Source organism: Rhyacophila brunnea, unplaced genomic scaffold (assembly GCF_057557595.1).
Source record: "Rhyacophila brunnea isolate RB1 unplaced genomic scaffold, BYU_Rbru_1.0 scaffold_5, whole genome shotgun sequence".
Taxonomy (NCBI): Eukaryota; Metazoa; Arthropoda; class Insecta; order Trichoptera; family Rhyacophilidae; genus Rhyacophila; species Rhyacophila brunnea.
In genome coordinates, this window is record NW_028233170.1 from 20,293,862 (window position 1) to 20,438,040 (window position 144,179).

Genomic DNA, 144,179 nt, shown 5'->3' on the forward strand with positions numbered 1-144,179 from the left:
CCTCACACCATCCACGGACATTCATGGCTTTGATTCTAGCGATGTATACCTGGCACGCAGGTATAATTATTGGTGGGATGCTCAATTATGAGTCATTGTGACTTGTCACTCCCACGAGTGGTTGTCGTGTGGCGTTTGATGTTAGTGTAATTTTATTTTTATGACATTAACAATAATTGTCATTTTTAGGTGTTAAATTATCGCCCTCCCCCCTCACCCTTAATATCACAGCCGTCGTCACCATGCGATAGCCGGTCTGGCTCGCCCAATATCCGAGTGTTGCCTCAGGCGCAGTCGCACAATCATCCTCTGCAGGCGGGAATGAGGTCTGTCCGGAGACCCTCACAGGACTCCACGCCCCCGTTGCCTCTGCCGCTCTCTCTGGCCCATGATCACCACCACCACCATATTATCTCGTCGTTTAATAATCTGGCCATAAATGAGGTGTGTATTGTTATTGCATTGTTAAATATTATTTCACACTCATATGGATTCCTGAGACTCCCATGATTTGTCGAAGATTTTCAATATCACGAAATCAGCCACATTTTAGATCAACTTTTAAAATTGCTTTATTATGATCTATATAAAATGATATTATTTTAGTCATGTATCATCGTAAGAAAGAAAACTCGGTGCACATCTCTTATATTAAATTATATGATTTCAGAGGAACAATTCAGAAGATGACAAGAAGCCTAATGATATTGATCTTCAAATGAAACATTTCATCCAGCTGCATCCGGTGGAAAAGCAGAACGGAATGCGACGGGCCCCGCGGAGCGGCAGGGGCGGGGCCTCATATAACTCTGTCTCAGCACACCGACGACATGCCCACTCCCATTCCGCCCACTCTTCTGGGAGTGACTCGGGAAGCAGTACGGAGAGCCGCTCCCCTGCAGACACTCCCGCACCCTCCGCCCCGCCCGCTTCTGGTCCCCCGCGCCCCCGACATCCCCCGTCTCCGTCCCCGCTGCCCTCTCCCTCGCCGCTCTACGCGTACATGGTGCCCTACCCTCGGTCCGCCTTCCCAGCAGCCTTCTCCCCTTACCGACCCGGTTACTCTCCTTTCCCGTCCAACGGGGAGGCGGCTTACGGAGCGCAGTATGCCGCCTCTGTGCCGGCGCCCACGTACGCCCCCCCTAAATCGTGCTTCAATTGTGGGACGTCAGGTCACTCGGGCCACGAGTGTGTGGAGCCTTCTATCGAGGACATAACGGGCGCCGGATCTTACCAGTTGGACTTCAGCACTGCGCCCCCGGACGCCGACGACAAATAGTGCCCTTGGCGTTGGCGTCTGTTTCGCTAGTGTCCGACCTCTGACCCGTCCGGTCGGAGAGTCGGGCGTCGGCCGGGTCACAGATTATGATAATTTTTGCTTATTTATGTGACGCCCGCGGCGGTTGATACTTTGTAAGTTATGTTTTTATTATAAATTTACTTCTAGGGTAGGCGATGGCGCCGGACGTTTTCCGAATCTTAAATACTATTCCGATTTTATAGCGACGTGATGGATCAAAAGATATATTAAAATGTAGCCGCGGCCTTTGCCCGTGGGCGCTGTATTTAACCGTTTTTTAAGCGATAGACGTGTGCGGATGTAAAAAGTGCATTTTGTGCCTGTTTATTAAGATTTTAGCCCTCCCCGTGTCGGGGTCGTTTTTGTCTCGTCGGAGCCTCGCGCTCGTAGTCAATGTAAATAATACAAATTTAAGTTTTAAAGAGATGAAATGTTACTTGTGATTGTACGTACATGTATATACAGGAATATATACTGGTTGACTCATGAGAATTGATATATTTGTAAATTATCTTGTAATGAGTGTGTTCGAAATAATATTATACTTTTACTTTCACATTATTTAAAAAAGAAAAAAATAATAAACGCTACATGAAACATCTACTTCTCATTGTTTTATTCTCCCTTTTTACAGTTTTAATGTATTGAATGTGTGCATTCTCAATAGAAATATTAATGTTGTCTATAATATAAAAAGATAAGCTGAAATTTACAACATTTTTCCAGGTTTTGATTCATGTTTTTATGCTCGATTTCTGCCTACTTCCCATACACAGGCACTAATGCGATGACAATACATTCTATTAAAATTTAGGGATAGTCTACTACACCAAACATCTATAATAATATTAAATTATTACAAAATATGGGTAGCAAAATGTTATAATTTCTTAAAAAATACGAGTTAATTACAAACTGCAATATAAAGTTTTAATATTTCTTGACTACATAATGTGAAACGAAAATTATATATTGTGTGTGTGTGTGTGCATTTCACAAAAGAATAATTGAGGAGCAAACATTCAAAAAGTGATTTGTCACACAGATGTTGAGCTGAGATAATCAAGAAAAACATATTGTACTCAAAATGGTTTTTTTTATTATAAAACTGTTTAAGGAAAGAATTTTAAACCTGGTATTTTGTATAATCCAAAATTCGCGGAAGTGGTTTATTTTTTGATTTGAAATTTGGACAAAACACGATTTGCATGAAACTTGTGGGCAAAACACTATTTGAATGAAAATCAAGGCATTATATTTTTTTATAGGATAAAAGGTTCTTTGAACACTGATTCTGGTTTCCTTTCATAGATTTAAATATGGACTATCAGAATTGACAATAAACGGCAGTTTTCAAAATGTGTGATGAATCACTTTTTGAATGTTTGCTCCTCAATTTGAAAAAGTACAATAACAACAGAAATGTTCTGAAATGAAATGTGGTTTTATCCTAAATTTTATAATAAAAATGTTTGAAATGGTAGATACTATTTCATGTTGTAAAACTAATTTATATTTTGATCATTCTACGTTATTAAGTTACTCATATAGGACATTATAATGATTAAAATATCTTTCCTACAAAGTTTACAGATTTTTCTCTACCAATTTAGAGCACTTGTCCAATAAAGCTAGGGTTTCCTAAGAAAACAGTGCCGTTTTGTAGCGGCCGTAACATGACGTGATGCGGCGGACGTAAGAAAACGGCTGTAAGAACGGTAACTAGAGATGTAAACTTAAAAAAAGACAGACAATGGTCAGTGAGCGTATTGCGGTGAAGAATGGACGATCTAAACATAGCATTATTTATATTTGGAAGATGAAGAATCATCGGAAGATGAAAACTCATTTGGAGGAGTGAGATATTTAGAAATCGTGCTACAGAGGGTGCATTTCAAATTTTAGTACATCGCAGTCTACTGCAATGAGGAAAAATTCAGGCAATACTTTTGCGTTTGATTATGTACTGAATAACATAAGAGATGACCTTCCGATATTATTTTGCAGATTTTGTTTTAACAGGGCATTTCTATAGTCTTTGCTCTTCACATTATATAAAACTTATTATTTCCTACAAAATCTATCAATAATTCCTCATTTTCGCTTGTCCAAATTACGTTTGCAATGTTTGCACGCATTTTTTATTTTAAAATGGTCACCGCTACACGATTGTTTCTTCCATTATGACAGCCGTCATGCAAATAGTGGCACCGCTATTTGACGTTACGCTCGCAATCAACACTCTAGGAAACCAACGCCATCTGGTTTGGATAGACAACGTTTTACTGACGTCAACCACCGCTATATAATGGCACCGCTTTCTTACGGGGCGTTTTACATGGGCGAAGTCGCGCAAAGCGTTGAGCCGCACGCGTAACTCAAACGAATAACCGTGTGTGAAAATGTTCGTAAACAGTCTTTTTTGATTGTACGGTTATACGTTTGAGTTGCGCGCGCCGCTCATCGCTTCGCCAATGTCGCTTACATAAGATGACCCGTTAGGAAACCCTAGTTTTAACAAAGGAATGCATGTTTATGAGGTTACTATGCAATTATTTTAATATTCATAGTTGCCATAGCAACATTTTCATTATTATTTTGTATACTTCCTGTCAGGCAATATTGATCAGAAGTGGAGAGGTGAAAATATTACATTTTGCTCATAAATATTGAAAATGGATTATGAAAGTTTAGATCTAAAGAAGCTTGCTGATTTGCTGCAGCCGCCAGAAGTGTGCACAATGCCAACTGATGCCTGTACAGGTATAAATCGAACCTTTTAACTATAGGTTGGTACAAATTTCGTGCAAACAAAATGACTAAATATCTCTGTTGTGCAGAATAAGTGGCATTAAATGAATTTAAAAAAATGGAAACAAAGATATTTTTTTTTTGAGACAGAAAATTCGATTATCCTCCACCATTTTAGAATTTTGTACTGCTGTGTAAAAATTGAGGCGGTACAATGTCTTAAAAATAACTATTAGGATAAATATGCCAAAGATCATGCTTTTATTCGAAAGAGCAAAATTTTTAAGCTATTCCACTGTACTATTCACAGAAATATATCTATCTTCCAAAAGTATCATAATATTTTGTATCGATGTTTCCTCTTGTGGTGAATGTGCTGCCTACCAGAGGCATCTAGAGAAAAATACAAAGCTTGCAATTTGAGATAATTAAAAGTTTTTTAGTTAATGAATTTGTATCTAAAACCATTAAAAAGAAAATATATTTATATAAAGTTAACACATTCGAGGACACATGTTTGTGATATGACACATCGTCGCTAATACCTCCTATGTGGTGATTTTGACGAAAATGTGTTATTGATAACCACGTGATGCGCATTTTTTTTCTCTACCAACTGTATAATCGTTACTGTATATTAAATACCTCCTATGTGGTGATTCCAAATAAAGTCGATATTAAATTAATACTATGTGAGAGCATCCAAAATCATGCACCGTAATTAATCCTATGTTGGCGTCCGCCGCAATAGATCTGTATTAAAATAATCTTATATGAACACGGCATGGTTACACATTATTCAACACGGTGCATATAGAATTATTAATCCTATGTGATAAAAACATGGAAAAGCTATGGATTATTCTATTAAATAATACCTAGATATAAAATATCAAAAAAATATGATTATCCAATTTTTATTTATGATTAGGATCTACAAAAAATGTTAAACATATTAAGTATATAATAATATCATTTTCGATTATCTCAGAATAGGAGATAATAATTAATATACAACGACGACATAATTAAAAATTTTATTTTTTAAATTGTCGATTTAGATATATAGAAATGAGTTCAGTCTTAAGATACGACACTATCTAATGGAAATATGTTCGGACCGTGACACAAGTAGCAGGGAACATATTGTTTTAATCCAAAATTCGATTTCTATAAACGTCGTGTCGTATTCCGTTCCACAATGCAGGACGTCATTGGACGTCCTGTCATATCTCATCTCACAAAATATAATATTCGTAGACGTCATGTCCGCGAATGTGTTAAAGATAAACTCACAATTAAAAACAACATAAGGTCCCATCTATTTATTACATATTATTTTACGGTTATGTTATCATTACAATAGTGTATTAAGTTTCCGCTACTACAGCGGAAATATTTTTGTATGTGTATAAAATATGAATTGAAATGTGTATAACTTGAAATCGAATCTAATTTTCTTATGGTCACTATATTGAAGCTCGACATCTTAATGTATGATAGTGATGAGTGTAATAATTTTTCATTCACACAAAGAAATACTGAAAATAATTTGATCACAAATACAGTATAACCCCTATTTTACGTTTTTTAAGGGACTGGAAAATAAACCTAATTGGAGGGAAAATGTAAAAGGGGGGTATTGAAAAAAAGAACATTAAAATTTTATGTTTCTAAAAAAATAACGTTTTATTAAAAAACAGCATTCAATTCAAATTTTTATTGAAAAAATTATGTACATGTATATTAGTTTGTTGCATTTTTGTTTTTTTGTTATGTAATTCTCCTTCAAGACTATATAAACATTTAAAAGTGTCATCTTAGATATCAGCAAAGTTTGTAAAGTAGGTTTTTAAACCCTCGGTGAACCTTATTGCTTCTTCTTTTGTTGGAATATCAACCTCGTCTTCATCAGACAGTTCTTCAGAAGCGCGTAACTCGCATATTTTGAATATTTCCGACGTAAATCGCGGGAAAGAAAAACGTAAATGCGGGTATTAAATGTACTGAAATACATCGGGACCGAAAAAATTACACGCAATTACCGGGAAAACGTGAATACCGGGCACGTAAAAACGAGGTTATACTGTATTGCTGTTTTACAATATTTGTATAATATAATAAAAATTCGATGAAGGTTCAGTAGGTTTTAAAATATAGTAGTTACATACTGTTTTATATTCAGGGTACCATTTTTTTATTATTTAATTCAAGGTCAAGGTACCATAATTATTATATAGATCCTGTTATTAGTTTGGCATCTATGTTCACTATATTCCATAACATTATGTGTTTTAGCAATAAGTTCAGCAACAGTTAAGATTAATGACCCTAGACGAAAAATAGAAACAAGTCAAAAAATATTAAACAATCCAAAAACTATAGAGGAATTTGAAGAACAAGAAAATGAATTATGTCAAATTACTCATGATAACAGATTACAGCCAACATTCGACTTGAAGTATCGACAAGCTGTGGGCACTGAAGATGTTTTCTTACAAATTGGTGGTAAAACTCCGGGAACTGCTAGTTGTGAAGACATTGTCCTGACAATCAAGCTACCGGGTGAAGCGTTTAGCAATATGGAGTTAACTGTATCGAAGACTGATGTTAAGTTGACGGGCTTTATTCATAAGCTCGAGTTACCTCTTCCACATCCAGTAAACCCTGATGTATCAAAGGCTCAGTGGAATAAAGAGGAAGAGACTCTAGTTCTCACTCTCCGCATGGTTAGAGAGTTTGATTTTGTAAATTTTTGATTACATATTTGGGATAGTAGGTACTACCTATCCTCAGGACAATTAATTAATATCCCATGACCATGGTGTCACAATAAATGTGTTTGACATAAAACTCTTGTTTTTATTTTCATTACACTGCCTACATTAATTGACCACTACCTACCACTAACTTTTGGTTTTTTTTAAATAGGTAAGAACTTCGTCAATGGTCAGATTTATGACCTACATCGTCAGCTGAATGAAGAACTATTCTAACTCACATTTGAATTATTTTAAGATTTTGGAACAGCCTACTTCGGTTATTTATTATTTATATAGTTATAGACAAATGAATTCGCCATTTTTTTCGCTAACAATCCTAAATTAATATGATGCCTACATTTAAGTATCCATAAAGATAATAAATAATTTAATTAAATGTAAGTTAGAATAATTCTACAGTCAGCTGACGACTTGTCATAGTGTTACTTCTCTCTATTTACACTTACTGGTGAGAATTGAACACACTCCGTTTTTTCAATGAATGTTAATATAAACTTCACCTAGTGAAGGCCTATATCGTCAGTAATTTTCTACAAACATATATTTAAAAAACACAACTTTTCAGGAGAGGCAAATAACAACTTTATTCTCTCAGTTTTTAATTCAGAAATAAATTTTCTTCTACGAAATATCCATTTAGTATAGTTACACATATTATCATGAAAAACATGTTATGTTTCTTCAATCTATCGCACTATACTTTCGACCGATCAGTCATTGTCGAAGATATGAGAATGCGTTGCAACTTTACTGTAAATCATTCCACAATATTACTGCAGCAAACACGTATCTTGACTTGTGAGAAAGTGGATCAGTATAATCATCTGTCAAGAGTTCAGTATTCTGTGTACTTACAAAAATGTAAGGGCTCATACGCACTAGCGGCAGGCCGCCTTGCGGCTAACTGCGAGTCACGGTTGTATTTGCGGTTATCCGCAATGCTGCTGACCGCGGGGACAGCGGTTACGTTAGCGGCTAGCCGCAGTCAGTTTCAAAATGAACGTGACTTATCTTGGAGTTCTGTTAGCTAGCTCAGGATGTTTGAGGACCCAGATAGATCAAATTATAAATAATTGACAACAGTTTTGGAACTAGGACACTTAAAGGAGGGGCGAATCAACTGAGAATAATTAAACGTATCGGAGATTTAAATGTTTTATTCCCCTCCTTGTTTGTTAGTACACTCATTTAATATTAATTTCAGAAATAAAATATTTGGGCGTTCATTCCAAAGGATTCCAGGATCCACTGCTTTACTATAATTCTTCTCGTTTATTCGTGAGTACCTACTATTTTAATAATTTTTTTTTAAATTAATTAAATTAAATATTCGGCACATTTCATGTTCCATAATATACAAGGTCGTTTTTCTACATCGTGTATAAATTTTTCCGTGTCGAAATCTATATCGGAATAAGTTTTTAACAAAAACGGTCAGCCGTCGTCTAACCGCATAGTGCGTAGCGCTCCGCGGTGCGGTAGACCGCATGCGGGCCGTGTTGTGCATGACAACCGCCGCGGTAGCCAAACCGCTGAGATGTAGTGCGTATGGTGTAGGCACTTTGCATACAAAAAACGATAGGCGGCTAGCCGCGATGCGGCCTGCCGCAAGTGCGTATGGGCTCTAACTCAAGATACATGTTTATAATAGTTATAAAAGTCTTTTATTGTGACACAAGTTTTTTGTCATTGCTTAAATCTATTATGTTATAAAGTATGTTTTGAGATGCGTGTTAGTGGAATATATGCGTATTCAAATTCTGAATTCATTACATCAAACAACTCAAAACTGACAAAAATTGAGATACGTGTTTGTAGAAAATTAACGACGATATGTTCCGCTTGGTAGGGAAAATGGTAGTTTACCTTTTTATGTTTAAAGATCTGAAAAGACATGCATAATCATTATAATAATATGCTCTGTTCTACAACGAATTTCCTGACAGTCAAAACTTATTTGTTTTGATTGTGGTAGGTGCCCATTTCACAATTTATATTCAAAATAGGAGGGAATATGGCTTGTGAATTTACAAACTTAAAATCCTAGATTGGTAGTAAACCATTCACTGAATGCCTATTTAGGGGGTGTGAAGAGGGGAGAAAAATTACAATCACCCGTGTCCTGAATTCTCCATAAAAATGTTTTAAAAATGGTACATATTGTGCATCATATTATCTAACTCTTGTCTCATTAGCATAATATGCATCCTCTTTATTAATAAGAGTGGCTAATACCTATTTTCAGACATTAGTATAACATTCGCCATTTAGAGATTTAACTTTAGTTATAGTTAGAATGTTCTGAGATGGGTTTATAGCCTGAAATAGCTATCAACATCATACCTCAAAAACTGTAGAATAAAAAAAAACTTGTTTCATTGAAGAAAGAAGAAGGTGAGAGAATAACCGAGAAGAAGAAAGAAATTAACCGTTATACTCGTAAATAAGTTCTGCCCAAGTTCTACCACACAATTTCTATTAATCCACATTTACAGTTAAATGAAATAACAAAACTAATTAGTAATTACATACCGTTGTTTTTGTTTGTTAAATATTTTTATTTAAAGTAAGTTTTCCACATTATCGGATGTAAAAGTAAATTTCATACTGTTTTTGCTCCTGAACAGAGCATATGGACCTCCACAGGGTGGAGGTTTTATTAACCGGTTATATGCCTTCAGTGAGTTTTCTCGCTCTATGAGGCCATGATTGACAGACCGTACATACAGTTATCTCGTCCGACTTTAAACTCAAATTAATAGCTACTGTCGATTGATTTGCATAATCTAAAAAATTAAACACACAGTGACATCTGTTTGAATAATTATGAAATACTAAGCCACAAATTATCAATATTACAGCGATTTTAGTAAGAGCTTTGCTCTATATTCAACATATTGTGTTGTTAAAAATCTGCATCGTGTCGGATACTGCCAAGGTGTTTTTAACAAATCAACTTTTACAAGGTATGATCAGTCATTCACCCAAACCCAGTGGAGCCTTGTAGTAGGTCAAACACACATTGAAAAACAACATGAATTTGCTATTTGTCCAGCAATGGGCAAATAAAAAAATGGTTGGGAGTATCACTGGCTTTCCATTCAGTTAAGTTCAGAGAGTTATTCATTTATTCACTCATATGGCAGCAGCTTGTAAACGTTAGAAATAGAGAGATAGAAACATCAACACAAAATCAAAAACACTCTGGTCACTGGCAGGACTCTGATTCAGCCTGATGGATGGCAGGTATTCATTCAGGAAAGGTATACATATTTCAACATTATTTTTGGTTGGATTTTACCTCAAGGAAAACTAATTATACATATTGATGAGATTCACTATGTATATATGCGGTAGTATCAATAAAATAATGACTTATCTACGATGTGGTCCTGCGGTGGTGTGGTGGTGTCTGCGTTTTGCAATTTCACGATTCTTATTATCTCTTTTACTGCTATCCAGCAATGAGGACTTCACTGAGGAATAACACTTATAAAATGATGCGTAGGTACATCAAAGCCTTGTATTGATCTATATCAGGGGTAGTCAACCTTTTTATACTTACCGCCCACTTTTGTATCTCTGTAATTTATAATAAGTTTATAGTAGTTTATAGTAAATTTATAATAATTTACTGCAAGTAGGGAAGTAAATTAAATTATTAATGAGATCCCAGAGACTGATGCTGCGAAACTAAATACTGGATATCTGGCTCAGTTTTTGTGAGGAACAAACGAAGGTCTCGTCTTTAGGAAATATTCAGGCGGTTTATTTCTTTGGTCATAATATGATTAACAGCACTAAAGCCTGATTCCACAAGATATGAGGTAGCTACCGCCCACCATGAAAGCTGGAACGCCCACTAGTGGGCGGTAGGAAACAGGTTGTATACCCCTGATCTATATAAACTATGCCACAAACAAATTATCAATGGTTTGTGAACCTTTGCCAGTACATACACAAAAGTCCTGCAATTATTGCAATCATATTAAATGTAGTTTGGACAGTCAAAAAGTAAAACTTTGCACGCTTTAATCTAAACAACACTCCACGAGACTACACTTTGCTACTTCCGGCGAAAGAGTAAAAATATCGCAAACGTGTCCTCACTTGCTTGTTTGTCAGTATATCTGCACTTGTTTTCAATAATCAGAAAAAGATTGTTGTCTATTGATATCATATTGAATTTATATACTAATATTTATTATCTAACTAAATACTTATTTAGGGGGGACATGATCAGCGCACGTCAAAATGGAGCTTTTATGCTATTTTCAAAGCATGATCCTGGACATTCCTTAAACGTTATAGATAATCTATTTACATAATTTTGAAGCCTTATTATCCTTTATAGTTATTTTAAACATTTGATGACTGCATAAAGTATTTTTATTAAATAAAATAGTATTCTTTTAAACCTCTCGCTCTAATGTTTTAGAATATAGTCATATTTCAGTACGTCCATGTGAAGTGGTGTTAAGATTTTTTATATTCATTAATTTTTAAAAGAATTTATAAAACTATGAGTAAAATTTATGTCGACATTATTATAGTGAAATATTTACAATAAAAAATTATATTGATAATCTCTGTGATCCCAAATTTTACAAGAATTAGGCATTTTATTATTCAAAAAATGGTCAAGATTTACACATTTAAAGATACTTTTAAAGATACTGATTATAAGCTATGTCGGAATAATAAATTGCCTAATTCTTGTCAAATTTGGGATCACAGAGATTATCAATATAATTTTTTATTGTAAATATTTCACTATAATAATGTCGACATAAATTTAACTAATGGTTTTATAAATGCTTTTAAAAATTAATAAATATAAAAAATCTTAACACCACTTCACATGGACGTACTGAAATATGACCATACTCTAAAACATTAGAGCGAGAGGTTTAAAAGAATACTATTTTATGTAATAAAAATACTTTATGCAGTCATCAAATGTTTAAAATAAATAGAAAGGATAATAAGGGTTCAAAATTATGTAAATAGATTATCTACAACGTTTAAGGAATGTCCAGGATCATGCTTTGAAAATAGCATAAAAGCTCCATTTTTACGTACGCTGAGTATGTGGGCCGTTAAAAAAATCGACATTTACATTAATAAATTTATTTTAATATTCAGAAAATCTGTCCAGATTTCTGTGAATTACTTGGGAGCTAGAGCAGGCATGCCTCCATAGCTCAGGGGTTAGAGCACTGGTCTTGTAAACCAGGGGTCGAGAGTTCAAATCTCTCTGGGGGCAATCCGCTTTTTAATTACGTGTGTGTGTTGATAATGACAAGAGTCAATTCAATAATGGTTTTCTTTTTCATCGAAAAAATATTACATCCCTATGGATGTGTTTTCTAAAAATAAAGAAAGCGACAATTTTATGAAATCATTTTTTTTAAATTTTATCGAAATTGTAGGTAGGTACCTACCTAGTTATCGGCTTATTATTTGAAATTTAAAAAAATATTTTACATTTTTAAACAAATATAAGTACCTACCTATCTATTTAATAATAATTTTGCATCTAACCGAACCCACCTGAGGAAAGTAATATTGAGATGGTAGCTCTATTTTTTAAAATCAATTAATTAATAATAATAGCCAAGTGACTGGTGCATTGGAATCAATGGGTATTTATTTGAATTAATTATATATAATATGTATTAAGAAAGAACCTATAATGACATCTAACTAAAAAAATCAAAAGAAAAACGTTCATATTTTCTGGATTCTGAAACCATTCACTGAAAGAAATAAAATTGTGAAATGTACCCCCACCGTAATGGGACACTAAAATCATTGTGTCGACAGAAGGTTTCAGATAGGTACCTACCATTTTATATTAAATAAATTATTTTTAACAGATCCATTCGTAATAAAACGAATAGGTAATAAATTTAATGTTTGCACGGTCGAAGAAAATTTTCAAGTATGCCTATCGCTAGTTCTGACAAGTAAGTTCAGTACTGCCACCTTTTATTCACATAATAAATTATAACACGTCATATTATTACAAAAGGTGGGAGAAATAAAATTTTACTTTTCTGGAAAAAAAACTATAGTACCTACACGGCTATTTTCCGTATCGATTCCTTTTAAATTATAGTTTTTACCTATATAATTTTGGCATAAAATTATGGTAAAACTTTCCAAATTCCAAGGTGGTCGCAATTTTCAGCCATGAGGGAACGACGAAGAAGAAGAAGGTTCTGCCTATAGCAAATATAATTATTAAATTATAAATAGTTTTGTAGATACTTAATTAAATATCATTATTAGATTTTTAAACATAGTTACGAATATTGCAATTCCACACCCCCCTTAAAAAAAATCGTTGATACGAAACTACTTCTACCCAGGAGCGTAGTAAGGTATTTTTAGACACAGAAACTGATTTTTCACAGATTTAAATAACTAATATATAGGCAAGGTTTTAAAAATGTACCACACCCCCCCCCCCCCCTCTAAATTTCATGGATCTCTATTTTTTGATAATACGTCATACTCTTCATTATACTTAGGTAGGTACTGATAAATGAAAAACATTGAACTTTCAACATAAAGTATAGCTACTATCACTTCCCTCCATTTCGGTATGTGTGGATTTTTCTCAACTGTCACTTTTATTTTTAGTTTTCTTTTTTATCGTCTGTATTTGGGATGAAGGTGGATAATTGACACACTGGAATGGTTTCGGAAACGACGAGGTTTATTTGGTGTTAATGTATACTATATGGTTACATTTTTTATCATTTAATTCTACGGAGCGCAAAATGTACGCGTTCGCGATTTTGCTGCTTGTCGCGATCTGAGCGCCAAAAAAAAAACCGTTGGACTCGCGAGCTGTGCACAATGCGACGTTGCCATACGTGTTTTTTTCTTTGGACAATGTTGCCGGTCAGATATTATTTATTAGTGGTATTATACATTATTTAATTATTTTCGCAATCAGCCGTTATTATTTGTTGGCTTTGATACCGATTCGGGCGTCTCCAGGTACACAAAGACACACCCAAATGGGGACCATACGGGGGTGTCACAAGCGCACCTCTCTGGAAAGGCCCGAATGGGGTCGGGCCAACTAAGGGCTGATTACGATAGCGTGTGTAACTGGACAGTGCGGTGGCTTGATAAGGGGTGGTTGCGTCTCTAGACGTTGAAGGATCGAAGCCCCACCGGTACGTCGGCGGCCGGAGAGACTCGGATGCAGCACTGTAGCATAGTGGTTCGCGGTTCCCGGGCCCACCGTAAAGCTGCTGAGAGAGGAGGGCGTCGCGCCCAGCCCTCTCAACACCCTCGGACCGTCGGCAAACGGAGAGTTTCGGATGCAGCACTACGCCGCTTTGTGGGCGTAGTGGTTCGCGGCTCCCAGGCCTACCGTACGGGCGGATGCTGAGAGAGGACGTCGCACCCAGCCTTCCCAACAGCGACCGTCCGAAAATCAGTCGATCCCTCACGAAAGTGCATACCGGCACATTACTCGACCCCCTTTTTTGCTCGCTTGCCATGCCGCGGCTATAGAATTACACGCACTGCACTGATATTATACTAATATAATATGCGAAAACTTAATTTTATACTTAAAATGGCTTTAGAGTTTATAAAAATAATTTTAAAAATATATCAGGGCCCGAAATGGACCGGAATGCCATTCTGCCTCATACAACCGCTCCGGGTTGTAAAATTTTCCACTTCGAGTACTGAAATAACTTATTATACATCGCTTCCAAACACAAAACACTTAAAACTAACTAATCTATGATGCTAATGGATGAGGATGCTGCTTGGCTGCTTTCCACTGATGGAGGCTGCTTTGCTCAGCTGAAGAAGGCCGCTTTGTAGCTCTTTTCATCATGGTGCATCTGGGCCAGGGCTGCTTGCAAGGCTCACAGACACGCTGCTGTTGACGAAGAGGGCTCAAGCGGCTGATGATGCAGGGCATTTGACGCCGTTTTCCCTCGTTGGAGCCAGGGTCTTGCCCGATACACTCGTCCGTGGGCCAAGTTCGCTGGCGGATGCAGTTGGTCGGGAGTACATCGGGAGCCATGACTTCGCAATCCGGGTGTTTCTGCTCTTTTCTTCACTGGCTTGGCTTTAGCAGCATCCTCTTTCTACTGCTTATTATTATACTTTGTTGAGCGCCACCAGAGGCAAGCCTCTGGACGTTTTTTCCTCGCCGTTTCCTATTCCGGTGTTTGAATCTCAGGGTGTGTCCGGGTGAAAGAAATTTCACCTGCTTCTTGATTCCAGACGATCAAAATCAAGAAGCGTAGTCCCACGTTGACTGGGGCCACTTATCACTTCCCTCCATTTCGGTATGTGTGGATTTTTCTCAACTGTCACTTTTATTTTTAGTTATCTTTTTTATCGTCTGTATTTGGGATGAAGGTGGATAATTGACACACTGGAATGGTTTCGGAAACGACGAGGTTTATTTGGTATTAATGTATACTATATGGTTACATTTTTTATCATTTAATTCTACGGAGCGCAAAATGTACGCGTTCGCGATTTTGCTGCTTGTCGCGATCTGAGCGCCAAAAAAAAAAACCGTTGGACTCGCGAGCTGTGCACAATGCGACGTTGCCATACGTGTTTTTTTCTTTGGACAATGTTGCCGGTCAGATATTATTTATTAGTGGTATTATACATTATTTAATTATTTTCGCAATCAGCCGTTATTATGTGTTGGCTTTGATACCGATTCGGGCGTCTCCAGGTACACAAAGACACACCCAAATGGGGACCATACGGGGGTGTCACACTACCTACCTACTCTACTCGTGCTTATAATGATCAGACAAATAAACACTTTTTGATAGATAGGTAGTTAACATTGATTAGTGCAGCGCTCGGAATGGACAGGAACGCACCGGAGCGCCGTTGTGGTTCGTGGAATTCCAAAATATACCGTTCCGGCTCGTGGATTCATTTAAAATTGCGTTGCGGTTCGTTAGATTGAGATAATTATATATGAATGTATCTTTTAAAGTTTTCAAAATTAAAAATTAATGAAGTTATGTTATGCCGGGTGTGCAAGGGTTAAAAATAAAAATAATGACATCCCTAAATTTCTTTCAACCTTCTTATTTTGTGTCGATATGTCCATGCCTAAATGCATTGTCTAAATAACAAGAAACAACCAGCTGCAAGCGTAAATTACTTTATTACCCAAAAAAATGTGCCTTGCTGACACTATTTGAAAACTCTTAAAAAATAAAGTATACATTGTTTAATAATTTCTAAAGGATGAAACATTTCAAATCTCAATACAATCTTGCCTTTGACTATTACGCATTGTTAATTTACTTGCCTACTAAGTTATTATATTATTTTATTCGGAGTGACAAAAAATATTACTTCGCCATTTATTTTCGGGCGAATGAATTGTGTTTTCGGTGGATAAATTAATACAAAAAAGTTTGATAATTTGACTCGTGCAATTACGCTATAATATTCCTATTAGTTGCCTTTTAAAATATTTTGTATTATTTAAGATATAAATACGTTTCTAAACAAAATTGTTTATATTATTAGTTTTGTATTTTTTTTGCTGCATTCTAGTAAGTTTTGTGTTTTAATTTTAACTGTGTGTTTAACTTGATTTTTTAATAAAAAAATGTTCTAAAAGTTGGTCAAAAATGTCATCAGGCGAAACGTGTTAACCGAAACTATTGAAAAATATTTTGTCGCAGGTAACGTAACGCTGGCCACATACCTGCACAATTTGATCATTTAAAAAATGATATTGAGTGGTTATTTATAAAAATAATGAAGGTATAATAAAGTAGTAGGTAATTCGTGTAAATCTGCTAAAACCACATTACATTAGGAATTCAATCCAATAACCATTGACGTGGCAAATGGTATTCATCTCAACAATTGACTTTTGTTAAAAAAAGTTTATGACGTGTCGTAAACCCCTATTTTTACGATCTTTAAAACATTTGTTTTGTAATTTACATTATTGTTGAATTGCGACTATAGTACAATAAATCTTGTGATATAACTACTACATTCATTCATTTATTTGCCATAGGTCATGATGAGTATACTTTTTTGTTGCTTCTGGTAAGTTTTGTGTTTTATTTTAACTTTGTGTTGAACATATTTTTTAACAACAATTTGTTCTCTTAGATTTGATAGTGGATACTATCCATGGTTTTATCCGATTGATTTCTCAAGACGTATGCTTACATACTGTATTCTGAAAGTTAAAAGAGAACTAGGTATTTAGGCTACGTACTTTTTCCAACTTATATCTACCCAGTACAAATGAGAACTCTGCCATTATTGGTACTTAGTATTGATTTTATTATATATTATTTTATAACTTTCTTGATAATCTAAGTTGTTTGTTCTGTCAAGGTGCAATAATTGCTAATGATAATTGGGCAGGAAATAACCATGTTCAACCAAATCGCTTCGGATAATCGTATATTCCACCTGCGTGAGAACGAGTTTATGTGAACGTTGTTTTATAAATTCTTGGTATAGGTAGGCACTTACTGTATTTTCTAATACTATTTCTTTATTTTTTAAACACTAAATACTATTTCTTGATGTTTGATATTCTGTGCTCGTATTTAAATGGAATTTGTAAAATTTTCTATAAGTACGTAAATAAATTTTTAATTTGAATCTATAAGGTACTTATGTGGATATGTTGTTTGTTATGACTAATTAATTACAAACTTATCTATCCCAAATGAGACAGTAATATAAGTTATAATCAGTGACGAGTGGTGGTAAAGGTGTCATGCACTGGTTATAGTGGTAGATAAAGTAAGAATAATACAATTTTTGACGGTATACTTTGTTAAAACAAGATTATTTCGCCTGCGGCGCTGACAATCCTTACCAACCTGCCCAATATAGATCTACGTAAGAAGTTTAAAGTTTATTGTTGCATTTTTATATCAAAAGTACGTACGTACGTAAAGAAAGGATTAGCATAAGTACTTAGTTTCGGAAAATTATACAGCGTTCCTGTTCGTGAAATTTTCCATTTCGAGCACTGGATTAGTGATCATATACCTACATATGTGTGGCATGTACTTTTTTAAGAAACATTTTTTTAAATCACAATCATGAGAAGGATCGTTCTCCTCGTTATTTGGTCATTATTATTTAGGGTGAAACAATATGCATTTCACTATTTTCGCTTTCTACTCTTCAAATTTCCCGCAATCTGGGAACACTGTACCATTTACACTGTACTGATGTTTGGTAAACAATTTAGGATTGATAACCATATGGAGATGGCAGAATTCCAGAAATAAAAGGAGCTTGCCAAAAATAGCGATACTTACATAAATTAGCAGTGACGTCCCGTGGGGGTAGGCAGATTGAGCGTCGCTTGAGAGCGGCAGTTACTCGAAGGGCGGCAAATCGAGGATAATCATTTGGTATATATAGAAATAGCTACCTACTTAAACTTGGTAAAAACGAAAATATCTTTCCATTCAAAATTTAGCTCACTTGTTGGAAACAAAATGTATTAATTAACATAAAAGGTTTAACAGGGCTGTATTTTTTTTGTCGTGTTCGCGATGTCTAGTTTACTTCCGTTGTCCTTCAACGTCCTTGGTGACCAGAAACGACACGTTCGCGGATGATGAAAAATGTTGTATACAAAAATGTGGTGGCATTTTGGCGCTGTCCAGGGGCGGCATTTTGTCTAGGGACGTCACTGTAAATTAGTGCTTCTTAACCGGTGCACTGGTGCACCATTAACTTGTTGCATGTGCACCGCGAAAAAATGATAAAAGCAGAAAATTCTGCGAAATAGTGAAAACCAAAAAGTCCTTCGCAAAATTATGAAAGCCGATGAAATGTAATTGTGACTTTTCGTACCAAGAAGAAGAATAATAAATTATTAGTCACCTTGTTAACGGATCGTACTCAAAAAATTAAATTTTCTGAAATAACTATGGAGAAATTTTTGATTTCTGTCCAAGACGAATATTCAGTTCTCTACGTGAGGGCACTTTTTATCTTGTAACAGTTTTCAACGTCATATTTTTGTGAGCTTGGTTTCTCAACAATAACTAATATAAAAAATAAAATTGAGAAAAACTCACGAATTTAGGCGAATTGACGGTAGCTATAGGTAACAAATATTTCTGAAATCTGCAAAATCCGACAATCTCAGGTTTTACGTTAATTTGATTTTCACATCAAATACATTTCATTTTGTTAAGGATATATTTTAGTTACAGTTTTTCCATATATTTATATACCTAGGTATCTTTTCTTTAATATTTTTTCTTTGACTGTTATGTAATCTGTCTAATTTGTAATAAAAGTTAAGTTATATTTTTCCTTGTTTCCTGACCGTTTGATTTTGGTGCACCGCAATTTTTTCTTATGATCAAAAGTGCACCGTGACTTCGAAAAGGTTGAGAACCACTGACATAAATAATACAGTACCTCTGTGGGTTTCGATGATGTGCAATAGTTCAAATGATTTAAATAACTATTTTTGTAACGTAACAAACTAAATTGTTATTATAAAAAGTATTTCGCGACCCACTCAATATGCCAATCGACCCAATTATTGCTCGCTAGGTTAAGAACCTAAATCATATGCACACATAACTCTGATGTATATATTATATTTTGATTGTAGTATTATCATAACCTTTTCACTTTTTCTGGATCCTGTTTTCGCATAATATTTCAGTGCAAAGACATTTTTATTTCGCCAAAATTGATGCAAAATATCAACGTCTGGGAATATGTTTCTCAGTAGCAAAACGGGTGTCGCCCCACGCCTGAGTCGACGTAAAGCCGAACCGAGAGACGGCATGGAGAGCTGATAAAGCCGCCAAACTTGAAACATCGAAAAAATGAGGTTGCTTAAAATAATTTACAACTAATATATTTAATAATCGTAGTGAAATATAATATAATATATAAGTGAATACATTTTCGTGGTGAAATAGTGTACTTACAGCTAGCTTTAATGTGACACCTGATGAAGCCGATTTGAAGATTATCATATTTAAATACCGGTAAGTTTACGTTTGAATTTTTACAGAAGATGTTAATTTATATTACTCATTAGTTAACAGTTATTCGCGCGTATTATAATACCAATATTATTTTATTTGTAAAAGTACCCGTATATCGAAAGGTTAGCATACATTTTATGAAGTGTTTAACTAACTTAGTTTACCTACATTTTAATAAGTACCTACATACATTTTTTTTTCAATTTAAAATTTACAATTAATTAATAATAAATGCAATTATAACACAAATTCTAATCTACGAGTATTATGAGTATTAATAATTAACATAAGCGCTGGACCTTTCGATATTACTATGGGTTTAATAAGTCCACCCTTTCAGTATCTGACTGAAAAGATCAAAGAGACGGCGACGAAATAATTATCATAAATATACTGAAATACCTACTTACTATTAAACATAATTTAACAACGATCAGGACAGGTTTCTGTCCGCTTTTACATGACATTCTTAACCGAATTAATAATAAATTATGTGGAATGAGTGTTATATAATATTATTGTCAGTGGCGAGTTTAGGGATGTGTAAGTCCTAACGAACCGACTGATTTTGACCCCCCCCACTATAAAAAATAAATGAAAACCATAAATTACACCATTTAATTAAAAATCATAATTATTGCGGGTGACAGTGGTGACACGTCATAATAATATTAGTGTCTTTTTTTTTAATGTGTAAGTATGTTATGTTGGTACGCGTATATTTGAGTGGATTTGTGATGGACCTCTTTAATGTTATCTCCATGGGTTTTGTTATGCTTTGAGTAATATTTTATACATAATTTGAAAAAAATACGCATTTTTAAAGAGTTCGCTATAATTATTTACTATATGACAGGTTTGGACCGTTTCGAGGCCCCTTTAAAATATTCTGACGAATCGATTGCGTCATTTGTATTTTAAAAATCGCCGTTGATTACATACTCTGTTTTATTTTAATTAATAACATATGTTTCTGATAAGATTTGTCAGATTACACCTTTATTAACGAACTGAGACGATATATTATTAATATTCAATATTTTATTAGTATTCAATAACACATTATTTTTTTAAAATAAGTATATAAAATAATTTAATCACAAAATAGCTAAGTACCTATATATTATTATACCATGTAGATAGTAAATATAGAAATATAGAAGTGCCTACCCAAATATTATAATAGTATCATTATAATATTATTAGTATCAACACTATCATCATTTTTACACGTTTTGTCTTGTATGAGTATAAGGCTTATTGGAATTTGTTGTTGCTGTATATCTTCCATCCATATAACCAATATTTCCATTTCTTCCATTAATATTCCTCTTTTCTTGGTAATTATCGTAGATTGCATTACTACTATTTTTTTACATGATCATTAGGTCTATTCTACACTTATCGACCGCTAAAGTGATAGATATTATCAAACTTAGGATAGGTTTGTATAAAAGTATTAGTACTTATTGCAACAATTACAACCAACGTATTGTAATTGTTGCAATAAGTGCTATATTTTAACAGGAGCAAGAGAGGTTCTGTTAAAATGTAGCGCTTATTGCAACAATTACAATCAACGTATTGTAATTATTGTTACAATAAGTGCTAATTCTATGATACAAACCTACCCTAAGTTTGATAACATTTATCACTTTAGCGGTCGATAAATACAGAATAGACCCAGATGTTATGTTATAACATAATATTATAATATGTAAATACAAGCGCAGAGACACAAACTGCAGCAATAAAAGCATATTTAAAAAAATCGCGTAAGTACAAATTGATGTAAGTCGAATTCGCGTAAGTCGAGGACTTACTGTATATTTAAATTAAAAATAATCATTACATTGTGGTCATAAAATGTAATTACAACACGTCTTATGAATGCGTGCAATACATAGTTTTATGCGACATTTAGATAATTATGTCGACATACACTGGTACGTAAGTAATGTATCTAGTTTTACGTATTTAAAAAAATCTATTAAATAGACTGAGTGTTTAGATACTATTTTTAATGTGGTCTACGTGATAAATTATTTAAAGCTCTTATTATTAGTAATTATAAAATAGGCATACCATAAAATTTGTATTCATTCAGTTAACAACATAATAATATGTATTATGTTATAAAATTTAAAGCTATTAATTGCCACTAGTTGCTTTAACTTATAGTTGAAATCTGTGACTGACTAACTAGACCAGTAGGCCACATTTGTATAGATATGTAAATATTATGAGCAACGAACCAATTTTATGTGTGGTTGATTGAAAATATTTTAATTTCAAACAGTTTGCATAATTAAATTAAGATACCAACACGCAAAAATGTCAAGTAAACATTATGTCACTTTATATTAAACCCGCATTTGAATTATTTTCATTTGATATAACACGCGTTTCATGTAAACTTTAAGTACAATAAATATAGATTTATTGAGTTTATTTACTCAGTTTATATTATAATACTATTAATGACATCGTCAACTCAGTGGGGTTTTAGCCCCCCGACGATAAAAAATAAATAAAAACCACTAATCGCCACTTTTAACTAAAAATAATCATTATTTTCGATGACTATGGTGGCACATATTAATATTAATGTTTTTTTTAGTGTTTATGTTATGGGCTCCTTTGATGTTATTGGCAGAAAATTTGTTGTACTTTGCGTAATATTTTATATTCAATTTTCGTGAGAAACACACGTCATATTATTTTTAATGGTTTTGTTATAATTTATTAATTTATTGTACGGCAGGGTTGAACTGCTAAGAGGCTCCATTTTAAATCTTCCGGCGAATCGATTGCGTTACATGCGTTAAATGAAATCGCCTCTGGTTATTATTACTATCAAGTAAACCTGGGGTGCGGTGGGTTGACAAAATTTAATTTCTTTTGACATTATATTGTATTAATTATATTGTATCAGTACCTACCTAGCGACGATTTTTCTCATACAAAATTTGTAAATACCTCAGAAACATACATATTTGCAAACATCTTGAAAAAATGAACTAATAATCATGACGTAACAGAAACCGTTATTGAAATATCATAACCATCAATGACTCAACTAAATACAATATCAACAGAAACCTTGTTTTATATCCAGTGGATAAATATAGCAATCAAATACTATGGTATATGAAAAGTAAGGTTACCACAGAATAATATCATTATAGGAGGCTCATTAGCGACCCGTAACTATGATCGTTGTAGATACAGTAACCAATATGGACGCCTAATAATTATTTCACATTTAGAGATGATATTTACAGTATCATGAACGGTTAACGGCTCGCTAATGAGTAGCCAGCTTTAGGTTTATTGAAAATTCACAGTAGATACACAAAAAAACTTTTGTTTTCAATATGGAGCAGACTAACTTTTCCAAGATGATGAATATCATTCGATGGGTGCTAAAGATCAACGAATGGCGATTCGTTTTGGGACGAATTACTCTAGAAAGATGGGTTTTCAATAAATACCAAATAGGTATCTCACAAAACTCAACATGGAACGGAAATCAGGGTAGCTTTGCCTAGTTTTATTCAATGATTTGATAAACTGTGTCGTGTACAGCAGCTCACCCTAATTAATATTTTTAGGGAGCCATCAATAAAAATATGCATTAAGAGCGCCGTGAAATAAACAAATTTCAAAACCATTGTCGAAATGAGTAAGTAGGTGGGTAATAATTTATTCAATACGCTTGTGCATCTGTCTGCTCGTGACAAAGCCAAACGGTCAACAGTCCAGGTACTATGTTAGAATGACTAACATATTTAAAATAAATAAATATCAAACAATGCAATTTAATATAAAATATGACATCGTAATTGGAGAACATTTCACTGAGTGCAAAATATTGCCAATCAGTATTACTAAGTTACATTAAAATAATATTGCTCGTGCAAAAATGTTAAATGCATATCAAATTTCCCCAAAAAATACTGCATAAGTACAGATTGGGTCGTAAATATAGGGTGCCTGCTGTATAATCAATTTCGAAGGGTCGATGACACCAAGTCACTTCTTCATCAGTGGCATGTTATTTTAATTTTTATTTTGACCTGTTACATTTTTTGACGAAATTAACTGTAAACACACGTTGCACTGATGATTGAAATTTCTCAGAACAAGTTTGTCAGTTAGGCGCTCACTTAAAATTAATGATTTAAGTTTTACGTTTTATGCGAATCATGCATGGATTTTTAAATTCGTCATTACTAGCTCCATTTAAAAAAAATGTACTTATTGATTTATACATATTGACTATAATGATTAAAACAACAATGCATACAGTAGGGAGACTGGATAAGCTTGTGTGCGGAAGCCAGTGACACCCAGGCAGTAAGGATACGACAATAATGACGATGATGGTTAACATACAATATGTGTAAAACTTTAACGTTTATATTATTGATGTGCCATGGTCAATTCCAGCATTTAAGCTTCACGCATTATTGTCGATAGCGTTGCTAACTGTCCTGGATCCAGGATCCCGATATCAGCATCTGGTACACAAAATGCGCCGGAATTTTAAAGAAAGCCATCTACCAATATCATTATACATACTCATTAAAATTATTTTCTAGAATAGATAAGACAAGTCTATAACGAATATATATTTTTATACTGTTGTTTTGTTATGTACTTATACTTGAATACAAATTATTTTTTGAATAAGTCATCATTGTAATGTTACGTGTTAAAACTGTAATAATTTGTTACCTATTTTCTTTCATGGTGTTAACTGTAAATTTATGATGGAAATGGATTGTATTATTAATTTAAATAAAACGCAATTTTACAGTACCTACCTACTAATTCCATTTTTATTCAATATTAAACTGGACCAATTTTATTGTATAAGTATTATAAATAAATTTAGTAAAAAAATAAGTTTTATCGGATACACGGGTAGGTCCATTTGTTTTTGAGTGAAGAATGTTATAGAATTATAATTATATAGGTAGATAAATACGTATTTAAATTATTTTTTCGAACCACATGTTATAATATGTCCCGTATTTATTTCAAACATAGTTGGAAATCCTAATTTTATTGTAGCGGGTAACTTGTTAACTACTTAGTGCTTTTCATTATTGGGTGGCTTTATATTGTGATATAATATATACATGAATAATAGGTTTATTATTATTATTATATTCCTTTTATTAAAATTAAACTTTTAAGGTTAATCACATCCAATGAAGATGTTTAACATTTATGTTTGTTAATTATATATCCAGGGCATTGAAGCTGTTCACCGACACTGCAATACAAACTACAATAGAATTGCCATTGAATTAATTAAAATGACAACCTTTTATAGTAATAAATAACAATCAGAGCCGCTTTTAGGCACTTACGATCGAGCCGCCCAGGGCGCCGAATGAGTGGGGGCGCCACAGCGTTCATAATTGCTTTATTTTGCAAAATTTAAAAAAAAAACTTATTCGTGAAACGAGGCGAGTATGTTGTGCTTTGGCGAAACAACTTAAAAAATATGTGCATATACATAAAGGTAAAACAGGGCTGCTGTCAAACAGTAAATGAATTTTGTGGAGAGCGCTCCGTACCTGATAGTAAATGAATGATTGTCAGCAATGTTGATTAATTTTTTCGGAATTGGCATATTTTTTCCACGTGTTTGAAAATAAATTTATTATAATTTTAAATTAGATATTCGCTCAAAAAAATAATAATACATTTCTTATAAATAACTACGGATTATGAATAGGTTAAAAAGTATTCTTACTAACCAATTTGTTACTATGACTTGCAAACGTGTTGGAGAGCGAATTAAATATTAAAACATCCATATTAGGTATGTTTGTTGTCATCAAAAAAGTAATATGTTGTATGACGATATACAGAGTTAATTTATTAATCAGATAGTGCATGGTGTGTTGAAAATCTAGTTTAGTAAAACCGTTATTTTAGTTTGTAGTGTTATGTGGGTATATCATGAAACAACATTTCTTTTAGAGTCTGGGCATGTTTTTCTAAAAGAACTGGTATTATAATGAAACGTTGATCGAACTAATATGTCTAAAAGTATGATTATTGGACTCACTGCCCCAAATACATTCTAATGTAGGTAAAACTACACATGAATACTGAAATTTATTATGACGTGAGTCACGGAGAAATGTTAGTTTTTTTTCTTGATTTACCCATCAAAACATTTTATTTGATTAATAATAGATTTTTTAATGCAGCCAACTTTCTACGAGTTGAGTTTGATTAAAGTTAATGAAAACTATTTAAGAAATAAAAGGATATACATTGCAAAAATCAATTTATTTTTCGGTTCATTGGTGATTCATATAAAATGGTGAATGCATCATTTACACGTCATGTGGACAATTTATTGATTACGGAAAAAACTGCCTGGATAACTATTTTATTGAACACTCACCCTGGTTTTAAAATTGGTGGGAGTACTAATAAAAGTTTAGTGGCATTTCGAAATTTAATTTCAATACATACAATATGTATGATTATGATATTGATATACTTACTATATATAATATGTAGTGTAAATATGGTGTGGTAGGGTGTTAAGATTCGACATAAATAGTGCACACTAAACTTTGTCAGTGATACTAATTCGTTTTCGCAGATGGTGTTGATAAGTTAAAAAAAAATCAATTAAACCCTGCCTAAACTAAACCATAATAGTTTAGCCGGTTCAGTAAAATAGTGCATACTTTTCCGTCATACTTATTTATTTGCGGTGGCGTTAGTCAATTTTTTTAAATTTATTAAGCCCTGCCTAACCCAAACCACAATAGATAAAAATAATTATTCTATCAATTAAATATCAAAAATTATCTAACGTTTAATGGCATAGTTTTAGATATTTTATAAATAGACAAATATTTTTGCCTATTATCTATTATGGTTTGGTTATGCAGGGTTTAATCGTATTTATAAAACTAGCCAACACTATCTGCAAACTGTATTCTTAGTTCAATAAAAACAAATATGTATGACTTGTTTTAAAGTTTAGTTTAGTGTGCACTATTTATGTCGGATCTTAACACCCCACTCCACCCTTCGCCACTGCAACATATTTTCATATAAGCCATGACGTATTATTTATTTTATTTACCTACAAAATAATAAGCGGTTCCTATTGAATATTGGCTACTATGTAGGTAGGTACGTACTACTGTCAGCACCAGAGAACATAAAAATAACGGAAGTGGATTGCCTTTAGCGTGACGATGTTGAAACTAATTTAGAGAAATATGGAATAAACTTAAGCACGTATTAAAAATATGCTATTTTCAACAGTCACGTCTGTATCATAACATGCATTAGAGTTTGTTACGTAAACCAAACGCGCATTCAATATTGGCAATATTTTAGGACACTCAGTTTGTTTTGTATTTATTGCGTTTTATGATCTGATCGTCATTAAGTAATACATCGAAACTGGCTTTCGCATTTCTATATTATTAACCCATGTGGCAACACCAATAGTGACTAGGTCCTGATGGTTTTTTTTTTCTTATATACCTATTATATGATCATAGAAATACCTATTATATACGTATTATATAATCTTATATTATATTATCTTATATTATATAATCTTATATACCTATTATATAATCAAAAAAATAAGAAAATCATTTCATCATCAATCGTCAGATCATCAAGTTAGTAGTAGTTCAGTACTTTTATACAAAATTTATTTTTTGTGGTATTCAACAATTTATGTTTTAGGTTTTCAAATTAGCTTAAGTTCTATATTTTCAACATGAAAATTCCAAAATTGTACTGTCACAATAATGCTGTTTTTGATATTGCATATTTTTCGTAAATTTCCTTGAAAAAATAAACTTAAAAAGAAACAGATAGGTACCTTCATATTTCACATTAAAAATTAAATAATTTCAAAATGTGGTACATAGTACATTTTTAATGTACTTATTTACGTTTTGAAGGACCCAGACATAATATTTTGACATCAAATTAAAGAGACTTAGGGTTTTTCGATCCTAACAAATTATAAGTGAGGTCATAGGTCCCAACACACTGTCGGTTTCCACACGAAAACTTTCCATTTTAGACAAAGTATTTTTCGAAATGTTACCCTTCAACTACAATGACACAGTGTTAACTGATATTTTTTTAATGTTTTAGTAATCTCCGAATATAACACAATGGCAAAGTTTTCACCGCTCCTCGTCTTGATCCTGATGTCTGCCATCATCTCAACATACAGCATTCAGAAAAATTGGAGATACGACCGGAGTAAGTTTCATAGGTACCTATTAATAATTATTTGATTGTATACATTATCTACGTCTAACGAGGTCTGGAAATATATAAACGATCAACCTCTTCTACGAATTGAATTGAATACTTTTATCATTATATTATAAATCCGTAATAGATGGAAACTATTATATAAAAATATTAATTTTACTATATTTTTATTTATAAGACAGTAAATCCCTACATAACTTAAAAAAAATATATTAATATCTGCAGCACAAATTGTTTAAGTGTATACTTATTACTTGGATCAGTGTTGTATAGTTTTTTCACAGATACATTTTACGTAAAATTATAAAAAAAATAATAGTACCTACCTATTTATTATTAAACTGTAGTATAATATTGAATCCGCCATAATTACTCATATTATTTTTATCATTCTTGTAAAGCCACCAATTTTACACATTACTTAGAACCAAAAGTACACCACGGGCCAAGGTGCTGTGTGATGGTTGAACATAATGAATATTGGGAATATTTTACGAAACGGATATAATATTGGGAAAGAAAGGACATCCACATAACAATATATTAAACTGTCATAGAATACATAATATATCATGGCAAATAATTATAAAACCTAAAATCTTGCAATTTCTCATGATATCTTTCTCTCTCTCTCTCTCTCTCTCTGTATATTATATGTAAATAATGTGAAAATAAATAAAAATGAAATTGTAGATAATTATAATGCATGTGTAATCAAAATAATAATTTGAAAAGTGCTGTTACCACGGACATAATATTATAATGTACCAAATATGGTTTTATTTACAATTTTAACACGATGACCTCTGCAAGAATACTCTTTAAATACCTATAGTATTAATATATTTAATCTGTTCAATAAATGTTAATTTATAAGATGAGAAAAGACAAGGTATCAAAATGACATTATATCTTGACTACAAAGACTATAGATCATTTAGGATAAGCTCGTAAAGATACCCAAAATTCTTCTCAATTTTCGACCATCACGCACCACTTTGGTCTGGCGTACAGACCATTCAAATATATTATAAAATAAAATAGTAATGATGTTGGCAATACTGACTCAAATTTAAAATGTTTATAATCATAATTATATAAAGCGGTTTGTTTCATTATAATAATTTTATTAATAGTAGATGTCATGAGCATCAATAACGCATGTGGATTTTGGATTTTTATGTTTTTTTTTTACCTTCTTTTGAACAGAACCTCGAGTTTACGGAGACAAGATACCAAATAAAGCTCTCATACCAAGGAACGCAAAAGTGATGAAGAAAATTGTTCTGTATCACAACTTTTTCAGGACCAAAGTACAACCTCCTGCAGCGAATATGCTGGCAATGGTAAGTTTTTTGTTTTCTCAAAAAGTATGAGCTTAGCTAAATAAGCTTTATCCAATAATTGTATGTATGTATTCTGATAAAATAATCGTGTTAAAAGATGTGTTACATGATTTCGCTAAGCTTAGAGAAGTGGCGCGAGAGATGTGTCTACACAGCTTTTTTAGTGGTGCCAGTCAACAATATACTAACTGGTTAATAAAAATGATTTCAAGTTATACACATTTCAATTTATTTAATAAAACTGATGATTTTTAAAATAATTAAATAAAAATAATAAATTAATTAGTCAAAAATATTTTCGATAAATTAGAGAAAACCTAATAAACTAAATTTTAATAATAAACATGACCAGAAAGTAGTATGTTTAAGATAGGATCCTTAACGATTTCACATTTTATAACATTTTTTTTAAGTTGTCAGTGGGTATATCTTTGACTTAAAATAAAAAATCTTTTTATTTTTAATGTTTTTAGATACTTACATATTTTTAATTAAAACACTGTAAAATGTAAATTATCTAAAAATGTCTCAAATAGCAAGCTTTGTATTTTTCCGTTATGTGTCTCTAGTAGGCGGCACATTCACCTTAATGTAATTTTATTAGTTTGATGACAGAGGCACGCGGAGTGTCCAATACTATATTTCAGTGCATATAATATGTTGTCGATATGCTATATTTTTAGCCACACCGTACAATAATCTAATGGAAGTAAGTAGTTTATATTTAAATAAATATATTTTTTAAAGTCACTACCAATGACCTATCCGATTTGTGCTAAGTATCAACTATCTTGGACAGCCTTGAATATGAATAACTTAAAATAATTCGTTAAAATTGTATTTATATTACATACATGTCCATGTACCGGGATGTACGAGATACGCATATTTTCTGAATAAATAAATAATTTAATACACGTGGCTTATTAAAATTATTTTCTAGCTCATTGCGTATGAAAAGATTATTGTTGTACTTGAGTGATTCGTGGGGACATTTAATATGAATAACAATTACTACTAATGTGACATCGAAGTGATGATAGTTTTGTATTATTCCATAAAAGTGGTTGTATTAATAACCTTGTTTTCATTTTTTTAGCTCTATAATCTATGGTCAGTTATGCAGCTGGCAAAAATTAATATTTATATGTATATTTATATACTAACTAAATAAACATTATGCATTAGGTAGTCTGTTATACCCACTGTATTCGAACTGTGCACCGTGAATGCAAGGACGCCGCAAACTGTTTGAAAAAACATTTACTCCAGAAAATCTTAATACATCGTTTTGTTGCACGATCGCCACTATAGACCCCATTGTTGCATCTGTTTGTGACTGAGAATGCTTCTTCTCACAACATAAAATTATTTTTGAAGAACACTTGTCTTGTTAGAAGAACTCTTAGCAACTGGGTTAAAAAACACTTTCAGGAAGATAATATGGAAACGTTCACGTGGATTCAAGATTTGAATGAAACGAGGGTTGCTTCAGTGACATTCTGTGTGGCTAGGAGATCATGCGGTGCATGGGAGCGGAAAATTAAAGAATAAAAATACAACTTTTTAGAGTAGATTCCATGGTGTCACAAAGACTTCCACGTTAGCGATCTATATACATGTACCGAGTAAGCCGAGGTTACTTTACTCCAATTTTCTCTCCAATTTTTTCTACTAAATGCAAATTGTCATTGAGGGAAGAGATGCTTAAGTCGCTCCAACCAGCTGTTATGCCCATCGTCCTCGACTCAGTCGCGACAAATAAAAGCTTATTATATTGCATTCAAAAATTGCGGTGTTTTATTGCGGACGTGAAGATCTCACATAGTTTTGTTTGTCTGTATTGTTTTAGCTTTGTTTTTTGTATCTTATATCTTATATATATATAGTATGAATATCATTTATTTCTGTTAAGTCTCCGTACGCTCGATTAAGACCGAGTGTGTAGGCTGGTTTGGAGGGGTCCATGTTTGCGTTGTCATAAAAATAAACTGTATTTTTATTGTATTACCTACATTAAAGTTCATAGGTACAAACTATTTCAAACATTTATTGACGTCAATCACTCTTTATTTGAAAAAAAAATAATACCTACTTGCAGGTAGATATATTAGGGTAAAGTAATCCCTTAACAGGGGTTACTTTATTCCATACAATATTATAATACTTTATATTTTATAATATACTAATTCTATAGTAAGTAGTAAAGTTTTACAGATTTCTATGAATGCTGAACATTAATATGCATGTTATACAAGATATATTTTACTTTCACCACAACATCGACATTTCAGGCTAATTAAAGTACATTGGTGCTAATTAGTTCCGGCAGAGTGAATTAATACTGTTCAGTTAGTATAAAATTCAGGATCACATTGGCAGGTGACGTTCCATTCGTGACGTGACAAACATTCCTTATTGTGGAGCAAAGTTACCTTCACTGGGGTAAAGTAACCTCAGTATATCATAATTAAAAAAAATCATTTGCATCAATCAATACATTTTAAAATAACGAAATAATGTTAGTAGGTAGGTGGTAGTAGTAGTAGTGGGTGATGACTTTAGTTTTCATAATATTCAAGACTAAAGACAATATGGGGTGACATTTTGAGTCTACTTGAGGGTGGATTGATTTCAAGATTTGAGAAACTACACGAGTAACAAAAAACTTACCCATCCCACTAACTGGTATTTTTAAAGGCATCACAACAATATTTAGACTAAAAGGGTGTCGCGAAACGGAAAATTTTGAAAATCATTTAGAGTTCACCAACATTTTAGAGTTTTCAGTGCCTGGGAATTTATTTTACTAAATGAACAATGTTATTTTTACAATATTTTAATGTGTTAATTTAAGTTGGTGTGTTAATATACAGAATGAGAAACTTAATTTTTATTAGATGTATATTTATCATAAGTAGATATTATTACTTTATACTCCGACTACCCACTGATACTTTATATAGTACATGTACATTTTTATATAATATGATACCGCCGTACGTGAATATTTTTATAAATAATAGTTGCAGGAAAAGTAGCAAAAGATTAATATAGTGGCACAGATAATACCACAGTCGTCTCGATGTCCATACATGAAACTCTTAATATTTGCCTCTAGTTTGAGCAAAGTTGTTTCTCAATTAATTTCCGTCGCGTAACCCATTATATATTATAAAACATACCTTAAATATTTTTGCATAGCCCATAAACAATTAGCCGCAGGCGAATTATTTTTATCTTGTTTCCATTTTTTTAAAGTTCAACTCGCCTTAGAAGAGCTGGATTCTTGGTAGCTTGGAAAAGTATTCATTGTCTTTGCAGCTGAGGTCCAAATTTGCAAATTACAACATCAACAGCTTGCAACCATGAAAATATCTTATACCTATTATGTTTTTATTGGAGTAATAAACATACTTCATTAATTTTGTGAATAAGTCGGTAAGATAATATGCAATTTTTGATAACCACGAATTGTCTGTCTGTGATTCAACTAAATCTCTTGTTACATTTCAAACATTCAACGAGGTTTTAACCTCGTCATGATTTTTGAATGCGAAAGCAGGGTCGAAAGTTGATTAGAATAGGTACTCATATCTCACATCTAATTTAGAATTATTATGATTGTAATCAATGCTCCATTTTTTTAATAAAAAAATATAATTATATGGGCAGCCATTATGTATGAATAAAAATAGTCTTCTTCTATCTCTTTGTCTAAATCAAAAAAACCAGCGACCTCCGTAGAATTCTATTTGAGAGACCCTGTTCTAGAGACACAGTTTGCATTTTTGTTTGCATTCATGATAAATATATTTTTACCATAAAACATAATATTCTCAGTCGATAATAAAATAAGCCAGACCATTTTCTACACTGCGTTCGTACTAGAAAATTTCTGCTTTTCTTCATACGAGCCAATTTGATTGTAGGTACATAAAATAGCACCGAGTAAGCAGTATGGCGCCGTTTGATGTTGTTAATTTTTGCCACACTCTTCGAATAAATCATGGGCACATTAAATACGTTGTCAGTGTTTACGAATAAAATCCACATTCGCACTTCCATAAAATTTTATATTAATCAAGAACTGGGTTACCTCATTACAAGAGATCGTGATAACAGGGTCGGGTTAGTATTCAAAGCGGCCCAATCAGTTATTCAATTTTATTTAGGTTAGAGACCAAGAGAAACAGTATAAAACATAGTAATGATAATAATATATATTTATATACTTAATATATTATGTAGGTACCAAGCCAAAGTTTTGAAGGAATAAATGGACCTGAACGACTGTCGATAAAAGATAAATATATGTCACAAACACGCCTAGTGCCCTAAATTATTTACCACGTCATCCATCAAATGTAAGTAATTAATTATTACCAAGAATATTATTATATTAATTCCCAGTATTGGATTAAGTCACTTGAGACCTCAGGGGAAACTGATTTTTATTTACGCAGGGTATTTTTTCCAATATAATCAGTTAAAGACTAGACGATAAAGCGTGTAGTGAGATTATTTTCTTCAGATGGTTCAACTTGGAAGACATGGGTAAATATTTGTTTTTGAGGAGCTTTAGAGTCTCTTGTTCTGCTTCTTCGAAGAGGAGAAGGTCCCGATTTCTCCTCTCACCGCTAGCTTGAGGCGCTGTGCCGAGTAGATGACTTTTTTGCATGCGAATTGACCAAAATAGAGCATTATTATTATTTTGTTTTGATTATGAAAAAAAAAATTGAAAAAATTTACAACCCAATAATTGTAACCAATTTTAGTCGGAATAGTCATTATATATTATTATTTTTAATTTTTGTATTATAGTCTCCTTATAGTGCCGCTCCTTTGCCGGATGCACTCGTACCAATCACGAGGGTTCAAAATTGGGGAATGCTTTAATTTTGTCCTTATCTATGCTTTGTATTAGTTTTGATACTACGTACGTATAACCTCTCGGTCCTTTCCCGTCTGATTACGAACGTCAACATTATTTGTCACCGGGTCAGTCCAATGGATTTTAATGGTGCGTATAGAATATATATACACTCGGAAGTCTCAACTCTCCATAACATCTCTTGATTTAGCGTACATACCTCCATATCATAGAAAAATATTGAGAGTATATAACAACGAACCATACGCAGTCTCAGACCTATGTTATGATCTCTGTCGCTAACGAGAAAATCACTCACTCCTTGCGATCTCAACTCTAGTTTTTATTTCTTGAGACTGATCCCATTTCTCATTGACCTATATTTCTAAATATTTTTTGTGTTATGCTTAGTGATTAGTTATATGGTTAGATACCTATCTATAAAAATTAACACAGACAAAACTGTCACTGTTTTTTTGTTGTTAGAATGTATTTATCATTGATTTACCATAATATATGTTAGACTTTTAGCTAAATTCACATAAATTTTACGCCTACAAGTTTTTTTAAATTTCGTGTGGTAATCGGGGCCATTCATTGGTCGTCATGTTGTCATTAGGTGGATGCAGCTAATAAGGTGTTGGTGAGGTATGGAACGGTTTACAACCTATGCGGTAAATCAAAGCTGAAAGTATATTTTTTGCGGATAAGGGCATCTCTATCGGTGTATCAAAAACTTACATACATGCGTGTATTGAAAATTATGCACATTTCCTTGTGCGTCCGAATATCTTTTATCGTTTTATTTTGTCATTACAGTAATGGCCAATTCGCCCCTGGTTTTCGTCATAAAACCATCACTGCGAGACACTACATATTATTATATTGTATTCTGACATCTCCAAACTCGATGATCAATTATGTGAATCAAGTGCGTTAATAGAGCGTAACTAGATACAAAATTATGAATTATTTAGTTTCATACATCGGTAACTTTTTATACCAATTACTTTAATGTAAATAGCAATAAAATACGTAATTCAATAAATGTTTTATTAAATCGACATTGTTCTATTGTCTTGAAATGTTATCTTATCACTTATCAGCATGAAACCTAGACAGAAATGTTATCTATTTATTTTCGTGTTAAATAAATTGGTGTATGTTTTGGTATAATAATTTATTTTACTCGTAATGTGAGGTTAGAATATGAAATCAATCATTCTTAAGAAGTGGAAAAATACAACTTTTTCAAAATAGTTGATAAATAGATAATTATATTATAATATATTTAAATCGATTGAGTTAATAACTACAGCTATATGAGATAATAAATTTAATGTCCATTGACGGAGGCATGTGCGATTGCTTAGGCAACCAAACCGACATGGAGCGCACTTTGTATTGCATGAATTGCATCTTTATAAATGAGTCTTCAATGTGCCTAACACATAAAGCGTTCAACCAATGTATGCTACAATTACTTGAAATGGCGACCCTTAATATAAGCGACATGTAACCTTCCATGGATGGAGCATGTTGACCATAATGCAAAGAAACAAATTTACATGTGATAGAGTACCCAATGTGGTAGAGGTCGCCAAGCTGATGAAATAGCAATGCGCCGTGTATATAGCTCGGTGAGTGGACAACTATTGAGAAAATGCAGACATACAGTGGTGCCCAAGGCGCACATAACGACTACAGTACCCCTTACAACTCGACTTACGACTCGCTAGATCGAGATCAAATTCTAAGGAAAAAATTGAGAGATTGAACAGTGGAAGAAGCTAATGGAAGCCTTCATACACCAGTGAATTGGCCCCGGATGATAGTCTTGGTTTATGATTATATAAATCAGTGGTTTTTTAGCTGTGTTTTACCTAAACGAGACACTTTTTAATTAATTATTTGAATTTTGCTATAAATTGGTAAATTAAAATTTTTGCATGAAATAATAACACATTTACACCGACTACAGTTATCGAAAAGAATTCGCGATACACCAGCGTGATACACCAGAGACACATATAAATTATAATATATCGATACTTTTGCGTATATTTTTTAGATTTTAGATTAGATTGTAGTGTAGAATTATTCGATTTAAGTATTTAGGCATGTGTGTAATTCATGCAATGCTTATATTGTATTGATAATTTTTAATACTAAATACATATCCGATAATTGTATATTGAATTCACGATTTGATAATATATATATTATATATGTCAATATATGTTTCCCGCATAATAATACCGATATAATTTGTAAATATTGGAGTTGTAATATTTTTCAGAAATGGCACAAAGGTTGCGCGAAGGCTGCTCAATCATGGGCTGATCGCTGCCAGAAGCTGGTCCACGACCCTCCTGAGGGCAGGTTCGTCGAAGAGTATGGAACTTGTGGTCAGAACATTTTCGTCTCCACCCATCAGGTCCCATGGTAATAGTCAAATAAATAATTATACATAATATTATATTATGTATCTATAATACAACTGTGTGCAGCTTTGGTCTCTCTAAAATACGTTGCATATTACATAATCCTCTTGTTGATTGCTCTTGTTTGTTCACTTATTTAAATGATGGACAACAGTTAGATGTATTCTGATTTCGCCAAAATTTTTCTTAATATACCAAACATATTTAAAACTTAATTACAGTTTTATGGATATTGAATTTATGATTAAAGTATGAAGATTTAGTGGAAAAATACATTTAACCAAATAAATTAGACTTTAGCTCAGAATGATAAAATTTTCAATCCTTTTATTTGATGAAATGATGAATAATTATCATGCAATATGTTTTAATAGTTAAATTAAATCTTTCTTTATTGTCAAAAATATTTAATAATTTTGAAAATGAATAGGTATATGTACAACTTCACATATACTGTGTAATTAGTGACTTATACAGTTTATAGTGTTTATGCATACATATATGTATTGTACCTACCGTATTTACGAATACCACTTGCACATACTATATTCGTATCTTATTGCACTCAAAACTAATAATATTGTTAGTACCGAGTAGGAAAAATAACAATAATTTAAAGAGAAATTGAATGTATACGAGTAGGTACATTCGACTGTGTTTAGGAAAAAGGGCGTAACCCTCGATTTTTCGAAAAGTGCTTTTATTAGATATTAACAATGTATACAACTAAATACACGTTCTATAAAAAGGAAGTAAGCCGAAAATGCCGAATTATGATCTAGATTCAGGTTTTAATTGAGATTAATTAATTTTTAATTTATGGAAAAAAGCATTTATCCTCAATGTTAATGATTTTTCTGTAATAACTTCTTTAATTATTATTAGATCGAAAATATATTACACCAAATCATCAATAATCATGTACCTAATGTCTGTGTCTATTGTTTTAAAAAATATTAAACTAAAATCTCTCAAAAAACGTTTTTTTGCCACTCCTGTAAAATTTGTTCTGTGAGGGTTACGCCCTTTTTCCTAAACACGGTCGAATATTATTAGTGATTTCGGGAGTAAACATGTACCAATCGTACAACAATGTGGTAGAATAATATAAAGTAGCATTAGAATACATGTTTTTCACAAGATATTATGCGTTTAAATTAGTAGGTATGTTTATTTCACATTGGAGAAAATAAATATAAAAATACAACTTTTATTTCAATCAAAATGTAGTTAAATCCTATCCAAATAAAATCTACTTGCATACTATGTTCATTAATGTAAGGCGCACTATAAAATTGTGATGTAGCTCCACGGTTGCTTATTTACATTGTCTCAATCACAAATTTGGCTCAATTAATAATATACAAAATTGTTTTGTCACCAGTGAGATATTAGACGTATTGTAATACAGCAAAGATGCTGACCTGCCATGTGTAATAGTGATCCAATACCATTTTACACTAAAATTAGAATGAATTAATAATTTTAACGTTTATTAAGCTTTAAATGATTAAACATAACAATAATGTTCTCAAAAATCTGTGTAGACCTACTTATATACGCCGTTTATGAACGAACATGTCAATTTACTCTTTAATGATGAATAATATCTATCTATTATATTAATATATAAAGCTGGAATTACGCTTTAAGCCTTACAAAAACATGTTAGGTATGAATTTTATTTATTGAAGCATTAATAAAGGCGAGAGTGCCCTGAGGAGATGAGAGCTTTAAATATGCCCTTGCTTTCTTTACCTAATCGATAAACCGCTTTAACATATTATTTTTTGTAAATATTGAAATAATTATATTTTTAGGATTTTAAAGAAATGTTTGGATGAATTTTAGAACCCTCCAATGCCTTTCAAATCTACCAAATTTCTTGCAAGCTTACGATCAATCCAATTTCGGTAAACGAATGGTCTCAAAATTGCCAAAGTATTTTTTTTTAAATGATTACTGATATGTATGTCTAAAAAGTCTTTACAGAACTCTTCTAATATTATCCTATTAATATTTAGATTTCCATTGAAAGGTTGGTACCAACCTAATATTTAAAGTTGTTTATTTACTTATACAACAAAACTGTGTTTAATTAGATTAAAACAAGTACATTTACTAGTTTTATTTATTAATAGTAGAATTTAAAACAGATAGTTGAGAATTAATAAATTGGTAAATAATACTAATAATAAAAGATTAAAATAAAATAAGTGAACAAAGGTGTAAAATATAATTATATAAGTACACATTATATATTATATAAACTAATAATTATGAAACTATTGTTTATTAAGTTTCTATACGTATATAAAATACCTCCTCCAGTACCCTGGACACCTCAAGAGTACATAAAACAGCGACATCATTTTACCTCTTTGGATTTCTATGCTTCGCTGACTCTTGTGATCAGTTGAACGACACTCGGCTGTTATATGAGTCAAACACAACTTATAATATTTTTTAACATTTTCTTTTTACTATGTAGGTACTATTGACACAGGAAAGAAAATGTTAATTAAATTTTTGTTCAAAGGTTTGTTATTCCTCTTGTAGGTCAGTAGTTTATATATTGTCCATATCGAATATGAAGACAGTTCTCACATGCTTAGTTGTCCAAACAGTCATTGTATGCTATTGATTTCCCAATATCAAAATCAGTGTCCATTAAAAACTAAACCAATTTTTTGACCAATGACTGCAGTATCAAATAGGCAACATAATAGATATTGACAGATGGCCATTATTCTTTCGTATTGAAAAAAATCGACAATTTTATTTAACACAAGGATTTTGTTGGGAATATTTTCACCTACTATAAATGAAGTGCAAATGTTTTAAAGGCCATCATATGATCGCGTATCCGATTACACATTTATATACAAATTATTATACATATGACGTAAACCGATAGTAAAAATACTATCATAATCCACTTCAAACTAAACATTTTCGCGCAAATAAAAATAATGTTTTTATTTTAATTATGAAGATATTGCGTAAAAGTAAAATCTATAGGATTAGTACCGCTTTTATTCTCAGCAATAATAGAGTCGCAAATCTAAATAAACTGTTTAAGAAGAATAATGCAAAGTTGGACAAATTTAATATGGAATGAATATGTCAAATTTTCAAATGAAATAGAATATTTTTATTCGGTTGGTACTTTCCAAGATTAAAGTATTTGATGGTCATTGGCATTCTGGCACATTGTTGTATTAAACAATAATAATATGACGTATAGTATGTCTATAAAAGTTATTATCAAGATAGGTCGATCGAATCCACAAATCGACCACAGTATAGCAGGATCTGATAAAACAAGATAAATTAAAACTATATTTTCCATTCCTACGCATCTATTCTATACACAATGCTGCTATCGGCGGCTATCGAGTGTAGTTTATCATATTTAGGTATTGAGGCGGTCAACTGTTCAATAAATTAACCGTCTTAACTGTAAAAAAAATGAAATGTTTTAACAGCATATCTCTTGGCTGTGTTAACTTTTAGAGCGAGATATACAGTTTTGACAGTTAGATGGCTGACTTATTGTAACAATTATAATATCTCAATACATAAATATGATAAACTACCTTCTATAGCCGCCAATAGCATTCGTGTGTATAGAATAGCTGCGCTGAGACTTACAAGTGTAAATTTTTTTGGTTTTCGGATTACAGGTTTTTTGCAATAAAATCATGGTTTTTGGAGTATCACAACTTTACGTTTGGTTCTCCTGACAACCAGTTATTGGTTGTGGGACATTACACCCAGATGGTTTGGGCTACGACTCACGAAGTTGGTTGTGGATTTACGAAATGTCCAAGCGGCGGCTCTAGAGGAAAACCTTTCTTTAACTACGTCTGCAATTACTGTCCCATGTAAGTATGCAATTTCATTTAGTACCTATAGTCAATTCGTATTATTTCAATGGGAAATAAAAGCCTCTATTTTCCATACCTAGTCATTTATTATCTTAAATATGTGGCAGTAGAAAATAATAGTAGCCCTCTTAAAATAAATAAGTGAATCCTTCTTATTTCATTATTAAAATATCACGAACTTAATTATGAGTTGATTGACAAATTCGAGGACGCAAAATACAAAAAAATATTTGCTTATAATTAAAATATTTTTTACATTATTTGATACGAAGAAGGTAGTGTTTGTTTTGGCTGCCACATTTTCTATTAGCATTATTCCAATAAATAAATATAAAATACTGTCAATAATGACACGTTTAGACAAAAGTTAATTGCGCATGGAAAACAAGTTGTTACTAGTAATAAAATTAATTAATATTATAGGCACCTTATGTACCATTAATTAACGTTTCATATTTTTGCAATTTCAACAAAATTGTGTAAATATATTCACTATAGCAAGAAGTTTAATTGATAATGATTAATTCCAATAGAGTGTGTACCTACATAATACCTACATTATTCATACATAGTGTATGTAGGTAAATATTGCACTTTTGTCAACTGTTATAAATTAAAAAATGTAATATGTAGATATAATATACATTATTATAATGTATATTATATATAATATTATAATAATTGTAATAATTGTACGTATGTATTAGTAATTATTTAATTTCATATAGGTATTATCAATCATCATAAAAGAAAATCTTTATTGAAAATTTATGGTGAATACTCCACCTGCCAAAGGCAGCTGGTGGAAAAATACGAAGAACACTTTAGAATAGATAATAATATTATGTATTTATCAATTAAAATACTTTTAACTGTTAAATATCAAAAAAATGTCTCAAATTGCAAGGTATTTTTCTGCTAGATACCTCTGGTACATCATAAATAATTTCACAATCTGGTATGATATTATTACTTTTAAAAAACAAGCATTTAGACTTCTTTGTGACTTTCAACAGATTGTTGTTTACAAATTTCAAACACCAAATAGTCATGTTTTCGATAAGCTTTCATGATACAAAATAATATGTAGGTACCTATAGCAGCTACTTGATTGTTTGACAAAGGAACAATTTCTTCGTTTTGTTATAATCATTATATTATATTTATATTTTACCATGGTTGATAGCAGAATAACAAATATGACTTGTGCTTACTGAAAACTACGACTGTTTTATCAGTATCGATTTTATTGTTTTAGAAGTCACGTATAGCGATCGTTAAATTGAATAAAATAATATAATAGTAAGGACATCTGTTAGTTAGAAAAACTTAGGTACTAAAACGTATATATACAATAATATATATAGTGATATATTATAATATTATATAATATATTATATATCATGAAAATGGATTTTGTATTGTATTATTTGCATTCGTTCGCAATTGTATTGTAAAAAGTATTGCGACATCTTTGAAAAATCCTCAAAGTGTATTTATTATACACTTCCGCTGCAATGAATCGTCGCACTACAGTTAACTTCTAACTCGACATAAAATTAGTAAATAATTTTCCGAGCTTCTTGGAAATTTCGCTAGACTCTCGAATAAATAATTCACATTTTTATCAATGTTCCACGTAATATCAAGTTACCTATTCGAATGATGGAAATAAAGATTTAATTAATATACATTTTAATCGAGATAATGCAGATGGATAACAGATAGATTCATAATAATGTCTGCTAACACTAAAATAAAATATAATAATAAACTTACTATACTGCGCTATACATTTTGTCGACCAAAGCGACGTGTTCGGGAAACAGTATGTAATCATTTCAAATAAAGGATTATTACAAACAATATAAAATTTATATCTATATTTTAACGTGAATTTTTTATTATTCAATTTACTTTTTGTAATTTGTTTTTTTAGTAACATGCCATTCATTAGCCACTATTTGAATATACCGCTTGATCTATAAACAATGGATAATGCTTTCTAAATAATACGTTTACATCTAATTATTCAGTGGAAACTGGGGTCACAAACTGGGGCGGCCGTACCGACGAGGAAAGCAATGCGCACTGTGCCCCAAAACGTGCAAACTTGGAAAACTTTGTACCAACGCATGCCCTTACGCTGACCAGTGGAACAATTGCAAGGAAATCATGAAGGCCGGCCGAGGGTGGCTTTGTGGAACAAGCACTCAACAGGGACAGATGCGTCAGGAATATTGCAGAGCCACGTGTAATTGCAAAAATCAAATCCACGAATGGCGTTAATTTTAAAAGTATTTTTATGATTATAAAATTAATATCCGTAGATTGAAATACATATAATAAATTATAGCAGAAGATATTAATTAGGATACTTATTTTAAATAGCTACTCAACAAAGATGATACTGATCGATTAAAATAATAATAAAATAAATTGATCATTGTTAATATTCAAAATTGTAGACAAAAATATGTAAGGTAATAATTATTATCAGTTACGTCCCTAGGCAAAGTGCCGCCTTTAAGCACATTTAGAATGCCGCCCCCATTCAAGTCAGTTTCAAATTACCTGGAAACTTGTTAGGTAGCTACTTACTTATGTTATTGTTTATTTTTTATTATCAAGCAGACAAATACACCTAAAATCTTATAATTAATATACACATAATCTACTAAGAATTTGCTTGTATATAAGGTTTGGAGACACCCTTATGATAAAGTTGCCTGTTTGATAAACCACAATTAACATTACACATTACATAACTGTACATATATTTTTCTGGATTTTTATGCTTCGGCTATTTTTTTAAACTAAGATGTCGTTACTTTCTAATGAAGCGACCGAATCGTCTGCTTTATTAAAAACCGACGATGCTCTCAAAAGTTTTAATATTTTTATTCGATCCTTTATTCGCCACCCTTTATAATGTGTCGCCCTTATGCAACGCATGACCTGCCTACCCCCACGGGACGTCACTGATAATTATGTTCCGATCCATTTATGTTTAGTAAAGTAAATTAATACTTTCGCTCCTTAGCAAAGCACATGGGCCTCCACATGATGGAGATTGAGTTTATAGCTGATGTTACCTCACTTCAACATGTATTGCTACGAACTCATTACTAACAGTATTATTAATTTTCATTTTCGTATATTTGTATCCATACCTAAATATCTGTACACACCATCGTAACAGATGTATGGCCCACATAGAAAAATAAATAATCAGTAGAGTAATTTCATGAGTAAGAAATAAACGGATGGAAATCGCTATATAAAGTATGCTTTGACGTCCAGTCATAACATTATCATTCTGCAATACTTATCAGACGTCCAAAGACTTACCTTTTATCTTTTCTGTATTTAATACAACTATTACGTATATAATAATTCGTATACTTTCTTACGTATGTATGTTAATTTATAAATCAATAAATTGGTTCAGAAGTGGTGGCATGAAATGCATTTAATAAATTTATTATATTAAGTAGAAAATTAATTTAGTTGTGCCATTGATTATTGTTATAAAATAAATATGTAATTGTGTGAATAAATATAAATATTAAACACACTAGAGATTAAAAAATATATTATTAATTATCTTCTATACCTAAGTCAAAATACGACGTCTCCGTTGAACAGACTCTGGTCTCAAGGATGGAAATCATCCAACGGCCTAGGCGGCTCCTCTTCGATATATCAGTAAGTCAAAAGTGGATCGGGAAGCAGTTGGACTGGGTAAGACATGGGGCTAAAGCAGTAGAAACAGAAAGGGAAGAAGACGCTTCCTGGAGGTGGGTTAGACCCACAGTGGAGCCTACTGCTGATAATGATGATAGTTATAGATACTGCTATATATGGATATTTTAAAGTCAATACTTACCACACCACTTACCAGACACAATATCATATTTTGATTGCGAACTTATAGTACGCGTGCCACTAGTGGCACGCAAACGAAAATTTTTTTTTTCTTCAAAAAAGCTTTACAAATAAATATTATACCTACTTACCTACATATAAAAAAATAATGACGACATAGCCATGCGCTTTTCCCCTGCGGCTCGCGGTGAAAATGTTCACATAAAAAAAACCAACCGACAGTTTGGCACGTCAGACAGTCGAAAAATATTTTTTGGGAAATTTTGGCACGCGTATGTAAAAAGGTTCGCCAACCCTGATTATCTATACAATAATATGATATACAGTTACATCATAATTATATTATATTATTATGTGAGTATATATTGCAGTATAAATTTTAAAATAAATTAAAATAAAGTCAAGAATAAATTACTTTAAATATTTACATAAAGTATCTAAAATTTGTAAATTTCTACATTGTTTGCTATCAGAATTATCGGGAATGCATTTTTTCAATCGTTATACAAAAATTACACAATCGCAGTCATCTGTCAAACTATTATGAGAGTATCCTATCATTTTTTACCATTTTCACTATCCGTTTAAAATAAACGATTTCTTTATTTGTATGTCAGTTTATATTTCAAATTTAGAATTTTCGTTTACGTGTACTATTTCACCTTACCCATTTTAATACGCCTTTTCCGTGTCTCGCTCTCTGTTTCTCTCATGCGTTAGATATAAATCATAACAAAATTATTATATTGTAATTGTTAGGACTTGAACCCACACCCATCACAATCCTGGGTGACGTTTAGTAATTAATTCACAATGTAGATTTTAAACAACTATATATCTCAGGTGCTATTTAAAATTTCATCAATATCGGCAACCATATTTTTTTTTTTTTTTATTAAACTTACAATATTATGACGTAAATTTATAGATTTCAGATAATTTTCAATATTTTTTTGTCATCGTGTAGCCTGTAGATAACTTCACTCGATAGTATGAATTGTATGTACATGGAGTTCATAATTTTAATTTAATGATTTGCAAGAAAAGTACACACTTAGCTCTACCTACCTAAGTTTCATTTATGTGTACCTGGATTATTGTTAATTTTAGTGATGCATAATCACTTAACCATAATGTTGTGTGAACTTAATAAAAAGTTAGATTTGTTGAAATCTGAAATAGACCATGTTTGAACTTTTTAAGATTATTGACCCTGGACATTCAGTTACTTCTTGAAGTATCGAAATGCCGTGAATGGAATTTAAATAACTTAAAGCGAATTAGAATGCAAACCCCATTGTTTACTTCGGTCAATTACCATTTTCGTAAACTGAATTTCGCAGCGAAAATCAAAAACACACTGGAGTCGTTATAGCGTATTCGAATTGAAATTTAAACTATCACAACATGTTAACATGAGTAATGTAATGACAACTTCCTTTGTATTTTGTGGTTTAAAATATAATTTGTGTAAAATGCATTCAAAACAACAGATTGTGCTGATACACCTACATTTCGTTAATATTGTATATTATAAAATATTTTATCAATGTAAAACAAAAATGATTATAATACTATAATAAAAATCATCACCATCAAGCTTAGCTAGATCAATCCATTGCTGAATGTAGGTCTATCTAAGCTGATATAATTCCTCTTTGCTATATGCACAGAACAGATAATAAATATAATTCAGATAGGCAATATCCAATATACGAGGTGGGTCAATAATTCCTTAGAAAAAAGCATTAAAACAGTTTTTATTTTTGTATTTTTTTTTATTTCTCAACATAATCTCCTTGGAGCTCAATACACTTGGTAAGACGTTTCTCAATTTTTTTTAAACCGTCAGAAAAATAAGTTTTCGGAAGGTCCTCAAAATAAGCATTTGTCCGATCGATGACTTCTTCATTTGAAAAAAAACGTTGTCCACTTAGCCATTTTTTTAAGTTTGGGAAAAGGAAAAAGTCACTGGGGGCTAAATCTGGCGAATACGGTGGGTGGTCGACCAATTCGAACTTCAATTCTTCAATTTTAGCCATTGATCGTAAACATGTGTGAACACGGGCATTGTCATGATGAAAGAGGATTTTTTTCCTGTTTAAATGAGGCCGTTTTTCTTCAATTTTGTTTTTTAGCTGGTCCAATAAAGATGCATAATAATCCCCTGTTATTGTTTTTCCTTTTTCCAAATAGTCAACGAAAATAATTCCACGTGCATCCCAAAATACAGTAGCCATAACCTTACCAGCTGATTTTACGGTTTTCGCCTTCTTTGGACATGGTTCGCCTTTCGCAATCCACTGCTTTGACTGTTATTTCGTCTCGGGAGTATAGTGGTGTATCCATGTTGCATCTACAGTCACAAAGCGACGAAAAAATTCATCCGGATTGCTTTGCATGAGCGACAACAGGGCTTTAGAGGCCACCACCCTATTGCGTTTATTGTCGACTGTGAGCAAACGCGGCACCCATCTTGCAGAAATTTTTTTCATGCCCAATTTGTCATGTAAAATAGAAATGACGCTACCTTTTGAGATCCCTGTAACCTCAATTATCTCACCCAACTTTAATCTTCGGTCACTTAACACCATATCGTGGATTTTATTGATCATTTCTGGTGTAGTCACCTCTACAGGACGTCCTGAGCGTGGTTCATCCTTTGTTGATGTACGACCACGTTTAAATTCATTTAACCAGTTATAAATAGTTGCAAGTGAAGGAGCAGATATGCCGTGAACTAAATCCAACTCATTTTTTATTTCCTTTGCTGTTAACCCTTTTATATTAAAATGTTTAATAACAGCTCTAAACTCAATTTTCTCCATTTTCCATTTTTCCATTTTCCACAAGCAAATTTTTTTTTTAAATGTACGAAAAACACACAACAACCCGACCAATCTGATTGAAACTTCGCAGCATACTGAATCGGTAGTGCCGCTGCATGAAAACAAACCGCTTACAGTACTAGTCGCGCCACTTGTCGGCTTTTCTAAGGACTTATTGACCCACCCTCGTACTACATTTTGATGCAGGGCTTTGAATGTGAGTGTCGAAGTCGAGTGACGAAAATGAAACACGCATTATGCACGTGCAAGAGTGCGTGTAATACATCAATATTAAATGAGCGTCAATGCATAAACCGAGAAAGTTGTCAGTATTCGACGTATGACGTATTCTTGACACGTGTTTAAGTTTATCCCGGCTTAATTCCTTACTCGAGATCGGTTACCTGCTACTCCCTATCCGTTAGGTATTTCAGTTCCCATTATTTCTAAGTTCCCTGGTTATATGTATTGGGTTGTGTATTTCTTAGGAACCGCTAGATAACTAGAATAATTGACCAGCGATTGTCTCTCCTCTTTTATTCGCACGAGTAACGAAAAAAATGCACTTTTTCAAGAAAGCACCAAACTTGGCATACATAATGTTTATACCCACGACGTTTAAAAAAGGCAGCCACATGTAATTTACAGACCAAATGGCGGCGTAATAAAAAACAAAACAAATAATTAAAAAGTTAAAGTTGGTTTTTTAATTTCAATTAAATATTTGAGTATTTGTATATAAAACACTTAAATTGCGAGCCACTTATGCAATAGGATCATAGATTTTTTGGGAAAAATCGAGAGCCACGTGTTTCTAATAAAGCTATTCAAGATCAGTCATTATTGATAAACATTCAAACTAAGCTCATTTACATCATGGAAGATGCAGTACAACACCAGATCGTTAAACGAATAAAAAGCAAGCAGTATGTTACTGCCTTGAATTATCTGTTGGTCTGGAAATGATAATTTACCGATAAAAAGGCAAGAAAAATATTATCTTTTGATTAGATAGTAAATAGTTTTGTTGTATTATCAAATTGTAACAATGATATATCAATAAAATATAGTTTTTTCGAACAAATTAATCAGTGATAAAATAAATTGGGGCCTCTCACTTGCTTGGACCGGCCCTGGTAATTTAAATATTGTATTTAATATACTAGTAATATAAAAAAAATATATGTTAATTATGAACGATTCGACTATTTACAATAATTGTTAAAATTTTAGTTGGATTTTTTAAACGGCGACTCTGCCATAGTTTTTGTGCTTACTTAATATCGAAGATTTTGACCGCTATTTTTTGAATTCATCTGTATTTGGTAGTATAATGTATTTACTTACTCTGGCAAGTAATTCTGTTTAATTGTTAGATTACCGTTTACTGACTGATTGCCAACATCCGTTACGAGAGATATTTTCTGCATATCCTTAAAGCATATCATTGTATCTTGTTCAGTTTAAGATACGCTTCGATAAACAAAAAACAAATGTCTCCTTGAATATTTTAGGAAAAAAGTAAGAAACTAAAAGCTTTTGTCTTTGTTTGATGATAATGAACATTTTTAATTGCTTTTAAATAACTTAATATTCATCTATTATCTAATCTAGGCTATTTCTACTAGCCTAAATTCAAATGTATTATAAGGTTACTTAATTAAGTATTGTCTAACGCAGACGTCGACAACCTTATAACCATGAAAGTTTGAAACACGTTTTGGAAATCATCAAGATAGTGATGTTTTTGACGCAACTTTTGAGTGCAGTGGCGGTTTTTCATGAAGCAGCCATGTCGTCCCTTTGTTAGGAAGTGCTGATATATTTGTTTAAAAAATAATGGAAGCATCAAAATCCTCACAATCTATGGTGTTTTTGTTTTGTTGTAGGTACCTAATGGAGGTTTATCGTACAGGATATTTTTAAAGGGAACCTCAATTTTTTTCAGATTCTCAGATTTTCAGATCTTTACGTATCTAAAAACGCTGTATTTTAGAGTTGGTTTCGCGGAAATGCTTTTATCATCAGTAGATGATGTGTATGTCATTTTTTGTTCCTGACCTTGTTTGTTTAAGATAGCTAAAAATAAATAGGTAAACGATAGGTAAGAGGATACCGAATAAATCTAAGGGCGCACATTGCTTGGGACGTCACTATCGCCAAGGATGCATACTACAAGTATACCTATTCCTACTTATTTGACGGCTCTGATTTATAAAACATTGTAATACATTAATACAACATTTAAAATTAGTTTTATTTCTAATAACTGAATTAATATTATGGATTTGTATGTCTCGACTTGTGATTTTCGAGGTTTCTTGTATTCATGGATATTTTGGCTCGTCTGATGATGCAATTATATTAGGACATATTGTCTCGACATTAGCTGTTGACATTGAACAACTACATACTATAGAAATAACACGTCGTCAAATCTTTAAAATATGTAAATCTGTGTTAGCACAATTTTTAAAATTTTATCTGGAATAAATGTCAGAGAAAAGTGTAAGAAAATCTGACTATTTATCAAAAAATTAGAAGAAAAATAATATAAAAAAACATAAAAAACATCTGAAGAAGGTCTGTTATTTAATAATTTAGTCATAATTTGCGTTGCCGACCTCTGGTCTAGCGTTTGTGTACCGACTAATGAAACACAATCAAGTCAATAAAGATCATACACTTCAGATACATACTGTATTTTCAGAAGCGTACTTAGAAATATTGGACCCCAATGCAATAATCATGAAAAACCCCTTCTGTGTTCAATATCAATGTAGGGAGCTTTTTTAACAGCTGTCCTGTTGTTTTTTTTTTTTTTTTAATATTATTAACATATTTCCGTGCTATTAATAAATTCATATATGTTTAAGCGGTATAATATTAAAAAATATTGGACTGAAAATTATGGACATTTGTTCAGCTGGGCCCCAATGCTTTGCATAATCTTTCGATGATGTAGCTACTACACTGAATTTTATGGAAGATTTTTTCAAATTTAATGGTTTCGACTTCATTGTAATCAAATTTATTTGCTCAATGCGTAGTCGTTATACGTACTATTATCAAAATAACTTTAAAGCAATGATATTTTATTTATGCCAATGTAATAATAATAAATCTAATCACCCTCTGAGAGGCGTTATAAAAAGCGCCTTTGATTCATTTTGCTGTCCACTAGAGGTTGTGATCATGATATATCATCTCGAGAATTCTCGATAAATAATCAGAAAAGGTGAATTTCTAATCTCGAGAAATAAGTTTCCGAAATAACAATATTTTTTTAATTTCGAGAAATCATCAATGAAAATCATTGAAATCAATATCTCGCGGGTGAGATATTGATTTCTCGAGAATCTCGAGAAATTTCGAGAAATCAATAAACTAATCTCGAATTATCCAATTCTCGAGAATAAAATTATTTTTGAATTCGAGAATTATCGAATCTCGAGATAAAAAAAAGTCGAGAAATCACAAATTCATCTCTGAAATACATCGTGATTTTCAGTCAATGTGTATGGTGGAGTCGTAGGGGTTATGTGAATGATTGTCTACATTCCATTTCTGAAATAAACCTGCTAAATTTACTCCACGCTGTGAAGGTTTAATTAAACTGAAGTCTTATAATAGATTTTTGAAATAAAATTATATCCGAACCATCATGTAATTTTGTTTATTTGGTTGGACACAATAAATACATATTTGAATGTAGTTATGGCGTAGTTTCAGCTGGTATTTTAGTCATTAGAGTTATAAAGGCCAGACATTTTCGTTAGATGATAAATGGTTTTTTTTTATTTAAATTTTTTGGACACGAAAAATATGTTTTGGAGAATATTGCCAGCATAGGCGCGTCGAGTTCCAATTGACTGCACGCCCTTCATGCAAATGAGGATTGCCGAATGAGTATGTAGGTATTAGCAGAAGCAACCACAAGCCAGCAACAGGTGAGGTGATCGAATTTAGAATTCTTTTATAAGCCACAGGTGGTTATATTTTATATATTATTACCCTAAGAACTATACTATTTAATGTAGTATAAGGAAATTAATTAACCAGCGATTCTCAATAGATTTCTGCAAGAATAGTTTATTAATAAATATTAATCAGATGATATATTTTTGTAAACGCAAACACATTATTAATGGAACTTTATTATTAAATATAGGTCTTAATGAAATAAATCCACCATAGAGTGTAGCTTATCTTCCTAGGTACTTATAGATTTTTCGTTCTCATAGAAGAAATCCTTCTTTAATAAAACGGAACGTAAATAATATAATATTATGTAAGTGAAGTTGAAGAAAGTTACTTCTAAGAAAAATGTTTAAATTAGCTGCAGCCATTTCGTATTGCAAATTTATTTGGAGCACAATTCACAATTATCGTATCAACCAGTTCGAATTAGTGTTACAGCCATACAAAATACAATGAACCATAATATAATAATCACAACAAATTGCAATTAAGTGACCAAAGAAAAATGCCAGAAAAGACTCTACTGTATTTTATTTAAAAAGAATATTATTTTATTATATTGTTACCAATTATTCAACTACACTAGAATATATTTTTTATAATAATCGCTATTAAATTTAATATAAAGAGTGTTTATATTCCAATCTCTGGTAGTAATTTAATATTTTAAAATGCTTAATGCTATCGGCTATTTTTTAGAAATTACCGCTGTGAAATATTGAATATTAATACAGCGTGTACCACAATAGATAATTATCATTGTTCGTCACGCAACATACAAAGCGTACGCAATACTATACCTTAAAACTCACGCAATAAGATACCTTTCTCCACTACGTGTAGGTACCTACACAAGTAAGTTATATCTCAGTGAATTTATGAGAACACTGAGGAAACTTTAATTTGTTGGATGTATGTATGGGAATTGTCGTCGAAGGCCAGCGGAAGTCGAGAGAAAGAAGGAGGGTCCTCTGGGTCTCACATCGTCCCCTTCACTGAGGTTTGAACATCCGGCGCAGGTATTTCCAGTGGCGTATACAATAATAATGTAAGCACAAAAATAAATATGTACATCAAAATCTTCTAACTTCTTTTTTTCCTAACTATATTTACCATTTCATACATCCGAAGAGAAAATGGTACAATTTCACCAAATATTGCCCTTATTGTAAAATATGAGCGGAGTTTGAAGTATATACAATACGTAGGTATTTACATATTTTCCTAGGTTTTGTATCTACATATTATTATTTAATTCATAATTATCTGATTACACTTTTTACAACGAACGATCCACGATTAGAGTAATACTTATTATAAGTCATTGACATCCTTCCTCGCCCTAAAGCGATTCTACAAGAGTGATCTACGAGCTGCAAGGCAGATGTGGCGTAATGACTTATACTCCGAGACTGTAGCGTGACCAGGGTGACGGAGGTAAGTAAATAATATATTATTACAGCATATCTATATTATAACAGTCTATAGCCAGAATATTATTCAGTCAAAAATCACATATTGTATTATTGGTCTGTTTGACTGATGATCGGTGGGTTGCAGGTTTGATTATAGCAGATGGGTCGAATTCACATGTTGATTTTTCAATCAAAATAATATTATTATTTTCTTAGACTGATGGCATGAAACCAGTGAAAATACATGAATGCAACCAAAACTCAAGAATAGTCCGTTCAGATATCTCTAGATCGAACATCTGCAAGCCATACAGATAAATACTAATGCCATAAAAAAATTCAATGAATTTTTGAAAGATATAAAGTATTTACAAAATCCTTGTGCGGGCATTACTAACCTTGGTATTAATGTCAAATAGAAGTGGGTACTTAATTACAATATAAATGTTATACAATAACAATTATTATGATTATACATTTGATAAACTGTAGTGACATCCTGTGCACGTCCCTGTCCATGGGGCTTCCGGTGGATAAAGGCAGCAATCACCTCACCTGTAAAAAGTAAACAATCCCAACAATGGCGCACCTGTCTCCAGCAATTCTACTTGGTAAAAACGTAGAACAGGACAGGGCCGGACGAGTGGATCTGCCGCCCCTATGTTATGTTATTCCACTCACGTCAGTCTCGGATCGACGGCGACGACCGCCAGGCCGGCTAACATGTTGTATTACGACCGATTCTCCTGTAACACATTAAATACCGTGCAGTAATAAGTACGTATTTCAATGTAAATTTAATACTCTAATAGTTTTTAATCAAGATTCATCATAATACTAAAGTGGCTGTACATGTCAATATACAATAAAAAATCAATAAATGCAGAATATTGTAATTTCTTACGTACTTAAGCTGGTGCTATCGACTATTCAGGTGTATGGCCGACTGCATCGCTGTCCTCCAGGAATCTTTATCTCTTCAGTCGATCACACTTGGCGTTAGCTTTTGTTACTACAATTTTTAATATTGCCTCTACGTGCTCATCTCTCCCATGGGTACTCTTAACTTAAAATCGTGTGAATTTAGTCAAAGCACATTTGACTGCATGGCGACCTCAGCAAATCTTGGGTAACTACTTCTGAGACATCATAAAGTCATAGTCATGGTCCCAGTCATAAAACATGATGCTTTACATCAAACGTAGGGTTCCGTGATACGTCAGAAGGCTGTGGTGCGAGGCGGATTAACTTCAACGTGTCTCTTTTGACGTTGTCGTCTCATTTACTCAGGGGGTGGTCCAGGGACCGAGTGCCTGTTAGAATTTTTTGATACACCTTATGGAGACCTATTAGATATATTATTACTTCTAACAACGTGACTGTCTATTTGAGTTTTTATGTCCTCAAAACATTTGATTGTTCAAATAGTTGAACTGTCATATACGGGTGGGCCACCTTTCGTTTTCTCTAAACCGGTCAATATATTCTTTGTTATACAAATGATCAGATCAAAGTCAATCTTCACATGAAGTTATTGACATAATGTTGGGACGATACGAATCAAATTTTGGGTTTGATATTTGGTAATTGGTAATTTTCAAACAGAATGATTTGACTCTAAGAGAAAACTTAAAACGATGAAATATGCGCAGTCCAAATTAAAGTCATTATTTATAATTTAATTCCTATGATTTTGTATATTCTTAGTAATAATAGAAACATTTCTACAAGTAATATTACGGATTTAATGAATACCGTTATTAATGTGTTTTTTTAATATTTAATAAACTCATCATACCTACAAAACCTTAGGTAGACAGCGAAAATAAGATTCGCTGAAACGAAAGTGAAAATTACGAAGCGTAATAATTATGATTTATTAAAATTACCGTCGTCTATTTTGACAGTGATACATATTATTATTTGTCTTCAAAAAGTGAAAGAAAACGTTTCTTTTTTGTACAAATGTTAATGATTATTCGAAAAATATATGCTATTTTAATTTTATTTCCATATTATTACGAACCCAATTAACACGACGTGTTTTATAATGTGTTTACAATCAAAATAGCGCGGCGCGGTTCAATTCATGGGAATTTTTAAAACACCTCTTCTTTGCGTCCATTGTTTGGCTTTAGTTGCAACTCTTACGTCAGTCGTACAACTCGCATGATTTCTATTTCATCGAGAATTAACAAGTGAATCTTACATTTTTTTTAAAATATGTTGTGGTAATCGATAATTATTTTAATATAAAAAAAAACAATAATGTATTGTTTTTATTATCATTGTGCTTTATTTATTTGTGCTTAGTGGACTATCCGGTGAACATTAAATTCTATTTTTTGAATCGGTGCAGATATAGACTGATTGTCTTTTTTTTTTTTAAATAGTAATAAATAATACACATTCTAAATTTATTGTGTCTATGATTCTAGTGTAAACTAAACATAAATCGAATAAACATTACTGTAGGTTCATATATATTTTTTTAATTTTTTGTGTACGGTTAGTGAAGATATTAAAAAGTGGCATTTGCGGTAATGTAAAAAAGGTTTCATAGACATTGAAAATAATTATTAAATAACCCAAGATATAAATATTAAATATTTAAATTAAATAATATTGACATTACTGTTAAATCTTTTCATATGTTTCAGAGTTCATTTAATGGTAATTCATGTTTTCTAAAGTGGTATGCATTATCCACTAGTAATTATTAACCACATTAATAGTATTAATTTATAGGTGTTTTGTTAGTAAATCCTCTTTTATAATTCGTACATACTTAACCATCAATTTTGGTCAGGCACGCACACAAAAATATTAATTGTGTAGGTGAATGGGATATTACTTTTTCTTCTTTGCCAGGATTTTATGACTGAGGATCGTGACCCGGATAATTTGACTGTCTAACAACCTACTCAACAGGTTGGCCCCGCTCTTCTCGGCATTCTACGACAAGTAACACCAGTGGCACTCATAAATTGGTGCAACTATCTTGGGCCACGCGCATTCGATAACCACTTGTGTATGTGACAACTTCCAATAACTCGTTAGGTGAACCTGCAGGCCAGGTGTTTATAGCTAGACTCAACGTGTGGAGTGTCTGGTTATGGGGAATGTATCCGGAAAAGTGCATTATTCTGCTCTTGAAGCGCCAAGAAGCTATAAGTAGTAGGCGGAGTAAATGTGGAAGACAGTGGCACTTGCTAGATTTTGTTAACTCCGCCCCCTCCCGCCGCACTTAGAAATCATTTTTTTAAAATATGAATGTTTTTTTTCAAAATAAGTCCCCTTAACCATTTTTTGTGTGCGAGCCTAATTTTGGTACATTTATAGTTAACTTGATAAAATTAACTATGTAAACAACACGCGTATTGTATAAGTAAAAATAATTTCAAATCAATGGAGAATATAAGGTGTTAAAATATATTTTTTAAATATTTAAAATAATAAATGAAAATAATAATGGCGTGTATCCTTCTAGCATAGCAAGACTGTATTGATGTATTTTTTAATTACAAAATAATGCAACATATTCGCAAAAATGGTCTGCAGTACGTCATTACAAATATGCAGTGCAGTGATGAAAGAGCAACCGTTGCCAAATGCAATTCCAGAAGTACCAAGAAGAAAGTCAACATTTCGAAGATTGGCCTCCACCAGAGGTTTAAATAGACCGTACATAACACACCATGAAGATGACGACGCGAACCTCAAAGAAGCACTGCCAGAATACCAACAACTGGGTTGGGTCAGGATATATTCAGGACCCGAGCCGTTCGCTGATATGAAGAACCAATTGCTCTATTTAAAACGTGACAGTAATATAAAAGCTGTCTCTAAAAAGTTATCATTATCACTAAATCTGACTATCTGGGTTCAGTACGGCGGTGGATTATCAAGAAGACTTTCAGAAGAAGAATGCCCTTTAAAACTGCAGGACGATTTCTTGATTAAGATTGGGTTTCATGATCTTTCGCGGAGGTCAAGGTTAGGGATTGACCCTGACTTACGATTTTTAATGAGGCTGCATGGAGGTCCAGCACCCCCTCCTCCTAGACTTCCGAATTCCCCACGATCTGCCCCACTGCAGGTGCTTAAAGGTCTTGTATTTCCTAATTGGAAACGCCGGCCGGTGTCAATTGTGGATTCAAAGCTTCTTCTATATCCAGGTATCTAATTCAACATAATATTTTTACTAGGTAAATTAATTCAAAAAAATAATGCAGGGTATTTTAGTTATTCTAGTTGACTGCTTTTTATTAATTCTTGTTTCGTAATGGTTTGATGGTTTTATTTATCCGTAAAATCGAGTGCAATGGTTTCAATCTCGTTTCATTGTTTTAACCTGTCTCAGTGATCGGGAAGTACTTCAGAAAAAATATTAAATGAACTCTTCAAGTAATAATACACAAATGTACACAAATATTCATTAACAAACATTTTCATTCCCACAATTAGACAAACTATTTTTATAATAAAGCTCGAGAAATAAATTTGTCTTTCATAATAATAGGCATATTCCTACAATCTGAATTTAATAAAATTGTATTAATATTCTATACAGACCTCGTGATTACTCAGTTTCTTTCAATTTTCAAGAATTCAACAAAATATTTTGATTCTCGAAATTTCGGGATTGGTTAATCTCAAGGTCTCAAAGATTTGTGGTATTCACGATGAAATATGTAAATTTTCTTCAAAAAATGTTTCAAATCCATCCTATACCAACATCTACATTCTAGAGCTTTATTTAGCTCAACAAATTCTGTACAAAATCATCAAAGTCGAAAGCTTGTTTACGCTTTTAGTGACAAAAATTATTTTTCTGTCCGTAGCTAAGTTCGAGAACTTTTTTTACCTCTTCCTTTCAACTATTTTAAGTCGTTTTTTTATTTATCTTTCGTTTCTTTTTACGATGTCCGAACCAAACCAGATCGGCGTAGTGGAGGTTATATAAACATATTTTAGTTTTCACGAAAAATTTATGTTAGCCACTTGCTCATCCTAATATATCCATGGGTCCAAACACACATAATGTTAATTTTTGTTGCAAGTCCCTGGATTCGGGTAAAAAATTTGAATTATTGAAATTCTCATTGATGGTTTTTTTATGAGAAACAACTATTTTCATTCTTATTCTCTGCCCATATCTATGTTTAAAAAAATACTTACTAAAATAAATTACATCGATTTTCATTTTTTCACTTTGTTATAACTTGCATAATTATGTCAACTTGTGACTTAACTATTTTATTTAGGTAACTATCGGATTTCTCACTCAACTCTATTATAGTATTGTGATTCTTGATAAAATTGACTTTAAAAAACTTCACATTTGTATTTGACTGTTACTGGGACTAAAAAAGGATCGATATTTTTTGACCGACATTTTTCTTTCAATAGAATGGGATGATAGCTTCATCACTAATTATTTTGAATATTATTTTACTCTTCAATATAATATAATATGTGAGTGGTCCTATTACATGTTATGGACATTACAAATTATAAGTTGAAGTTATTTCACTCTGATAAATAATAAAATATATGTTGTATATATTTATATTATGTTGGGATATACCTACGAGTATATTATAATGCCGGAAAAATTATAATATTATGGAGCTTGTTAAAAAGGTTCCCGAACTCTGTTTTTTCTTACTACAGCAAATAATATGACGCTACGTTGAAGTTAGTTAATCATTTTTCACATCATTTCCACGAAATGAAATGTGGAATTTTCATTACTTACGTTAACAAAATTTCTTATTTCTTATCTAAAATACGGGTAGATAATTTATACTACTAATTATAAAAAATTAGATTTAATAATTGCAGTTTAGTAGGTATTTTGTCTCAATAATTCAAATTTTTTTTTCTTTTTAATAATGTGTTGAATGCGCCAAACGGTTTACGATTTTTTATAATTCGTACTTTTGCAAAATTGTGGATATATTATAATTATTATATATGAAGTTACGATAGAAATTGATATTATAAGGAAAATTAATACATTTATTTATCCGTAACCGAATTCGTTACCTCATAACATTCAAATTAATACAGGATTTTTATGCAATCAAATTGCATTCATAATTTATATTTAATTCGCGTATTTTTCGCCGTTATATTATTATTTCTTTATACTTACATTTTTATATCAAATTTATTTTCTCTTATTGTTCCTAACAAATTATCCTTATGATTTTCAGGCTATCTTGACGGCCCTCCAGAAGTACTTGATATATCGGGAGGTGAAGTGGAATTGAGAGGTCCAAGATCTAGTCGCTTGGTTTTGAGAGTCACACCACCTCACGTGCCTTCGCCAATTGGAGTTCCGCCCCGCGATCGTCACATTTTCCTGGGATTTGATCACTACTGGGAAAGAAATCTTTGGTTTGCCTGGATAAAGGAAGTAAGTTCAAATATTAAGAACACATATAAAATATGTTATAATATTTTTTATTTAAAATTCATTTTGTAATTGAAAATATACCGTGATTTTTTAAATGATTATTTTTCCATTGTCCCCCTTATTAATGGAAAAAATATCTTTTAAGTCAAAAGGCGTTCACGGGCAGTTGGGCTATTTTATTTTTAGAGATTTTATATAATCTTATTAATAGAATACTATGACGTGAGCAACCTATTCCACTAGCTTATATTAATAATCATCAGCTTCGCCAATTTCAGCTTGTAATCGGTAGATATTATTAAATTTAAAATAAGAAAAACCCCAAACATGGCAATTGGTTGTATGACAATAATTTTATATATTATAACGATTTTAATGGATTTAATAATACTTAATTGAGGATACAAGTAGCAAAAATCAACAGAGTCTGAAGACGCCAATTTTATTGCGACTTAAAAACATATTTTTATTTGATAACTGCCCGTTTTTTATTAAAAAAATTTAAGACCGCCGAACAATAGACATATTTTTACCTTCATGAGAAAAGTATTTATTTTCCACTACATACAAACATTTTGTAGCAATATCCTGAAACTTCATTTTTTTGCTGATAAAAATACTAAATTAAAATAATGCATTGATTTAAAAGCTACGTTAAATACACACATAAAAGAAGTATTATTGTAATCCTATCTAATTCATCATCATCAGCCGGGGTCAATCCACTGCTGGATGAAGGCCTCCCCAAGCTTTCTCCAACTCTCTCGGTTCTGTGTCATTCGCTGCCACGTATTTCCGCCGAACTTTACCAGTTCGTCAATCCAGCGGCTTTTAGGGCGACCCTGTGGCCGTTTCGTACCCCTTGGGTACCATTGGATGACGGCATTTGTCCAGCGGCCGTCCTTTAGGCGAGCAATGTGCCCCGCCCATCTCCATTTCATCTGTTTGGCAACGTCTATTACATCGCGTACTCTTGTCTGCTTCCTAACCCATTCGTTTCTCTTACGGTCCTTTCGCGTGATGCCCAACATGCACCTCTCCATGCCTCGCTGTGTGACTCTTAACTTTTGGACATCTCTCGTGTTGAGGGTCCACGTCTCGCAGCCATACGTGAGCACGGGTAGCACACATTGGTTGAACACCCTACGCTTAAGACATAATGGTAGGTCACTCTTGAAGATATTATTCAGACATCCGAAAGCACTCCATCCCAGCTTTGTTCTTCGAGCAATTTCATCGTGCATGCTTCCGTCTATGGACACCTGCTGTCCGAGATAGATGTAGCTGCTGACTTGCTCGAGTTGGGTGCCAGAAATACAGGTAATCGCAGGGTCCGAAAAACAGTTCCTCATCACTTTTGTCTTTGAGACATTTATCTTTAGACCGACCGTTTGACTGACATCCGCGAGTTCTTGCATTCTACCTTGGAGGTCTTTCGGGTCTTGTGAGAGTATAACAATATCATCTGCAAAGCGCAGGTGACTGAGGTGCTCTCCGTTAATTGGAACACCTTTTTCCTCCCAATCAAGTTTCCTAAATAAGTCCTCAAGAATAGCGGTGAATAGTTTAGGTGAAATGGTATCACCTTGCCGGACACCTTTGTTAATGGGGAATTTACACGACCGTTTGTGGAGTTTCACGCATGCTGTGGCATCACTGTATATACTGTTCAATATATTTATGTAGCGTCTGGAAATTCCTTGGTTGCTAAGGGCGTCTATAATTGAGAATTTTTTGATGGAATCAAACGCCTTTTCATAGTCTATAAAACCAAGATATAATGGCAGTTTGTATTCCTGGTAGCGCTCTATGATTTCCCTGACGACCTGTATATGATCCATAGTACTGTAGCCTCTTCTAAATCCGGCATGCTCTCTTGGTTGGTTCTCGTCTAGAATTGTTTCGAGACGGTTTGAGAGTATTTTCGTGAAAACCATATACAGAATTGGCAGTAGACTAATAGGTCGATAGTTTTTCAGATCTTCAGTGTCTCCTTTCTTATGGAGAATAATAATGGAGGCATTTTTCCATGACTCTGGGATGTTCTCTTCGTGCAGACAAGACGTGAACAGACGTGCGAGCACTTCGCTCACCGTCCTCCCGGCCAGTTTGAGAACATCGATAGTCAGCCCTTCTTCTCCCGGGGCTTTCCCACTCTTCATGCACATTATAGCATATTCCACCTCTGTGGTAGTAACCTCGGGAAGAGGATCTCCATATTCTCCGTTCACCGGAAGATCTGAATTGATGTCAGTGTCATCTTTGTATAGAGCGCTGTAAAACTCTACAACAGTGTCCAGTAGATGATCCCAGTTACGCACGATACTTCCATCTTGCGCTTTTAGTGTCGTGATCTGCCGTCTCCCTATTGACAGATGCTGCTTGTTCTTATGTAAGCTCCTTCCTGACGCAACAATTGATTCTACAAGGTTCATATTGAACTTACGAAGATCTTCTCGTACGTTTTTACGTAGAGTTTTGCACAGCGTGGAGTACTCGAGATCATTCGCAACTTGTTGCTCGCTTTTCGTACTCCTACGCAGCTTCATAAGATCCAACGTTTCCTTTGAAAGTTTGCTTACTCGTTCAACCACAGCAGCAACTGTCTCTTCCGAAGATTATCTAATTATTGGTATAAAAACATGAGGTACATTTTGAAACCAGAATAACATGGTTACATGTAAATAATTATTGTACCTATTATATTTCGCCGTAGTACATTAAGTTTACCATTGAGAAAAACACGCGTTGTTCGTGGAGCATTCATTGCACAGAGTTATATTCCAATATAATAAGAATCAGTAAGAAGATTAATTTGATATTGACTGGTATCAAATATCTCATAATAACGATGTTATTATCAGATATTTAATAGATAGGTACGACCTACCAGAATTTTATATAAATTGTATAAGTTATATGATTGTATTTTTAATTTACCAACCTACTTTATTATTATTATTATTATCTTTTATTATGGTGGTTTTTATATTATTTTAGTAGTTTTATTTAGACATGAATTTGATATCAATATGCTACGTCCGTCTATTGCCGATACAAAAACTCACTGTAAACTGTGATACGGCCAATTTTCCGGATACAAAATAAAATGTAATGATAACGAGGTACCCACTTACATATTTAAATTTGATTTTCTGTTCTGTTGAAAAAATATTTATTAATTGTGTATTGAAAAAAAATAAACACATGGTACATGTAACTTTGCGTTATATGATTCTTCAAAGAATTTACATTAAAGTTTTTTTTTTAAATTGTAAGTTTATCACTGAATTTTTTCCTTTTGTTTTTAGATATACTATATTTCGTCTCTGTTCTGGCAGAATACACTTACTGGAGAATACTAGTTTTGAGTAATTTGATTTTGAAGTTGTTAAAATGTTTGAAATGGTCTATCATGTGAGTTTATTAAGTAATCGTAAAAAGGACGACTTTAAAATAAAGACTGTTTATTTATTAAGAAGATTTCCAGACGGTAAAGTTTGAAATAATGAACATTTTGGTATAACTAACTCAATATGTCATTTTTTTCGAATTAGTGTCTTCTGCCAGAACAGTGACGATTTATTTGTCTCAAATTGCAAACCCCATATTTATCCGCTAGGTGTCTCTGATAGGCGGAGCATTTTGATTTCAAGACGGCGTCAGGCTTTGCAATTGATGATTTTTTATTGTTTAGATTAATTTTATTCGACAAAATACACACACGACACACAAATTGAAATAATCTCATAAACATAAAGAATATAATCATAATAGAATAACTCGTTATATTATTTAATTTTTTTATACTAAGTATATGGCGATTAATTATTAAATAATTGTCATTAGTGTCGTGTATTTCATCAAAATAATAAAGGAAACGGTATCTTGTGTTTAAATATAATTTTAGTCTAACAAATTCTATCGAGAGTGGAATATTAGCTGAAACCACACTATTAAAAAATGGTTGGGAAATCATCATTATCGTAAAAAAAAGTATAATCGTATTATGTTGGCAAACATGTAATCATTAAAATATTATATTGCCAATAAAATATTGCAATAAACGTATTGCATGTAATTTTAGATGATTATCACCGATTTCAGCAAACATATGTTTTGAATGTATATTTTACGAAATGTACAATATAGATTTTTTTATATCCAAACTTCCGTTTTCGAAATAGTGATATTTGTTCGATTATTTTTAAATTAAAATAATATTGTTTTGGAAAACCGGAAGCGTCATACGACATCTGTGAATAATGAGTTATACTGATAGCCACATAAAATATATTTAGCTTTTTGAAAATTCCGCTAGAGCTTCTTCAAGTGTTCCATGCGAAGATAATAATATCGAGATTAATATTTATTACTAATTCACACATTGTAAAGTATTTGCATTGGTCTTCGATGATTATTTTCAACGTAGAAATTTCTTTTCAAGTATTTTTTAGTAGATTTGTGCTATATATGGCCAATTAATATCCTGCAGGACTTTCATTCGCGAGTTTTCTTCATCCAACAGGTCACATTGTTCCTGTCTGCGTCTGCTTCATCATTTAATTCTGTTCTAGCGTTGTCTGCCCATATCAAAGGAGTTCTAATAACTATTTACATACCTACTTTAATTATAAGAAATAAAATATAGGACGATATAAATAATTTACTAAAGCATTCATAGGTATTTATGAAATTGAATTTTTAATAAAATTAAATGCTTATCGAAATGTATTTTTTTAATGTTAAAGATTCACATGTACTTATTTACTTTTAATGTTTCAAATTAATGGAGAAGTTTCTTATATGTACACATTTATATGTAGACGTAGATTGTTTTATATAAGTAATGAAAATTGTTAAAATATATAATTTTATTAATAAAATATAACTGTAATGAAATAATGTTGATTGTTTAGTGGTGAGTAATTTATATATTTTATTAACAGTATCTGGAGCATAGTAAATTTTTATGACATCATAATGGCGCCAATATAAATTCATTCGGTTCCAGCAAATCATTCAATGAATAAACAACGTAAATTTATAAAGTTAACTGTTATCATTTTCCACAATATTCACATACAGTACATTTTATTGTGATTATCTGGAATACTTTGACATGTATTCAATATGATAATATTGCAGTTTAACCTTTAGTTAACGGAAGCCAATAATCCATAACTTGATGGCGTTGCCAACCCAAGAATATGTTTATAATTTTCTTCTTCTTTAATACTGCGGCGACTTTTTCCATACGACAAGATTCTAACCATAAACCATAACCACAATTTATAATTGTTCGGCTATCTGTCATTATATTATCTTCATCTTCACGTTAGTTTGTAATTTTTGAGTTCTGGAAGTTTGTAAACATCTTGAATGTATGTATCCACCTAGCACAAAACTACTTATGTCATCAATATTGTCATCAATATCAGTCAACGTATTGATGTACAATCGAATAAGTAGTATTTAACTGTAAAGATGCCCTGAGTTAATGAATGCATAGAGAAACCCCAAATTAATTAATTAAAACATCAATATCTTTTTTAAATAATACTTTTTATTTAAAAATCAATAATGAAAATTTAATATTCGTATATAAACTATTGACAACGTCGAATCGAAAGCGAGCGTAATCGATCTTGATTAACGGTGATTTTAATCCGTGTACTTCTGAAATACGGCTTTTCCCCTTGGAAATTAATATACATATTCAGGCCCCAGACCGCTGTTAATTGGTGGATTCCTATTATAGTCTCTTTAACACTATGGTAAATGTAGGCCCGACTATCTTCAAGATATCCATAAATATCCTTTTTAATCAAGTCATCGACCTGATTATCGTAGAAAAGTAACGATAAATGAAAAACTACACCATGAATGTTTCGAATTAATAATTTTTAAAAGTTTGAATGTAGATTGGATGGTTTGTTCATAGTTCCCAATGGTTTGTCTGTCTCCTACATTAATCCCCGATTACATTGACTGTCTTACATATTATTATATAACATTTGTTTCGTTTACAGACAGACTTACTGTTTGCATATTTGCATTAGTTCTTTTGTTTAACTATTACTACTTTCAGAATTATTATATCGACACGGCATATCAGGAAAGTTATTTTGATATTGAAAAGTGTAATTATAATTTCTTTGTTATGTGGGATAAATGTGTATCGATCAACGAAGCGACCTCGTGCAAAGCTGAGTACTTCAACTAGTTAGAAATAAAAATAATATAAAATAGCTTATTATAATATATCGTCACATTTGAACAAAATAATTTTAACAGACATTTTAAATTGGACATAGTGCATTTTCACCTTTTTATCAGTAACATTACTCAGTTGTATCATTAATACATTTTTAATTAAATGGGTTTTATTGTGTTCGAGGAGGAAACGCAACAAAAGCCTGTTAATCAATCATAATAAAATCACAAAAGCGAGTCAATGCTTCAGATACAATGCAACAATAGAAATATTATTTGATTGGCGACGCCACACACAAATGAAAAATAAAATTACAGTAAGTAAGTTGAAGACGAGCAATTTTTTATAAAAACTACACGCGGTGAGTGACACTGGTGTATATTTGTCACACAATCGTGATTTTCCTCAGTTAAGAATTCGCCATGCGACATTCACCTTCATAGTCTGTGGCTAGAACCTTCATCTTATTGCGTTGAGATTTTCTGACAATACTATCAAGGCCCTAGAGATAAAATCAAACTACATAAGTATATTTTTCAGTAAACTAAGTCACATATAAGACTCTAATAACGCTATAAAAAATAGTAAAAAAGCGTTTTAATTTATAAAATATTTAAAATAACTGAGTAAATAAATTTAAAAAATAATTTGTCTGTGATTTGAACAACATCTATGTTGACATTTTTATTATCCTACAGTGTGAAGTTAAAGTTGTTGATTAAAACAAAGTGATATATTTACATAATTTAATAAAGTGTCGTCTTAATTATATAAACTGATTATCGAATAGGAAAAAAGTAAAAGTGATTGAGACTGTATTGGTCTATAAATTTGTATTGTAGTATAATGAGTGATCTGTTGTGATTAATTCTTGCGTGAAATCATTTTATCTATGAAAAATCTCTTTCAAATAAATGATAGGAAGTATTCGAAGCGGTCGTCATTGTATGCTAATTTAATATTGTGTGCTAACTAGATGAATTTCCATCTTTCCGAATATAAATGTGAAATACTAATAAAAATTTATCTCTAACGTATCAATTTTAGTTTAGGAATAATAGTTTTGGAAATACTTTGATCTGTTAATAATTATTACAAAAAGTGTTTTAATAATAATAATAATAACGAAAGATAAAAACCGTTGTTAACAATATATTTGATGTGCTGCAGAGCCATATTAATTGTGATCTTTTAATAGCATGTTTACGTGCTTGCATTTTAACATCGATTTAAACTGATAGTTACCCTGTCAATGTGACGTCAGTCATTAATAATATAATACCAATATCCAAGCACCAAGTGATATATTAACCCCTTCATTTTTAAATGAGGCTTAAAATCCGTGATAAGTTGTTTTGTTTGGTGGTATATTGAAATGTGTTAAATGTAATTATGATATTACGCTAATGTTTATAGTGGAATTCAGTGATGTTAATATCGGTTTGTACCGTACAATATGTTGAGCGTTTGAAGATGAAGTCGCGCGTGACTTTCCTCGAGTCTGACGACCTCAGCGTCGTATCTGGCTTGGAGCAAGACTCACTTGAACCCATCTTGGAAATTGACGAGGTAGCAATTTTGAAAATAGAACATTTTAAATTTCCCACACAAGCTTTGGACGCTTTTCCATATGATATAGATATTATTGTTAATCTAGCTCGGAATCTTCTTCTTTTGGTGCCGAATTCTATCGATTTCAGTACATCTCCATACCCTATGCTGGTCCAGCGATGACAAATTAGCGTTTTTATTGCCAGATCTAGCGTAATTAAATATGCGTCTAGCTTATGGCGTTAAATATAGCGTTTTTTGACGCCCAGCGCTGCTTACAGATTTACTTGAAAATTAACATACTGGCCTTTTATATTACAGTGTATCTTACAAATAAAATAAATATTATTAGCAATATTTAACTGACGACCATATTTTTTCTTAATTGTATAATTAACATATTTAATCCTTTCTATGCCGCAATTAGTTAATTGTTAGTAATTAACATAAGAATTGGTGTAATTAGGGCGTCCAAAGACGCTTTAGGCACTTAACCGGTTAATAGTTATAAGATAATAATATTATCTCCAATCTTTGTTCTTGTAAAAACAATGTTAATAATTATTATGGCTTATTTAAAAAAAAAATGTTAATTTCTATAGATTTTTTTAATTTACATACAATCTATCATTTATTTAGCATCTAGCTTATTTTCTTGCCCTGTCTTGCATATTGTTGTGAATGTTAGTTGGTAACATTGTACTGGTCGTATCAAATCGCCCCATGTCTCGAATATTTAACCACATTCAGTGGTTGCGTAGCCAAGATGACCTACACGAACACTGCCCTCAACATTTCCCTCCAATACGAGTAAGAGAAAATCGTACTTTTAATTTCCCTCATTCATAAGAAAGGCATTTAATTTGCTAGAAAAAACTGTTAACTTTACTTATACGGAATAATGTATTTATTAATATTATATTATATACGATCAAGGTGACATAGGTCTACACATCTTATTTGTACTAAAAGGAAGTCTAGTTTTATTTAGGTACACTTTTTTCATAGAATAATTGAATGTTTATTTTTTTTTAAATAACGCTGAAATTGCATTTGATACGATAAATTTAATTAAATCCCAATCTGTTTGATAACATAATATGAATAATTTATAATCAATAACTTGCGTGAAGATTAAAATGATTAAACAATAAAATCTAAGCAGGGTTTCCCGAAATAAATAGACTACATTCAGCACAATATATTCGATGAGTTCTTATTCCAAAAAATGGCAGGTAGAAAGTATTACATTCTTTTTTATTTGTCATCTATTAAGTAATGGCGTAATTAACAAATCACATGTTTTCCACTTACTAAATCAATGCATCTAACCCTTGATATTTTGATAGAACCCTTGAAACATAGTACTAGGCTGACACAATACAACGATCCAAATCGATTAATCACAAAATAGATGTATCGAGCAGTATGCATGCATTGACATTCCTAGGGACAGTCCCACGTTTAATCAGATTCAAGATTCCGCCCTTCACTATTTTTTTGTATCAAATTTGTTGTAATATTACGTAATACCATTTATTTCTGCACAACTGCCTTAAACGGATACAAATGCTAACATGTTTAAAATAATACGTCCACTGTCATCAAAAACGGTAATCTCCACGGAATTTACTCTCAAAAGATGTAAATATTATTTAACTTGAAGGTTTGTTTACACGGATTTAGTTCTGATAATTATTAGTTAGTACTCGCACTAATGATTAGAACGAAGCCCGTGTGGACAACCCCTTGAGCAACACCCTCATGGGACGTCACTGCCAGTGGGTTTAATTAATAAAATAAATAATCTTTTGATAAAAAAGTATAATCGTATGTATATAATGTAGCCTACGCTTCAGTGCTGTAATTTTAACGTTAGCGTGCAAATTTAAACACATGATACATACCTATATTATATTAGAGCCAAATAGAGGCTCATTACCGACAAGCGAGTTAATTTTTAATTACTTCATTTCTTTTTGCTACAAAACTGCCTCTCCTTAGTAAAAACATTATAACATATAATATATGCGATATCCAACCGAAATAAATGATCCAATTAATTAAAAAAAATATCTCGTGGAACCCTCCCCTAGCACGAGACTCTGGTTGAGAATGACTGGTGATAGGCAGTGTATTATCAATCTGAAAAAATAAACATGGCATACAATAATTGACAATTGATGTTACTTTGCCCCCTTGGTGCATACCTATATTAACTATCGTTGTTCAACATAAAGCATATTTTCTCAAAGGATATCTTCTAAAAACATGTTTTATTTTGTTGAACAGGCGACTCAACAAAAGTCAAGTACGCAAATATTGGACATCACAAATGCGGGATTTCATCAGCTGCCAGACGAATCTCTTCTTCACCAGGATCTGGAGGAACTTCAAGCTGGCCAAAATGTACTTCATAAAGCAGTGCTCGAACCGCTTGCCGCTCTCAAAAATCTTCGATCCGTTCAACTTAACTCTAATGGATTCAAACATTTTCCAGAAGTCTTCTTCAAAATGAAACAACTAAAAATCCTGAACTTAGCCAACAATGATCTTAAATGTATTCCAGAAGATATATCAGAGATACAAAAGTAAGTGTGCAATATTTACATATTAAATAGATTTGGATAATAGACGGAGCTGTGTAATTTCAATTCATTATTTGTAAATTTCGTAGAAGTGAAAAAAATATCTCTCAAAAAATACATATAAAACTAACAAATACTGCGACAATACCGCTAATTGATAGCGGTTTTGACACTTTTTTTCACTCGTAAAAATGTCGTTCATTAATATAATTGCTTACAAAAAGCTGATGATTCAAGATCACCATCGTAATCGTCTTCCCAAAAAGTAACATATGATTATATTGTGATTCATACGTTTTCAAATAAAAAACGAAATTAGGATTCTCTGAAGCCTGAAACAATAAGTACCAGGTGCTACATGACGATCAAAAATAATTGTGCAACTTCTAAAAATCATACAGACGCTCATTAATCGTTTTAACTATTTTGAGATATATATATATTGTTGACGTAACGCTTATTTTAACTGGTTTTTTTCACATAGCTACTTTAAATTAACTTCACTTGAGCTATTAATATGTACTTAGATAATATTATAATATCTGTTTTTAAACTGTAAGCGGCTTTTTTATTTATATCCAGACACTTGACATTCGTTATTTATATTATGTACTAATGCGGCGATAGTATAATATTGTATTTAACTTTGGGGTGGGTGAGGTGCTTCAAACATAGACCATATCCAAAAGTACCCTATACAACCCTATTCCTAATAACAACTATTTTTTTTGTCATTGCTATCGATATGAAATCTACGCCAATTGATTTTCTGGCAGAAATGTAAAAAAAACATGGTTGTCGTTGATTTAGTTTCCGAGATCATTAATAGAAAACATTGAAAATTCAAAAAATATTAATATTTACTATTAGTTATGGTTATGTGATGATGAAATAATAACAATATTTAACATAACATATTTACGTACTTAAGATTGAGATTTAAAATTTGAATACAAAACAGTTATAAGCAGATTGCAAATATGTCATCGTCATAGCTGAGGGCGTTATATTTACACAGTGCATCAATTTCGACTAAAGTTATGGCATTCATGATAAATTAAGCATTAAATTAATAACATGCCACAACTTTATATATAATATGTAGCCGACACGTATTCTGGTGTATACCATGATAGACCAATGAACGTTATGGATTCTTCAAAACTATTTTCCCGGTGTCGACCTCGCAAGGCCTACGGCGAAATTCACATTCTCGCCCCTTGAAAAAGATCATGTAGAAGAATAATGAATCTCACATCTGATTCTGAAAGAGTAATTGGCAGACCTAAAATAACGGTCTCAAATTTGACTATTCGAAAAATTTCCAATGGCCTGATCAGACTATAATTAAAAAAGACCCATAATTTACCAAATAATACAATTATTATTGTCAATTTTTTAATTGATTGTTTATTGTTTTACCTTTACTTGGTAGAATTCCGTTTTACAAAATGGTAATGTAAATTTTACACGTTAGTTTAATTGTTAATAACTATGTCGGTTGACACACTATTTTCAAAAATGGTGTGACAACTAAAATAGTGATTGACTAAACTGTAGAATGTAATAGGAGCATAATTTATTTATAAGCACATACACATGCCTAATGTCAGTGACGTCCCTAGACAAAATGCCGCCCCTAGGCAGCGTCAAAATGCCGCCCCATTTTTTTATCATCCTTTCATTACTCCAATATCTAAGAAATGTGTTTTATGAAGCATGGCCCCCTCATCCTGAAGCGGGCCCCATGTTAGGATCTTTGCCCCCCCCCCTACCTATCGCTAAGGATAAAAGCAGTGTGACGCTCTACAGTAATGTTTTCCAAATGATGTACGCGTTAAAATTGATGTGTATATTTAGTGTTTTTTGTATATTTTAATACATACACTTGAATTGTGGAGTTTTTGAGTATCGCTACACAATTATAAATTGTATTGTGTAACCACATAATTTTAAATAATTTCATTATTGAAGGAAAATAGCGCCGCAGGCGAATTTTTTGCTATTAGAGCAAATTTGTGATAAGTGTTTATCTCACTTATCGAGCCCGAGCCCCAGGTTAGAGCCCTGTCAGCCCCCCCCCCCTTGTGAAGGGCATGGTTTGGATACATTACTAATAAAATATGCACCTACCACTAAGCTGAAACATACAAAATTAAATTTAGATATCAATAAATAAATAAGCGAATAAATATAATATTAGTTAGACACTTACCCAAATCACCAGAGTCTGAGATGCCATTTGGTTGATATGTCTGACACATTTGGTTTGTATCATTTAGTAATACCTACGCAGATGTATTATTTTCACACCATTTTTTCTATGCTATTATTGTACCCTACAACATGTAAACAAAATAATTTTCCTCATTATTTTTTTAATATAAACCTAAATTTAATCATAAATACACTATTAATTAATAGTCTCGACATTCAACCGTTGATGATTGAAATAAACTACAAATCCACACTATTATCAGCAAAAAATATGTTTACAAAAAAAAACGACTTAAAAGAAGGTATTGCACAGTATTGTATTCACAGCAAGATAAATATGATATAATCTAGGTAGATACCTACTAGTGTACATTTTTATTACAATTAGCTGGTAGTTAACGTCAATACCTATTATATGCACGAATACTAATTGATTATGTCAAATGTCAATAAGGATTAATAATCATTATGAATAGGTATCTATTTGCAATAGGTACATCCGGCAACTTTTAAATCTCGCGAATGACTGGCAAAAATATTTGGATAAATTAAAAAATACGGTATGTACCTACCTATAAATCTCTACCATAAATTCTCCTTGTTTCGTTACCAACGTTGATATAATATATAATATTATTTTCTTTTAATAACTATGGCGCGACATAATTATTGGCTTTTGCGCAGTATACCTACCACTGTTATGAAAGGAACTCTTTAATCTGAGTAAATGACATTATATTATTATGACTGATTTATTATTCGTTTGTGATGTTTTACATTTATAAAAATATTCATAATGTGTATAGGCGCCAAGTTTATTAGCATTTGTATACGAAACCGAGCAGTCAAAAATAAAATAAAAAAATCTCTAGCGGAGCGTGGTGACATCATACTAAAATCGCTGCGGGTACCGACTGGATAATAATAAAAAAAAGCATCCGGAACAAAACATCTCCAAAGCTCTGGTTATAATATAACTAAGTTTAGGTAGCTATTTCTATATAATACCAAATGATTCTCCTCGATTTGCCGCCCTTCGAGTATCTGCCGCCCCCAAGCGACGCTCAATCTGCCTACCCCCACGGGACGTCACTGCCTAATGTGTTATTAAACGACATACTCGTATTTGTATAAAAACGAAGGCGTAGGTCACGGGTTCGAACCCGCGGCTGGTCAAAAAGTGCATGATATGTTTTCAACGTGAATTTGATCCAGTTGAGAGTGAACGGTTAACTACTCTTCATAAAAAATCTCTTAATAAAACATTCATTATTGGACGCTCATACGATCGAACATGGTAATTTATTTTTTTACTTATAATTTATAATATAATTTTGTAATGCTTTCATTTATTTTTTTAATTGTGGACACCGATGTATAGTAATATTTTCGTATATTAATAATTTTTTACCTAATTAGGCATAAACCTACATTTAAAAATTTGTAGGAAATTATAAAATACATCATTGATAATTGGAGTTACAGGTGTAATATTATGATTAAATTAAACGGAATTACCTAGTTTTACTTATTAGGCTCAAGAGCGAATTAATGTGACAATCTAATAGTACCTATTTCACCTATTAAATTGAGTGGTTAGTTTTAATAGTGAGAATGATTTTTTGTGGTCGCGTAGAGTAAACAGTCGCGTGGTTGTTGGAGGATGACGGTTCTCTGTGGCTCGTGCCTCTCTGCTTGGACTGTAATCATTTCCGCCGCCACTTTCGTCATGGTCCGCTAATCCACCAGCCACGCTTCCCTTCGTCTCAAGAATACACTTACCTGATCGTACCGAGTACCAACATACCAAATTTTTCTACAATATACGTTTTTTCGTATCACCGTCAATTTATGTATACCTAGGATCGTCATATCGGAAAAAGTATCGAAAAATTTTAAAATTACAAAAATGCAATATTCTCTTGAAACGCAATAAATAATACTGAATTTATATAGTCATGTGTATCCGGAAACTTGTACGTATGCAGTTCGCCGTATCACACTTGTATCGGAAATATTATACGGCCGTATATTAAAAACCATCCAACCTCTTTGGGTCGGATAGTAGGATAGTACTGACGTAAAATTCATGTCTAAATAAAACACGGTTTTGTCGGTTTACACTTTACACGAAGCCAGCAGCAAACAAATTTTGAAAATAGCCTATATATATATACTAGATTATTTGTTAGGTTAAGTTAGGTTAGGTTAGGTTTACATTCTTCAATAATTCATGAATTTTGCAAAAATCAGCTATGTATGAAAAATGAATTAATATTATTGAATCTAATAACGGCGAACTGTGCTACGGTGAAATGTTTTACGTACAATTAACATGTCACCATAGTCAATGAGGACTATTTAACAAATTTTGATGCTGAAAACATTAATTATGTACCTACAAGAAGTTTTAAAATTAGCATTGGTCCAATCTCACCCCATAATACGGTACATATTTACTTTTTTTTGACCATGTCCGATCATAATAGGTATATTTAGCATATTTACTTAATTATGCATTAACAAATAGTTCGTGTTACTGATTTCACTGCGGGGGTCGGATGTTTTTAAAACATCAAATCAAAACAACTGTAATAGCGCCTGTACAAGTGCATGGATTTATTTGCATCAATAGTGTGTATGTTAATTTATCGCGATAATAACTGTTTAATTACACGTAAAAGTGCTGACTGTCTCTCCAATTTCATTCTATGTTGTCATTGTATAGTGTTATTTGACAAATTCAGACAAGTTCGGAAAAGTTCATAGATAATCGGTAAATGTCAAAATATTCTGTACGGCGTTCGTATTTCTTCCGGCAGGGTCGCCACTATCGTTATAGTGCGCATCCACACCCAACATGCAAATACCAATTATTGCGTGAAAATTCAGAAGCTTTCGAACTTTTTTTAACTATGCATGCAATCTTGCAACTTGCACGATAATACGTGACTACACGTGCATTTTCTTATTATGGCCGCGACAATACGCACTGTTAGCAGTAAATCCATGCACGTGTAAACGGGGTATTAACGCAAGTTAACAATTGTATATTAATTATTGATATACATAAAGTCATTCGTTGAAGCCGATTTCGATTATTGGGATTCTGACATACCTACTTAGCAAAATTTAAAAAAAAGTTTTAATACTTTAAATTAATTGTGATTCGATCTAGATACGTATTTAGAGGCGGGCGCTATGTCTCTAATACTAGTCGCGATACTCTGAATATTTTAATGTCTAATCTTTGCTTTTAGTTTATCCAAAAATATGTTAATTAGAGTAATTTATTCATCAGTACATCCAAACGTTATTTTGGTTGCTCAGTATCGTTTACGCCACTCGCCTTGAAGTAAAGTAGATTATATTGTTGACTTGACTATAAATATTGTTCATCGATTTTTCCCAACAATAACCGTGTTTCATTGATGATCCCCAGCTTAATATTAGTGTAATAATTATATGTGCTATGTATACCTACCTATAACCAACTCTGTAGGTAGGGCTACAATTTTTTGGTCAAAGGGAGAACATACCAATGACCTTAAAATGTATTTCTATTTAATATTTTGAGTATAGTTTATAGTTCGGTAAAATTCTCGAAATATACAATATTGAGTAGATATATATGCAACAACAGATAATTATTATCGTCTATGATATTGGCACCTGCGTATTTCATAGTTATACGTCCTTAGCGCTTTTTAACAATCATAAAGATAACTAAAAATACACATAATCTCACGTAAGCATCGAATTCAACAGATTTATATTTTAATTTTCCGATAATAACTTAAGGAAAATATTTTTTCAATGATGAATACTACAAGTCAATAAGTGCATAATTTGTGTAGTGTAATATCGTATGTTAAGCGACATTCAAAAGCCTCCCAGAGTGACGCTTGCTTACCAAGCCGTAGTGATATTATTGCATAATCAGAGGAACTGAGATATACATCTGCCGTTTCACAACAAATATATTTAGATTGATAAATCTTTGAATAGAAAACGGCAGTCTTAAGTGTCTTTGCTAATGCGTCGTTTTCCAAAACTAACAAAGTACAGCAAGCGATTAATTTTAATTTTGCTCTCATCCGTTTTACGTAAAAAATATCGGGTATTTAGTTAATAGTGCTATGTAAAGTCAGTGGCATAAAACTATTTGCAAAGTTTAACGGTTTTATCTTGGATGGATCCAACTTTCCTAATATTTACTGTTATCTAGTCGGGAGTCAGGGCAGGGTCCATCACGTGGTAGTTACCATACATGTAAGGTGTTGTCTTTACGTAGTGCTTGCGATAGACATACACATTCAGGTCCGTGGTATCACGACCGCCTTGCTTGAGGACTTAGGGTTGGAGGTATATCGTCGCGTTGAATACATGGCAGAAGTGATGTACTTACCTTTTTCACAATGAAAGATAAACGCATTTTTTTTTACAAATATGAAATTATGCATGCAGATAACTATATTAACTCTGTATCATTGAACTTCTCAGTTCTTAACCGGGAAAGGTGGTTATGCCTCCAAGTTCTGTCAGCTTGGCATAATAGAATCTCTAGCTTGCTTGTGTGGGAAAATGAGGGAAACCTCTTCGTGAAGCGGCCTAGATCCACATAGGAATATTATAGCCAATAAAAAAACAGTAAAAACTGAACGTAAAATATCTACTCACTAACCCATCGGGGTATAATATAGAAGAAGACTAATAAACAGATGACAGAATAAACAACATTAATATTGCAAACAATCGGTTTTGAATGTATGCGGTATTTCCCTGATAAAATCAGCAATATTTCATTTTTCTTTATAATGGACTGTGGAAAAATAACATTACTAAAAAACAAGAAGTTAAAGATTACAACAATAATTTATGAGGGATATATCCGGCAATACCTACATAGTGAATTTTGTGTATTCATATAAAGATGTTATATAACAACTCGATAATTACTTAAAAAGCTGTATTTTATATAAGCAAAAGAAACAGACATAAAAATAAAAATAGTTTAATGAGAAATTCTTAACATTAAAAATAAATGATAATAAGTAATTATATTCGGTAGAAACTGCATTACAGTATGCTAATAGTAACACCAAAATACACACCAATGGTATTATTTTTTGTAATCCATAGCGGTCTAAATACTAGACATATATTATATTGCCAAATAATCCTAGCGGATTTTTGATAATCATATAACAATAGAGACGAAATTGCAAATGAGATTAAAAATATGGCTCGTGCCGCAGAATAAGATTTCTTAACAGTGTAGTTATGTATGATGGAATTGGAATTTTTAATTGAAGCAGTTGTTTCTATTACATTTTGCTTTACCGAAACGAAATTGTAAAACAGTGAAAGCATTTAGAAATATTCATCTACTTCAATATATATTTATTTATCGTCCGCTAATAGATTAAAAAAGACTAATGATCCAAATCCTTATTAAACGCAGAAGTAAAACTAAATTAAATATTATATCGTTTCAATATTTAGCTATACATACTTTAACAATAATCACAAAAACACGAAAATGAGATAAATATCACGCTGTTGGAAATCCAAATCGAACCCGCAGTATTAAAAGCCAGTACTTTATGCAATAGACTACGAGGGTCGCCTATTTTATAACACGTGTTTGCCTATTCAGTAACATCAGTAATTATGTCACTCTATTTTTATCCGTGTTAGTTTTAAAATAATATGAATTCAAAATATTTTTAATAATAACAATTTCTGGTGTATATAATAAAAAACATTGTTAAAAATGCGTCTTGAATGTATGACGAGTCTGTTGAACTAACTAAATTCATTTTTTTTAGATTGACGTCAGTAAATAGTATGATAAAGCATTCAAATCGCCATTATATTATAATGGATCAATAAAAATGAAACCAAACCTTCTTTTTAAGGGTTAGGAGTATGAATCCAATCCTTCATTTTAAGGGTGAGAGTAATGTGTTTAGCAGAAACTATAGTTTAATATATTTTACTGAGAACTTTCATTTTTTTGTGAAAAATAAACTTACGGTTATGTCCGATATTTACTAGTGCCTACCTACATAGTATTTTGTGAAAAAAATTGACATTAAAATATTGGTTGCCAAGTTTTTTTTAAATGTGTGAAAGTGATTTTGAAAAAAATCATAGTTATAAAGTTTTTTTTAAATTTATAAAAAACTATTTTCATAAAAAAATGTGTTGGTATATCTTGAATTTATTTTTATTTAGAATCGAGCTCTGATGCGATCACATTAAAAAAGCTCGAGTTGGTAAGTATAAATAAAAATGATTTCTAGTTATTTTAAAAATTGGACGTTAATAAATTCTATTAGTCTTTCGTGTGAATAAATTTACTTATTTTAATATATCAATACGCTACGTATACATGACATCACAAGAGAGTCGCGAATTTTATTCATTATTACAATTTATTTTAAATATAATGGAAAAGTAGCACCGGTATTGCTAGTAAGACTGTACGAAGGCATTAGCCATACGGCGAAGATGTGCAAGCGAGTGGGCAGTGTCCGGCGGAAACGTTGGTCGGGTGGGGGCGTCGATCTCGCCTCGCCAGGGCGCCTCCATAGCCCGCGACGTCACAATAATAATACAACCTCTTGACGGACTACATACATACGATATATCAAATATTATGCATTCTCATGTTTACCGCCCATTCTCACGTTGATATCCTTTGACCTCAGTTGTTAGTTGCATCCTCGCATGTTGTGCTACCAACTAAGTTGGAATATGTAATCGGGCATTCAATTGTTTATCCGGTGAAGTGATTACTATCAAAACACAAGTCAAACGCAAACGTGCTAATTTATCACTATTTATAAAAATCAATAGACAAGTAAGAATATTGTGGGTCTTTGACTATGTTTTATTTTTTTAACTTATGACGTGTGTGTTACGTGATATTTCCATCGGCTAATGTGAACTTTTGTGATGTATTCAGTGATTTTATAATTTATTATTCGTATTGAAACGGTAAATATGAGTATGTAATGTAACTGTGTTTTTTTTTCAAATTATAATATTACCGGTAAATACACATTTTACTTGAGATTGCATCTTTATTTTTGCACAGTTTTAAACACGATTTTTTAATTAATTTTATATTTACGTAATAAATTAGAAGTAAAACATTTGCTCTGAATTGCCATTGTAGTAAATGATGCTTCGGTAATGTTGTTAGTTCTTTTTATTCAAATATACCTATGCCAATATTTAATATTTTATTTTATTAGTGTCGATTGTCCCGGTGTTCATGTTTCTTTATTATTATTTTTTTATATCACGATTTAGTCATAATAATTTATTGCGTAAACATACTAAAGGTAATTAAATTAAACATGTCTGTACTAAATTTAATTATACATATTAATATAAAATTGCTTAAAGTAAATCAATGTTACATGCAACTATAATTAAATAATATATTACAGTATTACCGTGGTCTTTCGTCAGACACATTGCTAAGGATATCGATGACAGTTTAACTAAACATAAGTATGTAATTTATAGAACAATGCTGTAAGAGTATGAGCTTGTTAAATTGATATGGCCATTCTACGCATAGATATCCAAGTGCTCACTGACTGTACATAGTTGTTTGTTCACTCATGCCAAAATACATTCTCGCGCTATTCTAGTTAATGTATATATATTAAACACCTCATGACGCACTATAAGTAAGAGAAAAAATACTATTTAATTCTTAATCTAGCTAGGAAAACAATTGTAATACGCTTTCTTTTTTATTAGGCAAACGAAGCTTTATCAAGATAATAGCTTTAACAGCAGGCTAGAAACAATATAAAAGACACGTTTAACCGGACGTTTAATGTAGAGTTATAAACTAATTACACTCTTAATTAAATTAGCCAAAAAGAACATCAACATATGGGTTGCAAAGATAATAATAAAAAGTATAATACCTTCTTTGCCCCGACCTCCAAAGTTTGGATATTAGGTACATGGCTTTTTTTATGAAAAATGGCTGAAACATTTACATGTTACGGATATTTTAGCTTATCAAAGCTGTCAATTAAATATTTTCCCTCCAATAATTACATTCCTATTTGCGAGCTTTTTAAAAAGATTCATTCCTTCAGACTCAGGAATAAACGTAAGGGAAGAGCAGTTAAAAATTTGTTATCGCCTAAAGTAAACGTACATCATACGAATTATTATGATCGTGCATTAGAGCATCAAAATTATTGTATTTGTTTTTTTTTTAAATATTCTTATTTATGTACACTTTGAATGCCACAGTTTACACAAATTTAGAAAACACGCGATTTTTTCCATATGCGAAATTCGAACCCACAACTACGGCTTTGGATTTGGCGATTTTTTCGGGCTAATTTGTCAGTTTAAGTTAGCTAAAAATAAGATTTAAAAAATATTTCATAAGTACAATCGATAAATAATTGTAAATTATACACCTACAATATATCTATTTTTATATTCATTTAACTCTAATTATTTTTAATGATTTTGATGCAATGAAAAAATGTGTCAAAAATACATACCTAAGTTATAGTAACAACTACAAAATAATGTGCAATAACTCGAAATACAGTTCCTTCACATGTCGTTACTTACCATGAATATTGCACGCATTTCATTATTAAATAACTGCGTCTCATTCATTAAAGCATTAATTAAAATATTTTCGATATAATTTATTCGTATTATAACATGCTGTATTACGCGCCAAAATTAAGTCATTCAAAAATTTTGAAAAATATGTAAACAAACCTAGGCAGACGCTATCTGTGGCGGTAAAATCTAATCTCTCTTTTGGTATTGCATACATTGCAATTGCTGGGTCCTTGGTAAAAACCAATCACCCATCTTGCGTTTCCTTCTTGCATTCGAAAGGGAAAAACTGAATGCTCTTTTAAACAGTGGCGCACCAAATTGGGGTTCAAAGCTCAAAATACTGTGTATTATTAATCTTACATCAAATATGTATTCAGTATTAATCAAGGTACGAGGGTGGGTCAATAATTCCTTAGAAAAAAGCATTAAAACAGGTTTTATTTTTGTATTTTTTTTTATTTCTCAACATAATTTCCTTGGAGCTCAATAGACTTGGTTAGACGTTTCTCAATTTTTTTTAAACCGCCAGAAAAATAAGTTTTCGGAAGGTCCTCAAAATAAGCATTTGTCCGATCGATGACTTCTTCATTTGAAAAAAAACGTTGTCCACTTAGCCATTTTTTTAAGTTTGGGAAAAGGAAAAAGTCACTGGGGGCTAAATCTGGCGAATACGGTGGGTGGTCGACCAATTCGAACTTCAATTCTTCAATTTTAGCCATTGATCGTAAACATGTGTGAACACGGGCATTGTCCTGATGAAAGAGGATTTTTTTCCTGTTTAAATGAGGCCGTTTTTCTTCAATTTTGTTTTTTAGCTGGTCCAATAAAGATGCATAATAATCCCCTGTTATTGTTTTTCCTTTTTCCAAATAGTCAACGAAAATAATTTCACGCGCATCCCAAAATACAGTAGCCATAACCTTACCAGCTGATTTTACGGTTTTCGCCTTCTTTGGACATGGTTTGCCTTCGCAATCCACTGCTTTGACTGTTCTTTCGTCTCGGGAGTATAGTGGTGTATCCATGTTTCATCTACAGTCACAAAGCGACGAAAAAAATCATCCGGATTGCGTTGCATGAGCGACAACAGAGCTTTAGAGGCCACCACCCTACTGCGTTTATTGTCGACTGTGAGCAAACGCGGCACCCATCTTGCAGAAATATTTTTCATGCCCAATTTGTCATGTAAAATAGAAATGACGCTACCTTTTGAAATCCCTGTAACCTCAATTATCTCACTCAACTTTAATCTTCGGTCACTTAACACCATATCGTGGATTTTATTGATCATTTCTGGTGTAGTCACCTCTACAGGACGTCCTGAGCGTGGTTTATCCTTTGTTGATGTACGACCACGTTTAAATTCATTTAACCAGTTATAAATAGTTGCAAGTGAAGGAGCAGATATGCCGTGAACTAAATCCAACTCATTTTTTATTTCCTTTGCTGTTAACCCTTTTATATTAAAATGTTTAATAACAACTCTAAACTCAATTTTCTCCATTTTCCATTTTTCCATTTTCCACAAGCAATTTTTTTTTTAAATGTATGAGAAACACACAACAACCCGACCAATCTGATTGAAACTTCGCAGCATACTGAATCGGTAGTGCCGCTGCATGAAAACAAACCGCTTGCAGTACTAGTCGCGCCACCTGTCGGCTTTTCTAAGGACTTATTGACCCACCCTCGTATCTGCAAATAAAAATAATTATCTTCATATTTTATTGTATTGATAGTATAATGATATTTGAAAGAAAACTAATAAATGTAGGCAAAAATAAGGTTCGATAATTAGGGCGGGTTACCAAGAAGAGTGGGATGGGGGTCGAGCCAGATATGCCAATATTATAGCAAAAGCAATGTAAATAAACACTGTTGGCGATAGGTAACATATAGTATATACAATATACAAATTACCTCTGCTTATGTATTAACGCACGGAAACAAATGATATCTATCATTGTAATACCACTTATAACGTTATTTTATTTCACAATATGATACTAATTAACAATTATTAACTGGGACTCACATATTATATTATTAGAGTATATAAATATATTTCATGATATATAATATAAGTACAACAAGAGGGTTGATATAAAATATATATTTCTAAAAAATACATAGTTTCTACTAATAATATAGAAATACGACGTAACTACAAAAAAAATTTTTTTTTGAGGTACCTAATTAAAAAAGATTAAATTCCAAAGTATGTTGTTTATTTTATATGACTGTCATAAATAAGCTTTTCATTGCTCATTTTAGTTTTCCTAGTAAAATTATTAAAACTATTTACATACGTAATTGATTCATATACTAATATATTGATAATAAAAATCGGGTAAGAAAGTTCAATACAATACCGTGCTACTTTATTATGATAATACATGTTTGTAATCGTTAGTTTTTCGTAAACGGATTCCTCCCCAGCACGGCAATGCCAGTTGCCAACCTGGGAGTGGTAAGTTTGATGACTATCAGCCGAGGTGTTGGCCAACGCCGGCCCGCATGCCCACTGACCGTCTCGGCAGTCCATTGCAACACCAACGATCCATCTTCCAAGTCGCTTCCATTGTTAGTGTTGGCGATTTTCATTGCCTTTTGCTTTGTGCGCTGCCTCATGGTACCTTCCACTTTCGTTTTCGGACGAAGTACCTTCGGATTGCATAACTGATTTAATTATCATCGCGCCAAGTTTTTTTATTGTTTGTGTTAATATGGAGTTTATAAATTTTGAATTCGTGAAAAATAATTGTTTTAATTACACATGGCTGTAATTAATTATTTGTTTTGTTTTATGTGACAACATGCATTCCGTTGATGTATTTTATAGCAGGTGAGATTCAGAAGCTTAAATAATTAATATATACTTCAAAAAAAGTAATTCTAAATAAGTGACAAAATGAAATAAATTACAATATTTTTATATTGCATCCGGTAATAAGTGTTTTGAAAACTATAAATAATATTAGTCAACTATTTTTTTTATTCAATAAATAATTCGCAAGATTTAAGAATGTAACATTCTTTTTATTGAACATAGGTAAGTACATCATTTTGAAAAAAATATATCTAACAGAAAAAATCTTTTTTGAAAAATATACGACTTTGTAAAGCGCTTCGGAGAGTATTGTAAGAACCATTAGTTAAAATTAGTCGCAATTAGATAGGATACCTATAGCACTGGCGTCAATGTCCGTGGGCACGAAGCCCTAGAGACACAGGTTTGTTTCCTAATGGGTTTCTCTATTGGTTATATATATTTATCAGAAGTGTTTTCAAAATTAAGTAATATTATGTTCTATAAATATTAGACTCATCGTCTGTCACTTTTTTTTGAATATCACGAATTTATACGAGGATTTTTTTTTAATTTTCAGTTTGGAGGAGCTAAGGCTTGAGGGAAATGAGCTTTCATTTCTGCCGGAAAGTCTTCAGGAGCTTTTATCTCTAAGGAGTCTAGAAGTGTCACATAATCAACTTCAATGTTTGCCTGATTTCCTTACCAAAGACATGAGGACCATCGGACTATTGGTAACAAATATATTATTATGTTTATATTTATTCAAATTACTCTCTAACTAAATGTAAATATTGACTACCTAGCTGGTTATTGTAAATACTTTTAATGCACAATATTCAAATCGATTAATAAAATAAAACATTATGTCATTGAATGACACAATCACAGTAGCGCTTTCAATACCACAAATACGTTGATATGGCCACCCAACCAACGAATTTTTGGTATATTTGTTTTTTTGTGGAGTATTTGAATTTATTCTTTTTCCTGGTTAAATATCGTCGATACGGGGCACATTACATCCAGCAAAGTTTCCCAATCTCAATTGATTTAACTCACCTGAAATCTTCGTACAGACTATAGATGTCAGTCTTATATGGTGTTTTAACAGATTTTTGTTTTTACGAAAAAAATATGTTGGCCACCTGCTCACCAAATTAGGTTCATTCCAAAAACACACCGAAAAACCATATTATGTGAATTTCCCAGACCTGAGATTCGAAGCCGGCACCACGACATTATAAATCTGACGCGTATCTGACGGTTATCTGACGGTTATCTGTACTTATATTTGCGATTGTACGTGTTTCTTCTTTTAAATATTATAACGATAATGCAAGGCATTTTTATCTGGCAAATAAATCTCAAATCACAAGTTGAAAGTTTGCTTTAAATGAACCTGTAATACTACTTGAATTGCTGCCAATGTAATCACTATCCTTAATAATCGCATTATCAATTTTATTATAGAAAAGCTTCATCACCATTAAAGACGCCTTTTCCTCAAAATTGTCGAAATATATTTAGTAGATCTTATAAAATATGTTTTATTTCATTCCAGGATATCCATGCTGCTCGAGTCGACAGCAACAAAAACCACATCGGTCACAATGGAGCATTTCCTGGTAACAATCTCAGCACTGATGATGTTCGTCCTCTCAGCAGAGTTAACCTGAGAGACAACCAGCTCAAAGGGAGCATCATTCTTGGCAATTATGGGGTAACCAACATTTAATTGAATAAATGACTCACCACTCTCCTTAGAATAGATAATTATAAAATATTTTTATCCAAATTAAAAATACTCGTACATACATACTTGCTATAAAACTCAATACATATTATAACCTTTTATATAAATCACATTTACTTACCATTTTAATGATTTAACTGTCAATTTTTAATGGAACGGCTTAATACATAAAACTCGACAAATTATTTATTTTACATTATTCAATAAATATCATAACGGGGTTTGTTCTTCATACAATGCTGACAACGCGGCTGCCGTGTCGGCACTAGATGGCCATTATATACTATTAGTATGTTATTAACATGTGGTAGGTAATTAAATAGTAATTAACTGGTCCACAGGGAATGAGTTAATTTAAAAAAATGGTTAATTTCTTATTTCGATGTTACATGATATTATTATGACATTATGTGTGCCTTATTTTGAGTTATGTTTTGAGAAAATCGATTTAGAAAGATTCGAAATGATTAAAAATTGGATATAAATGTACCCAATATATTTGAATGACATAATATATATCAATAAGAAAATCAGAAATTTATTCAATTACACCCTAATTGTAGCAAGCAGTTTTTGTTTAATAAAAAACTTTTAATTTCATTTTGAGTCGTCTAATCATAAAAATATTCTTTTAACTTCAATTAATAGTTTTAAAATCAATAAATTTATTTTAATTGTTAATTATGTAACTAATATCATTGCAGAACCTTACTCAACTTGATGTCAGTGAAAACAGCATAGAAAAACTGGATCTGAGTGCTCTTGGAAATTTAGAAGTAGTGCAATGTACAAAAAATCAGCTGCTAGAAATATCTCTCAATGGCAGGTCACTCACTTCACTCGTTGCAGACAATAACAGTAAGTTAAACTGAATAATTATATTAATCTTTGATAATAAAAAAATTAAAACTCATACAGCTATATTGTAATATTTTGTTTTTATTTTCCTAGAGATCGACAAGATGCGAGTCAAACCAATACCAGCCAGACTTCAGCACATGGACGTGTCTCACAACAACTTTACAACTCTTCCTGAATGGATTACCAGCTGTCATGAAATGAGAGTTTTATTCGCCAATCATAATCAGCTGACAAGTCTTCCAGAGCATCTGTTTTGCAGTGAACTCAGCTCGTTGCATACTCTACGTTTGGGATATAACAAACTACACGCGCTGCCTTCAGTTCCAAGACTTCGTATTCCATTGCAAGAACTATTTCTTCAGAACAATTGCCTGCATCAGTTACCCGCTAATTTTTTCGCAGCATGTGATCAACTGAAAACACTGAATCTATCAAACAATCGCCTTACACAGCTTCCCGATGTAATGGAACCGTTAGAAATGGAAAAGTTGTATCTGACAGCTAATTGTTTGAATGATAATGTATTAGAAACATTAAGGAGCTTTCATTGCTTGAGAGTTTTACATATTGCATACAATTGTTTGACAGTTTTACCGGAGCATTGTATCGCTGCATGGTCAGAGCTGGAAGAGTTCGTATTATCAGGAAATAATATTCAGCATTTACCAAATAATCTGGCAGGACTACAGCATCTGCGAGTCTTGAGAATCCACTCGAATAGATTACAAACAACACCGACCTTTGCATACAATTCTTCATTGAAAGTATTAGATTTGGCTCATAATGAATTGGATGTTATCAATCTTGTTTCGTTGGTACCAAAGCAGTTGCAATTTTTAGATCTGTCTTGCAATATAAAACTAAGAGTTGATCCTAAGCAATTTCATATGTATAGATCTCAAAGGCCAATGAGTCTTGTAGATGTATCTGGTCAAAATAGACCGACTCTCCCTTCACAGCCTTGGCCACATTATGAAGGTGGCGACGCATGCCTAGAGCCACCTTGGAAAGTTGGTTTTTCTGAAACGCCTGGTAATAGATCATTACTCTGTGTTTCTCAACTGCGACTGCCTGCATTCTGCAATATTGAAGGGCTGTTTGGATTATTTGATGGTGGAAGCGATAATGAAATCCCGAATATACTGGCAAAATCTTTGCCAAGAATATTATTAGAAGAAAGAGCGGTAAAAGAAACTGCAAATGAGTATATGAAATACAGTATTCTATCAGCTCATAGAGAGTTAAAAGAAAGAGGACAGAGAAACGGAGCCTGTGTTACACTTTGTCATATTTCACGGGCAAAGAACCAAACAGAACTAGGATTTGCTCCTAGCCCGAGACGTTATATTCTCAGAGTAGCGAGTGTCGGAGAAGCGACAGCGGTGCTGGCCCGTCCTTCTGGACCTATAACATTAACACCGCAGCATCCTAATCAACGTGTAGGACATGCGGAAAGATTTTCACATGTTGTACCAAATCCAGAAATGATTCAAGTTGTTTTGCAGGAATCAGATGAATTTTTAATCATGGCCAATAAAAAACTTTGGGATGTGATTGATGTTAATTCGGCGATTGACGAAGTTAGGGTAGAGAAGAATGTAATTCTTGCTGCAAAACGATTACAAGATTTGGCTCAAGGTTATGGAGTAGAGGACAATTTATCTATCATGATTATAAGATTCAACGGACCGGGGTCAGATGTTGATCAACTTATGAGAGAACTCAGGCATACTATTAAAAAAAGTAAATCTCTCGCGAATCCAACCGCAACGTCAGTGTGTCAGGCCGGTTGTTGTTGCGAATATCAAAGCAATTGTTGTCACGCATTAAGCCAAACGCCGGCCAAGCCGCACGGAAGTGATAGGTCATCTCCCAGCGGTCAAAGCGATCAGACAAACGAAACAGCTACAATCAGATCATCCCAATCGGGGACGGAAAAACAAATGAACGGAAATCGTAACAATCTGAATCACTACTTAAGCGCGGCAAAACTCGTCCCGAGAGCACCTCCGCCGCCATTACTTATGCACGATAATGGCATGCGCAAAATGGCGAGCGAACGCAGAAGCTGCAGAGGGGTTGCGAAAGCGATTAGAGCGCGAATTGAAGAACAGAGAGAAAACGAACGAGAAGATACTGATTCAGCCGTCTCAGAAGAGCAATTCAAATGTTGGGAATACATGCTGGAACAAAACACTCAGCTGTTATTTGACAAGGAGTTAAATACACTATCAAAAGGTTTCACAAGAAATCCTAACGCAAATCTACGACATCTTAGAAATTTATCTAACAGCAGTCCACAACTTGCAATACCTCCTCCTCCTCCTCTACCACAACCACCATTGCTATCAAGACATTTTGGTAGCGCCAGATCTTACAACCCTGTCTCTTTCAGACCTGAAACACGTTTTGGTTCTGGTAGAGCTCACTTGAATGGAGGTCCACACGCAGCATACTTTGGATCCTTACAGCGTTTAATGCCTTACAATTTAGAATACGACTTTGCTGTAATTCAAGAACGTAGTGGGCAAGACTCGCTCGACCAAGATGGGAGAATGCAGCAATATTGGGGAGTAGCAACGACCGAATTATAAAAATAATTAGTTTTAATAACTGTGTGTATAATAATGTAAATAAAATATTTTTTTAGACTTGAAAGTACTTTATTTAGACGACTAGATTTGTTTCAAGGTATATTATGTCAATAATTTTCACTGAAAATCGACTTTTGCTTCTAACATATAAATAAAAATACAGTGAAAACATTTTATGCAACACTGTGCATGGATATAACACACAGTCCACCAAAATAAATATAATGTAAACATTCAGTTGTTTTATTTATAGTATTTATTAAAAACCAGCACAAATTTAACTTCAATTATTTGTTCTCAATAAATGCATTAAAACAACAGATTTATTCATTGATGTGTCTTAATTTAATATAAATTTTAGTGGACGTGCGTTTCGAATATGTATATACATAGATGCTATTAAATCTTTGGTTTTTTATGCACTAACACAATTTAAAAAATATATTTACATACATTCAAATGACAAGCACAACATTATTGAAAACATGGAATAAGTCATGACGGCAAAGTATCCTACTAAAACATAATATGTCTGATAATCTTTGCTATTTTCCGAAAAGATTCTGTTGGGTTACCATATTAATATGTTCACAGTTTCTTTTAAACCAAGACGGAAATACTGCTTTCATTTTTACGAATCCCGACTACGGATTTCGGTCATTTTTGTACTGTTAATATTCTAACACTCTTAATTAATTTTCCGTGTCACTAAAATTTATTTGATTTTCCTTATTTTGAGGACGATACTTTTATAAATATTTGTTTTTATTTCAATTGTTAAAACGCGCAAACTTTTCAAAATGTGAAGATATTTTTTTTTTACATTAAAAACAATCATTTTTACTATTATATTTTTATATCAATCACTTTAAACTTATCTCACTTACATAAAATATGTTCAAATTTTTAATTGTTTTTCACATTCAACCAATTCACTCAATATTTTTATGTCCCTATATTTTATTACTGGCAAAACATCAGTTAAAATAGTTTACGATAGGAACAAATACTATGATAATTATAATTTTGCATTTGGATTTTTAGCTTATTCGATTAAGTTTCTTTTTTTGATCAGATCATTATTATTAATAAATCAGTTGATAAAATATTTCAGTATGATGATTCAATTCAACTGATTCGATTCAACGAGTTTAATATGAAATTTAAACATATTACATAAGTAAAAACAATTAATGTTTTATTTCATTTATCAAATCTGTTAATTTTCATATCAATTAGATATGTTGCAAATAAAGAAGTGTATCAATCAGTTTTAACTTAAGCAAAAGTGATGATATTAAATTTTATTTAACAAACATATTATTTAATTGGTGCTCATTAAATTTGATATTTTCTTAGTCAAAGCTGAATATAATCATAAATTAAAGTTTTTTAGTCTTTATAATATTTCAGATTTTAATAAAATTTAATAATAAAGATTCGTTTTGACAGTCATTTTCGAGGTGTGTATCATTTACACGTTTACACATGTATCTCAAAGCTTTCATAGAATTGGTGTGATATTTAATGGGACGCTTCTGCACTATCTATAGTAGGCGGGGGGCACATGTGGCCCGGGACGGTGTCAGTATCGTGGCACAGGTGCCTCGCCCAGCCAGGAGTCGGGCGAGGGCGGGAAATCGGGGTAGTGAGGAGGGCTGGAGCCGCTGCTGAGGTCAGAACCGCCGCCCATCGTCCCATGGGCGCCGCCTGCAGCGTGACCTATAAAGATACGAACAATAATTTATTGTTATCGGCGCAATAACACAATACCATTATCGATCGATGCTACCGTTTAACTGAGTTTGCATTTAATCCAAAATACATTCGATTTTAATTCTGATATAGCTACTTACTGACATCAACTAATTTTTGTTCATCCACCTGTTACGTATTACTATGGGTATACGTTACACCAGCATATAAACCAACTGACATTTCGCGAAATATTTAATTTAATATAAGAACTAGATAGAACCAATATACAAATATTTTATTAAATCCTTACATTTATAATAGAAAAAAAAACATAAATGACCTAAGTAATTACTTTAATGTTTTTTTTATTATGCGCAACCCACGACAGCTGAACTGGTAGAGCGACTGAATATCATGCCACAGATGGCGTGTTCGATACCCAGTTGCAACATGACAATTGCATCGTGATTAGTATACCTACTTTTATGCATATTATGTACCTACTAATAATATTGTAAGTTCCTACATAATGTAGGTATAGTATAGAAATTCATATTGATTTGAAATTTATAAACAATTTTAAAAAAAGCCAAGAATATTTCGTTTAATTGAAATTTAAAAAATGTGTAGTACATACTTATCCCAGATAATTAAATAATCCTCAGGGCCGGCTTCTTATGCTCAATGAGACATTGTCAACTAATAGGAAATGTTTATATATAATATGAGGCATAAGGACCAAACGATGTTTTATCCTCGTTATCTGCAGGACTTGCAATTGCAATTAATGAAGAGCTTATGGCAGTTAGTCGTTGGGTAAATAAATAACTTTGCCTTTAAAAAATTTGTTAACATAAGCACCTGTATGATTGTATATTTTATATCAATGTCCAATAATTGAAGCAAATAAAATCTGTCTCGATAATTATTGAATTATATGAAATAAGTACCTACTTACTACACGTTGTGTTTTATTTTAATTAATACAATGTATTTTCATGATTAATTGACAGTTGCCACCATTAAAAGAAAAAGTACATATACTTATAGATTTTTCCTTATACGACTTTTCATTATACGACGTTTAAGCTGACATTATTTATGTTAACCCAATGCTTACGGGCCGCACAAAATTGTGTTTTTGCTAATTGCTTTTCAAATGCAAATTAACACGTTAATTAAAAAATTAATTAAAAGAGCCCGTAAACATTGGGTTAAGATCATTATTTGGATTCTACGCACAGTGTTATTTCTAATACATTCTTAAAAATCATGATATTAAGTGTTTGTAAGTACTGGAATTAATCAGCGCTCGAAATGGTTTAGATTTTTTTCGAAAATTATAAAATGTAATTTTCTATTATATACCGACGATGCGATTTGTATCAAACTTTAAGAAAAATTATGAAGAGTATAAATTAATTTAATATTTTCTTAACAATTTACGAATCAGAAAGCAAAGTATAATATGTTAGTGAAACGGAGTGATTTTCACAAACCGGATCTGTGTTCCGGTTCACACCGGTCTATTTCATATCCTTGAATTAATTTAATACAGTGATACATATTATCTTACCAATTGAAGTGTATACAATCTGCTCATTGTATGGATATGGATGAGAGCCAAGAGGTAAAGGTGAAGAGTGTTCAGCCAAGTAAGGTGGAGTGGCAGCCGCCAGATAGCTTCTAGTGTGTGGGGATGCCCCGTCCTCTAAGCCCATGTGAACGGTACTATAGCTGTCGTTACTGAGATCTGAAAAGATAATTTCAAGATTAATAATATATTATTTAGAATATAAAAAACAACTAAACGTAATTATTATGTTCATTATTAATCAAACAACATATTATTTTTAAAAATAATAACTTGAATTGGGAAGGTAGTTAGAAATTGAATATTAGCGACGCTCATAGGCTGGCTGTCTGGAAAGCGGTACGGGACGTGGGGTAGACTTAGAGCTTGTCTAAACGACGAGTGTCTCACTGCGATACGCGAGTGCATGTAGACGGCTCAATGAGGTTACCTGTACCTCGACCGCGCGCGAAAAAGTACGCGCGGTGACTACGTGTGGACGGCTCAATGAGGTCACATCTACCTGGAATGCTCGCGAGTTTTTGAGCGCGAGGCAAATCGCGCCATCTGGACAAGGTCGGAGGGAAACACAGCAAACTTGTGCTTGCCATATTATGCTCTTACACTGGTGCGTAAAAGGGTGTAACTACATCAATGGAGATTTATTCAGATGACATATTTGATTATAATTTACATATAATCAACCGTTTGTCAAAAGCTATCGAAATGGCTCATATTTTTTTGAAATAATAATAATGTACTGATTATTTTTCTATTCATAAAATTTATATAAAAATAATTACAAGATAAAAAGAACTTTTTATATACCACGTTTTTAAATTTTCTGTTGAATAATATAAACTTGACAATTCTATGTATTAATAGAAACTTTTTATTGTACTTGATAGAAATACTAAATAAATAGAGAATACTGACATGTCATTTTGACATTTCATATTGATTTCCATAGTAACGCACATATATATTAATAACTTAGTTGCTAGGACCCCCTTAGCAACCAACAATAATAACTTTCCATACAAAACAGAATTAACTGAAAATGAATTCAATTCTGCTTAAAAATGGCTAAAAGTATTAAAAGAATGCATTGTCGACGTGTTCTGATATATTATAAAAGGTTCAAAGGTCTAGCTAGTCGAGAAGTTAGTTAAAAATCTTCAATCGTCCAATACAAATCTTGGACAAACAAGAAAAAAATTATACTGGACAAAAGAAAAAATCTTTAACGGACAAACAAGCATACGAGCTAATAAAAACGTGGTAAAATATACTAATTATCGTTTTAAATTATAATTTAGTCTTGATTAACTAAACTTAAACAAATACATATAGTTTGTCTTGATAGTTTTGTGACAACTGAAATAGCTATCGCTTAATTAGAATTTAATATAATTGATATTATCATCTTAAAACAATCGAATTCAATTAATACTTAGTGATACCTAACTGTGCTGAGTTCCGTTTTGATAGTATCATTTGATATGGAAATTCATAGCCGAAGTTTTAGTATGAATATAAAAAATACACTAATGGTACAGGTAACTATGAAAATTAACATTTTTGCATTCAATAATGCAATCAAAATGTACTAAAAAAATGATATAAGCCCTTACCGTGATGACTATAGCTATCCAGATCAACTTTGAGTTCATCTTTGTCCAACAGCTTGTCATGTCTTGGCGAAGATCCACCTTTCATCGATCTAAAGTATTGACTCCATCGGGTTCTTCCGGCATCTTTTTTCAGTCTCTTTTCTTTTGCTCGTCTAGAATAAGATGGTTTTTATGACATGCATTACAAATATTACATTAAAATCTCTATTGGTACTATTATTTAATTGTAATCCATTTCGTTGGTATTATTGGTTACAGCTTAGCAAAATATTTGGTTCAGATATAATTAGGTAAGTGTAAATCACTTAATTGGCGAGGAATAGAAATTAAATTCTTGAGGTTGTGTGTATACAATATGTGTATTATAATTTCATTACAGAATACGGCTTAATGACGCTTCTTTAAGACGCTGACAATGAAGTCCTTTTCGCCATTTTGGCATCGCAAGTACGAAGTTTTTTCCCGAATGTGATATTTTTATAGGTAATATAAAAAAATGAAATATCAAACTAAGTTTAGACAATAAGTATTGTATCAAATGTTCGATTGTATCTGTCAAAGAAGTTTAAATATAAGAATATGATGAGAAAAACTCTTGTTGAATTTTTGGCGTCGGTAATTACCGGTACAATAGGATACGTATAGATGACTAGGATAGTGTGTATAAGTCAAATTCCAATCCTTATTTATGATAATAATTTTTAAAGATATAATTTCTACAATGATACTTCGTATACAAATAATCAATACACGAATAATATTAATTTCCATCGCTCTGTACCGAAATTATCTTCCTATCATCTAAAATTTATATTTCGAGCCAACAAAATTGCAAAAGATGTGAACACAATACTATGTAAAAAAAATAATTCATTGTTATATGGATATTTATGCGTATTTATTATCAACTCATAAATCATATACCTACATACCTAACGTATTTTTCATAAAGTTGCCTTTGAGAATAAGCGCGCCTATTCCGTGGAAAATCAATATGATCCGCCATTTTGTCATTTCGGTTTGGTTTGGTACCCGATAAAACCTCCCCATTTCATTTCTTCCTTCTGCTTTTATTGCGTTCAACGTAACGTAAAGTTTAACTGGCAAGAGGTGAGCTTCGATTAAACACAAACCAACAATTCAACACCTATTGCACATTCTCACACAACCATAAATAACTAAACAAGAATGAATACAGAAAATATGGAAAATATTTTCTGTCGTAATGATTTAAATATTCAACAGTCTATTTGAGAAATGTTTGTTAAGCCATCAACTTATTGAAGTTTGTGTCTAAAAGTATAGGTAGAGGATAGGAGGTTCCTACCCTAACAGATACACTCTCACGCATGTACACTATCATATATTTAACGATGCTTTTAGGTCGTATATTTTATTTTGTATTCGGAAAATTATATATTGTCTATACACATACACCGCCATACGGCAATACAGCTTTTATGTATTAAAATGCCTCTATTTATTTTTATAGCTGACACTTGATAGGCCCATTTATTTCATGAAATTACATTTACCTGCACATAGTTTCATGCCCGAAAATAGTGAACCACATTTCTTGAAGAAGAAACATATTTTAAAAATACATTTCAACATTAATTAACACAAACGTGCATTGCGTGGATGAGCATTAATTTTAAATTTGATTATAGTACACTATATAACAGTTAAAGATTTAATTAGATTATTTTACTTAGATAATTATACGAACTTTATTTTTGTACAAGATAAAATCATGAACATAAAATTTGTCAAACTACGTTTTTATTCAAAAAATAATTATTATTCATAAGATTTGAAAATGTAACGTTTTTTATTGAAAATACATAATAAATATAAACACCTCAGACAAATATACCTACTAGAAAAAATCTTTTTGAAAAAAATACGACGCCCACGGTACTTATAGCGGCACGGTTTTGTGAAGATAAGAATATATAATATAAACAATATATAGGAATTGTTTATAGTTTGAATTCAATAATGGAAACTTTTCAACCGGATATTGAGAGTTTTAATCAAAACCGACTATAGACAGACCGGGGCACTAAATTGTCAGTTACTATGATAGTGTTAGTTATTGACAAATGCAATGAAATAACTTGTTCGCAGTAAATGAAGATTTTTCATTTTAAATTTCGTTCAAATCAAATTAACGTATTATAACCATTTAATTTAATATGAAACCATTGTCATTTTAATGAGACAACACTCAAAGTATGAGCAATAACTAGCACTAGATTAATTTAAAGTTTTGTATCCTGTTTTGTATGCCTGTCTATGATGGGTCTCGGTTTTAATATCAACAAGTGCTTATGTAGTCAACATTCGTGAAAGTATTTTTCTTTGGATTCTACCTTTTCTTTTATTAAATTTATGAGACAAGGGAAACGATTCGGAAAGTTCCGTCTGTTTTTCCTGCATTCGTTGAAATGCGTCTTACGTTATTTCCAACTAATTTAAGATAATTTGGCGCCGTCGCGACGCTTACTACAACTTGCATCAATTTCAATAAAAGAAGTAGGTACCTACTTTTTTGTTTGAAATCTTGCGTCTGTAAAAATACTAAAATGCTTTGACGCCCTATAAAATTAATTTCAATTATACTGTGGAGATTTTTTACAACGAATTCAATAAAAAACGAATGCAACAACGAGTGGAAAACATTGGAAAAGTTTTTTACATAATTTTTCTTAATAAAAAAAAATATATTGTAGTTATAGCGCACTCTGTCATTAATTTATTCTACTAACTTCATACACACTGGTTTTATCTCATTTATAATATGACCTATTTGTTACAAACTTTTTCAAAATGTTTAAATAGGATCAGATCAGTGACGTCCCGTGGGGGTAGGCAGGTTATGCAATGCTTAGTGGCGGCACATTATAAAGGGCGAAGAATGATGGAATGAATAAAACTATTTTAACTTTTGAGAGCAGTGGCGGTTTTCATTAATATCTTTTAGTTTAAATCAATATCTTAGTTTAAAATTTAATAGAAGCATAAAAACTCCCGACAATATAACTATTGTGATGCAGTGCGTAAGGAGCTGGCCTTTCATCCGGTTTCGATTTCCGATGAGGACACAATATATTTATGTGATTTTCTCAAAGCCCGTGTGTTTTTGATTGTTTCATTTCGATTACTAAATACACTACCTACTGTCCTTGGGGCTCTAGACCTGTTGTAGTATTAAAAAAATAATTGTAATACTCATTATAATACATTTTGTAATGGCAATTTATCCCATAGGATTTCTTGCAAGGGTGCTTTCAAACCTATCAGCGTCACATAAATCACTTATTTAAGCGCACCACTGTTTGAGAGTATTTTTCGTGAAAAATCTCTAATAATTTAAAATTAATAATAAGATAGATAACTAACGAATTTGCAATTTGAAACTAAAAATAAATCTGATTAAGGGCTGCACTTTGCCTAGAGACATCACTGGATCAGATGAATTAAATGTTATTATTTCATACTCATAATGATATATTAGAATGACTGAAATTAAGAATTCCATTGCAGGGAACACTATGAAGGCACCTAAATGTAGTTTTATCACATTGTAATCATAATTAATTCACTACTTAAAATTATTACTCAAAATTAAAATGCATTATGCATAGGTATGGACGTAATAAGTGAAATGTCGTGTATCCCGTTGAATTCTCGTGACAGACACAAGCATAAAAATCAATTTATTACTTTTATTAGAAATCATCGTTCAAATGAAAACTCAGTAAGTACATATTATTTTAGATACATTTTATGCACCAATGAAAAAACTTATAGGAATTGAGGTTTTATACACGTGTGTTTTTATGGTGATTTTGAACGTTTATCTGAAATAATTTTCCCATAATATACATCATATAGATTACAATACGACTTCTCACACATCAGTAAATAACAATTAGGTATTTATTTTTAAATTTAATAAAACTCACCTGTTCTGGAACCAGACTTGAACTACCCGCATGTCCAGTCCTGTGTCTTGGGAAAGCTGCTCCCTCACGTGTCTTGCCGGCTTGGGGCTGTTATTGTAGGCGCTCTTCAGCGTCTCCAGCTGCTTGGCGGTAATCGTCGTTCTTGGTCTCTTATTGGGAGAGTCTCCATCCAGCGAGCCCCCATCTAGCATGTACACACCTTTGGGATAACATTAATGCAGCCTTTAGAAGTACGCTATTTGAAAAAAATCTGTCTAAAACTCTCCTTTGTCTTTTAGACATTGTTTTATATAATATGCTGAAAACGCTAGTGCTTAATGCTCCATTAGAATTATAGCACATTTTTTTCAAAAAATAATAAATAAAAACTGTTAAGAGGTTTGAATAATACTAATTGTAATCATTTAAACAATATTTAGCTACGTATGTCGTATAAGGGTTGAAAATATGGGATATCTTCGGGAGTTACAGAGGCGATTGCGAAAAATACGAAGACACGTCTTACTGCTATTTGAAGGATTGGTGAATTTAAATTGCCACGGAAATTATGCTTGTGTAAACATTCGTCGAGTCATGGACCGCGAGGGCACGGGAGCGGAAGGCAATTAATGCCTTAAAAATGTCGTGTTGGCGCCGAATACTTCGTATTATTTCTTAGACAGTACACAGGTGAATCAGTCAATCATCTAGAGAATATAGATTTATATCAGAGATGCATTCTGCAGTTTTTTCGGATCGGATAACCTGGAGAGACTGGTGGTTTTGGGAAACCTCCTGGAAAGACAATGCAGAGGAAGAGCCTCGCGATCAAGTGAAGGGGCTTACTGGGAGTAGTCTTCACGTAGTCCTGAGATAAGCAGAAGACCGAGTGGGGTGAAAAGAGAGGAATTGAATATATGTAACTCATTCTGATTAATATTTGTATACTTTTAAAACTTTATATCTTACTAGTGCAAAATTTCCCAGGAAATCAAGTTAAACTAAATGGTAAATTAGTAACGCTGATTAATAAGAGAGGGCAAAACCTTCACCTGTTCTGTAGACCGGATCGATTTTACAATACCGATATCAACAGATAAACAAAGTAATCTCGTGATTTTTTCAATTAATACTGTATTCTTTATTTTTTTATGAAATCATTTCAATTAAATTTTATTTGATTAACACTTCTGTCGTGTAGTAAGAGTATTTCCGCGTAATAAAAATTATATAAGTGTTATTAAAAAGAATTGCTTTTATTATTGATACAAATAAGAATTACTTTACTGATGCAATACAGATAATTGATAAGTGCATTTTCCAATGTATATAATATGTTTAATTTATTTGAAATGGAAGTATATTATTATATCTTTCGTATACTTGGTCATTACGTGTTTATATAATCATATAATGAAATTAAACATATAACCGATTCCAAAAATATTCAAGTAACTCAACGACATGTACGTTTCCAATTTAAAGCTATTTTTGTATGAAAAATTATTATAATGAATGAATAATTAAATTGACTTCTTTAATTTTATTATTTTAGACAATTTAATTTCTAAAAGGTTTGTAATATTTTACAGAACCAAATTTACCCTCGAAATATACATGGACTACTACATATAAATATAATTATATATATATTATAACTTATCTAACCCTCACGTTTTTCACCTTTATTTATTGTGTCATTAAATATAATAAAGTACATATTTAAGACACCTTCTACATTAACGGCCCACATGCCCAACGTAGGTCAAAATTGAGATTTTATGTTGTTTTCAAATTGAAGCCTGAACATTTCTTAAACGTTGTAGATAATCTATTTATATAATTTTGAGGTCTTATTATCCTTTATTTTAAATATTTGATGACTGCATAAAGTATTTTTTTACATAGAATAATACTTATTAAAAAAATGACAGAGGAAGATGCCGCACTTATGTTTATGGCTTAAGAATTTCCGTGATACTACAGAAGTGTTCCAAGCAGAAGCCGATAAAAACACCTTGATGGTAAATGATCTCTGATAAGTGTATAAATAATAAAATTACACTACGAGTCCATAGATTTAATATGCCCGAGTCCTTTCATCTCGTAATAAACAGATAAATACAGAAAAGGGTGACGGCAGAAGAACCTCTATCTGCATTATAATAAAGGAAAATTTGAAAACGCGTTAATTTGTATAAGTGTGTCATTAAATTTAAATTTTCCCAATTCGTCTTCGCCCCAACGCCAGATGTTTATACATATGATATAATTATGACGTACTTAAAGGTGAACTTTGCCTACATAGCAATAAGGGCGATTCTTACAGATTTTTGTCAAATGTCCATAACCTTTTCTGGAAAAAGTTACCACTTTACTTTTCATAACATAATAATTAACTAAGTTTTTACTGACAGTAGGTACCTATTATACCATCCTATTTATAATAATTTCAATGGCTCCTCACCCTTTGCTCTGGCAGCTTCATAGTCAGTCTTGCAAACGAGTTTCCTGTCCTCCATGAGATAGAATTCATCCCCGGTGTTGAGTTGGCGGGCGCAGACGACGCACGAGAAGCAGGGGAGGTGATAGACATGGTCTTGCGCGCGCCGCACCACCTGGGTCGGGGGGATGCCCTGCGCGCACCCCGCGCACTTGCTGCCGAATCGCCTGCACCCACAGCGCGCGACAAACACAATCCTTTATTTATTTTGCATGATTTTCACAGACAAATTATCTTACATTCAATTATAAAACAGTATTATTACACAATATTTGAAGGTATCCCTTAAAAATGACTACAAGATAATATAAAGAGTATGACGTATTACTACGTAGGTATATAAATCGTATTATTGTTCCCAGCGGCGGGTTTTTTTGACGCAAATGACGGAGCTGATTCATCAGAAAATTAAAAAAGGGAGACCTCCGAAGAGTTACAGCCAGCAATAAAGTTAGTAAAGTAGGTATATTGAAATTTAAAAAAAATCGTATTTTTCACAAACTAAGTGTCAAAAACAAATGAGTCACGTAAGAGTAGGCAGGTCAGAAAATAAAAACTTAAAGCAGAAATTACGAATATTAATTACACAGATTGTTGATATTAGATTCCGTTGTTGTGCCATTTTCCCGATTGCGGCAGTAACGTACTCGTATTATGATGTAATACCTATTAATGGAAATCTATATATGTATGACATATGTGTTTGATTTAATGCACCTATATTATTATAATCCAACTACTTCTGTTATATTCGTGTTTTAGTGTAAATTCATGAAAACTATTTTCCAAATACTAAATTGGTCGATATACTGTTGTATGTAGGTACCTATTAATGTATTGTACTTTACTACTTTGTAAGAAATGCTACTGTTTCAATTAAACCATGTTTGTAATTTATACAATTTATACTAATTGTTCCAAGTCAACTAATTTTAACGTTAGAATACTTTCAATTTCTAATACATCTGAATAGCAATCTTTTATTTACCAAATACATAGTTTTGGTTATCCAGAAGGAACTGTATTAACTATTTTACATTACATCACTTTATGAAGACTATGCAAAGTCTGTCATGTTGTTTAATTGGCTCTTGAAACGATAATATTTCTCTGTGACACATTGAAAGATGGCGGACTGTTTTAATGTTTCGTCATTATGTACGTATGAAATACGCAATTGTTTTATGATTTTAAATGTAGATACTCTAAATAATGATGGCTACATCTTCTAGAAGTGTTCTGAAATGTGTACGGAAAAGGAAGACCTACGCAAGTCGGCCCAACTAGCTGATGAGCCTATCGAGCAGTTCCACTATGTCACCACAAAGATCAATTTTGTTATACTTTGATACAATTCGAGACGTCATACTGCAAACCCGAAGATCTTTGTATTAGCTTTTGTCACGTATTAAAATTTTTAGTTTTGCCTCTACATGTTCTTTTCTCCTGCTCCTTAGACTTTTTGAGTATTAAAAAAATTAACAATTCACATCTAAATGTAAGGTATCACGATACACCCGACTAAGATTATTGCGAGACGTATTGCGAGGCGAGTGTGGTTAGATTAGGTTAAGCTAGTTCATTTATGTTTTAGTATATTTGCGATGTTATACACGTGAGGAGGAAAGGAGGAAGGTCTCCTCTCAACCAAGTTTAATTCAAGTAACAGTAGAAATGTTGCATACTCTGGTACCACAAGAGTCATGGGGATTTTATCCTAGGATACTCTCAGGACAACTTTGTTTCAATGGGTGTTTTAAGCTCTTCTGTAAGATTTTAAATCGTACATAGGCTCTTTATCTTCGCAAAGCAAATATAATTCACTATAATCAAGTTTGATTTGTTATGTTATAGAGATAACACTAATGCAATATAATCAATGAACTACAAGAGCTATCTAGCAAATAATAGTACATTGTTTGCGTTACCAATTGATTATAAGCGATCACGGTCCCAACATCAGTGGCCTACCTTCTTACGAAAAATATTTTTTAATTGGATATTGACGTACCTACCTATATAATCACTTTATTTTATTAAACTTATTTAATTTGCCAACGAAATCTGTCGTATATGTAAGAAAGTAAGAATTTATTATAAAGAAAAAAATATGCAATAGCGCGACATCTGTCTTTAACAAATTTGTCTAATTATTAGCCGTGAATATAGATGTTTTTGTATGAATTTTATGTCACGTGACCGGATGTCTGAAGCAGTCTAAACAAAACGATAGGCGCTAATGCGTAAGCCTAAAATCTTTGCGTATAATATATTATTAAAATAAATTTAATTTAATTTGATTTAATTTATTTAAAATAGATTTTAAAAATAAAAAATAATTTTGATTGTATAAATGTTTAGGAAAATACATAACTTGAACTCATCGCTCAATTTTATGGCATCAGTGAGGTATTGAAATTTTATCAGTAGTAATATCGTATTATCTTCTTATGTCTCGTAAATATACCTGATAAGTGTGTTCTTTTTCTCTGATCTCCTCATTGCCAAAGTCACCCTTCGCCACTGCCCAACATATTGGATAATTAATCGGATGGTTAACAACACCTGGTAAATTTTGATATCGAAATTATTAACAGTTCAATGTAGTCCAATCATTAATATAACCTACACTTTATTAACATTTTCTTTGTTACTATAGACTGCTAATTCTGTTTTTATTTATAAGTTGAGTCCCACTTAACTTTATATCACTGCTTGGATGCCTCTGTTCTGTCATTAATTTCCACTGCCAATTCCAATTCGCTAATCTGGCCTCATCATCAGCTTCGCAAATTTATGCAATCTGTTTATTTCTTGTCTCATCTATTTATATATTTAGCTTCAACTGTATACTCCGGTTTCGATTCCATATGTCATAATTATTAATCTTAGGCAGGTTTTATAAATTCGTATTTTCTGTCTATTGTTAGGTCTCTGTTTTTTGACTAATGTGCCGTAGAAATTCTTAGATTTACTTACTAATAAATTGTTCAATAATATAACTTGTTAACTAAATGTGAACACATTTTATTTTTACCTAATAGTACCTACATAATGATCTTACATCGCCATACGTTATTTATTTCCTAAATAAGAATTTAGATGTATTTTTTTTTAATATGTAGATATCTAAGACAACTTCCCAATTAAATTTTAAAGTAATGCTTTTTAAGATATTTTTTTAATTCCACCGAACAAAATTTAGATACAATATATTATTATATACTCTTGTTGGTTTTAGGTAGAGTTTTATAAAATGTATATTTTAATATAAATTTACTGCTTACTCGTATAATACTAAATAATAGTATGTTAACAAGTTAAGTTAGTAAGTGTCAACAACCGAATACAATTGGATAGAGTAGTAGAATTAGTAAGTGCAGGAATTGTGGAATATGGGCGAAACTCATTTATGTAAACAGTTTTATATGTAGTTAAACTTTAAAACTGATACAATGCTGTCGGCAATTCACGGGACCGTTAACTACTAAATCAGTTAGTCATGTTTTTGTTAATCTACTATTTCGTGCATTTATGGAAGTTGACACTATTTTCACTATCGTGTTTGATTGGCTGATAATCTGATAAAAAGTAAATGAATTAATTGTGTGTGATTGTAAAGTAGTGATTTTTATTTAATTTAGATTGAATATGGCTGGATGATTTATGAGAGAATTTAACCTTTGATATTATACACCTACGTATCTTAAATTGTTTCTGTAATAATGAAAAATCCAATTATAATACATAGATAATTTTAAAATAGATACTGTGAGCTTAGGATCCTATTTTTCGATTAATCCAGATCCTACTTACTTAAAAAAGTCATCTTTGCAGTAAAGTTGGCCATTTCTTGCGAAGCATTTGTCAGAAAGCTGTACCCGGCATTCAGAACACTGCAAACATTTCGCGTGCCAGGTTCGTTCCAGGACTTTCAGAATAAATCGGTCTAATATAAGTTTCTGGCATCCACCGCATTTTGGTATACTAGCTGTAAAGAGAGAGAAAAATAATTATATACATATTGCTATAAAAGTTTATGTTAAGAACCTCTTACAATAATTGGATCTTGGATGGAAATGGTAAGAAGTATATAATAAACCCTTGTTATTCAACTTTTCAGTATATATTAATCTTTGTATCAGTAAATTTAACTACTGTTATTATCAAGTAAGATAAAAGATGTTTCAACTTGTATGTTACACGTAGGCGCCGATTTAATATAAATATGGTTATAAGCCAAAATACATTTGTAGTATTTATTAAACAAATATTAAATAAGTATTCAATGTTAACGCAAATAATTAATAGATTTATTGTTATATAAGTTAACGAAGCTTAATTTCCAATAAAAACTAAAGAAATTCAAATATTGTGTTATATTAAAATGTATAATAAATAAGAAAACAATCATTGTGAATATTTAAGCGAACGTTATAAAAACATACTGAAATTATTCATAATACTGTATTATGTTTTCTTCTTCTCTTATGATCGCATTATATCTGAGGGTTTTTATACTGTTATTCCCAACTCTGATTTCAACATAGATTTTTATGTTGTATATTTTTATATTGTATTTGGTGATATATTATAATAACATAAACTTTTCAAGTTTAAACAACATGCCAAGTAGATTTTTTAATATAATATGATGAAATTAGAATATCTAAATGCAAATGTTCTATATATATTAATATGTGAGTAGTAACTACTACAAAAAACGCAACCGAAAGATATTAATAATAATAAATATAAATATGTGATTATGACGATTTATTTAATTTCAGCAAAAAATACAAAGACTAATTGAATCATGCATACGTTATAGGTACATATGAATTTTTATACTTGCGAGTAATTCGCAAAAAACTTTTCCCAGTTTTGTTAAAATGTATGAAATATAGGCAAATCACCATTTTGATGAGTTTAGATTTAAGGCATTCGCTATTTCCAATATGGTAAAAGTAAATAAATGAGCAGGTATAAAATATGGTATATGATATTTTGCAACAAAAAATGCATTTTTGCATGATTGTATAGTATATGGCATTGCAAGATTCAATTACTTATCTATGTTTTAGATTTTTACGATTTTTATTCGTAGTTTATTACATATTATTTGTGTACCTAGTTTGTTCAGTGAATCATAGAATAATTATATTAGTTGACTGTGTAAATTAATATAAGCGATAAAATTGCAAAACTGCTACTAAAATGATTAAGGAAATCAATTTCACACAAACAAAAATATTCTTACAAATAAAAACTTCAGGCAAATGTTCCAGCTGAATGGGTGGAACTCTCAAATCTGCCGCGGATGGCAGATTTTCACCACGAAACATCGTCATAGCAGACATCATCACACAATACACAAATTATAATTCAAAATTAAACAAAAAATATATGTTTAAATCACAACATATTGCACATCTTTATCACAAAAGCTCTGTGGAACTAGCTTTCATTATTTTATACACAAATAAATGTAGATAGTAAAGAAAGCTTAATGTATAAATATAATAAAAGTGTATTCATGTCGGTTTCATATTTTAATGTTTAATTTGATGGGCATTATAATGGTATTGCTAATAATATGCATTAATATTATTGTAATACATCTTGATTATTCACTACAAAGAACTTGTTTGACGTCTGTCATTGGAAATTATCTGCAAATTATATTCTGACTATGCCCGACACAGTTATCGCGACGCGTGCGCGTCCCCAACTGCGTTGCGGCGCCCCCCGCCTACGAGCGCCTTATCAGCCCCCGCGGGCGGACATTTTGCCGCCGCCGCTTTTCCATTGGGCGCCTCGTAGTGCGACGCCCCGCCTACGCCCAGAGCTTTCGCGGACCCCACTACGACGCTGCACAATGGTAAGCGCCCGGAGCTTTATATTCTGCGATAAGCTCCTCTAGTATGTAACCATTTTCATCCGTAATGTCTTCTTGAGCTTTCTGAATATACTTAGTCTGTCGGCGCATTGTAACTTAAGTGAACATGATATAAATCATATCTCATCCTCCTTTAACATGTTATGTTGTAAGTAATGTAAGTGTAGAGATGATATTAAATATAATGATCAGTATACATATCTAAAGATATATTTAAAAAAGATACTCGTATATTGAAATTTTGTATCTCGTTATTAAGTAGTTCATTGTACTGTTTATCACTTTTCCTAGAGGAAAGGAAATTTAGACAGCATGAAATTCACAAAAGATCATTTATATAGGTTTATTTTTGTTAACGCTGGAATTTCAAAGAAAATTTGAAGACGCTGGATTATAATTTCGATTATTACATTGTTCACAACGGTTAATCTACAATTAATTAATTGAACATAGGTAAGTATTATATTTGGCTGAAGACAATAAGGTGTTACAACTTAAACAGCAACACGTCTTTCGACATCAACAAGAAACACTCAATTTCCCATTCATCATAAGAATTATTAGTTTTGGTCTCATTGCACTCATACTACTGTACAAAGAGTATAGCACGTGACAATAAAGGGAACTACGCCTCGGTTTAGAGCACAAAACATATTCACATTGTCCCGTTTTTATACTCTTGCGGCAAGCCGTGGATTATGCAATACAAATCTAGTGATATGACGAAGTGACGAAGGCTTCAAATTAAGGTTGATTTGAAAACGGTTTTCACGGAAGATGGTTAATGTAACAAAAATATAATAAACATTATAGGTTGAGTAAGTAACTAACAAAAATCTCTTCGTAAGTACACTAATTTATAATATGTTTGATGTTAATATCAGGTTCAAAAACGGTGGTATATTTATATTATTAATATTATTTACTAAACGATCATATTATTGTCACATTACCTTCTATTACTACCATGGCCCTTACAAGGGGGGGGGGGGGCTAACAGGGCTCTAATCTGGGGGCCCGGGCTTAGAGGGGGCCCGGCGTGGCAAGTCGACAAGTTAATTGAGAAAAACACAAATTTGCTCTAATAATAAAAAAGTCTAGAGAAAGACTGATATAATTAAATGATAATTCACGCGTTGAATTTTATTTTATAATTATGTTATGTGTGTTTCCTGATTTAGAGTTACAAAATGGCTTTTTATCCAATATGGCGAAGGATTCCATGTTACTTGGGTACCACAAAAGGAAGTCACGATCAGTGCTTCATCATAATATGCTGAGTGCCGACAACTCAATAAATTAATTGGATTTATTTAAAAATCGCTAAAAATACACGGAATACCGTTAACCCCGGGGTTCTGTGGAAACCACTTGGGGAACACTGCTGTAGAAAATCACACCCTGCCTTGGAACTTAGCGATAGGTAGGGGGGCCCGCCATAGATCCTGGCCTGGGGGCCCGCTATAGGATGTGGGGGCCATGATTACTACTAGTACCTACTACTACTTAGGTATAAATAATTTTAGATATTAACATATTTACAAATAATTATTTATATAAAAGTTACTTTCGTACTTTATAGCGCCTCTATACGTGTATGGATTTACTTGCAGCAATAGTGTGTATTTTAAACTATCGCGATAATAACTGTTTACACATAAAAGTGCTGACTGTCTCGCCAATCTCATTCTTCAAGAGTAAACGAGACGCGATGTTGACATTTTATAGTAGGTACTATTTCACAGGTAAATCGGTTAACGTCAAAATGAGTCTATGCGCGGTGTAGTTCGTTTTTTTACCGGCAGGTTTTCCATCATCGTTCTACTGCGCAGTCGCGGATATCGAACAAATCTCTTCGCGTGAAAATTTAGAAGCTTTCGAAGCTTTTTTTGATTCGTGCATGAAATCTTGCAACTTGCATGATAATACATATTTACACGTGAATCTTCTTGATATTGCCGCGATAATACGTACTGTCAGCAATGTATTCACGTGTAAACGGGGTATTAGTCATTATTATGTTTTATGACATCATTGAATTCGCACGTCTCTAATAGTATAATATTAATCCCACATTATTATTAAACCCCTCCTCTAAAACTACACATTTCCAATGCAATCTTCTTTTTAAACAAAGCTTTTTTATATGATATTTATATCAATGTACCTACATATGCATTGATCAAGAATAACGATAAATGTGTATCGCGACATTTGCCAATATTGATATTTAGTCACATATGAGAAAGCAATAAAACTGCACAATACGGTAATAAAATTATAATGATTTATAACCGCGTAGCTTTGGTCATAATAAATGTTCCGAGTTCTGAGTATAAATCAATGGAATAAAAGCACTGGCAACATCGTCCAATATTTATTTTTTAAATAATACAAATAACATAATATTATAGCTATCATACTCAAAAATATATACCTTTAGGTATAGGAAACTTCCATGGAAACCTAGTCCTAGTAATTAATATCGATCTATTAGGCAACTATCTCCTAATTTTTAAATGTAAAACTTTCCGTTATTAATAAATTAGTGTCGGTACTATATGTCACAAGACCCCCCTGGTTTGGGGAGGGGGCGTTAGTAGGTTATTTTTTCAAAAAAATGCATTGCGTAAACAAAACATACTTATGTTATCCATCTTACAGCTCATCAAAGCATGCACTGAGGGTAACTAGAATGTACTATACTATTATTTCAATTAATAAAGATGTTTCTTACACCATTTTATTGCAAAGTTTCTTGCAAATATATACATACTTCTATTTACATTAAATGTTCTATTTCTGATAAAATAATCGTTGAAAATTCACATACTTTATTACAAATATGTTTCTTTTGTACACTGGAAAAAAATCGCCTGCGGCGTAATTTTCTTTAGTAGATATAACATAGTGTGCTTTGTTTTTAATATAAGTTTTAAACTTTTACGACAATTTACATTTGTAAGCAATTCGATAAAATGTTTTTGTTTATTATGATATAAGTAAGGGGGCAGATATTTTTACGATTATCCCAGACTTTAAAGTAACGCTAGTGTCAATAATGTATTTATTTAATGTAAAAAGTAGTATTATTAGAAGATAGTATAGTTATCAGTGGCGAAGGGTGAAGGTAGGCTGTTAAGATCCGCCATGAATAGCGCACATTAAACTTTGTCAGTCATACGTATTTGTTTTCATTGAAATAAGACTACTATTTACAGAATTATGGTTGATTGATTTTGAATTGAATTGATTTTTAAAAACTAGCCAACACCGTCTGTAAACTGTCGTCTTAGTTCAATAAAAGCAAATACATATGATTAACAAAGTTTAATATGCACTATTTATGGCGGATCTTAACAGACTACCTCCACCCTTCGCCACTGATAGTTATACACGTTATAGTAATCGATCAAATAAATGGTGAATAATTATTAATACTAGTATAATATACCTCCACACTGCAGCTGAATGTGATTAATTTTATAAAGTTGAAATGAAAAGATAATGTGAATATATTTTTTGACGAACTGAATATTCTTGGCACCTACCTAAATAAATTCGGCTGTAAATGTGCCTCACATTTTTTTCAATGGTAAATAACGTAAAATCGTATTCATTTGTCTGTTATGGGGCTATATGCGGCTTTATAGGGCTACACATAATAGTGAAGGTTATATTAATGTATTTGAAAATTTATATTGTTAAACATTTAAACATACACACAATGAAAAAACAACAAAAGTTTTTGCCACCTACTGGATTCAACTCATTAGCCATTACTTAAAAAATGGCCGCTCTACCATCTAGTTCTAGGCCCTAGGATCTAGGCAAAGTAAAAGTAAGTATTATAATAACCTGTGCTATTGTTTATGAGTGGCTATGTTTGTATAAGCAAGGTAGGTGTACAACAAGAATGTTGTTCTAAAATTTATATATTATACCCCATTGATATATATTATGATCTATTTAGTGTTTTATAACTAATTTAATGATGGTGAACAGTTGATGAAGTAGGTATAATGGTGTGTAGTAATGCGGAGTAATAGCTCAGCAAACATTAAAAATATTTACGTAATATAACTTGAAGAAAAATATAATTTAATAAAATGTACTATCGAATTATTATAAAATAAATACTACATATAAACATTATTACATACTACGTTTACGGTTTGGGGATGCTCCTTATGTACAGCATCTACACACCGCACGTCACTGGTATAAGTATACGTACCTATGTAGTCTACTATAAATTGTATGTTTTCGATAAATGTATCACTTGTGAATATATATTCATTTGCGTGTAAACACACCGACCCATTTGTCCCTTTTGTGCCTTGGACAAAACACACTTTGACTCGATATTTTTAATCACAAAAGCACACAGCGTTCTCTGTTTATCAGATAAAGAATTACATGTCCGCTGTATGGCGCAAGTCTCGTTACAAATAATAACAGTAATTTCACAAAAGCACTTCAATTAGTGTGGACGCACGGGCGGCGCGTGGCTCGTGGGCGGTCACAATAATCTCTCGGTAGGGAGAAAAGAGCAAAATAAGATTTTAATGGGTTCGTGATCACATGCCAGATATAAAAGATAATCTGAATTTCGATTGCGAAAAGTGCATATGAAAGGATGTTGACATTCGCTAAATATACATACGTTGACATTGCATTTCAAGTGATATTAAATTCATTGGATAAATAAATTGAATATTCTGAGTACGCTCATAAACGAATAGTTTTGATAATACCAATATGGATTCACATAATATCGTTATGATATTGATGGCCAATACAAAAAATGTGTACTTAATTTTGATTGAGTCAATTTCTGAAATCAGAAGCATCGGGTATTTGTTCTCCTAAGTGCAGAAATAACCTGCTAATTTTGAAGGGCAAAAGTTTTGTCCAACCAAATTACATTGGAAATCGATTTATTTTACTTGTCTGAGAATGAGTTTTGGTGGACATAATATATTAATATGTATAATAATTAGATCACTCGGTGTACTGATTTACTGATTACGAATTTGGATAGTTTACTAGTCGTATCTAATGGCTGAAAACTATTGTTCTAGAGATTGTAGGTATATAATATGCTCCATCACGAAATTATAGTATATTATGATAAAAAGTCTAAATTAGACAATTTTATGGTATACATATACATATGTATTCTAAATAGCACTATCATTCACGAGTAGTAGAATAACTAGCAGTCGATGGTTGTCATGTAGTTTTAAATTTGAATAACGTTACCTATCAAAGTTTAAATAATAGATGGTCGACTATCTATGGACGTTCTTAGGGTGGAATTTCATATTTAAATTTGTTTATATCGTATTAAATTGATGTATATATGCATTTAACACTCGAAAAATTGACACTCGATTTGACTTTGTCAACCAAATATCAGAGAATTTGGGTGTCAGTGGGAACAAATAGTTTTAGCCTAAAATTAATAAAATTGCTTTCCGCAAACAAAATTTGTCACTTAAAAATGACTAAATTAGTTTAGTGATGGTACCACATTAAAAACTAGTTAAATGAAACATAATGTAAAGTTTGAAAATTTAATAATTGAATAAAATCCAGTGTTAAAAAAGCTGTAATTTTTGACAGGTAACCGAGAGTGAATAAAATTGTGATGATTACGAATTCACATTGATATTCCCAAACATTGATAAAATGAGAGAAAATTTTTAATATTCATCATTCGCATATAAAAATTTGAAGGTGATTCCTTCGTTCTAAATTACCTAATTCCAGGGCTCGTAATAGACCGGAGCGCACCGGAGCGCCGTTACGGTTCGTGGAATCTGTAAAGTTATCGCTCCGTCTTGTGGTTAAAATTTTGACCGTCTGAGCTAGATATGCCATATAAAAAAAATCTAGCACATTTATGTTTATAAAATACTCATAAAATTTGATAACCATGTTATTATCTTCAGAAAATTTTCGAGCGCTCCGGTTCGTAAACTTTTCCATTTCGAGCGCTGCCTAATTCATACTTCGCCTTTTTATATACCTAAATGGCAGGGAATCGCAAGTTTTTCGCCTATTATAACGCTTGGGAATTCGTGATTTAGATAAGTAGTAGAAAAAAATCATAGATAATACGTATTTTATGAACGTCCTTTTCGTTTTCTACTCGCTTCAGTAGACCTATCTTAACGTTATGCGCAGACGCGTTTCGGCCATTTGTTCTTGGGTAACTACGTGCTTTGTCCTCGGTACTCCGGGCTTAAACCTGCCTTGAAACACGGTCTATCGTTAAAATGCATTTTCATTGCCAACGTCTTGGATGAATCTCGAACCTTATGAAGGAGATAAAAGTACGTTTCTCCGGCACGTGAGTGAATCGGAAAAGGCACGGATATTTTATAAAAGATTGTAACTCACCAGAATAATGGCCGCGGTACACAGAAAAATGTAGCAATAGGATTTTATTTTCAGTTGTAAAGTCGTTACTTCTAATATCATTCCTTTAAATAATCGAAGATTTAAAATATGCATACTTATACTTATATCCATTTTGATAATATGATAAAATTACTTCGCTATTAAATGTTAGTTTTTTTAATCAAAGTATTTTAATTAAATTTTAAAACATGATTCATAATAACAATATTAGTTAAATAAATATTGCAAAAAATAATGTGTTGTATCTGTTATGTACAAATTACTGGTATTTATTAATTGTTAGTCCTATACATTTTTGTAATACTTATATACTTTTGAGGATTTAAAGACGTATGGTCCAATGTTTAGCTTTATTATAAAACCGGATGAGATGGATTCAAACGAGCTTGAGCTTAAATATTTAAAAAATCTTGGAATATATAATCTGGAATTAGAATCCATTGACTTCAAATGTTCAGTTCTATGAACAAAAAAAATTTAAGATCTTCGCCAGCATCTTGAAAATACAAAACACGATCACATGAATGCAATATTATCATGCTGGGCGTCATTACCACAAAAATTTTCACGCTTAAAAATGCATTTGCTCTAATTATTCAACATATTCTTGTGAGGAAACATTTTCTTAAATGAAATGTGACCAGAATACTCTGCGAAATCGATGAACACCATAGAATCTTCATTCCTGTATTCGACTTAAGACAACTACATATTTGCCAAATTTAATGTTGAAAAACTTGCAAAAAAAATTCGAAACCGTGGATGCCACTCATAAAAATATTATATTATACTTATGTATGTTTTTATAAAATAAATGTGTTTTTACATATGCAAATGTACGTATTATATTAAGTATATATAATAATATTATATATACTGAATATAAAATATATTTATTACATATGTATAAATTTTTTATTTTATAAAAATAAAATTGTTTTTTTTAATATTAAAAAATTGTTTCAAACTTTTACCCACTAACCAAATAATTTTTTCAAAATTGATTTTTTTACCCAGTCTTCTAAAAGGTTGCCGACCACTGATTTAGATGAACCAAATAATATACCTACTCATTTAAAAAATGACTTTTTGCAAAAATTCGTCGTCTATTATGTTAATTATTGAAGATTACATTTAAGTTTAGTTGTGTTATATTGTCATATTGTGATTTTCATTACTACCATTGGCCAGTATCTTTGAACATATAAATATTTTAAAGTAAAATATCATAACATAATTAAAATGAATACCGCTATATATTTATAACATCTTCTATATGTATTTCTTAAATAAATCATCATCGATTTCATTAGTTATACCGGTTCTTGTCTGTTTAGTGAAAGCCAGCGGGAAACAAAATTTGAAAACAGCTAATATACTAGATTATTTGTTAGGTTAGGTTAGGTGAAAATTCTTGAATTCATGTATTCTTGCTGAAATTGGCTATGAAAATGGCCGCTGTTTCTACCTGGCTTCCAATAAACAGACTTTTATGTCAATATAAGAAAATAATAATTAAAATATAGGTAAAATATTGAATATAGCGAGAGATTGTCTTTTGTGTGACTGCGTATTATGTGATTCAATAACACACTGTTTGCCATGCCTAGAGAGCCTTGAAATAGTTTTGATAAATATGCCAGGTAAAGGGGGCAGATGACGAACGCCAATGAGGTAGAGTGAATAAATCCACTGGAAAACCTATAGCATCCGCCACAAGACTAAACTTGTAGTGATCTAATCCAGAATTCTGCAGCTCATATTCCAAATAAACATAATACTTATGCATGAGGGTGGTGATGAGAACGAAGAAGAACTATATTATAAAATCAAAGTTTGCGAATATATTAATTGGCTGCAATTAAACCAAATATGGCAGTACATATATATAATATTTATATCAATACCGATTAGTATTACAAAATTAGATTGATATAATTAGGTTCCTGTTTGTTACTTTTTTGATCAAAATAATGCGTGTTAACAATAATGAGTCGTGTACTATTTACCTATATTATGTGATGATAATCGTCGAGTAATTGTTCAACTGATATAATAGTTAGTATATTACTTATATAATTCAAAGATTAGAATAGGATCTCGGTCTGATTAAAAAAACCATGTTATCAACCTTGATATCACATAAAAAAAAACCACAACAGAAATACCTGTTCATATGAAACCACGTCTTGTTGATACATCTCATATTGAAAAAAATGTGTTGCTAGTTGTTGTTTTTAAGAATCCTTGTAAAAAATATGTTGAATATATTTTAGCTAGCATTAAAAGATGGTTTTGTATCAGATGACAAAACTAATTCCTTTATAGTTATTGTCGTTAAACAAGTTAAGGTAACAAAAAAGTCGTTATATTACATAATATGCAAATTAATTGTATCTCGGTTAAACAGGTGAACTTTTTTATATGTAATCTTGATTGATATTCTTATGTCAAGTTTGATTCTTCTGAAACATTTAAATGTTTGTCTACAACAGAGTTTCTTAATCTTTTTGAGCCGTGACTAGATTATAAATTTTAATAAATGTAATATTTTAATTACTTACATACTGATTTATCTACAAAATACGTTATAATATTATATTATCACATTATGCGAACGTTGGTATTGAATACGAAGTTTTAGTGCAAAGACATTGTATGTTTTGAGAAAATCGTATTTTAAGATTTGAGATGAATGAGACATTGACATATTATGTAAGTATTTGAATGATACAATATGTTCTCAAATATCATATTTGGACGTAAAATATTTTAACAGCATAAATATACAAACAAACATGTTGTGTATGTTAACTTATTTTCGACAAAAACTGGACATACAATATCTTTTCACTAAACTGACTAAATTATCAAAGTTTTGAAATCTCATCAAATCTCGATGTTAAATTAGATGGGGTGCAATTATTTCAGTCTTTTACACTAGTTATGTTGTTGGAAAGAGAAGCAGCAGACGGAATACTGTATTTGCTAATATTGTCTTTTTCATTTTTCACTCTAATCATAGTGGAAATAATTACAAGATAAAAGAACTTTTTATATACAACGTTTTTAAATTTTATATAAACTTGACTTGACTAGCTTAAACGATCAAAAAAAATGTGCTTGATACAAATAATACTGAAATGTCATATTGATTTCCATAGTAACGCACATATAATATATTAATAATTTAGTTTCTAGGACCCCAGACCCCTAGCAACCAATAATGGTGTCGAAATTAGTTTTCATACAAAACAGAATTAACTGAAAATGAATTCAATTCCACTTAAAGATGGCTAAAAGTATTAAAAAAATACATTTGCATCGTGTTCTGATATATTCTAAAAGTTTCAAATGTCTGGCTCAGGAAGTTAGTTAAAAATCGATTACAAGATTTGTACCGAACAAAGAACCACCGGACAAATAAGAATACGAGCTAAGAAAAATTTTGTAAAATACTCTTTTGAGTTTACGAATATACGAGGGTTACGAATTTTGAAAATGATTTTGTTAAAAAAGTTAAAACGATTATTTTGAATGCCGATAATTTCCTACTTTCGAAGCTGAGTGGCTCGAAAGGTTTTAAAAATTATTTTTATTTTTTTAAATATTTTGCGAAATACTCACCATGCTTATCGACTCAAGTTTGAGTTGGGAACCATATGTTAAAAGTTTTGGTCTTCAATATATTATTATCATATTATAAACATGTGTACAAATTGAAATCAAAAGTACTACGTAATAATATACAAACCATACCATGGCAATAACAATACAATGGACGGAATATTCTATCTCGAGTTTTTTGGATTAGGGATACTGGGATTTTGAAATTGTTGAAAACGAAGTTTTATGTACATCAAAATAATATTTGTATCAAAGTAAAATAAATATATAAAAATTCAATAAGTACGTATGTTTTTTTTATTATGATTGAGTTGGTTCCTTAATAAGAAAGAAAAATACTAACCCCCAGAAAACCTACGAGGGTAGGTGGATTAAATTTTTTTTTAGAAAATCTCAACAATTCCTGTCATTATAATGGAACTAACTTCTACATACATAGCAAAACAACAATATGAATATTAAAGCCATCTCGTAACATTTTAATAAGTACATAATAAAAACGATGCAATGAAGAAGCATAGGTACCCACATATTTTTTTTTCCCCCGACCATGTCCAATCCCCGATCCTAATAGGATCATATGGGCATCCACAGAGTAGAGGTTTGTATTTACAAATTTTGTTTTTTACGAGAAATAGATGTCAGCCACTTGCTCAACCTATTAGGTCCATACCCTGACTCACACACAAATTGAAAAACAATATGTGTACTTGCCAGACCCAGGATTCGAACCTGAGACCCGCGGCGTGATAGTCCAACGCTTAAGTCGCACGGCCACCGTGGGTGTCAAATATGAAATTAGTAGTAATAAAACATATGAAACTTAGTAGTAATAAAACATATCACATATGAAATTAGTAGTAATAAAATTACAATTTGATTGATTTTAATATTTGTATTTATTTATAATCGTGCCATTTACCTTTAGTCAAATTTGTATGACGATACTAATTATGCTATTTTAGACGAATGAAACTAAACACGAAGTCCCGGTATTCCATTTTTAATCCCAGAAATTCGGAATCAAGAAATCATTCAGGATTCCAAACCATCAGTAGATAGGTATATTATAACATTATTATAATTTGTTAAATTTTCAGTCAAAAAACTATTTCTTTAATGGAAGCAAGTACAACATATTTTATTGTAAATATTATATTGCTTATTTTTAATGTTTTAAAAGGTAGTTTCAATCGAACGTAAACTAACAAGCGTAAAGCAGGCCATGTTTTGCGAATGTCTCTGTGTCGAATCGCTTTAGCGGCTGCCTGGCCATTGTTTTGAAATAACGACTTCGAATAATTGTTATAAAACCGAGAAAATATATAAAATCCAATCTGTTGTTGAATGAATGGAATAACTTATCATGATTGAAAATTTTATGTTTTTCTAAAAACCGTGGAAAATATTTCTAGGTAAGTACTTACTTAATAAGGTAGTTGTATTTTTAAAAATTAAAACGTTTATTACTGTGTAGTTATTTTTTAATATAAATTTAATTACATTAAAATATTTCACTAAATTACATATACATATTTCAATAACCTGATACAGATAAATAATTACAAGATAAATAAAACTTTTATATCCAAGGTTTTTAAATTTCCTGTTAAATTATTATGCTCAATATGCTCAAACTTGTAGGACTTGATATGAAGTAAATAAAAAACAAACAAATATAGAATACTGAAATGTCATTTTGACATTTTATTTTGATTTCCATAGTAACGCACGTATATATTAATAATTTAGTTGCTAGGACCACCCCCTTAGCAACCAATAATAGTCTTTTATTTTTTACGGATTTTTCTGAAATAACTTTTCATACAAAACAGAATTAGCCGAAAATGAATTCAATTCTGCTTAAAGATGGCTAAAAGTATTAAAAGAATGCAATGCCATCGTGTTCTGATATATTCTAAAACTAGTCGGGGAGTTAGTTAAAAATCGATTGCAAGATTTGTACTGGACAAATAAACACCGGACAAACAAAAATACGAGCCAATAAAAACGTTGTAATAAAAATACATAAATCCTTAATTATATGCCATTCTAGTATTACACAACCACATCTTTGTCATAAATAGAAAAAAATCTGATAATACAAAAATACATGGAAAGTGATTTAGTTCTAGATACAATAAAATAAAAATATATCAACTCACCGTGTTTAATAAATAAATATAACACATGTAATAAATATCTTGTATTTTTTGACCCAATCCCTTTGTCAGCAAACATAAGTAAAATCGCAACTTCCCCACCCAATACATTCTCACATAATAGGTACTTGAGCCTACTAGCCTACTTCATTGATTTTAAATATTTATTAATTTTACAAAAAATATTCACAGTTTGGACGTCAAAACAGAATGGAAAATGGAGCATGGAGATGTGTCTTATCACGAGGCTATAAAATTGCTTACTATGAAATCAATATCGAATTTACTACTTTTAAAGACATATCATCACTATACATTGTATATTATTAAGTTATTTCATTTGTGACTTATCTTTATCAACAGGCACAGATAGCGAACCCGCAGGTCACACATTAACCTCCGTTAGGTGGTATAATATATAGAAAATATTATGACAAGTTTATACCATCATGTTTAAGGAGAACTGTTTAGTATTTCATTTCGATGAAACAGTAGCGTGATCCTTTGAATATTGGTAGTATTACAACTTAAAAATTTATACAATAATATGGACTGTTCAAACTAGATTTACCTTGTCTGTAATGTTTGCAAGTTGCGTTGAGTTCAGCGCTCGAAATGGAACATTTTACGAACCGGAGCGCTCAATAATTTTCCGAAAATATTTTCATAGTTATCTAATTTATGTGTATACCTACTATAAAAAAATAAATGTGTAAGATTCTTTGTTATATAGTTTACCTAGCTCAAATGGTCAAATTATTTTTTCACGAGACAGAGCAATAATTTTGGGGATTTCATGAACCGGAACAACGCTCTGGTGCATTCCGGTCCATTTCGAGCCCTGGTTGATTTTAAAACAAATAACGTGTTTGTTTAAGTAGCAGAAACGGTGTACAGACCATTGTATCTATACTTTTGTATATTAGTGTGGACTGGACTAGGAATAAGATAGATATTCTTATCGCATATTTTGAATTATTTTTCTCCATTACAAGTTGGTAATTAAATATATTATATTAATATTACAACAAGTACATATATCATAATAAAAATAACAATCGAAAAATAACACTTTCGGGAAAACGCGTTTTAAGATTTTTCAGCCGATCGATGTCTATGAACTTTCAGTTCTTTAGTTTCAGAAATTTCAGATTACTATTATAAATATACTCAAAAGGTATATTTTTTCTGAATACTATGATTTTATGTACAACATCTGTCTGTACCTAACTAATTTTCCATAGAATCGTATACATGACACTTTTCACCTTTTCACTAGGAGTATGTAGAATGTATCGCTATTTGACTGATACAGATTTTAAAAAGTTAAATTAAACAAAATGCATAAGTATTTTTTTGTTATTTACTTTAATTACCTAATTATTATTTTTTATTATTTCAATCGGGAGTGGAAGTTGTTTTTTTATCGCTGTCACAAATAAGCAGTACCTTTGCTATAAACTATCGTGCTATAAAATATAATACCCTTTTAAATAATTAGGTTAGCTGTTCACCTTGTTACGGTAATTACAAACTGCAGATAAGACCTAAACATCAACATATTTTCATTGCAAAAAATGCTGTTTTTTCTACCTCACTACGTAGATCAGATGACGTACAGTCGATATAATTATCACTGACAATTGTTTGAAATATACTTGTGACAAGGCCACTATAGGCCAGATGAGACATTCAGGCGTCTTTGATCTTTTGACAATTTTCAATTAATTCATTAAAAAATAATACACTTGTCATACCAACTAATAAAATCAAGACTTCTATTTTATATTTTGCAATATCACTATTATACATACCGTAAAACGGGGTGAATAGGAATGGCGTTGTGAATAGTAACAGTTCCCGGGGAAAAGATTCAGAGTGCAAAAATTGCCAAAATGCTACTGCTTGCATTCCAATATGTATGATATTTGATAGATAATTTATTTTTCTGCCTTATGGAAACTTCTATGGGACAGGAAATTTGACCGTTTGGTGTTCATCAGACGTGAAAAAGTTTGTTTCGATTTGTATGTTTTGCATGTTTGATAAAATTTTGTTTAACATTTCTAGGACATGAATGAACTCAACGCAATTAAATATGTCCTAGTTATGTTCCAGCTAATCAACTGGTTATTGAAATAATACAGTTTCTATTTTCTAAATAAATATTTATTTATTTAATCATATTTTTTGTTAAAAATTCCAGTTTTCTTTTCCCGTTAATCATTATAGATCCCGTTTCGCTGGTAAATAGGAACAGACCATAATTTTATGAAAATATTGATGTAATTGAATAAAGAGCATTTTCATTACCCAACCATATTGCTGAATTACAAATACAACTTTTACCAAGTAAATTTAGCTTTTTAATCACCCAGCATAGGGTTTCAATTGAATATGAAATCTAAACATTTTCTTATTCACCCCGTTTTACCGTAGTTACTGTATCTGGTTAGGTTAGTACATATTATAAAATAATGGGCTCGAAGAAAAACTGACCAATTTGATTGAAGCTTTTTTAAAATCATAGATACGTACCTATTTATGTATATTTAGTTGGTAGTCATCGTAATTATTAAAATATCTTTATTAAAACTATTTTTACTAAAACAATCATGTTTCTTTACTCATCTACAGGGATGCGGTTTTACGTTTTATGAATCTTGATAAGTCATTAAGAGTCACGATAGTCAGTACGAAGGGACTAAAAATACTAAAAAGAATATATAAATGAATTGAAGATTTATTACTTAACCAAGCATAATTCGATTCGTTTCCTGCTATTTTAATTATAATCTAACATAAATAAAATTAAAACCATAAAACTATATCTGACATGCATTTATAAAGTAGTAAATTTATAATCGTCAGAATTTAATAATAATATTATATCTACCATTAATAGTTATATATTCAGTCATTTTGTAGCTACATAATAAATACATATTTTAAAAAAATGCCAATAAAAAAATACCCAGCAACCTATATTTGGCGTCACAGGAAATAAAAAACTAGCTTTAATTACCTACCATACGAGATTACATTACAACAAATCCTTCGTATACGATTATGAAATATGCATACACGTATTTCGTTGCTATGGTCGTTGACGAAGTACAAAAAAGAGATTTTTTAGTATTATTGTTCTTATCGGCTTTGCAAACTAAAAAAGTTTTCAATTCAATAATCAGTTAAAAGCAAATGATTTTGTTTTGTAAAGAATTACGCAGAATGACATACCTATCATGCAATATGATAATTTAAGGAAACAAAAATTTTTTTTTTTTATAACTATGAAAAACTGTTATTTTTTGAAACAACAAAAATAATAATACAAATTGATAATTAATTGCGTAATATTTTGACAGAAATTTATTTTGTTCCTTGTAAATATTGCTTTAAAAACAATTTGAATAAGTAGGTATTTAGATTTAAAAACTATTTTTAAATGCTTTGTTGAAGTTATGTAAAAAATTTCACAGGCAAACATTTTTTTATTTTATAATACTCTTCCGGAATAAACAAAATTAGATAAAAAGTATAACATCACACCATATTAAAATTTTGCCAGTAGCTATTATCCTTAAAATTATTGGCATAAAAACAATAGTAATCACATTTTTAAGTACTGAGCTCAACTTGTGTGGTTCTCTATCGGCTGTGAACTCTAGATGTAACCAATATATAGTGGTGGGCTTAGGGATCTCTATGATAAAAAATAAATGCCATCAATTCCAATTATATACTAGTACAAGTCTAGTAAGAACCTACTAAAAAAATATTAATGTATCTCTATCCTAGAATCACATCCTGTAAATTATTGAAAAATAATAAATGATTACAAATAAGATGGCAGTGATTACCATAATAATATTAGTGGTTTTTTTGTGTACCTACATATCAGTTTATTTTATAATGTTATAGGACCCTTTGATGTTAGGGTCAACACACACGACAACGCAGACGACGTTGCATACTATGGGTATATTTATGCGAGACTTGTCTAGCTTATGAACCTTAGTTTGATTATCAGACTCGCATACAAAAGAGGGGGGGAGGGTTTGAGACCCACTCAGAAACAAAAACAATGTTTAAAATTATTTAGAGGTGAATGAAATATTTTGCTGTCGAACGGCCTTCTCAACAGATTGGCTCTACTCTTTTTAACATTCTACGATATGCAAGGCTTGTATCAATGAAAGATTGATAACACTGATGAATTGGTGCATCTGAGGCATCTACTGTTTGCGTTAATATTCTGAAGCAGCATGTTTAAAAGATAAAATAGCGCGGACGATACAAACGGACACTAACGATTCTAATAATTATTACCGTTAGGATACGCATATTCGATAATAATTTTTCGGTGCGACAAGTGAGCACCCGTACTCAAAGTGTCTAGGTATGGAATTGCAAGGACGAGTGGTAATTTTCATGAAACAGATTTGAGATCTTAAAATAGCGCGTATTTTTCACAATATTTATGAGATGAAAACAATAATAACACTGTAACGATTACTTTTGTAATCCCTGAATAGTCGGTAAAGTAGGTACCTACTCCATAAAGTCTTGAATTAACAAATCGACCAAATAAACATCTCTTTTTCCGGGTAAAAAAAAATCAGCAGTATTTTGCTGTTCAAGTATCATGGTCAAGTTTGTGCACGGTCGACTGCATTCGACTAATAAAAAAACGCAAATGGATTTTATCGTATACAACTAATGACAAATCGAACTTTTTTTCTCTACTTATTCTATTATTATTAGTGAGTAATACGAATTTCGTTTAATGGTAACAATGAACAAGGAACAAATGGTCGAATTTTCTAGGAATATTATTTTTTTAATAACGTAATGTTACCTGAATGAACAAAAAAATGTACAACCGTATATGGATAGCTTTTTTGGAATTGTTATGAAATATATTTTTAAAAATCCGCCATGTTATACATAATACTATTATAATATATTGTCTCAGTGCAGTTAACTGACATCAGAAATTATAATATTTAAACGGCATACTTAATATTTACTTATTATACTCGTATATGTATCTATAAAGTGAAAACGAGAATATGCGACGTAATGCATGCCAAAACTCTTAAATGGATATGGGCCACATAGCTTGCTGGACAAATCCAGTTGTACCCAGAATACCCGAGTAGGCTTCCATCCAATGGTGGATTGAAATAGGTTGATGATAATGATGATGCGTGTGTTGCGAATGTCTTTCGAAACTGTCTCGCTCTAGATTAAATTGTTAGAGACGGAGCACATAGAAAATATTTTTGTACTACAATTTGAATTATGTTGTCTAGTTTAATCATTAACATTATTATGAAGCTGTATATCATAATATAATATCGTTTAATAAATTGTGCTGCTCTGTACGATTTCACATTTCGCACCTTCGCAACTAAACTGCCACAATCCAAAAAACGTCAAACAGAGAAAATCAGCTTTGAAGTTTTTACCTTTCGCATTTTTGTACTGTGTTTTTGAAATATGTTTAGATATTGAATGAAGTTTATACTTGAATTTGACGACTTAGAGATATGAAATTTTCAATACATATACTATGAACGATAGACAATGAAACGTAGTAATTAACTCAAAACACGTAATTTTGGACTTGTGGCGGTTTAGTTGCGAGGGTGCGATTTATAATAAAGCAGTATCACTTAATGAAATTTGTTATACTGCCACGACTTACTTCTTACCCGATTTAAAATTTAAAAAAAAACCTATCTTCTGCTTCGTCATCAACCCGCTGAGAAAATATTGTTTACGGTACCTAATAATACTAACTAAATTAACCCCACTACCGCGATTAAGCTGAAATGGGCTTCTGACGATCGTATGATTTGTTGGTTGGATGCAATTTTTATGAAATTATTTTTATTTTGTATTTAATATTACTGTACAATTTTGGTTAGCTTTAATAATTTTAAATTATAATCAACCACCTGCTCAATCGAATATTAGCTTGTCAAAATTCTGAAAAGGTCACACGGCATATCAGTTATCAAAAGTTTCAAGTAAAAGAGAAAGCGGGAGTAGACAACGATTAGATATTTCACTTGCCGCTTAACTGAAAATCATAGAAAAGTCAGTCGGGGCCCGATATTCCCGGTGCTGGCTGCATTTCTAAATTTACATTCCTAATCAATTATTGTGTTATGTTATAATCATTGATCATCATTTATAACACCCACGATGGCCGCGCGGCTTAAGCCCCGGCCTATAGCGTAGTGGGTCCCAGGTTCGAATCCTAGGTCTAGCAAGTACACATATTGTTTTTCAATTTATGTATGTGTCAGAGTATGGACCTAATAAGTTGAGCAAGTGGCTGACATCCATTTCTCTTAAAAAAACAAAAACCTGTTAATACAAATCTCCACTCTGTGGAGGCCCATATGATAGTTTATTAAGATCGGACATGGTCGGATTGATTATAATCATTCTCCGTCAAGTTCACGTTTATTAAACGCCCTTCTCAACCATAGCACTAGGTATATAATATATTTATGAAATGTTAAAAAGTATTAAAAATTCATAATAATACATATGTTAAAACTATTGAGGTACCTATTAAATAAAACGTAGTTACAAAATTCAATAGTTACCCTCAGGGAACTCAGAAATAATGGGAACTGAAATACATAACGGGTAAGGCGATAGCAGGTAACCGACTCGAGTAAGGAAGGATCCGGGTTAAACTTACACACGTGTCAAGAATACGTTTTACGTCGAATACTAAAAACTGCTCTCAGTGTATGCATTGACGCTCATTTAATGTTGGTGTACTACCCACACTATTGCACGTGCATAATGCGTGCTTCATTTTCGTAGGACACTCACACATTCAAAACCTTGCATCAAGATGCGGCGTATTGAATATAGCCTATCGGTATTCTATTTATTATCTGTTCTGTGGTTACCCTATTATTCTATCTACCATTTATCTATCCAGTCAGATGAAGAAAAAAATGATGACTCAACATTACGGCTGTGGTTGAGTTTTGGATTTTTTTAGTAAGTATCTAAATAATTTATTCTGTAGCAACTTGACTACGTATTGGAATTTTATTTATAAAGCCGAATATAAACACAATATGTTGTGTCCAACAAAACTGTCAAAATATGACTACCTAGGTACCTACATAGGTATAATTAAATATGTTTATACTTAAAACACTTAAAACGGAACCCTAGTCGATGGAAACCCTTGGTCAGGAGACTAATATATAAGACTAGCTCCAATTGTCAATACTTTGTTGCGGAGAACGTTATTTATTCTTAAATCATGGATTCAGTCAACGTTATTAAGTACATAATAATATAGCGTTATGCAAAATACAGCAGATAGTAAGAGCTCGAGTAACCCAGCCCAGCTAACTTACCGGGTCCAAATGACGATGTTTAAAATGTCTCCTCGTCCCGATCATCGATACCTTTCTCTTTCACATGAATATATCTCCAGTGGAGGCGTATAGTGCGATGTTCTTGGAAAAGATCCGAAATACTATTTATCGGTAAATGATTGTTACAATACTTAAAGATGTAGCAGTCAACAACCTCAGGCCTTGTCAGCATAAATTACGACAACGCAAGAAGTCGCAAAGTCACTCAAGTTATGGCACAATCATTGCATCTATACGTAAGCATTTCCTTCAGTTCGACTACCTCATACTTTATCATGAAGATATCGCGTAGTTGCAAGACGCAACTGTAAGCGGATTTCCCAATTGCAATCCAGATAAAAAAATGATTCTTATAATTATTTATTAAATATTCATTTGTATATATTATAGCAAAAAACGATTTATGGAAATAGTCTCTTTCAAACTCATCACTCTTGCTCACCGTCACTCGCTCTCCGTCTTATCAACAGTTCGGTAGTACTCACTATCGGATCGCGGATTGGTCTGAGCATAGCTCACCACGATCGCATTGTACTGTTAGTTTGACAGCTACAATTATTATTATAACTGTCTATCCAGAAAATAAACTCTACATCCATCGCCGATACCGTTGCCCTTATTACTCACATCACCTTCTCATTCAATCCCAAAAATATACTATGTACACATAATAAATGAAAGTTGTTGTTGCCAACTCTACTTAGTAGACCGTCAAATGCCGGTTTTAGCCTGTTTTTGGAGCAAGTCCACGATATAGGTATGTAAGTATAGGTACAAAGACATAAAAACACTTTTACAAGTCTTAAGACTTCATAACTAGGGATACCAATCCCGGGATCCTGAGCTATTTTCGATACCTATGAATCCCGGGATTGATAAACATAATCCCGGGATTTCGGGATTGATTTGTTTTATCAATTTTTATGGAAAATAAAATAAAAACGAAAATTTCAATAAAGAATAACTACATTATAAATAAACTGAGTTTGAATGAAGTTTGATTTATATCCATGTGTAGGTCGCCGATTCATTTTATTTTTTCACATAAATTATTAAAAATGAGAAAGATTGGAAAAAAACAATGCTTCGCACTTTTAACAAAGTAATTCCGCCATGATATCATACGTTTTACGGCAGTTTCATATTTGGCTGACTAATTAGATTTATGAAGCGGAAAGGCCATAAGTACACCATGATTATTTGCTTTATTATTTTAAATCTCTCTAATCCATTCATTATGTCTTTACTATCAGAAACAGCAATCTCATATTAAATTCACATTATTATTTATATAACAATATTATTTACTCCATTAAACTTGTGTATTTCCAAGATTGAACGTATACAATATTAAAAATAAATGTCTTAAATAGTATAAATTATACTAGATTTATTTTTGACCAATTTTCTTAATGTTATTTGTAAATATAAAAATTTTATATTAACAATGGAAAAAAATTCCAATCCCGGGACCACTCCCGGGATCCCGGGATTGTCAACTTGTAATCCCGAAATCCCGGGATCAGAATTTTGGCTCGGGATTGGATTCCCTATTCATAACCATACCCAACCGTCAATATTCTAATATTTTGTTATCCTTTTTTTGCTAGAAGGCTAATATTTTTAGCAATCAGATTAGCAATATATCTGTAGTACGAGTATATGTATGTAACAAAATAATCATATTATAATCCGAGATATAAATTGACCTTGGACTCGTTTAGGTTGCATTCACTAAAGTAGGGAGACAATAAGATGAATAATTATGTAAAAAGCACTAAAAGTCGATTCAGCTGAATATATTAGTCGGGATGAGTCGGCAGGGCTAGCCATCTGTGGAGCAGCTGTCGCGGGTCGCCACGCGCCGAAGCCCCGCACCCGCTCGGTGGCGGGCTGTGCGCGTGCGCGTCCCTGTTCAATTTTCACCCCTGCCTTGCTATCACTCGGCTTCCCTCACCCTCCAGTTTCATGTGAGGTATTCGGTGGAGAGTTTTTGTGTGGTGAACTCTTTCTTATAAAGGAATTTGTTATCACGTTATGATCAATCGATATATTATGTAATTTAAAAAAATGTAAAAAAAGTCATTTATAGACGGCAATCGAAATTCGAATTGTAGTGCTACCGTAGTTCTACTAGCGATATGTAGTACATGTATTATATATATACCTAAAGACAGGTATTGACCTTTGGTATAGTAGGTAACCTAACCTAACCTCGGTTCGATATAACTAAAATAATGTAAAGTTATTAAAAGTTAGTAAAATTGATGTTTAAAAAAATAAATTCCATCAAATAATCTATTGATAATTTTCGAAACAATTTATTAAACTACATTGTAATGACGAAAATAACCGTTTTATAAGTAAAAGTAAAAAAAGGTAGACCCAGGCTTTGAGAATATCACATACATTTTATTGTGAACTCATCGGGAATTTAACCCGAAGCCTCTGGATGAGAAGCCAATTCCTTGTGCACTAGACTACAAGGGCCAAATTCACATTTTGTAACGGGCCTTTTTTATGAGTTTTTTGTTTTGTTTTTATATACGTGTTAATTAATTATCAATTAAAACATTTTAAAGTATTACAAAAATTGTTTAAATTTGGATGCTTAGTATTTTGTTGCTAGATACGGCTAGTAACATTACGGGGTGTAATAATCTTACGTTAATGGTGTTAACCCTAAATTCTTGATGGAGGATACATAGCAATAGAAACGACGACTGAACGAAGCGAAAGCTCACCCGGGGGTGATGAACCACGAGTAATGATGATGACGAGTATTCATTAAACGAAAATATGGCTAAAATCATCACACAATATCTGTTAGCCTAATCGCATACATCGCAGCGTGTCGACTGGGATATGGTCATAAATAAAAATTATCATCAATGTGTCAACTCTCTTCCGTGCGCATAGGCGAGACTATGCCGGCAGTGGCGTCACGCGGCTAGCCGAAACGAATGAAAAAGCAACTTCTGCATATACGCCGATACAACATTTCGCTCAATATTGAGTGAAATTTGTTACACGCGACTAGCAATTAATGTTTTTTACTAAAAATATTTCACCGATGCTATGTGCAGTAAGTAGTACATGAAGTTATATATTGTGTTTTGCGAATAACAACAAAATCACATCGACATGTTCCAATCGATACGAAGTTTCATATATGCGATCGGGCTTAAATGATGTGGCTGACAATGAAAAAAGTATTTTAGGTAAAGTAGTTAGGTTAGAGATTCAAGGCACCGTCTTTGCCTTAAGTCTTACGCCTCTTATATTTATATATAATAATTAATTTCCAGCGATCAGCTATTGGAAAATCTTTTTGAACTAGATCATATCCCTCCGTTTTGAGAGGGATGCGTGCAATACCAAAAATTTCGTCAAAACCTTAAATTACCTACGAGTCCTCAAATTCACAATACAATGTACGATAATTAATTTTAATCTTTACATATTTTCCACAACATATGGGTTATTAATGTTTCAATGATATACTTATATATTTGTAAGAACTCAAACTATGAACTTAAACAACAATTTTTAAGGAAACACCAAAAACCTACTGATTGAGAAATGCCATACCAATATGCTGCCAATCTATTTTTAACACTATTAATTATAAATATTTTGCAAGGTTACTATTGTGATTATGACAAACTATATTTATAAATTCTGAAATTTCAGGAATACAAATTTCAGTATTATTTTATTATAAGTTATATAATTATTTAATCTGTAATAATTAATTATAATATAATTACAATAAAAGTGTATGTATGTAATTAGTAATCTACATGATCTAGGTCTCATATGGCAGAAGGCACACTGCGTGGCGATGGACGGAAAGAAATGGTGGAAAATTGTGCTTAAGTCAGTTAACGCTCATTAGGCAGGTAGCATATACAGAATCCTCTCGACTGCGACACAGTCATAAATCAAAACGACAAGCAATATTGCAACCATCCTTCGGGCACACTGGAGGGACCATACTAGGACAGTGAGGTTACGCGGCAAAACAAATGACTGACCGCAAAAAGTATCATCTGCGCATGCGCCGATACAACATTGTACTCTTTTACATGCGGCCTATGTCGAGTGAAATTTGTTACGTCATGCCAGAAACTGATGTTTTCATATTTGACCATAGACGACACATTTTGCAATACGTGCCAACACATACATTAATTTAAATATTGTGTTTTGTGAATGACAACGAAATCGCATCAATAAATTTGACGTGTTGCAATCAAGATGAGTGTGTATATGCGACGGAACTTTGTCAACATTGTTATGTAGTTTTACTAGCGTATGAGCTTGCCTTATGACTACTTGAGATTTACGAAAGTATTCAAGAATCATCAGTTGTCGGGGACTTCCGTTGCCAGTTACTCATCAGCAGAATTCACTCTACCGAACGTTTTAACTTTCACTTCAAAACATTAATTAGACTTTTTGAACAGTAGGTACTAACAGTAATAAGCGAGAAGATACATATATTTTTTTTAAGCTCTAACAGAATTTATATCAAAACGTACCTACCGATTGTTTACTATCTCTTAACAAACATGTTATGATATTCTCCATTAGTTGATCAACTTTTCGATGAATAATTGAATAACTCTAATTATATTTTATCTTCACGGGGGATCGAAGTCCAGCGCATCGAATTTACCGTATGTCATCAATTTACTCGCACGAGTGCAAGCGTGCCAACACCTGTGTGCATTTTTTACAAAGCAAGGCGTGATACCTTAACTCAATTCGATACAGATCAAAACATTTTTTATTTATAATAATGAAAACCAAAAAGACATCAAGAGGTCGATTGCAATATAATATATGTATCTATAAATATATATATATATTACTAATAATAATTTTCCTCTGTAAACCCGTGTACGTGAGTAGACTTTAATGATTTAAACAATAAACTTCTGACTATTTCATTTATTCAACGAATAATTCACAAGATTTTAAGAATTTACCATTCTAATTGTTGAACATACATAATGTCGCGTAAAAGTTGTTAGAATTAAGCATAGCAGTCGTAGCGTAGTGATAATGTATAGGGCGCGTTACCCAAGAGATGCAGGTTCGATTCCTACCGGTTGTTTTACTTTTTTCAAAAAAGATTTTTTCTATTGGCTATATTTGGCGTCTATTGGTTTTCAGAATTATGTATGTTCAATAAACTTATGGTTCTAGAAAAGTTTAATAGTAGGTATAGGTAAATCAGTCTACAGTGGCACCATAGGCGTTTCGCATATGTATTGGAATTGTTTGCTGCAGTGCCTGATTTAATGCTAACAAACAACACCACTACAACTCCAAGTCGCTTTTTCCGTACCCATGGTGGCACTGTAGAGTGATTTATTATAGGTACCTATATAAATATACAGCGGAGATGTTCTTTGACGCGGATGACCCAATTAATTCGATAAAAAAGAGGCTTCAAAACAGTTCATACAAGTCATGCAATTATTAAATCATACCAACATCTTAAAAAAAGACGCGTAGGTCCCACAATGAGTACCCACCTATAAAATATTATCCACATCATATTAAAATCTTTAAAACTAACTTTGAAGGGGCCCTTAACGTAAACAATCAAACAGATATAAATACGCCTGTAGGTATACAAAAACTAAGCCGAATAATTGTATAAGTCTTCAATAATAATTATTTTCAGTTTCATCATGTGATTCTAGAAAAGAGAGACATTGATAAATTTATTAGGTATTTATATATCATCTTTGGGGGAAGGGGCTCAAACTCAGTCAGTAGGTACTTCGGACAGCCACGTCCTTATATCCGCCACTGGAAATAATATACCTATGTGAAATGGAGAGGAATTTGTAATCAACGAGATCATCTTAATGACTATGATAACGTGTCGGTCAGAATATTAGAGTCGCTCTATAATATATAAATTCACTTATTATTGCGCATTGGAGGCAATGTATAGGGAATTACAGATACTCAACTATCCAATAGATTCCTATACTATAAATCTGAAAGGAAACGGAATGTACTGCGTATAAAGAGATACAGCCTTATGATATTAGAATATTGTGGTAGACCCAGGAGGACTCGGCCAAGACCCATTGATTATAAATTAATTTATAATTATTATAATTTGCATTATAAATAATTATAGTGACTACAGTGAATACATTTGATATTGATATTATTTATTTACCAGCTTAATAATTGCGGTGAGAGAAAATAAAATAATGTTTTATTAACGATTGATAGTTTGAACAGTTATTTGTTTGTTAACAGCTTACCAACCATCTTAAAATAAATACTTACACGAGCATCCCAGGCATTTGGTGAGAAAAACATTTTAATATGAATAAACGTTAATAATTTTACTGGGGCGCCTCTTGAAGCATCTTCAAATTAAAGTCCACTGAAAAAAGTGCAACCAATGACAATTAAAGTCTTTCAGTGCTAAAGACGCGCTAGGCGCGTAACCATTAGTTGGTCATTACATATAATTAGTGTGATAATTATTTAATAATTATCTGGCCAGCAGTGAATGTGTATAAATGATATTAATTTGAGAACTGGGTCAGACGGATCCGATGACGCCCACATCTTTTTTGTTATAATATGGCCTACCTAGCTTAGATGGTAACTTAATTTTTTCACGAGACGGTGTGATACTCTCGGAGATTTCATGAACCAGAACCGCGCTCCGATTCATTTCGAAGTCTGTTTCTATGAAGCAACACAATATTATAATTTTATTGGAATTGGTTTTACAGTTCGTACAAGTCCTTTTTTAATATTACAGTTTATACTTTTCAGTAAACTGCATAAAACGGAATGGTCAACAAATTAACCGCGTCCAACTGCAAACACCCCTGCTTTACATAATTGGGCCGACTTCGCTGTGGAACAATGCCGTGGTTATCGCATCGCCATTATCTATCCTCGTGTGGCGGCCGGGGGTGGCAAAGGGGTGTAATGGCCGCCTTCTTGATTTATTATAGGGTAGTGGACCAAGCCTAGACTATTTGGCGAAATAATAATACATCTAATGTATCACGTCATCGATAATCAGATAAATTGACTACTTGAGTTGATTAACATTTACCTACGCTATAAAGACATTAAAAACATTTTAAAGATTTTAAATACACAATATTATCATCATTATTCGGAGTATATTCATTGCTGGACAAAGTAATCTACTATTTTTGGTCTATAGCTGTTTTTCGCTTCTCACGTAGTTTCGCCAAAATTTATGAGTCGTCCAGGCAGCTGAGTTGTCATTTAGTATCCTTGGGTACCACTATTTGACTGCACCTATTCAACAGTTATTCACACGTCAATATATTGGCCGTTTCATTACTATTGTGATCTTTTCACATGTTCACGTTATGCCTGACATGCACATTTCCATGCCAGGTTTCGCTATTTATATTATAATTTCAATATACTTAATGCTTAGAAAAAAATAATATATAATATACTCGTATATATAATATATTATGTGTGTGTGTATACCAAATTCTGTCTGACCATTTAAAAAATTCCAGTACCACATATAATATTTTAATCATCTTATCACTACAAATTATTAATACACATTTTAATATTAGAATTTAAGTGATTGGTCGCTTTGAACTGGACTCATTATTTGTTGTTTAATCCAATGACCACAAAGTTTACCTTTCATTTTTAAACGTAATTTAATCTTATTTAAATACAATATTTATTTACTTAAATTCAAAATAAAAGCCTACATTGTATTTTTCATGTTAATTAAATATTATTAATTACCATATTTATTTTTGCATTATAAAATTATAAACAGTCATTTGATCTTTTCCATCGATTACATTTGGATTGGCATGTGATTTCACTATCATCTAGGTTTGTTCAATAAACTATAATGTTTATCATTACTACGATTAATATTATCTATAATATTATAGTATATAACATCTTTAAGGTCACACGTGTTACTCTTATTTTTTATGTTATCAAATAAAATAAATAAAAAGTTAAAAAACATTTTTTCTCACATAATTTATTATTTTTGATGCTAGTCTATATTATGGTATTTTCTTAAATATACATATATGTCACATGTGTATTTGATTTTCATAATTATTTACTATAAACTAAAGAAATAACCATGAATATACCAACACCTATTTATTTCTTCTTTATGTTAAATATATACATTACGAGTACTATTAACGTTTGTCATGAATAAAAAGAAAATGAGTGAAAATGTGACAAAAAGATGAACTTGGATAACGACATCAACTCTCAACCAAACAGAAATAACCTTTTTCTGTATTACAAAGAGTTATTGTCCCTTGCTCAGTACTAAATACACGCGAAGCTCTCCCGTTTCTAGGAAAAAATCTGTGCAAATTAGATCAACTCTCTGAAGGTAAAACAACGATTTATTGCTTGAACAATAGCCATATTTCTACTGAATCTGGTTTTTCGTTAGGGCTTATTCGAGAGAAGAACATTTCGACTTACTAAGGAAAAATATAATGTATTTCATGATGTTTTTTTTACATTCCTCTCATGACTGGTTATTGTGTATAGTTAGTTATGTAGGTATATTATAGAAATTAAACTATGTACGTATACTACGGTCATAATGCAAGAAAATATTACTAAACACTAATTAGCCAGTTTCCTCGTGATTAGCGATACGTGTTTAGACTGTACAAACACCTGCCCACCGCATTTATTTTATACACAAGACTGCTATCGGCCGGTATCGGCAGCTATCGAGGGTAGATTATAATATTTATGAGATATTATAATTGTTGTATAGAATAGATGCGCACGACTCAAATAACCTGCAAATCTGATAGCTGTCAAATTTTAACCAAAAGTTAAATAAACAGTTTTGAATGTCGTTTAATTAAATTAAAAATAATTTGAGTATAGATTATATACGCAAACACAAAATACTACTAGTATTAAATGCGTATTATTATAACGCTGTTAACATCTAGTAAGTAAACGCCATTTTGATAATATTATACAAATGTCTTGCCATGTCAATAATAAAATATATTGCGTCAAAATACAATAATTGTCCACTGATGAAGCAGCCATGAAATGTTTATAATAACTAATAACTGTTAAATTATAATTATTCAATTTATATTGTGTGGTAGGTATTCATAATTTTATTATTGTATTTCAATTAATACAATATTAAAAAAATTACAACAATTTTGATTGAGGGACGCGACGTTATTAAGAATGTTATGACATAATATGATATACTTAAATCTACTGAGATTAATTTTTATGTTATATTGCAATGTGGAAGTAAATATAAAACATCATAAAGGTATTTTATTTAGAATGTATTTGTATGTGACTTCAATACAAATACTTATTATCTAGTCATATATTATATTGGTTGGGCAAATTGTGGTCGTTTTCATCCTTTCTTCCCACCTACCCTCAAATTCCCAGATATTGTCGCAAGACTAGGTGGCCAGCAGTCACTGGTCATGAGCGACCGTGATCAGGTTACAGTTCGGTGACATCAATGCAGCGGATGCGCCTAGGCTTGTTAAAGCTAAGCCGTCGTTAACCACAAAGTGACTAAAACGCATCTGTTCAACGGTTTTAGTGAACGTCTCGTATTATTATGTATCTTTAAAGATTTTCATTGAATTTGCTTCTCATTACTATAAAGAGAAGGTCAAATCTTTCGGTCAATGACTGTCTTCGCGAAAGATAACTCTCATATACCAACGATAAATATTATACGTCGTTTTTTTATCTATTTAAATAAGATAACAATATAATAGAATTGAATATTACACAAGTATATTATTATTACCTCTAACATAAAAATATACTATTTTTTACAATTTCAAAATCATAAACGTGTCAACAGAAAATAATGAATAACAAACGCAACCATATAAGTTTGGTATAGGTACCAACATAATAATATATAAACAGTTAACTACGGAGTTTTTACAATTGTTATACTTAGTGTATCATTATGACTTAGTAGTAAACTCAGTATGTGAAGTGTAAAAAAACCTCGTAATAGACAGCATAAAATTTTTAGTCTTTGGACTGCAGACAAATGTGGCTGACAATAATCTCTACCTAGATTACAATAAGAGTAATTATTGCAAATCAAAGAATATTGGTATCCTCGTTGAAAAATGAACTCTATCTACCTACATCAACGATAATTTTGCGTCATTTAAATATTATAATAAAGTTTCCTTTACATATTTAGATCTTATATCGAAGTAGGTATATATCCTGATATTAGTCAGTGATATATTTATATTACATTCAAATGTAAAAGAAAATACCCGTTGACTGTAAGTTCTATCCTGATGTAACACATTTCACTAGTGATACAAGAACCCATGTTTCTTTTTCAATCATAAATTGGAGCGTGCGTATTTATCGTGTGTTTAATTTCCTGATCGTTACTTGTACACCTTTAAGTAAAAAATGAATGAATGGTTACCATCCTTCAACAAATCCTATTGAATTATCTCTAAAGTTATGCTTCATTTGTAGTGGAAAATATTTAAATATTGCAGACCCGCAGCTTTATTTACTGTAATACGTTAAAATTGAGAAGGTACCTACTACATCTGATTGTCTATCATTCATAGTTTAAGTAAGTATTTTCAAAGTTATTATTCATTAAAAATTTAATGTCACAAGTAATTTTAATTATTCAACTCGACATAAATAGGGGTTGTGATATATTAAATATATCGATCTATTGATATTATAATGTAAATAAGTGCTGTGATTAGCTAAATCTCTTTGATCATAATTTATTTTACTACTCGGTTTTCAGTTCTTAGTGTCCAGACATGTGCCATATAATCTCCGGATAAGATTCCAAGCCGAGAGAGAGATGGGTGAGTGATTAGGTGTTGTAGCTGGTGAATATTATAGCAGGGAACCAGCTAGTCGTCCTTTTGAATAATTGATGCGATGGATCCCAGACCAGATCTAGTGTCGCGGCGGCGCGCACAGTGTAATAGCGACGCCCCCAGACGCCCAAATCAAATTGGGCACTCTAATCAAATTATCCAATTGTACTGCATGATTGATTTTAGAATGCACTTGGTTTTAATCGTTGAAGGGGTTTGTATATTATTTAGTCAACAGTAAAAGGTATTGTTCGAAAATTCAAATTTATTTTTAAAATTAACCTAATATTTGTAACTAATTAAATCAGGTGTTCCCAACAAGATCCCCGTAACTCCAGGGTGTGTGAAATGGAATTTATTTGAGGTGCAATAACTTTCCATAAATTTGTCACGAAGACAAGGCTTATCATATTTATTTGAATTGTACAGAAAAATCAAAGTCCTTCGGTAATAGCGTGAATATGATATGGTAAAGGCAGAAGAATTAACATGAAAATTAGCTAAATTGACTGTTATTTTCACTAGTATGAATGATGCACATTCAAGAAAAAATAAAACAAATTTTGAAAGTTTGTGAATAGTTCAAACCATTTAAAGAAACTTTTTTTTTCTAATTGCTTAATTTATATTAGCACTTTATGCACTGATCTAAAAGCTTATTTATTAAGTTCAATTTTTTCACATATAAAATGATTGTTCATACGTAACTAGTGACGTTTTTTTTTGCCACGATCTGAAATTAAAAAAAACATTACCTTAATTTAGCATAAATACAGTTTCAAGATAAAAGTAGGTACTTAACATCATAATTAAAAGTAAGAACCATAATATAAGCAAACCGTCAACACAGCCCACTATTTTCTTTATTATTTGCAAACAATGATGCTAACGTAGAGAATATTTTTATTCCTATAAATTTCATTAATTACATTAAAGTCATTCATGAATCGCTACAAAAAGTAGATATTTTCACAAACTCTTTGCAAGGCCCTAAAATTAACAATATATGTATTTATTATACATAATATCAATGTATTTTTCCATTTAGAATATAAGTTATAAAGTCTATCGAATTATAAGTCAATATTATCTAATTCGTTTATAACTGAGTTAAATAAACGCGATGCATATACGTTGATTCCATTGACTGGACTGTTTATAATGGGATGGTCAGTGATGCAGAACTGGTCACCTTGGCCACCTTGTGATGTGTCACCTGTGAATGGACAATGCATAACCTATTTCCCATCGCTCCTCTGCCGCGCTATTATTGCCATATTGAGTACCATTTTCCACTGACATTAGTTGTATACTTGCAGGTACATTTTCCAACATCCTGGGAGTGTTCTGACATATTCTTTGACAATAGGTACATTTGTCACGAGGTAAATTTAATGATTTAGCAAAGTACTCAGTTACAATGAAAATATCCACTGTGGTTTACCCGCAATTGTATCGATTCGATTTTGCCTACTGATAGCATATGCATATGTAAACCATTTTTTTATTCAACGTATAATTCACAACATTTAAGAATATAACATTCTTTATTGAACATACATAATTTGAAAACATCTCAGAGAAATATATAACTACTTAAACATTTTTTTTGAAAAAAGAAAAGAGATGCGAATCCAATGGACACAGGTTCGAGTCCCTCTGAGCGTTGTATTTTATTCACAAAAGATTTTTTCTAATTGTTATATATTTCTTTACGGTGTTTTAAAGTATATAATATGTTTAAAATATATATTTATTTTTACGGAATATTATGAATTTTTATAAAAAGCAACATATTTACAAAGTTAAATTATATGCAGATATAACAATAATTACATAGAAAGCTCGTGTTATATGATAGAATTATAGATGAATTCCAAAAATTGACTATCTAATTAAGATCAAATGAGCGAGTTATATTTTCAACGTTTTATATAGCCGTAGGTCGCAGGTTTGAATTCCACGTCTGTAAAATTGACGTAATATTTTTTCAATGTATATGATACAGGATACGAATAATAGGTCTAGCGAATGGCTTACATCCATTTCTCGTTTAAATAATATCTTAAGAAATGAAAGACGGCTAAGGTTAATACCGGGTAATATAGTTGTCTCGGAGAAAGAGTAAGTATTATTTACCCTTTTTATCTTTGACAAAATATTATTCATTATAATTGATCATAAAACGTATCCTTTATTTTCGTTTTTTATTATTATTTTTCCATCCGGTATGTGATATTACGCATATTAGTTCTTGTGATACTATTTGGTTTTCAATAAAAAAAAGGAATTTCTGGAGTATTGTAGGCCATGCAAAAGTTCACCCTCAATTAAAATGATTAATAAACAACATTTTATCCCTTCGCGAGAGTCAAACGTTTAACAAACAGTAACACTGTATAAAAAGTAGTGCGAGAAAAAACAATAAAGCGATATCTCACAAGTATCATGTTCACCCCAAACTGGTCGATGATGGCAACAGATTGCTGTAAATATACCGTGATAATTGCATTCATCTCGCCGGCCTAACCCACACAGCTTCCTATAGACGGACCAACCAACCGAAAAAACTACCCGATTCAATCATATAACAGGGTACTAACTAAGTTTTGCATTTTTTGTCTCCCGCTCCTTCAGTTCTAGAGGTTCTCAAATATATATTTACATATGTTGTAATAATATATTTTTTTAATAAATTATTACATTAGTATAAGACAGGGATAAACGCACGTAAGAAGAAATGTAGTGCTGGAGGAGGATCAGGGCTTTTGTCAGCCCGATAGTCGGAAAGAACGAAGATGAGCACTATACTGCCTTTCTAAGGAAGAAGGCAGTAATTGACTCTCACACATTTTCGATATAAATGACATAATATGGTTCTTTTCCAACTTTAGTACTGTAAATTAATAAAAAAACGGTGATAATTTTTATTTGTAGGATGTTAAAATACAAATAAAGTAATAATAAACAAGCATTAACTGCAATTAATAGGTGCAATTACTGGCTTTTTGCTAAGAAATTTGTATTATTTTAGCAGATGTCCATTTTTTCACTAAGGATTTTAACGGTATTTTAGTGATAATTCAGATTTTAAAGTGGACAGAATATATAGCTTTCAAAATTACCTAACGGATGGCATTCATAACTCAATTTCACAAATTTTGCGAGTTACTGCCTTCTTCCTTGGAATGGCAGTATACAGATGGACGTAATGAATCAAAATCAAATTCTAGAGGTTTACCACTAATACACGCCCTTCTTGTCTCTGAATACCAATAAGGGTGTCGCAAATCTGTGAAAAAGCTGCCCAACGGCCAAATCACCCAGATCACAAGCACGATAAAGAGAAAAAAGCATTAGCATATTATAATGAATTATAAAAATATCTTTGAACAAAATCCAGTGATAAAAAATATTTATTTCTGTTTATAGATGATAGAAAATGTGCACCTTTAAAAACGTCAAAAAAACTCAAAAACATAGGTACATGGTATTATTAATTGAATTGGTGTTTACGTGTCAGAACTCCATTATAATGATTTTAAAACAAAGTAAGTATTTTGTTAAATCTAAGATAATTGAGTTTTTTATTTTGACAGCTGTTTCGGGCTATGAATCCATCTTCAAAATGACACTAGGATAACTTAGGACCGTAAATAACTAAATTATTGTAGAATTGTCAGAAAAAAGTTTCAAACCACCATACAAATTGAATAGTTATTTGCAAATATGTTAAGTGCCAATGATATAATTTATAAAATTAACCTTAGACGAATACACCTAGTAACCAGTCAAACTATCCAAATGATATAATACTTAAAATACTACAAATTAAAAGTTCTGTTTTTTTAATGCGTTCAAATATAAAATGAGAGCCACAGTGTTTTATAGTACACCCTTCAAGTCTGCATTGAATGGCTTTGCTTTCCCTATTTGAAAAGTGCTAATCAATAAAAGTATGAAACTTCGTACCCCTCTCAATAAAGGGATGTTATTTATTTTTTTCTCAAAGTCAAATACTTATTTAAAAATCACTAAGCATATCTGTTCATTTGAGTTTTCAGGACTATGTATTCAGTAGAATTTTATATTTTTTAACTAACAGTGAGAACAAATAACAATATTTGAAATGTTGCTAAAAATATACCTAATTGTGACGATACTTATAAAGCAGTACGAAGAAAAAACTATAATTCCAGCAATTAAAGTACTCGTAAGACACTGTGTTTTATAAGCGCACTTGTACGCATTAAAAATAAGTTATAAAATAGTATGAATACGATAAAATAATGGATCCATGTTTTAATTTTCGTCTTATTTTTAGCACTACAGCAGGCCATGACACACAATAACAATAGTGTAGTGAAATACTATTGCAGTATTAGAATCGAAACGATTAAAAAAACACCCAGACTTTGAGATAATTGATTTTTTAATATCGGCGCTGTATTATGAAATTCAATTAAACAAATTTTCCTTTATATAAATAAGTTGTAATGAATTATGATAGCAGTGAAGTAAGGAAGTATTTGTTATATACCTAATATTATTATTAATACACCCGATTTGAATCTTCGTTAAGTTTTCGTATGGCCAAAATTTATACAAACCGTTTAAAGTTAACATCTTTTTACCCCATTTCGCCCCAATCCATTAACATTGTATGAATGTGCGCGCAAATAGTCGATGCGGTATGGAGCGATAATTTATTCATAAGGGTGGCGTAAGGTTTGTGGGGAGGCGGCACTTAACCCCCCGGTCTTTAGCCCGGATTAACAGGAAATGGCACCATTCTAGCGGCTCACTTACTCCCGGTCCCAACTGACGTAAAATTCAACAAAGATCCCGAAATGTCCACACTTAGAAATTATTATCGTCACTGAAGGGATAAATTACCGTAACTTTATTTTGTAATCTTTCATCAATTTAATAAATATAGTCTGCACATAATATTATGTAATGCGGATTAATATTTAAAAACTTACAATTTCACACATTATTGTACCACAATTTAAAAAAAACTGATCCCAGAATGAAAGCTGTGTTCGAAAGGAAACATGAGATAAGTCTGATTGTTCAACATGAGTTAATTATGCCAAATTGAAAAGGAATGAGTTAAATCAACACCGCTAAATTAGTAAATAATTGTAAACAGAACATAGAAGCTTTCGAAAATTTATACGTATTTTCCCTTTTTCTTTCGCATACAGATTAAAATACTGACACAATACGGGGGGGGACATGCTCGTCGAAGGTCAAAATTGAGTTTTTATTGTATTTTCAAACCATGATCCTGGACACTCCTTAAACGTTGTAGATAATCTATTTATATAATTTTGAAGCCTCATTATCCTTTATAGTTATTTTAAACATTTGATGACTGCATAAAGTATTTTTGTTACATAACATAGTATTCTTTTAAACCTCTCGCTCTAATGTTTTAGAATATAGTCATATTTCGGTACATAACTGTGCAGTGGTGTTAAGATTTTTTACGTTTATTAATTTTTAAACGCATTTATGAAACCGTTAGTATAATTTATTACGAGATAATTTTTGTAAAATATTCACGATAAAAAATTATATTGATAATCTCTGTGATCCCAAATTTGACAAGAATTAGGCATTTTATTATTCAAAAAATGGGCAAGATTAACACATTTGAAGATGATTCTAAAGATACTTATTATAATCTATGTTTTTGACCATTCAAGTGTGATAAACATCTTATGAATAATGATTGCTTTATAATAATTATTGACCTAAGAATAAGGTAGTGTTTTTTTGAAATACGCCATTTCTTTTGTCATTCCCTACAGCATACGGCCGTAGCCATAAATTGACAAACTATAATTAAAGTAGGGAGTAAAATTATGTTAACGCGCGTGTTTGAACATGTACCTAACCGAATTTTTTTTTATTTTTTTTAAACGATTCATGTTCAAACACGCGCGTCAATATCATTTCACTTTCTACTTCAATTATAGTTTGTCTATGTATGGCTACGGCCGTATGTTGCAGCTTAACCACTGGGGAATGACAAAAGAAATGGCGTATTTCAAAAAAACACTACCTTATTCTTAGGTCAATAATTATTATAAAGCAATCATTATTCATAAGATGTTTATCACACTTGAATGGTCAAAAACATAGATTATAATAAGTATCTTTAGAATCATCTTCAAATGTGTTAATCTTGCCCATTTTTTGAATAATAAAATGCCTAATTCTTGTCAAATTTGGGATCACAGAGATTATCAATATAATTTTTTATCGTGAATATTTTACAAAAATTATCTCGTAATAAATTATACTGATGGTTTCATAAATGCGTTTAAAAATTAATAAACGTAAACAATCTTAACACCACTGCACAGTTATGTACCGAAATATGACTATATTCTAAAACATTAGAGTGAGAGGTTTAAAAGAATACTATTTTATGTAACAAAAATACTTTATGCAGTCATCAAATGTTTAAAATAACTATAAAGGATAATGAGGCTTCAAAATTATATAAATAGATTATCTACAACGTTTAAGGAGTGTCCAGGATCATGGTTTGAAAATACAATAAAATTCAATTTTGACCTACGACGAGCACGTGGGCCGTTAAGTTATTGACATGCTTCGCATAACTTTTTGTGCATAATGATATTATGCATAAAATAATAGTATATTCTTAATCAAACACATAATATTGAATAACATGTGAATTTGATACAGCCCTTCGCATCTATTATATGCACAAGACTGCTATCGGCCACTATCGAGGGTAGTTTTTCAATATTATGTTTGTATCAAAGTATAAAAATTGTTACAATAAGTTAGCCGTCTAAACAGTTAAAACTGTCTTTCTCGCTCTAAAATTTAGTACATCAAAGAGAAGTGCTATTAAAATATAGCACTTATCGTAACAAGTACAACTAACTAATTGTAATTGTTACAATAAGTGCTAATACTTCGATACAAAACTACCCTTGATAGCTGCCGATAGTGGCCGATAGCAGTTTTGTGTATAGAATAGATGCTCTGGAATTCAAACCCGTGAATAATGTATAAAATTCATATATATACGAATTTATTGTTGTAAAAATACACAGTAAATTTTGATACTCTTTTGTTTCGTATTGCGATTTTTTTTTGATGTTTTGTAATGTTCGCCCATGCAAATAAGTAAATTTCAATTTGTTAAGCCTGAGCTATGAAAATCATATACACATCCTTTGACATAAACTATCTATCAGTAGCGAAGGATGGAGGTAGGCTGTTAAGACCCGCCATAAATAGTGAATTTTAACCTTGTCAGTCATACGTATTCGTTTTTATTGAACTAAGACTACAATTTACGGATGAGGTTGAATAGATTTTAAAAATCAATTAAACCCTGCCTAAAGCAAACTATACTAGTACTGATGATATATTTTGAGCGATACGACAAAATTTTGCACATTTTTTCATTCATACGTATTTGTTTTCGTTGGATTAAGAATACATATTACACAATATATTGTTGGCTCATTTTTGTTTAATTCATTAAGTCCTGCCTAAACCAAACTATAATAGATAACAAACATTATTCTATCTACAAAATATCCAATGTTATGTACATATGATTTAATTTTATAATTATTGATATTTTATAAATAAATGAGTATTATTCATTATGGCTAATTAAAATTTAAAAACTAACCAACATCGTCTGTAAATTGTAGTCTTATGTCAATGAAAATTAATTCGTATGACTGACAAAGTTTAATGTCCACTATTTATGGCGGATCTTAACAGCCTACCTCCACCCTTTGCCACTGCTATGCACATATTATATCCATTATATTTTGTAATGAATTTAAAATATATTTATATATTATAAAAGTACAAATATAAA

The 144,179-nt window shown here is 31.9% G+C and overlaps 5 protein-coding genes and 1 non-coding gene across 7 annotated transcripts in view; 5 read left to right on the top strand and 1 right to left on the bottom strand.

The window, feature by feature from the left end:
• Positions 1-1,904, top strand: part of LOC147066131 (uncharacterized) — a 17,169-nt gene extending 15,265 nt beyond the window's left edge. The window contains exons 3-4 of the mRNA XM_085955484.1: positions 190-444; positions 671-1,904. Of these exons, the coding sequence (XP_085811610.1) occupies positions 190-444; positions 671-1,279 (864 nt within the window). The 3' untranslated portion in view covers positions 1,280-1,904. The remainder of the gene's footprint in view (positions 1-189; positions 445-670) is intronic.
• Positions 1,905-3,975: 2,071 nt separating this feature from the next.
• Positions 3,976-6,810, top strand: Dnaaf6 (Dynein axonemal assembly factor 6). Its single transcript, XM_085955727.1, has 2 exons — positions 3,976-4,057; positions 6,305-6,810. The coding sequence occupies exons 1-2, from the start codon at positions 3,976-3,978 to the stop codon at positions 6,808-6,810; spliced, it is 588 nt and encodes a 195-aa protein (XP_085811853.1).
• Positions 6,811-12,027: 5,217 nt separating this feature from the next.
• On the top strand, positions 12,028-12,100 carry TRNAT-UGU (transfer RNA threonine (anticodon UGU)). Its single transcript has one exon. It is a non-coding gene; the product is annotated as a tRNA-Thr (tRNA).
• Positions 12,101-19,598: 7,498 nt separating this feature from the next.
• On the top strand, positions 19,599-44,296 carry LOC147066134 (cysteine-rich secretory protein 3-like). The gene is made up of 6 exons (XM_085955329.1): positions 19,599-19,865; positions 28,035-28,145; positions 29,370-29,506; positions 36,679-36,824; positions 40,510-40,710; positions 42,750-44,296. The coding sequence occupies exons 2-6, from the start codon at positions 28,055-28,057 to the stop codon at positions 43,000-43,002; spliced, it is 828 nt and encodes a 275-aa protein (XP_085811455.1). The 5' UTR covers positions 19,599-19,865; positions 28,035-28,054; the 3' UTR covers positions 43,003-44,296.
• Positions 44,297-56,333: 12,037 nt separating this feature from the next.
• On the top strand, positions 56,334-88,758 carry Phlpp (PH domain leucine-rich repeat protein phosphatase). The gene is made up of 7 exons (XM_085955793.1): positions 56,334-57,003; positions 59,047-59,249; positions 69,310-69,608; positions 83,837-83,990; positions 84,821-84,979; positions 85,717-85,870; positions 85,964-88,758. The coding sequence occupies exons 1-7, from the start codon at positions 56,376-56,378 to the stop codon at positions 88,465-88,467; spliced, it is 4,101 nt and encodes a 1,366-aa protein (XP_085811919.1). The 5' UTR covers positions 56,334-56,375; the 3' UTR covers positions 88,468-88,758.
• A 1,256-nt stretch (positions 88,759-90,014) lies between these two features.
• On the bottom strand, positions 90,015-105,558 carry Lim3 (Lim3 homeobox protein). 2 transcript variants are annotated; one of them, XM_085955791.1, is made up of 7 exons: positions 105,086-105,558; positions 103,642-103,816; positions 99,790-100,022; positions 97,344-97,542; positions 93,373-93,524; positions 91,742-91,918; positions 90,015-90,189 (listed from the first exon to the last, which is right to left on the bottom strand). In XM_085955791.1, exons 1-7 carry the CDS (start codon positions 105,186-105,188, stop codon positions 90,053-90,055), a joined length of 1,176 nt encoding a protein of 391 aa, XP_085811917.1. In that variant the 5' UTR covers positions 105,189-105,558; the 3' UTR covers positions 90,015-90,052. The 2 variants fall into 2 exon arrangements, with proteins under 2 accessions (XP_085811917.1, XP_085811918.1); XM_085955792.1 differs by having other exon boundaries at positions 97,344-97,527; positions 99,790-99,992; positions 105,086-105,537.
• Positions 105,559-144,179: the final 38,621 nt, after the last annotated feature.

What these genes read in the sequence shown, in the direction of transcription:
- Phlpp (XM_085955793.1), top strand. Translation starts at nt 56,376, where the DNA reads ATGGTCTGCAGTACGTCATTACAAATATGCAGTGCAGTGATGAAAGAG. An exon ending in AAAGCTTCTTCTATATCCAG is followed by an intron (nt 57,004 to 59,046) that starts GTATCTAATTCA and finishes TATGATTTTCAG; the next exon opens with GCTATCTTGACGGCCCTCCA. An exon ending in TCATTCTTGGCAATTATGGG is followed by an intron (nt 84,980 to 85,716) that starts GTAACCAACATT and finishes ATATCATTGCAG; the next exon opens with AACCTTACTCAACTTGATGT.
- Dnaaf6 (XM_085955727.1), top strand. Translation starts at nt 3,976, where the DNA reads ATGGATTATGAAAGTTTAGATCTAAAGAAGCTTGCTGATTTGCTGCAG. An exon ending in CACAATGCCAACTGATGCCT is followed by an intron (nt 4,058 to 6,304) that starts GTACAGGTATAA and finishes TCCTGTTATTAG; the next exon opens with TTTGGCATCTATGTTCACTA.
- Lim3 (XM_085955791.1), bottom strand. Translation starts at nt 105,188, where the DNA reads ATGATGTCTGCTATGACGATGTTTCGTGGTGAAAATCTGCCATCCGCG. An exon ending in CAAGTCTGGTTCCAGAACAG is followed by an intron (nt 93,525 to 97,343) that starts GTGAGTTTTATT and finishes ATCTTATTCTAG; the next exon opens with ACGAGCAAAAGAAAAGAGAC. An exon ending in GGATAGCTATAGTCATCACG is followed by an intron (nt 91,919 to 93,372) that starts GTAAGGGCTTAT and finishes TTATCTTTTCAG; the next exon opens with ATCTCAGTAACGACAGCTAT.
- LOC147066134 (XM_085955329.1), top strand. Translation starts at nt 28,055, where the DNA reads ATGGCAAAGTTTTCACCGCTCCTCGTCTTGATCCTGATGTCTGCCATC. An exon ending in AAATTGGAGATACGACCGGA is followed by an intron (nt 28,146 to 29,369) that starts GTAAGTTTCATA and finishes TCTTTTGAACAG; the next exon opens with AACCTCGAGTTTACGGAGAC. An exon ending in GTCTGCAATTACTGTCCCAT is followed by an intron (nt 40,711 to 42,749) that starts GTAAGTATGCAA and finishes CTAATTATTCAG; the next exon opens with TGGAAACTGGGGTCACAAAC.